The sequence below is a fragment of the Sciurus vulgaris genome (genome assembly GCF_902686455.1).
Source record: "Sciurus vulgaris genome assembly, chromosome: 3".
NCBI classification, from domain to species: Eukaryota; Metazoa; Chordata; class Mammalia; order Rodentia; family Sciuridae; genus Sciurus; species Sciurus vulgaris.
In genome coordinates this window covers 82,795,416-82,939,594 of record NC_136463.1, presented here as the reverse complement: position 1 = coordinate 82,939,594, position 144,179 = coordinate 82,795,416, and positions in this window count along the sequence as shown.

The following is a 144,179-nucleotide window of genomic DNA, read 5'->3' as shown; positions in this document are numbered from 1 at the left end:
GCAAAAGGTGGTTCTGCAAGCCAAGGCTGAGGCCAGAGCCTGGTCTGTCTCGAAAGTGATGACTGACACCCAGTCAGGACAGTGAGAACTGACAGAAAGGGCCAGCTCAGAAGAAGAGAAAGGCAGAAAGATGGGACCTTGGGATAGACAGTGGGGCCAGGAAGAGAGCTGGTGAGGAGGCTGCAGGTCCTCTCTTGGGTGAGCACCCCTCTGGTCCCCGGAACCACTCACAGAGGTAGGTTACCTAGGTAGTGGGAAGTGGAATGCCCTCCCCCCTCCCCAGGAATTAAGTTTGGCTGGGGCTTAAGTTAGTGTAAGGGAGTCAGAGGCTAATTGTTCCACAGCAAACATTCAAGGCAATTTCAATTTATCAAGAGGGATAGATATAGATTATCTATCAATTTGTCTGTCTAGCTCCCCATCCACCCCCAGGACTTTGAATATCATCTGTAATGAGATCATGCATATACAGAATTCTAGAATGTTAACATATCAAGAAATGTTTAACTGCAATTGAAGGAGTACACACCTAAGAATACCTTAAGTGATAAAGACTTAGGGCAAAATCTCTGGGAAAACAAGTACCGATGTCACTGAACAAGGGTGGATCAGGAACTCAATAATGTCATTAAGGACTCCACTGTAAGATGGATGCCATGGTGCACACCTGTAATCCTAGTGACTCCAGAGGCTGAGGGAGGAGGATCGTGAGTTCAAAGCCAGCCTCAGCAAAAGTGAGACCCTAAGTAAATTAGTGAGACCCTGTCTCTAAATAAAATACAAAATAGGGCTTGGGGATGTGACTCATCCCAGTACCAAAAAAAAAAAAAAAAAAAAAAAAAAAAAAAAAAAAAAAGACTCCACTGTAGTGATTTGGATCTTAAATGTTAAAGACTTAGTCCCCAGCCTACACTGCTATTGGCAGGTGCTGGAACCTTTAGGGGGTGGAGCCTAGTGGGGGAACTTAGGTCACTGAGGGGACCTTGAAGGAGATAGTAGGACTCCCCCCCTAGGATACTTCCTGCACCTCTCTTTACTTCCTGGACACTATGACGTGTGCAGTTTGCTCCACAGCATCCTTCCCACCACAATGCTCTGCCTTACCACAGTTCCAAAATAATAGAGCTAAGTGATCATGGATTGAAACCTCTAAAATGGTGAATCAAAAGAAATCTTTAATTCTTTTAGTGAGTTAACTCAGATATTTTGTCATAGTAACAGAAAACTGACTAACAAACCTGCTTGTCCCATCTCTCTGCTGTCCAACCTCAAGGGCTCATCTCCATTCACATAGACCACATTTCACCTTATGACCAGAATGACTGCTACAGCCCCAAGAATCACAGCCTCACACAGTCATGCCCTGTTATGGTTTAGATGTAAGGTGTCCCCCAAAAGCGCACATGTGAGGCAATGCAAGAAGTTTTGGAGGAGAAATTACTGGGTCATAGCCTTTACTTAATCAGTGACTGAGTCCCTTATGGGATTAACTGAATGGTAACTGGACGCAGGTGGGGTGTGACTGGAGGAAGTCGTTCATGGGGGTGTGGCTAATGGGTATATATTTTGTATCTGGAGAGGGAAGTCTCTCTCTCTCTGCTTTCTGATCACCATGTGAGCTGCTTCCCTCCACCACACTCTTCTGCTATGATGTTCATTCAGCCTCACCTCAAGCCCTGAGGAATGGAGCCTGCCGTCTATGGATTGAGACCTCTGAAACTGTGAGCCCCCACATAAACTTATCCTCCCCTAAAATTGTTCGGGTCAGAACTTTCAGTCACACCGGTGAAAGAGCTAACTAAAATGTGTTCCAAGGAGCAAGGAAGGGAGCCGGTAGAAAGGCAGCTTTACCTTGGAACTTCTATCCTTTAACCAAGAAGGAACAGCTTTTTCCAGGTGCTTTAGACTTCCGTCCTACCTCACTGACCAGAACCAGGTCAGATGACCACCCCCTCATTGCCGGGAAGGCTGAGAAAGGAAGGACCTGATTTGTAGCCTCTGTGCAGGAGGCTAGCAAATGAAGAAGTCTGAGATGGCTGTTAGGCAGGCAAACAGTAACACCTAGCATGCAGCAGAAGGCTGAAGTTCTTTACCACTGCTAAGGAAGCTACCACCCAGTCACGCTAAGCACCTTAGCAAAGTTCAGACAACAGTCCATGGCAGAATCAAGGCTAGAACTTGCAACTCCCCAACCCAGTGTCCTCCCCAAGGTCCCCCATCAGTGACAGTCTCAGCCAGCGTCTGAACTGACCAAGGCAACAGCTGTACTTATAGACTCAAAACAGCTCAGATACCCTGGACCATCTTCTAATGAAATGATTGTTATTGCAGCCATCCAATGATTTTATGGGTTTGAAAATGTTGAAGGTGTGATTTCAGGGGTCGTGAAGTCTCCCTGCCCTTCTCATCTTCTCACCAGGCCTTTGATCTATAGAGCATGTGAAGACCAGCAGTTGCAAAGACAGAGGCAGAGGAGTCACCATGATGGGCCCCAGCCTGTCCCTGCTGGTGCTCCGTGCCTGTCCTCTCACCCACAGAGCCCAAGCAGGAGCCCACGGGCATCAGTGCTCCTCCTGGTTCCACGCATGGGAAGCGGGTCCCCCGGGACCTCAGAGTTCTCGTGTAGAACGTGTGGGGTGGAATCAAATGTTTAAGGCTAGAAAATGCCCAGGTACATTTTTTCCCCAAAGTTCCAAACCTGCGGGACACATGGACTCCTCGAGTATATGTGGAAACGAGCAGCCCGTGTTCTTGGGGCTCCTCTCCAAGCACCCACTTGCACTCGCTGCCCTCCCGCCCCTCAGGACTCCAGCTGGTGCAGAAGGAACAGCCCCCACCTGTGAGGATTGAGACCTGGGGCTGGGAACAGGCTCAGAGCAGGCTCTTGCCCTTTGCTCTTCTCCACCAAGCAGAGAACTGGGCGGAAACCATAACCATACCCCAGGACGTGTGAGTCTGGGGGCTCTTCCCTCTTCAGACTGCAGGGAGAGGGGCAGGGCCGGAGAAGGAGCAGGGGCCAGGCGGCTCGCACCTCGCTTATTTGTAAGTAGCCCATGTGGTTTCACTTTGCACCCACTTCTCCAGTGGGAGTCTGCGTGTTAGCACCTGGGGACACCTGTCTCCAATTAGCCCAACCATTTCCCTAAGAAAGGATACCCGCAAAGCGATGGGCCTCCACTGGTCTCCCCCAACCCACGGAGAGAGCCATGGCGTGCTCCATTCCTGGGGCCAGTGGTGAAGCAGAAACAGGAGAGTGAGAGAGGTGGGGAGGCTTGGGGAGGGCTTCCAGGAGCCCCCTCCCCAGCGATGACTTCAGGGGGCCTGAGAACACCTGGTGGCCTTGTGACGGCCAGGCGCGGAGATGTTTGGCATTCCTCTGCGGCCACGCTGGACCCAAAATGGGAGCCAGCCTCCCCAGAGGGCTTCAGAGGGCGCTGGGGCGGCGGGTCACCTTTTGGGGGTCTGGCTAGATTTCATGGTCCCAGCAGTCAGGATGATTTGCTGAGGATTCCAGCCACTTGGCTGCCTGCTGGGAGGCCTCACCCGGCTGGGGAAAGGCGGCCAGTTGCTCTGTGGGGCCTTCAATAACATTAGAAAAGGAAAACAATCCCTCCTCCTCTTGGCTGCTTTGAGAGCCTCCTCAGCACGTTTGATTGACTGAGAGTAAATGACTTCTTCTCACATCTCCAGCAGACCAGACTGGCAATGTGGAGCTAATAGGCCTCAGTCCTAACACAGAGGTCCAGAAGGAATGGATTTCTGGAACCACAAGCACAGTCTGTAATTCTGTTTCAAAAGTGAGTGCATTGATTAATTCTTATGGTTGGCTCTCTGGTCCCTAAGCAAACAGGTAAGAGCCTCACGGCTTTTGCCATTTGGTTTGTTTGTTTGTTTTTGTTTGTTTGTTTAATTCCTATACCGTAAAACTGAGATATAATTCACAGAATATAATATCCACCCATAGAGTCCAAACTAAAACTCCACGTGTGCTAGTATATTCAGAGTTGTGCAAATTATACCACAGTCTAATTTTAGAACATTTCTTCATCCCAAAGAGAAAAGTCAGTAACTCTGCATCCTCCCCTCCCCTGGTCCCTAACACTTGTCTACTTTCTGTCTCTATGGAGTTGCCTGTTCTAGACATTTTATAGAAATCGAAGGAAATAATACTTGCCCTTTTAGGTCTGACTTCTTTGACTGCTAAAGCAGATACCAATACTTCTTTCCTTTTCAAGACTTTATTACATTCCATTGTAAGAATGTACCTCTTTTTGTTTGTTCACTCATCCTTTGATGGACATTTGGGTTGTTCCCAGTTTGGGGCAATTATAAATAATGCTGTTCTTCATGTGTGGGCTTCTTACTAGCATTTATTTGGGTTCTTTTCTATGACATCTTGAAAGGTAAGGCTTACAACATCCATCCATATTAATCATTATCTACTCTTTTTCATATTTTTTAATTTGTTCTTTTTAGATATACATGACAGTAGAGTGTATTCTGACACAGCATACATACATGAGTATAGCTTCCCATTTTTGCGGTGGTACATGATGTGATTTTCTTCCATCATGCTTAAAGATAATATGCACAAAGGAGTACATAGATGGCCCTGTGATTGGCACCAAGGTGGTTCTCAATTCACGGGAGTTGGTGTCGAGGTGATTCTAGACAGAGGCCAGTCATGACCCTGAGCCATGGTGAACGGGGCCAGCCAGCACAGACAACTTGAGGGAGTCAGCTCCCACTGGGAGAGTCGGAACACCAGGCTCTGAGTTCTGACCAAGAACCAAGCAGTCACAGACCCCATGGCAGATGCCCCATCTTTGAGTCGAGAATTTTTTCATCCATAAAACACACACCTAAAACATTCACGATGATCTATTCACATTGTTAGAGATGGTCCGTCTTTCAACTGAGAAAATATTCTAAAATTAGCTTGTAGTACAGTTTGCACAACTCTGAATACACTAGACCCACGGAGTTGTACACTCTCAACACGATGGGTGGGTTTTATGCCTTGTGAATTATTATATCTTCATTTTATGATATAGGAATTTTAAAAAAATACCCAAATGTAAAAGTCATTAGGATTTTTACCTGGCCTACTTGTTGAGGGACCTAGACTTGTAGTATAGAAGGCTACGTGTATTTTTTAGTGTGTGTTAGTGTGTGTGTGTGTAAGATGAATTGTTTGGGTGAACCGTCAGGCTCACACTGAAATGGATCCTCCCACAGAGTAAAGCCCTGTGAGTTGTCAGGACTGGTCACCTCTAGAGAACGCTCACAGAGGCCCAGGAAGCCTCTCAAGGACTCCCCAAAGTGCCCACCAAAGTGAGAGGCAGCTGCACCACCCAGCCAGACTCACATCAGCAGGCCTCAGGCTGCTAAGAAAAGCTGTAGCCTCTTCCACGACTTGCCGACTGCCACACCCAGGGACAGGCAAGTCAGCAACCAGTGGGTGAAGACAGAGTTACGGGGGTGAGGGGATGAGGGGGGCAGTACTTCCTGCCTCCCGAGCAGCAGGAGGAGGCTGGATACCTCCATCATGACCCCGCTTGTGACTCCAGTGAGGTAGAACTTGGCTCTCAACTCAAATTGAGGACAAAAGCCATTGGGCTGCCAGGTTGGCATCTAGGGCAAAGCTGAGGCCAACCCACTGAACGGGACTCAAGAAGTAGGGGAAACAAAACAGAGTGGCTTTGATATTCACAGCCCCGTTCAGCCATCCCCCGACATGTTCTACCTAAGCCGAGCAGAGCTGTCGGGCTGGACTCGAGCACAGAGGGTCAACAGAGGCCTGGATGCTGGCACTGGGTGGACCAAGTCTGCCTCCCTGGTCTGCCTGTGAGGGCAGCAATCTACTCTTTGAACGTTGCCCTTTGTGTGACAAATGGGCATGATCACAGCTGTCCCTAGGATTGTAGTATTCCATAGCTGCATAATATATAAATGCAGAAGTCATTTCTTGTGGTAACTTCTATAGATAAGAGCAGATGGGGTGGAGCAAGATAGAGAAGAGGGGATCCCTCTTGACTGTACACTTCTGCACACTTTGGGTGCGATTTGGACTGGTGAGAAGACAGGGGAGGGACTTTCTACATGTGTATGTACATTTCCCAGTTAAGATACAATTAAGGGGTACCAGGTCTTCTCCAGTTTGCTTTCCGTTGCTATAACCAAATACCTGAGACTGTATGATTTATAAAGGAAAAAAGATTCATTTCAACTCATAGTTCTGGAGGCTGGGACATCGAAGGGCATGGTGCCCATGGGGGTCTTGCCCTCCAGCTCATGGCGGAAGACAAGACAAGCAGGCACACATAAAAGAGGCACCACACAAGCGTGGCTTGGTTTTATGACAACCCATTCTCTCAGTAACTAATTCAGTCCCAAGACCAGGAACTCATTCCCACAAACATTAACCCTGTCCCGACCTCTACCACAAGAAAGGCATTAAACCCTCTTAAGGACCTACCCACTGCTTAAAGCCCACCACCTCACAATACGTAACTTTGGGAATCCAGTTTCAGCATGAGCTTGGGAAGGGACAAACCACATCCACACCCTAGCACAGTACTCAGCCGGGGCCCTTCACATACCTGGCTTCACCTTCAGCAGCACATGACGATAAAGGCACTCGAATCAGCCCTTATTTCATCCTCAGATCTGAGCATGAAAATCAAGAGGAAACTGGCAGTCTGCTCCCTACACCTGCAACCAGAGCAAAATGTCTGTGAGAAATCTCAAATTCACGCCTGGAGCAGTGCCAGGAACAGAGGAAGCACCCAATGAATGCATTGAGTGAATTAATATGTGAGTGGATAAATTCCAAATATGCTTATTATAGAAAGTCTGGAAAACTTGGAAAATGTGTGAAAGAAAACTTATATTACCCATCATTCCATGATCCAGAGATAACTGTTGTTTTTTTCTCCCAATATTTCTTCCGACAATAGAATTTAAGGGGGGCAGTATTTACATCATTGAATTTACAACATACATAGTTTTCTCTCCAGTTTCTTTCACATAAAATGATCTTATGAGTATTTTCTTGTGTCATTTAAAATTCTTCAAAGGCATTGCTTTAATAATTGCATGATATTTCACTGCAAATTATATCACAGTTTAACAATTCCACTACAGTGGGACATTTGACTTGCTTCCAAATAATTATGCAATAAACATCTTTGTATGTAAATCTTTGTCCCAGTTTTTATTTCCTTGGCAGGCATTCCTAGGAGAGAAATTGCAGATCAAGTATTAGGAAGATTTTTGAGTGTTTCAGATAAACACTGCAAAATTAGTTTCCAGAAAAATATTACCAGTTTGTACTCCCAAAAGAATGCACAACTATCTTAGTCCACTTTCACCAAAATTGACAATTATTTTTAAAGTTGGTGTTATCACTTTAATAGGTGAAAATTAAGATTTTATCACTTCTGTATGTATACTTATTAGCAAAGCTGAACATGTTTCTGTATTTATTGCTCATTTATAGTTCTTCTAAGAAGCATTTATGTCTTTATTTTTCTATTATATTTTATTGATTTGCAAGTGCTTTTTATATATGAAGGCTATAATCTCTTGTCAGATTTGTTTCACTGAAATTTCTTCTTGATTCACAGAATCTCATATCTTTATCTCTAAACCCTATTTCTCTGACTGTCCACAAATCAAGTATGACTACACTTTCAGTGACATCCTTAAAACATCATTTTACACAACCTGTCAGAGTATAAGCTGTCAACAAGGACACATGGTGTCAGGAGACAGCCTCATGCAACACTCAGAACTTAGAGAGTAGGTTGCCCACTTCGTTGCACTGGGCTGTTACCGCCACCATCACCTGTGGCAGCTGCCTGCCTGCTTAGCTGCCCCGGGGCCAGGCCAGGCAACAGACACTGAGTGCTCTGACATGCACTTAAAGTGGCACTTTACCGAAATGCAGCTTCAGATCACAGAACTCTGGGTTCAGCTGCAGATGTCAGCAGTCAGGATGGAAACTGTGAGAATGATTAGTGACACGGAGTGCCAACAGATGTTTCTGTCCCTCACAGTTGCTGATCTAACAAGTCATCTTACAGCTGGCACAGCTCTCTTGGGCCCCGTGGCTTCGGAGCTAGGAAGACAAACTTTTCACTCTTCTGAGGCCTGACGGAGGCGGGTCAGCACCAGGCAAGGGTAGCTTCAGAGGTAAGATGAGACTAAGCATGTGCATGGCAGGTGGCACAGCTGTCTAATGGTCCCAAGGTTCCAGAGGCTGTGTGTCACAGCCTGATTCATCCCCTTCGTTCACTCCAAACTGCGTAGAGGGCATGTGCGCGAAGGGTCCAAAGAAGTCATCCCGCAGAACATGTCACTGGAGCTAGGTCACAAAGGATAATTAGGAGCTCAAGAGGATGAGCCCAGCATGGACAAAGGCCCAGATGAGAAAGGGCTGCAAGTCTCGCTGTCTCAACAAAATAAATCTCCAGGCAGCAGCCAAGGGCTGCCTGTCAACAGGCACGGTCAACAGCAGCTCCCCAAACAGGGCGCTCCTGTCCCATCTCAATGAACACACGTGAAACCCAGAAAGAAACACCCACAGGCAAAGTCCTCCTTGAGATTCACCTCAGGCCCCCACCCCCACTCTCAGGGCAGGATTGCCTGTCCCCTACCCCTGGCCTGGCCCAGTGGCCCTCTCCTGGGACACCCACTCCCCAGACTTCCCCTTCCTGCCCATCTCCAGGAGTGCTCAGCTCTTCTATTTCACCGAGTTACCCTCAAGCCTAGCAAGTGAGAAAGTCTATGCTCCTCTTGTCCCCAGAGCTGACAGAGGCCTGAGCCTGAAAATGATTCTAGAATTCTGCTGTTCAGTCCCTTCCATTTGCTACTAATGGAAAGAGGCCCAGAGAAATTGTGAAATGCACTGCAAGAGGCCAGGCAGAGATTCAGGCCCATGTCAGTCCACCACGTGGGGCGCCCCTGCTCATCTTTGGAAGGGAGGGAAAAGGGATGCTGGACCAGCCCCAGAGGCAGTTGGTGAATTCCGGGGTCAACAGGACCCAGCAGGGATAATTGCCCACCTCCAGCAGTGTTCCCACCCGCCTCTCCACAGGGCCCGGGGGGCTCCTGGTTAAGGGCCGCATGGACCACAGAAGGTTCAGCGTCTGTGCTTGGTAAGGAGGACCCAGGTGGCTCTTGTGCAGGACTTCACTATCACTGGAAAGGGCCCCCCTCCAAGGGCAAAGCAATTTTTCACACTAAAACTGAACAGGGTCACCGCAAGTCACAGGCAGAGGAGCTGCTCTCATGCTGCTCCATGGACTGACTCTATGATCCTTCTTAAAGGAAAGAGAGTTTTGCCTCCAAACTCACTCACTGACCACTAGTCCCTAAGTTCGCAGGGTACTGCCAAGAGAGCAAACCCTGAGGACCCTCAAATCCAGGCTAAGGATTTGGCCTGTGAAGTGGCACATTGAAGACCTCAGAAGACCTTTTGGGACTCCTCACATTTCTACTGTAAGCAGCATCTTAAAGAGAGGCCCATAAAAAGTGTCTATACTTAGCCTGTTTTAAAACCTATAGTTCACATCCTTTCTCATCCCTGACTCCAGGCATCTCCAGGAGGCCACACCCTGGAGGATGATCACAGGATTTTTCTGCCTTGTGACTTGCTGTATATGTTCTGTTTTCCATTTTTCTCTCACTCTGGAAAAGTCTAGGATTCTGTCTTGCAGCTCAGTGTTCTGAAAATTCACATTTCTCCTTTTGAGCTCATTCATACTTGTGAATGTGTGTGTGGCACATCTTGTGTGCTGCATATATTGCATATGTGGGGTATGAGCAATGCAGCATAACGTGAGTGTGTAAGGCACGTGTGTCGTATTTGTGGTGTGCTCTGTGTGTGAGAACTGCACCCTGCACACTCCATAGACTCTCAGTCAGGAAGCTTGCACCCTTCAATTTTAGTAAGACATTCAGGGTGCTCTTTTGAAGATTCCCTACCTCTATATTTCCCCTTGAAACATTAGACATCCTGGCTGATACTATAATTTTCTTAACATATATTTCCTATTTTCTGCTACTTTGTGTTTTATATCTACTATCATAGGAATGTCATCAATGCCTCTTCCAAACTTTCTATTCAACTATTCTATATTAAACTTATTTTTAATTTTCAAGAGCTTGATTTTGCTTTCAGAGTGCTTTTTAAAAAAAAAAAAAAAAATCTCCTGTTCTTGTTTTGTAGCTATCGTCTCTTTTATTATACTGATTACATTAATTTGTTGTGATGTTTTTCTTCTTTTCTGCATTTTTTTGTCCAGTCTTCATATGAAAGTTTTCCTTAAAAGCTCATAATCCTTGGTTATCTGATTATATTTATTGATCAGTGTTAGAAGCCAGTTGGAATCCCTGCATGCAAGGATGGCACATACAGGAGATTCCACCATGGGCAAAAATGTGCTAAGTCAGTTTTTTAATTAGGACCCTCCCCACCCCCACTCAGCCCCACAGCACCATTCTCTGAAACTCTTTTCCTAACTGGTTGGTTTGCTTTGGTAGCAATCCCAAACTCCTGCCAAGAGGTATAAGTCCTAGAGTTCAGTTTTCAGGGGACCAAGTGGCAGAAGGGGGAGGAATGAGGATGGAATCTGTGCAGAAGGTAGACTGTCCCTCAGCTTTAACACATCAGCCCTCCACACAGCTGGTGTCCTGGAAGCTAGTGATGCTGTAACGGGTCTGTCTGGAATTGGCCACCCATGATGCAGGAGGGAAGACTGACTGCTACACAAAATGGGAGAAGAAATCATGGGGTCTGCCTGATTTCTAGAAAGATCTTTGAACTCTCCTATTGCTTAGAGCTCCTAAAGTTTTCTTCCAGGAATACCTCATGCCTGTAATTTCTGAGAGTTTCTAGGGTGCTGCTGTATGAATAAGTGTACTCCAGGGTGGCATCTGTCCCCTGGCCCTGTCCCCTGGTTCTGTCCCCATCCGGGCAGGCTGGCTTCAGCCTCCTCTCCTCTGATAAGTCAATTCCTGTTTACCTCTCCACCCTCTCTCTTCAGTGACATCTTTTACTGCCACCATCCCCCCTCTCACCGTCTCTGCCCTTAGGAGATTTGCTTTTTGATTCCTTTACCGTACTTTTTTAGAGTTTGGGTAGGGGAAATATTTAAATGAGTATGTGCTCAAATCTACTTTACTCACCTCCAAGTGCTTAATCTAGGTCTTCACATCTTTTTTTCTCTGAGTTATTAGTCAGACTAAGCAGGCCAAAGAAGCTATCTAGAATTTGGTTATTGTTTTTGTTTGTTCTTGACTGGGGGGTTGTTCGTTTGTTTGTTTTGTTTTGTGTGTGTGTGTGTTTTGTTTTGCACCACTGAATTCAAAGAGCCCAGAGACATGGAAATTTTGGTCTCTTGGTTTGAAACGTCAGGGCATCACACAGCGACTGAGCCCTGTCACAGGCCTGGTACAGAGCTGAGTGCTGGGCGGAGACACCCCTTCCTGCAAGTGAGCTGATAGTTTGGTTGGCGAGGCAGACCTGGGGCACTACATCACAACAGGGCAAGACGGGATGCAGAAGAGAGAGAGGAAAAGGGAACCAGAGCCCCCTCCTCATAACAAGTCCACCCCCAAGATAACTAACCCACTCCCGAGATAATGACATAAATCCATCCACGAGGGAAGAGCCCTCGTGGCCTGACACCTACCGCTGCACCTCTTAATACTGTTACCATGGCAATAAAATTTCAACCTGTTTCAGAGGGAACCAGCCTTCAAACCATAGAAGCGCTCAGTGAAAATACATTGAATAAGTGAAAGATCTAAGTCCATGACAGCTCTATAATACACCGGCTGCGTGAACACAGAGGCATGTATTCCAAAATAGAGAGCGATCAATTAGCTGTGTGTGCTGTGGGTTAGGACAGGGGAGTGACAGCCAGTCTCCTTTCTATAAAACTCCGAAATACCGCTTTTGCACGTATGCAGGACTCATGCATAAGTTCTATCTGTGTGTCTCGCAATTTTTGTGTATCTCCCATAGACAAAGCACATGTTGGCACACATACATCATGAAGGTTCTGCCCAGAGATTCTGAGTCAAGTGACTTTAGAGCAGAGAAGTCTGCAAATGACACTGTGAGAGACTCCACCGTCTATAGGGAGTTCACCAATCACGGAGAAGTCCGCGGAAGGATACAGAGTGGCGAGAAAGGACGAATTTGGACCGCACACAGCAGCCAAAGACCAGCCCCAGCAGCAGGAAATGAAAAACCCGAGCTGGGGGACCCCAGAAAGACATAAGCTTGGGAAACAAGGGGAGACCCCGGGCAGGGTAGGCAGCGGGATGGGGCGGGGGCAGGGAGTGGTTATACCGCCTGCTCGGAAAAGCCAACAGGTTGCTCCAACAAAGCCAAAGGTGCCAGTGGGGAAATGGATTTGAAGGGGCACACGTGCTTGAAAGGGATAACCCAAAGCCTTTAAGCAGGAATCGCAGCCACAAAGAGAGGCAAGCATGGAGACTGGCGATAGAGACAGAGGCAGCTGGGGAGTCCCAGGCCACCCAGTGCCAAGAATGGAGACTGCATTAAATTCTGCTCGACAAAGGGGTAGCTCAATATCAAGCTGCTATCAGTGGCAACAGAGAGGGGTCCCGGGCACCACCAGGGCAGGAGGAGGAAGGGAAGACCAAGGCTCGGGGCAGCCTAGGGAAAAGCGAGCATTATTCACTCTCCTTGACCTGTTTTCCCTGAACCTGCTCTGGAGAGAGACTCTGGTCAATCCACAAAGTGAGAGGAGAGAGGGGGGTGTCAGACACTCAGGGGTGTGACAGGTACAGAGCAGCTTTTCTTACATTCTTTTCCTCATCAGGAAGTGGCATGCACTGTTAAAGAGATGGGGTCCAGTCAGGTCGAGCAGCTGATACAAAGTTGCACAGCAAATAAGCAACCAAGTTAGAATCAGAACCCAGTTGTCCTGATTCTTCCTTCAGCATTTGTTCTCCCAGCCTATCTGTTACTCCTTTTCTCAACCAACAGATCCCTAGTTTGCGTAGATCTTTTAGTTCTGGTGACACCATGATGTCCTGGTCAAATCCCATTCCCAGGCACATGCATATAAGCCAACTGTCGGAGGAGAGAGCACCCAGAATTCAAGGGCAGCCTCAGCTTTCACCCACCTCTCCATCACTCCTCTCACTGTGCCCTCTTTTACCTGCTTCCCAAGGCTTCTCTAAGTCAACAAATCTGCAGGGCGTTGGTCCCAGGACCCCTTCCCCTGGGTACCCAAATCCACAGAAACCCAACTCCCTAATATGACATGGTGTAGTGTTTGCACAGAACCTACGAGCGCCCTCAGGTGTCCTTTACATCATTCTTAGATTACTTTTAATACTATGACGATGCCAATGGAATATAAGTGGTTGCTGCGCTGGATAGGGAACGGTGACATCTCTACATGCTCAGTACAGACAAAATTTCTTTTAACAACTTTGATCTGTGGTTGGTTGAATCCAGACTGAAAACCTGGGAATATGGAGGGCTGACTATAATCCATGGATTTGCAGAGATGTCTCCAAGTTATAGTCTCTTCCCTCATGCTTCCACTAGGATAGAAGGAGAAGGACTTTATCCACCTTATTTATGGTGCTATCCACAGTGCTAGACCAGTGCCTGGAACAGACACCTCCAGGACTCAGGTAACACTGGTTGAATGAATGAGGACAGCTCTGAATGTCAGCTCAACCACTGAATAGCTGGGTGGCCTTAGCTAAGATACTTAACCTCTCTGAGCCTCTATTTCCATTGAATGGTGTTCATAAGAGCTGTTTTGTAGGTTAAGTCATGAGAATTCTCCCTCTGCCTCCACGGAGTGCTTCCCTGTGTGGCCCTCATGGCATGGCCTGCCCCTTCCTCGGGGAACTCTGAGGAACAAGGGCTCTTTCCTAGTGGTCATCTTCTGATCTGCTGGCCTTGCTGGATCTGGAATTTTCTACGAGTACATCATGTTTTAGAAAAGTAGGAAACAAGGGTTTCGTCACATATCATAATGGCTCAGTCCCCTTGAGCCCAGGGCCACTTAACAGTGTGTGATATGGGGTGGATGCTATGGATGGCTCAACCAGAGCAAGACCATCAGAGTTGTGGCCATTTTTAACCTTTTCTCCAGGAATCTTTGACATCCTTCCATGGACCCTCCCTTCAAGTCTGGTGTTGTGCTTTAGAACAGTGCTCCTGTGCTGAAGACTTGGTCCCAGGGAGGGGGATGTGGGGTGAGTAGATCGTGTGGGCTTTGACCTCCCCCTTGGATTAGTCCATGGGTAGCTGCATAGGCCCTTGGGAGGTGGTGGAAGCCGTAGGTGGTGAGCCACACTTGGAGGAAGTAGGTTCCTGGGGCATGTCCGGAAGGGTACTCTTGTCCCTGTGCCCTCCTCTCCTTCTTCTCTGCTCCCCAGCTGCTGTGAGCTGTCCTCCACCATGCCCTCTGCCATGATGTTCTGTCTCACCTCAGGCCCAGAGCAGAGAGGCCAGCCCACCATGGACTGAGACTTTGAATTCATGAGCCAAAAAATCTCTTTCGGTCGACTTTTTTGCTGCTGTGACTAAAGTACCCAACCAGCACAATTGGGGAAAAGTTCATTTGAGGGCTCACGGTTTCAGCGGTCTTAGTCCATAGAAGGCTAGCTCCATTCCTCAGGCCTTGAGGTGAGGCTGAACATCATGGCGGGAGAGAGTGGCAGAGGGAAGCGATTCACATGGTGATCAGGAAGCAGAAAGAGAGGGCTCTCCACTCTCAAGGTACAAAATATATACCCCATAGCCACACCCCAATCCCCGCCCCCTCCAGCCACACCCTACCACTTCACTTACCACTCAGTTACACCCATTAAGTATTAATTCGCTGATTGGATTAAGACTCTCACAATCCGATCATTTCTCCTCTGAACCTTCCTGCATTCTCTCACACATGAACTTTTGGGAGACATCTCACACCCAAACTATAACAAAATCTTTTCTCCCTGAAGTTGCTATTCTCAGGTATTTGTCACAGCAATGAAAAGCTGGCAAACGCATCTGGGCTGGCTTGTTAAAGCTTTGACCAGTAGAGTTTGGCAGAAGTGAAGCCTCTGGCTTTCAAAGAAGCTAAGGATTAGCCCTGAGACTTCCATCCAGTCCTCCTTGGATGATGGCTCTCAGGAAGTCAGATGTCATGTGGCAAGACTGGCTAGCCCAAGAACACCATGCTGGAGGGCCACCAATATGGGGGATAATTCATCACTTAGCAATAGCAACTTAAAGAAGAGAGCTCATTTACTTTTTACTTACTCTGTGCAAGGCGTTGGCTTAAGCACTTTACATGCATTATCTCATCCCTCCTAACAAAACTATATGGTAGGGATTGTGCTTATTTTATACAAGAGGCTGAAGCTCAGAGAAGTCAAGTGTCTAAACCAAAGTCACGCAGCTAGTATGAAGCAGGACTAGAAAGGAAACCCAGGGCCACCTGTGCTCCAAAATATTTTGTAACTTTCAGGAAAATATATTTAATACTGAGTTTTCCTTAGGCAAGTCTCCTAAGAATGCTGCTACAGAAATTCTGCTTGCCTGCCAAGGATTACCCAGAAAGTTCCAAATATTATTTCTACATATTTCTTTTTCGCATAATCTTTTGCTCTTTGCAGCAGGCACATTGCCGGCACGGGTGTAGACCTTTGGTTTTAGGCATAATATTCAGTTCAGGTCCTGCAGATCTCAGTTTAAATAAACTGTGTGCTTCTGAATCTCTTGCAATGCCAAGAGTGGACAGGCCTCTGAATCGTGCTTTGCCTTTCCTCACTAGTGACAGAGCCACGTCCGGTGCCACCATAACCGTGCCTGACTCCAGTGAGCACTCCATGATCATTTGTGAATGAATGAACCCATGAATGGAAGTTGTTTTTTTATTTTAGGAATGAATGGCATTCCTTGAATACAAGGCTGTCCTTTCAGTCTCATCGGGGAGTGGAGGCCTCCTCCCTGGCCACTTGCGTTCCATTGTGGGGACTGCTCCATCTGCCCCCTGCTCTAGGGCAGCATGAGCCTTGAAGGGAGCTGTTCACCCAACCTCACACACGCCCCTCCTCCGGAGCGGGAATCCAGGCACAGGCTGCCCCTGGTCTGGGGTGTGGGTGGGGCCGGCACTGCTATCAGACTGCACTGGAGGCTGGAGCTGCAGAGGGACCTCTGTGCCCAGAGCAGGGGTGGCCAGGGGTGCTATCGCGCCAGTCAGGGGAGGGAAAGGGTGGTTTTAGAGTCCCTGAGTGAGCTCCTGGCAAGTGGAGATGAAATCTCACATCCCAGCTCACTGACTTCATTCTAAGAGCTAAGAACACCTGCATGTATTGTGTTTATGCATATGCTGTTACCATAGCAATCGGTTCCCATGACCTAAATGCAAAGCAGCTCTTACCATTCCCATCTAACTGCTAAGGAAACTGAGGCTCAGAGAGGTTAAGTCACTTAGCCAAGCTCATCCAGCTATTAAATGGTGGAGCTGACATCCAGAGCTAGGTGTTCTTTTATTTATTCATTCAGCCAGTGTTCACTGGGTCCCTAACACACATGCTCCAGGCACTTGAGCCTTCTTTGTAGTTCCTGGGGAACCACCAGGCAGGGTGAGGTGAGTAGGCTTAGTGTGGCTATTTAAATAATCAAGGCGTAGTGGGACTGTCCCTCTTTGGGATATGACTCAAGCAGGTGGACAGTAGTCTAGAGAATGATAACCCCACAGGGAAGTGGCTGGGAGCGTGGGCTCTGGGGGGCTGGGTTCTGTGTCCAGCATGCCCCTAGAGGGCGGTTCATCTAATCCTGGGAGAGGGATGCCTCCAAAGTCAGCCAGGCTCCAAGACGTCAAGGCATGAGAACACAGAAGGGAAGGAGGCCATGGTCAGCACACCCCTGAGGCTGCTCGGTGGCTACTGCAGGGCGAGCCTGTGAGTCTCCAGGGCCCATCTCAGGAAGGTCTTCCACCAGCTTCTCCAGCTCCTCCAGGGCAGCACTGGTCCCCCACCTTGGTCACCGTCCAGCCCTTCAGACCTGTGATCACCTCCAACAGATCTGGTGTTTCTGTGAGCACCGCCCGTGGGTCCCTGCCTCCCCCACTGCTGCACAGTCATAACAAAGATAAGGAGGGACGGGAAGCCTTTCTCTCCAGCAGCTCGATGCTGTTTGACAAGAAGCTTTCTAAACATCATCTCATGTGGCCAACACTTCAAAACCTCCCTCCCTCCCCCAGATCGCTCCGGCCCTTGATCCAGTTTTAAATGAGCCTTTTGGTGCCAGGAGCTTGTTAGACATCTGGTTCCACTTGACTTTGCAGGGGGGGTGTTGAGGGTGGGAATGCAGCTACCTCAACTCAAACCAAACCCTCCAACTCAGAAACACACATCAAGTCGGATCCCCGGGAACTGCATTTCACAACAGTGAGGGAAGCCAGACAGTGAAGATGGAGAGAGATAACCACCAAGAGAGACCCTCTTCTCCAGCCCAGCCTCATCCCAGCCTGGTGGGGGCATGGCAGCCCCACCCTCAGCCGAACCAGTCACCCCTGCACCGACTGGGAGGTGCCCAGGCCAGAATCCTCAGAACCCAGCTGGCCACCTCCCCACTCTCCCTGTCCCCCAGCTCCAGCCACAATGGGCAAGCATTTTAGGGTTTTCCACATACATATCCTTCGGACCCATCCATTCTCACCATCCCACCACTTCTAGTTGTTCTGGTCTCTTTCTGGTCCCTGAAGCCCTCCTGACCGTCCTCCCTGTACTAACACTTGGCCTTTCTAATATGTCCCTAACATAACACCTAGAGAGAGCTTTTCAAAATACATATCCAATCAAGAGCATTTGATGGTCTTAGGATAAATTCAAATCACTAGTGGATCCCACAAGACCCACTGGACTAGTCCCTGCCTAGTACTCCAGTTTCATTGTTCAGGATCCTCCTGCCTCTGGCCCCAGGTCCTTTGTACATACTATGTGGTCTCCTGTGCTCCTCACTTGTAACCTTCACCTGGCTCAGCATTGCTCATCTTCAGTCTGAGCTCCACTTCTGCAGAATCATCCTTGCATTCTCAGGTGATGCCTCACCCCCACAGGGAAGCCCCTGCCCAGCATACCCCGTCATCCTGCCCCCACTAACCCACAGAACAGGATCCTTTGTTCCAAGTTCTGATGAAGTCTGGTCCTTCCCTGCCAGCCTTTGCTGCCCTCACTTTTGGGGGGTTGTTACTTACTTAATGATTTTCTTCTTTACTAGATGCAAGCACTGTAGGAACAAGAGGTGTCGCTGTCTGTCACACTGCCTTACATGGTGCCTGCTCTACACTGGGCTGTGAACCTGGCATGAAAATGAAGAAACAGTGAATGAGATTTCTCTCCTGGTGACGCAAAGGATGAACTGTGGATACCCAAATAAACCCCTCTGGGTCCCCATTTTGACTCAGTGACAGATATGGGTGGCTGCAGAGTATTCTTTTTGTCTCACGTGCAGACTCTGGTGATTTGACTGTTTGGGGACCTTAATATGAGCCTTGTGCATTTGGCAGGATCAGGATGCTGCCGATTCTTCCTGAGAACTGGAGAGAGGAAAGAGAGCTCGAGGAGGGGAGAGGGGAGCTGTCGAGAGAAAAGGGAAGGAGGACAGGCGGAAAGGAGGAAGGAAGAAAGTATGTTTAAAATAGTGGAAAAGAAAAGACTCTGCACCAGGACAGCTGGATGCCATCCAGCTGATGGAGGCAGAGCTCGTGGATCACACCAGAAACAAAAAGAACCAGAGGTCCCTCGCAGTGGTTTGAGAAGCAGCAAGATGCCAGCCCAGGAGAGTGGGAGGGAAGGAGCACAGGCGAGGGAAGGGCAGGAGCGACCTTGCAGACGCTGCTGAGGACCGCGGTCAGGCCCAAGGATGACACACCAACAACAGCAGCAAGCAAAAAAGAGGGAATAAAAAACTTCATAGAGCAAGAAGTAGAGATTGGTGATGAAACTACATCTGCCCTGGGGATGACAAGCAGAAGGCCCAGGGAATGGGGACGCCCTCGGCTTCCAGGGCCCCTTCCTCCATCCTCCAGCGCAGGTCGGCTCCCCCGTGTCTGCCAGCCTCCCATCTCCTCAGTTCTCCTTAGGACCCCAAAGCCACTCGCCACAAGGAATAACTGACTGGTGACATTCTACAATGTTACCTGGGAGAAAAGGACATTTAAATGAGAGAAAGACTGGAGACCTATCTTTTTGGTTTATTCATTTATTTTTATTATGTTTTTGTTTTTTTACTGTTTTAATTAGTTGTCCATGATAGTAGAATGCACTTTGATTCATCATATATAATGGAGTGTGATTTCTCATCTTCCTAGCTATACACGACATAGAATCCCGCCGGTCAGTAGTTACATATGTACACAGGGTAATTACGTCGATTCATTCTACTCCTCTTCCCATCCCCGTGCCCCCTGCCCTCCCTTCACTCCCCTCCATCTTAAGGTAAAAAAATAAGCTTCCAGGGCAGACACATAGGAGTGCAGCAAGCGAGACAGAACCCGGCGAGTGCAGGATTGGCAGGCAGGGACCAGCGAGGGTTCAGCCCTGTGTCAAAGCCGTGGGCTCTCCCCATGGCTAAATAAAGGGGGCAGAAAGGCATTCATGGAAGCATTCTGTAAGGGGGAAAGGAGAAACTGACCTTTATTACACACTCATGTCAGGCATGGAGCGAGGTACTTTATGCAGATATTGAATTCAACCTGCAGACTAACCCCAGGAACAGGGTAGGGTTGTGACCATTTTGCACAAAAGGTAAATAGCCTCCTCGAGGTTGGGCAGCTGGTCCAGAGTCACACAGCTTGCAGTGGCAAAGCCAAATATGAGCCTGCGGGACAACCTTCATTCTTGCTGTAAGTATTCCCTGAAGATCCAGAGAGCCAGGGGACACTGGGAATTGGGACAAAGTCACTGGAGACAGAATGGAGAGAGAGAGTCCTGGAAAATAAATCAAAGCAGGAAAGATGGAAAGGGGACAGGAATGGATGCCAGTCCTAGGGTCTCTGAGTAGGAGTCCTCCCTCTATGCCAATCATTACTGTGACCCAAAGAAAATATCCAGCTTAGTGATTCTAAGACACATTCCCCACCACCACCAAACCCGCAACCTGTCTAAAACCAGGATGCACCTCCAAGTCTCCAGGAGTGAATGCCCCCCCAGGCAGCAGACTCCAAGCAGGTTTCATGGACTGAGCATGCCTACAAACTTCCCTGGCCACTCAAGGTGCGCCGTGTGCACCACAGATCTCTTACATGTTGACATTAATGGCTGTTTCTAAAGTTCTCCTAAACTTACACTGTGATTCAACCTTGAAACCGAACTTCATAGACACACAGAAAGGCAAGGAAAAGGGCTTGGGTAACATTCTGGTGTCAGTGAAACAAACATTAACACTCGAGTAAGGACTGCAAGACCATGTTCTGTGGCAAAACAAAGGTGTTCGGTGCCTGGTGAAACAATTCAGGAGACCACCTCGCCAGCCCTGGATGACCTGCTCAGGGTTGGTTTACTTGAGAAATTAATCTCCAACTGACTTGCATTTCCTGCACCCAATGCACACAGGCTGCAGAGAAGTGACTTGAGGGTCAGGTTCAGCCCAGTGTGCTGAGGGTCTCCTGAACGGTTAACCAGCTCAGTGGTTTTCTTTGCTGTTATTGTTGCGATGGTGGGATCCCACCCAGGCCTCCTGTGTGCTGGGAAAGTGCTCCGCCACTGAGCTGCACACACGGTGCCCTCTCTGTCGTCTTCGTCATTGTCGTCATTATTGAATCCATTGCCAACCTTTGAAAACTTCACCAACAACAAGATTTGAAGTAAGAATCTGACTCTCTAGCTTTGAAAAATCAAGCATGCTGATAGTGGGCCCTCACTTTGCAGACCAAGGAAGTGGCCTCCCCAGAAGAAGTGATGCTGGTAAAGTGCCCAAGCCCAGAGTGAGGCCCATACTCCTTTTAGCACCTCCCCACTGCCTGAGGGCACTCGAGTCTGTAGCTCTAGTCCTAGATAATCTTTGACATGCCTTGCCTTGTAACTCCAAAGTCTTGTTTTGTTGTTTTGTTTATGGTACTGGGGATTGAACCCAGGGGCACTCTACCACTGAGCCACATCACGTTTTATTTTTATTTTGAGACAGCGTCTTGCTAAGTTGCTCAGGCTGACCTTAACCTTGCAATTCTCCTGCCTCAACCTCCTGAGTCACTGGTATTACAGGTGTGCATCAGTGCAACCAGTATAACCCCAAAAGTCTATCAAGGAAGGTCTAAAATAAAAGTTCTGAGCAGGATAATTGAAATAGGTTTGTTTCCATTTTATCACAGAAGCAGCTTGTATTGTTTCTTACTGACAGTAACACTTCCTGGAGAACTGATTCTCTTTCCTGTCCCTGCGGCAAGTCCTGTTTGCAAACCCATATATTCTCCGGACTCCAGATTCCACACAATTTCTGATTTCTTCTCCTTTATCCTGGAGCCTCCTGCACCTATTCCATGTCTGATGGGATGAAGGACCTGCACTGAAGGCCATGCATGGAAATATCCATGTCTACTCACCCTAACTACTTCTAAGACACATGCTTCCATTTCCTGCTATCCCTTCCACCCCGTTCATTTGTACCATGGGCCTGGATCTCACCACTCAGCCCTAGTGTCCTTACGGGTCAGATACTCTGCTGCTGCGTGGGGAAGGGAAAGCAGTCCTGGGCCCCTCATAGGATGTTTAGCTGCCTCCTGGGCCTCTGCTCACCAAATGCCAGGAGCACCTACCCCACCTGTGATAACCAAAAATGTCTACAGACATTGCCAAATTCCCCTGGGACCCAAACCAACCTCACGAGAATCTCTACCCTAAGCCGGCTCTTCTCTTCGTCTAATAATGACGAATACACCCCACACACACACCAGCATCAGGAAGACAACACACTGTGTGACAGAGTCCTTTTCAATCCTGAGGAAGGATGCTGGGAAGGGAGACACAGTACACAGAGTCCTAGCACGGCCCCCAAGACTGGGGCAGTTGCCCTGGAAGGTTTATCCTCCCTCTCTTCCTGCTTCTGGCGACCATGAAAGGAACAGCTTTCCCCCACCTGCCCCTCCTCTGTGAGGTTCTGTACCACCTCAGGCTCAGAGCAATAGAGTCAGTGGGCCATGGACTTAGACCTCTGAGACTAGGAGCCAAGATAAAGTTTCCCCCTGCAAGTTGTTCTTCTCAGGTATCTTGGTCACAGTGAAGAAAAACTGACTAACCCAGTGAGGGAGGGAGGGAAGGAGAGAGGGAGGGAGGGAGGGAGGGAGGAAGGAAGGAAGGAAGGAAGGAAGGAAGGAAGGAAGGAAGGAAGGAAGGAAGGAAGGAAAGAAGGGAGGGAGGGAGGGAGGGAGGGAGGGAAGATGATTTGAATGAGTACACTGAAGGACAGAGATGCTATGTGGCTTCTTCAAAGTGACCCCCTTGGTAACAAGGCCAGACTCAGCATCTAGCTCCTTTATAGGTAATACAAGGCTTTTCGTTTTCTCCAAAACTGTGTCCCAATATCTGCTGAACTCCCCACATCACTTCAGCATATTTAGGCACCTAGTAAGTGCTCAAAAAAAAAATAAAAAAAAAAAAACTTTTGAAACCCCTGAATCCTTTTCATCTCCTAATGCTCTATTTACACCTCTACTCATCAGACATAATTTTGACTTAACCAAAATTCTTCTTAGCCTCTATGGTTACTTCAGTGAAAGTGATAAGATGCAGAAGAAAAACCCGAACCCCATGCTCTGGTTCTCGATGGTTATGTTACCTCCAGCTGAGGCTGAGCCTTAGGTCCTCCCACCCTCCCTTCCTTTCCTCTGCTTCTTTAGAAAAGCCTGATGGGTGACGTATTTCCACCAAGAACCCCTCCCTGGGTTGGAGAGGCCCAACCCAACCATTCCTAGGCCACCATAGGGCTTTCTGGCCCCAAGGGGGATCAGAAGGGTTGTCATGAGGAGGGACAGTGGCAGGTGATGAGGAACCCTGGGGTCTAGCATCCTCCAGAAGTACATGCTTCTGACAGTCCAGTTACAGGATAGCTAGAAAAGTGGCCTTCAACAAGCGAGCATTAACATCCAAGGGCTGAGCACACAGTGCAAGCACAAACAGACTTAGCAGCGTGGCATTATGGGATAAGAGGAGGGCCACCTCCGCCTGCTTGAGGTGGAGAGGAGGGTGAGAGAAGGCTTCCTGAGGACTCATACTGGCTTCTTGGTTCACCTGAGGTGCTCCCAGGTGTGTCTCCTCCCACCTCTTCACCTTTCTTCTCCTTTTTCTCCCTCCTCTTCCTCTTCCTCCTCTCCTCCTTCTCCTCCTCTGATCTCTAGCATATTTTTCAAATATGGTAGAATAACACTACCATCAATCCAAATACCAAACTAATGCCCCGAATCTTAGAAGACAGATTTTCTTCACACAGCCATGTAGATCCCCAAGAAAAGATTCCTTTTGGATAACCAGAGTTACTAGTAAGCAGGCGTAATAGAAAACCTTCCCAAAAGACCAGACAAATTGTATTATTGAGAGAACAGGCAGGAAAGCAAACCCACACTGCAGCTGTCCGACCCGTTCCAGACCCCTTGGGGCTCATTCTAAGATACTGCTTGTTTGGTTTTAGAAGAAGCACCTCACATTGGCCTATGATTCCTTCCCTTTTCTGTTGGCCCCTGCCCCATGTCCCCTCCACCCCCAGCAACTGTGGAATTCCGAGCCACCCTCTCTTGCCCATCTTTCCGTGCCTTTCTCTCTCTCTTCTCTCCTCTCCTCTCCAAAGGCTTTTCCTGGCACCAGGGAGTTTGCTCAGCCTCAAGCAAAACAACCAAGACCAGGAACGGCTCCCCAGGAGGAGACGGGATTCGGTGGAGAAATACCCAGCCTCTGGGTATCTGCCAGGTGGGTCCTGTGGCTGCTCCCACGGTGTTGCAAAGGTCACCCAAGGAATCAAGCCCCCTGCTCATGGATGCATGCTTTGCTGGGTTTTGTCCCTTCCCCACTTAATTGTCCCACTGCCTCACTTAAGCTTCCTAAATAATTCAATATGACCCAAGTTTTGTCTCTGGGTCTGCTTTTGGGAAAATCCAAACCAAGAACTCTGACAGATTAGGCAGATTTCTGTTACTATAACAAACACATGAGGTAAGCAACTTATAAGAGAAAAGGTTTATTTTGGCTTACAGTTTTGGGGGTGTCAGTTCATAATCAGTAGACCCCCTTGTTTTGGATGAGGCAGTACCTAGTGGGGGGAGTACCTGATAGAACAAAACCACTTACCTCAGGGCTGGGGGCAAAAGAGAGTGGAAAGAGGCCCAGGGCCCCACAGTTCCCTTCAAGGGCACACCCCCAGAGATCTAAAGATCTCTCAATAGGTCCCACTGTTAATGTTTCCACACTCCCAATAGCACCTCCCTGGGGACCAGGCCTTTAACATTGGGTCTTTGGGGGACATTAAGATCCAAACAATAGCAGTGTTGAGACTAAGAAGCTGGAAAAATATAAAAATGCAGTCAGAATGTACTGTGACTACTTGTCCCTTACAGCCCAGAAAGATAGATGTACAGCAAATATGTATTAAAAAGGAATCAAATTGCCCCATGTGGATCCAGGAGGTGTGCTATGCCCTCCGGCCAACAGAACCATGCTTTAGCCAAGAGTTAGTTGTTCCTTTGGGCAGAGGAACTATTAGAGTATTTTTAACCAGGGATCTAAAAACTGGGAGACTGAGTTAAGGATGCTTCTCACAGTCAAAAGAAAGATTTAAGGAAACATCGTCAATAAGTGACTAAGAGCAAGTGGTTGGTGGTCCCACCCTCTCCCCATGCCTTATGCAGACATATCAGCATGCTTAATTAAAGGCATCCTCCTGACCACCGTGGGTGCTGGGGATACCTTTAGTGCTAAATCTGGGAGCACACATTGTTAAATGACTGCCAGTCTGCAGATACCAACTTTAACAACCGACCATTGATGCGAGGTTCATGGGGAACCCATGGATCCATTTATTTAAGCTCACAATCGTGAGACCCTCCAGTCCTCCTGGTTGAAACATTTTGAAGGTAAAAGAATTATTCCGAGAAATCCCAGCCACCTATGGTTTGGGTACCATCTTTGCATGGAGGAAAAGTGGACCTTGTCTTCATTGATTGCTCCATTTCCCTCAAGTGTGGACTCCAGAGTGGCAGCCGGCAGGAGGGGAACAGCCCTTCTCAGCCCCGTCACCTTGCAGACTGATTGTCTGGGAGATTGGACTTTGGCGAATTCCAGATCCAGAACATTCATGAATCTTCCCTCCCAGTTGGAGGGGTTGTCTTCTCCCTTGAATTCAGAAGGAGAGAACTCCTGTAAGATAAATAGATGCACCCCCTCTGCACAATATTTTATACAGGTACATGATTTGGAAAATTAGGTCACAGGAGGGAGGGAAAGGGGTGATTCATTACCAGGGCTGCAGAGAGGCAGGATTACCTCATCAGAAATTCAAAGGTAATCAGTTTTTTCCCAATTGTCATGGTAATGAATCACCATTGTTAATAAATTGGGAAGTCAGTTACACCTTTGAGTAGCTGGATAAACTAGTGTTGCCTGGCATCTGTCTTCATTAGAAAAGAACCAATGAAACGGTGGATGAAGAAGAGGATCCGCGAGGATCCTGATTCCCTTCTTCATGAAAAGAAACTTGACTTTCCACTTATTGTCATCATCATGGTCAAGTCACCAAAAGCCAAAGCCACCCAAATAAGACTTTAAACCTGAAGTCGCCCATCTGAGAGCTGTCAAAGTCCCCGGATGAAAAAAATCAAAGACAGCAGCAATTTATTTATTTAATGGAAGAACAATGGCAGGGAATAGTTCCTGAACATCACTCAGCACAGGCAGAGGTCTTTATTAGAGTAGATTTTTCTTCTCCCCAATGCAAATGGAAACCAGGAATGGAAAAATGAGTCCATCCCCCTCCCTGCTCCCCCACATCGCTGAAAGGTTCAGCCTTAGGGCTGGTCACACCAGAAAATCCACACCCAAGTGCTGGAACGAAGTGGTCGGGGTCAGAGCTCATGGTGGTATTTTATGACTCAGTGAGACAGCCCTCAGCCTCCAGCTCCAGGGGATAAATCAGCTCAAACGCCACTCGCCTTCAGGACAGACAAATCTTTGGTCATGGAGTCGTCAATAATCCAAACATAACTTGGAATGCGGTTATAACTCTTTATTACTTTTAGGACCACCAAAAAAAAAACTGAGACGAATTCTGATCTATATGATATGATAATGGCATTTGACAAGTTCCTATTTATTCAAGGAGTGGGGGATAAGAATTTTTTTGTCTGATCATTGTGTCAAAATCCTGCAAGTCATTTTCATTTCTCTCTCTGGGGCAAGATTTTAAAGTAAACCCCCATGCCTTCTGTCATACGATCCTAGTGCTGAGAGTTCGAAACATTTCAGCAGTAATGTAATACAGGGGATTTGAGAAGTGTGTGTACGAGGAATGGAGGCAGGAGGGAGGGACAGTCCTGATAGAAGGGAAAGGGTTCCTGATAGAGGACAAGATGAACGGCCTACCTGTCACTGACAAGGGTCTCATTTCCCCACTGGGGAAGGGAGCGGTTTGCCATCTCCCACAGCCTCATGGAGAAACCCGAGCATACGAGGACACAACCAGTTGGATGGCCAGACCCAGACCGAAAGACCCACCTGCCCCTTTCCACCTGGCCCTTGCTCCCCACAGACACACTGCACAGATGGATTCCTCCCTAGATTTCCCAGCTATTAGAGGCTCAAGGCATTCTTCATCATTCATTCAGGTGCCCACCCTCTGATAGAGACCAGGGACGGGCAACTTCAGGTCTCCATGGCAACATGAATTCTAGCCCTCTCCCCTAATCTTCCCCCCAGCGCACAGGTGTGAGCGCACAGGCGCACACACACACACCCTCCTGCCTGCCCCTTTCCCATCCCACCACCCCCTCTACTTCTCCCTTCCTTCTCCTACCTCAGACCCAAACCTGAAGCTAGGTGGGAAGCCATGCAGGTGATGAGCTGTTCCAATTCCTCTCCTCCCCTCCACGGCAGCCCCCGCCAGAGCCGTAAGAGGTACGTGCAGGTATTCTGGTGGCCAGGTTGTTAAATAGCCAGAAGTCCACACCCAATAACAGTCACACTCCACACTCAGGCCCTGAAGAAAGAAAGGTGGACACTATCTTGTGTCTCTAAGTCAAAAGAAAGAAGACTTCCATCACTCATTCCTCCCTCAGTGATCTAAAGACCTCTCAATAGGCCCCACCTGTTCACGTTTCCACACTCCCAATAGCACCTCCCTGGGGACCAGGGTGATAGAACTGCTGAGCGCTGGAGGTTCAGTCAACTCTGTTGAGGGGTCTTTCCAGAAAAGCGGAAATGACCACCTCACCTGCCCTCAGTTTTCTCCTCACATTCGACAATTCAACTTAACCAATACTTATTTTAAATTTTAGGGCATTGTTTTTGGTCTCCCAGCACCTCTCTTTTCCCACACACTTAAGACTTTCTCCATTCTTCTCTGGAGAACATCTTCCCCAGGCTGGCAGTCTGGGAATGTGGGGACCCACCCCAGTTTCCAGGAAAGGACCACCTGATTCTGACCTATGATGACCAGTGCACTTCATTCCCTGAAGGCTGCAATGGAGGCAGAGATGAGCTTGAAGCTGAGGAGAGCTGAGGAGAGATTCAGCTCAGCTGGTGCTCTGGCAGTCATTTCGGTTGCTGAGAGGAAGCCCAGTCTATGTGAAGATGGAGTGAACATGGACAAAAGGTGAACTGAGGGATGGGCTTGAGGAAGTCAGGTCCTAGTGAATTTATCTGAGTTCCCATATGCTATTGTTTGGAAGTTCCCCCAAAGGCCCATATACTGAAGACTTGTTCCCCCACTGTGGGGTTATTAGGAGGTGGTAGAACCTTTAAGAGGCAGAGCCTAATAGGAGAAAGGTCACTGAGGAGCAACCCTTGAAGGGGACATTGGGACCCCAGTCCCTCCTCTCTCTCTCAATCTCTCCCTTTTTTTTCCTGTCCTCCATGAGGTAAGCAGCATCCCCCTCCACCAGCTTCCACCAAGGTGTACCATGACACAACACGGCTGAGTGACCATGAACTGAACCCATGAGCCAAAGTCAGTCATTCCTTCTTTTAAGTTGATTACCTCAGGTATTTTGTCCCAATCATGGAACTCTGACTGAATTCTCTACTCTTCAGGGACATGAGTCAATAAATTACTTTCATCTCAAGCTACTCTGAGTTAGATCTTCTGTCGCTAACACAGATGGCTCATCCCAGTCACAGCACATATGTAAGGACAAGAGAGTCATCATAGGATAAGGAGCATTTGGAAGAACCCTAGGCTTCTCTCAAAGTTCCCACTTTTTCTGTGAGGCCCCAAAGGACATTTCCAATGTACTGGTGTTCCTACTTTAGTGCAGGCCACTTCTTGGATGGACCTCCACCATCAGCCCCTCTAGGACACCAACTTGAATGCTCCACTGGGTCCCTGAGGCTCCCTGAGGGATCTGCTGAGGCACGTCTTCCTCCTGCACAGCCCCAGCTGACTGAACTTACACACTCATCTCCGACCTGCAGATAGACAAAGGCCTCCTCCTCCTGTCTTCCACTTTTCTGGAAAGACCCCTCAACGGAGTTGACTGAACCTCCAGGGCTCAGCAGTTCTATCAGTCCCCACTTCCTCCTCTGGCCTGGCACATACCCTGCTGTGGAGTCATATATCCCCATTGGTGTGAAATACAAAATCCTCAAATGATTGGTGGTTCTAGGATACTAAATGATTGGTGGCTTCGAGTGGTGTGACGTGCTGATTGACACGCTGATTGGATAGGTACTCAATAAAAGAAGAAGCTTCCGCAATAAATGAGTCAGCAGCTTTCCCTGCTTTTACCTGGCTCCCCGTGTCTGTGTGGTTATTGATACTGCGCCCTTCACCCCCCCCCCCCCCCCCGTTACACAAGCCCCATGGTAAACAATACCCTGCTACTAGATCAAATGTGTATAGATTAACAATACCCACAGTGCATCTCCAGCATAGGAAAGCAGCAGGGTCCCTCATAGTGTGGGTTCTCGGCAAGACCTTTTAAAATTTAGGCAGATTAAACAGAACATAACTAGGTATAATTTTTTGTAATTCAGAAATCATTCTGGGTTAGAGTTTAGTGCATCCAAACAGTAGTAGAGCTAATGATCAGATGAAAGGTCATGGCAGAAAGTCAAAATGGTGAAAATTGTACTTACTAATTTTATTTTCTGCAAACTGAATCACAAATGGCTATTACTAGATGCCAACAATTCAACACCTTGCTTCACCTTGAGAAAGCTCAATGTTCTGCAAACACCTGGTCAGAAACTTAGAATAACAGGCCACAGGTTCACCAAAATATAGACAACACACAGCATGGAAAAGTAAGTGATAAAAGCAAGTTGCAGAGTGATAGAGGGCATTATCGCAAGATTATAGGGGAAAAAATTCTCCATACATGTGCATGTGTGTGAGTTTAGAGAAAGACGTGAAAGGGCATACACCAAACATTGACAACACTTGCTTTCAGGTGGTATAATTCTGTTATTTATTATTTTTTAAATTTATTCCATTTTGTTATGTGGGACTTAATTCCATAACAGTATTTTACTTTTTCAAATATTTTGAAGAGCAATAACAGAAAGATATAAAAAGTATATATCAAGAAGGTTAAAACAACCCATCAGGCTTATGAGTGTATTTCAAACAAACAAACTTTTATAATAAAAATGGCCTAGGGGCCAAAGGACAACAAGAGGACCCCAAAGAGCCAGGGAGGTCACAGCACAGTGGAGGGGTGGAGAAGACATCTCCAGGTCAGAGGAGCAGAGGAGGACTGCTGGCACCCCTGAAGGCAGGTGGCTTTCAGGACAGGGACCCAGGAGGACCAGCACAGCCATCAGCTTACAGACAGGTTGGCCTAGAGCTGAGGGTGAAGACCTTGGGCCAAAGCAGAAAGAAGAATCATCCACAAAAAAGAAACCACTGAGCATCCCAGGTGGTCAAGCGAGTTCAGGATCAAAACAGGAAAGTCACCCAGGGCAGCATGCCTGAGATTTTCACCGCCAAACCATTCTGTGGGAAGAATTAGAATCAAGAATTTGCATTTGCTGAAGTCAATCATTTTGTGCTGCTGATTCCTTCGTTTCCTTTTTGTTTTACTATAGCATCTTAGTAAAGCTTCTTTTAGACAATCCCAGCCTTCCTCAGCACTGAGCTGAGATGCAGTGGATTTCTGTTCATGCCTAGCAAGAAGATTCAGTGTGGGGTTTGGGGCCGTCTCTTACGTGGGGAGGCCAGGTTTGGAGAGTATCAGAAGAAAGGAAGAGCCAAGTCTTCCTGATGGAGCCAGGGAAAACAAGCTCAGTGTTCAAGGTCAGTGGGTGGGAATTGGTACAGTTGGCATCACACAGAGGGAGACTCATAGAGAGGGAAAGGGAGGGGGTGGGTCCAATGTTCATCTGTCTCTAGTGGCCACCAGGCATGGGATTGCTCAGGAATCTGAGAATCTTAAAGGGATAAGGTGGGGAGGCTGGAATCACCAGGCTATGAGGAAGTGATACCCCTTAAAAACTGCAGGGATCCTCAAACATATCTGCCTGCCTGCTCATGTCCATGCTGAGGCCGGGGTCCTGCCCCAGGAGATAGATGTGTACACTGAGGTGGTGACCGCCAAGTACTCTGTTGAGATCTAAAGCCCTGAAAGCCCCTTCCACCTGCTACTGGGAAGAGGGGAGAGTCGGGAGGAGACAGAGGCAGCTACTGGGTCTCAGGTCCTTCCCACCAGCTCACAACCTTCATTTTTACACATTTCACATGTTGTGCTTCCATGGGGGCTTGCAGGGGGACAAAGGACACTGGGGACAAAACACGTTTGAAAACCTCAGCTCTTCAGAGCTGGGTTGTGCAACCAGTGAGGACTGGGCCACCATTGAGAAAGAGCAGCAGCTCTGGGCTTTGCCCTGGTGAGGAGCGGAGGGGAGTGAGGCAGCCACGCTGAGGGAAAGACTTTGCCTAGATGTCAGGAAGTCAGGGAGGCATGGGAGCTGGAAGTTGATCTGAAAGAGTGAGTGGAAACCTGCACAAATTCTGAGAGGTTCAGAAGGCAGTGAATAGATTCCAAATCATGGTGCCCATGTTTGAAAACCATACCATCAGCAACCCAGCTTGGGGACTCAGCCTGATTCCTTTTTGCATGGCCCCATGTGTGCAGTGGAGTGTGGGATGCCGTCTGGGAGAGGCTGAGAGTTGGGGACATAGCTTCAAATCCTGATTCTGTCACTTTTGGATGTGCTACTGTAGTTACACAAGGCACAACCTCTGTGAGCCTCAGTTACTGTCTATGAAAATGCACATAAGGATCAGGGACCATACAGAGCTGCTATGAGGACCCTGCAAGGCCACCTAGCAGAGTGCTCCGCCAGTAGGTGTTCCCATCCCCTGCCATCAATGTGTCATAAACAAGAGCTCAAGAGTCCCAGTCACACTGTGGCTCAAGCAGGTCATCATATTCTTCTCCTGATCAGAATCTCATTTTGGAAAACCCAGAGGCAGAGGATCCTAGCATTATATCAGAGTTGATCAGAACAGGTCCCAGAGACAGGACTGTGGGCCAGAAAACAAGGCACCACTGTCTCTAGCAAGGGGCCAGGATGACTGGGGAAACCACCCCATTCTCTCCTCCAAGTGACCATGTCCCAGGGATGAGGAAATCCAGAGCTCAGGTCTAGCAAGGGCCACCACGACCCAGGGTTACCCACACACAACCAGGCAGCCCAGTGCCACCTGAAATCCACTCAGCACCATGTTTCCATGTGTCCTCATAAAAGACTTCATGTGACTTTCAGCATCTGGGCCAAAACCAGGCGTTCCATGACCATCTAACCGAACTAATTGTCTTTGCAAGGTAACAAATGGTGTTTTCATGTTGAAACTTCCATCTGTGATCATCTCTAGGTATTGGGATTATGAGTGACTTTTTGTTTCCTTCTTTCAGTTAGTCTGCAACTTTTCAAGTTTTTGTTCGCTCATTTAATGAGACAATGCTTTTCTAATTGGTGGCTGCGTGAGGAGAGTTAAGAAAATCTTGGACTTAACCTTTGAGACTCTCCCAGTGGAGGTCTTTATTCTCTGGCTCACCTCCCTTCGCTTTCTCCAGACTCCAGGTCCTTCATGGCAGAAACTATGCCTTTTCTCAACAGACTTGTGTTGAGTGCCAAACACATACCCGAGTTCTGAGTTTAGTTCAAAATGTGCAGTGCACTCCAAGAGCCCCCATGGCTCCCCTGTGACCAAGCCCCAGGAGCTCCTGGTCAACAGGGCTGGCACTCAACACCTCTCTGAACCCTGGGTGCTCAGAGTGAAATGTCCATATCTGTTACTGAATGAAGGAGAGAGGGGGTGCATAAATAAAGGAATTGCAAATAACCAAGAATCCCTCACGATGTCAAGGGCACTTAGGCAGGGAGGATGAAACAAGAACTCACTCGAACATTTATAGGGTGCATTTTTATCTAGACAGTAAGTGGAAGGGATTTTATGCCTCACTCCTCTCCCTTCTTACCTTAGCTATTTCCCTCCTTTTTGGTGAAATTTGACAGAAAATCTTGTTCTAAGCATACAGATATCCTCAATTCTGAAAACATCCTGGAATCCTGGGCCAGTGGGTGGGGTCTGTATCCTCAGGGTACAAGGGCTGACAATATTGATTTCCTTGCTGTGGCCAGTGGGCAGGATCCACACTGATCCTGCAGAGGCCTTGAGGAAGCTGGTGTTTTGCTTAGTCGGGCTGATATGTGAGTCTGAATGGATTTTGCTGGTACTGTGTGCAGGCCATAGGACCTGGCCAACTTTCATCACAATATGCCAACCTCACTTCTGTCCCCATGGAGGGAAAAACAATTTTAAAAAATAGTTTGACAACTGAACTAAGGGTGGATATCACCTCCATCTCCTATAGGGCTGTGGGTAAAGTGAACAGGAAAAAGCAGAGTGTTGATAATTACAGGTGATCTTTTCTTCGTTTCCCCAGAGAACATGATGTTGCCAGTCTACGCAATACAATGGCAGAACCACAGGATAAGCCCAAGGCATCACTGTGCTTCACTCCAGATACATCTTCTGAAATGAAGAAAGTGTCTTTGAGCATGACAGAAAGAACCCAGTTCTCATGTGATCTGTGTTATCAGGTGGTGGGAATGTGATTAGGAAAGTGACAATTCAGGACACAATAAATGCAAAAAGAAGTCCATGTGTCTTAGGAGTGGTGCCATCTTGATTTGGATCTTGATTGGTCCTGGGTAGTTATTAACTACAAGGTCTCAGATAGTTATAAAATCTCTCTGAGTGTCAGCATTACCATTTGTAAGATACAGTTGAGTTGGCACACTCTTCCTCTTTCTCCTCCCTTTCATATCTTTGCATCTTTTCCTCAATAATTCACTCTAAAAGCTGTTATGTGGGACTGAAAAGGACCTTCAATAAACTGAATAACAGCCTGTCTCCAAAGACGTCCACACCCTAATCCCCAGAACCTGTGGATATGTGACCTTATTGCTTTTAAAAGGGACTTTACACTTGTGATTAAGCTAAAGGCCACGAAATTGGAAATTAGGGTGGATTATTTGGATGGGCTCAATGTAATCACAGGATCCTTGTAAAAAGGATACAGGAGAGTCATATTAAGAGAAAGATGTTGTGGGGACAGTAGAGATCAGAGAGGACAAAAAATGTTACACCATTGACTTTGAAAATAGAGAAAGTTCCCATGAAACAGGAAATGGGTGTAGCTGCTGAAAACTGAAAAAGCAAAAATACGAATTCTCCTCTAGAACCTCTACAAGGAATGTAACTCTGAGGACTCAGTTTAGATTTCTGACCTTCAGAAACATAAGATAATAGATTTGTGTTTCTTTAAGCTATACACTTGTGGTAATTTGCTACAAAACAATGTTAGTTGGCTTTTCATTATTGTAACAAATACCTGAGATAATCAGCTTATAAAGAAAAAAGGTTTATTTGGGCTCATAGCTTTGGAGGTTTCCGTCCAGTCAGTTGGTGCATTGCTTCTGTGCCTGTGGAAAACCAGTACATCAAGGCAAGGAGTGTGTGGCAGAGCAATGCCAATCATCTTGTGGCCAGGATGAGAAAGGAAGAGGAAGGGGCCAGAGTTCTCTTATCCCCTCCGAGGGCACACCGCCAGTGACAGGAAGACCTCCCATGAGGCCCCATCTCTTAAAGATTCCACCACCTCCCAAGAGTGCCACCAACTGGAAACCCAAGCATTCAACACAGAGAACTTTGGGGTCCCTTATCCACACAAAAGCAAAGCAATACAAAACTAACTCAGGGTCCACGAGGGCAGGAACTGAGCTGTGTGAAGAGGACATCCCCATGGCAAGAGGTGGCTCTGGTGGCCCCACATGCAGTGTTGCAGGCTGAGAGGGCTGAAGAGGACATCCATGCAGAGGTGTGCTCTGTGCAGGTCATCCCAGACCCCAGATGTGAACGCAAGTATCCACACCAGGGGACAGGAGCAGTGGTGACAGGAAATTGGTTACATAGAGAGGTATTTACAAAATGTTTTAAAGATAATGGGACTGTAATGTTGTTGGAAAGTTTATTAAGTTGAAATGTGTCTGTAATATACAAAGAAGGACACAAAACTCTCAAGTTCTGTCCACTGATCAGAAGAGCAGTGGCACCACAGTAACAATGGGCACACATAGAGATCCAATCTTGGTTTCTAAACACCATTCTCTACTGAAAAGAATCAATGCTCTTAAAGAAGTGACTGATCTCAGAACTATGCCAGGAAAAAAAAACAAAAGAACAGAATTAGCCTGAGACTTCCTTTTATGCATCTGGAAAAAATAATAATAATGATGATACTAACTATTTAATCAAATGGGAATCAGTGAGTTCCTATGATATTCAGTGATTATGTAAATTAAAATTCTGAGGAGAAATGGAATGCTTATGTATAATCGAGGAACCTCTCTGCAAGGTGGATATTAATCATAAAAGGAAAAGGCGTGAAGTGGAGAAACAGGCAGACACTATCTCAATCCAGTGACCAAAGTCAACACCACCAGCAACGGGGAAATTTCAACTGTGCCTTTCTGATAGGATGTCATAGAAATTACACAGCATGACTTCTGTGGAAGTTCCGCCAACGTGGAATCACTGAAGAAGCATCTCGAAAACCCAAATTACAGACCATTGTACAGAATCAATGAACTTCATAACTCGAAAGTATCAAGGCCAGTTTGAGGAGCTGCTCCAAACTAAAGCGAGTAGAGAGACACCATGACTACATGCAACTGCCGTTCTGGGTTGAGACCTTTGGACATGAGATGATTGTGAGATTGGATGGGCTCTGAGGACCAGATAGGTCATGTCCCAATGCAAATCTCTCACCCACTTGGTTGAGGTGGCACGCACAACCATTGGCCTCTATACAGACACAGTAGAGGTTTTAATAGGCAGCATTTGGGGCAACAAGAGGTCCAAGGGACACATTTTCTTGGCCTTCATACTACACCATAAAGGATCTTGCTCCTTCCTGCAAAAAGAAAAAAAAAAATATATATATATATATGTATATATATATTGCATATTTCATACATATCATGTATACATATGATGTCATATATTTAACATGTATATATATAGAGAGATAATCTTGCACAGATTTATCAGTCACAAAAGTTGTATGGATATCACCTGCTTGACTGGTGATAAATAATGGATAAAGCAAGCATTTCTACCCCCCACCAATTGGAGTTATAAATAAATCCAAGCATGCTACTATTTACTGGGAAAAAATAGAACCCAAATCCTAACTTTTAAAAATCAGCTCTATCCTTTCTTCATCTCTTTTGCCTTTCGTCCCACACATATGGGAAGCCTGATGTCATTTCCAGCTTTTACCGAATCCACCAGTGACTTCAGATGTCCTTCCAGGTTCGTCCTCTGCATCCGAAAAGGATTTACTCAGAAACCAAGACCACGTCCGCGGCTCTGGCTCCCTTCCAGGGAGGCCTCTGTACTACCTTGGGCTGCACTGTCTCTGATCTTGACTGCTGCATCGACTTTCCAACCCGCCCAGCCTGCTTCTGGTCCGACTTTCATCCCAATCTGTTCTCCACTTTACGGCAGGACACGGCTCTGAAACGTGAGCCTAATCATGCCTCTCTCCCTCTGAATGTTTGCCAGCAATTCCCCATTGCCCAAGTAGGGATCCTTTGTCTGAGCTTCAGAGGAGAGGTGAACCCCATCAGACTGCAGTCACAATTTTGTGTCCTTGAGGATACTTAGTTTTCATCAGAGAAGGTCCAGAGATTTCATCCAATTTGAAGAGTCAATTGAGAACAGGTTGAGAACCCCTGGCCCCCATGAATCCAAGTTCCGTAGCCTGGTGGAGCAGAGCTTTGCTCTCTGGCTGCTCCCCAGCACAATTCCCTTTTTGTACTTTTTGCTCTAATAATTCCAAACTATTATAGAATTCTCCATTCCACCATGCTGTTTCTAAACTCTGTGCCTTTACTCTTGCTGTCTTTTCCATCTGGAATGTTCTTTCCCCATCCTTCCCCCTGGTTAGCTCTTACTTGTCTTTTTTTGTTGTTCTTTTTCATTATGTATGACAGTAGAATGTATTCTGATATACATGGAGTATAACTTCCCATTCTTCTTGTTGTACATGAGGTGAAGTTACATTCATAAATGAACATAGGAAAGTTATGACCCATTCATTTTACTGTCTTTCTTATTCCCATCACCCCCTCCCTTCCTTTCATTCCTCTTTGTCTAATCCAATGAACTTCTACTCTCCACTTCCCCTTATTTTGTGTTAGCATCCACGTATCTGAGAGAATATTTGGCTTTGGAGATTGGCTTATTTCATTTAGCATCATAGTCTCCAGTTCCATCCATTTACCTGCAAATGCCACAATTTCATTCTTCTTTGTAGCTGAGTAATATTCCATTGTGTATATATACCACATTTCCTTTATTCATTCATCTGTTGAAGGGCAACTAGTCTCTTGCTTATCTTTGAAGGATCAGTGAAGATAGCCATAGATAGCAAAGAGCTCCTCCCCTAGAAAATCTTCCAGAACTCCCCAGATAGGGTTGAGTGCCTCTCCTGTGTTCCTCCTGAATACCCTGTGCATGTCTTGGTAAAGATATTCATCACATGGTGTTGTAGTTATTGTTTCCTGCCCTCATATCTGCACTGGGCAAAGTTAAAGTCCTGGAGGACCAAGACCACATGCTATTCATGTCTGCATTGCCTTCTCTGAAACTCAGAACATCAAGTAGGCCATCCCCTAGCATTCTATTTGCCTGAGCCAGCCATCCTCCACCCGGCACAGGTGAAGAACCCAGGGTTGGTTCTCTTTGGGTCTCTGAGGCAGACAACCTGGTTCCACTAGTGACCATGAGCAAATCACCTCATCTCCCCTGGCCCTCTTTTTCTCCAGTGTTAAAAGAAGCTGGAAGTTGCAGCCTGCCCTGCCTCACCCTGACAGTGCAGACAGAGGGAATGAGAGGTCAGAAAGCTTCCAACAAGGGGCCTATGCATAGTGGAGTATGAGCAGAGAGGAGTATGTCCAAGTGAGTCCAAGACTGGGCACATTAAAGATAATGCCTCCTGGTTCTGGGGTTCACAGTGAACAAAGTTAGCTAAAATCTGCAGCCAAAGGCTCAGCCCTTTGGACCCCACCCTAACTTGCCTGGGTTCTCTCTATGAAGACTGGGGAGCATGCAGGGACCTTGATTTTATCTTCTTGAACTGGCCTGGGGCAGAGAGGGCAAAAAAGAAGGGGCAGAGAGAAGGAATGCTAATCATCAACCACCGAATAACTGAGAGTATAGCTGAATATGAATTTGACTTTCCACTGGCAGATTCAATACCATCCTTTGGAATGTCCTTGGAGCCTCCAATTGCTGTCTTTTGGTTTAGATTAAACCTTGAGATAGTTTGCCAAGTTTGAAACCCACCCGACCCTCACGCAGTGTGTTTTGAGCTCAACTTGAACTTTATGAGGTGCAAGTTAATTTGCATTTGGCAAAATGCAATTTCCTGTTTCTAAGAAAAAGGGACTTTAAAGATTTATTTAAGAGACGCAAATGGCTTCCTGGACATCAAATAGCTCTTACAAAGCAATATTTTAATACGTTAAGTGTAAATGAATTGAAAACACATGAATCTGATTTCCCTTGAACTGCAGATGGGTTTAACAAATAGAGGGGGAAATGGCTTGGCACCGGGGCTTGGGGGTTTTCTCCTTCCAAAAAGTTTAGGAAAGTAGATCAAGATGTTAGACAAGCCCCTCCACACTCCAGGGTTCCCCAGCTCGGATTGTGTATCTCCAGGACTCTTGCTCCATAAACAAAGGGACGGTTCCAAGTCAGCTCTGCTGGGCAAGACCCTCTTACCCACTCTACTTTCTGCCTTTGCTTTGCCAAATCCTCCTGCCTTCTGCTTCTCTTTCTCCTCCCTTCCTCAAAAATGCTGAGGCTATAATTTCCTCCCACCCTTCCCAAAGCCTCCAGCCTGGGCTCCATTGCTGAGACAATAGGGGGCATTAGCGTTCCGCTAGGGGCCAGCAGTGGGTCCTCAGCCAACTCTCCCCCACAACACCCGTGCCTCTTCCCTCTGACTCCATCACTCCTGCCAGAGGACCCGAGGCTGACCACAAGGATACGACTCTCCATTTCTACTGGATTGGTGTGCTTATTGTGGGATTGACGGATGCTATGGGGACAGGGTTATGCTCTGCAGGCCGAAAAGGCAAGGGCAGACCAGTGTTTGGGAGGGTGGTACCTATCCTCCAGGTAGGTTGGGAGCTGGGGAGGAGGTAACATCTTGCTAATTTGACGTAAATGCATTACAAATGTTCATCTTTTGATCCCGAAATTCCCTACCTCAGAAGCTAAAAGAAGACATTTCATCTGAAATGCAAGGAGAAAAACCCTTATAAACAAAGATTTATAACTAGCTGGATATACACATAAATAGATTAGATAGGAAGAGAAGATGTGCATATAAATAGGATAAGATAGGATAGGATAGAATAGGATAGGATAGGATGCCAATAGGGGTTATCTCTGGGTAGAAAGACAAATGATTCTTATTGCCTTTAAATGCCCACCCAGGACCACTTGGCCACTGAGCTGCATCCCCTGTTCTTTTTATTTTTTTTATTTTGTAATAGGGTCTCACTAAGTTGCAGAGGCTGGCTTCCAATTTACTGATTTTCCTGCCTCAGCCTCCCAAGTAACTGAGATTATAGGTGTTCACCAGCACACCCAGATCACTGTTTTGGGGGGAGGGGGTTGTGGGGGGGGGAGCTGGGGATTGAACTCAGGGCCACTCAACCACTGAGCCACATCCCCAGCCCTACTTTGTATTTTATTTAGAGACAGGGTCTCACTGAGTTGCTTAGTACCTTGCTTTTGCTGAGGCTGGCTTTGAATTTGAGATCCTCCTGCCTCAGCCTCCCAAGCTGCTGGGATTACAGGTGTGCATCACCATGCCCTGCCACTATTTTTAATTGTGGTAAAACATAGCTAATATGTTTTATTATGATTAGCACCTGAACCACTTTTGAATGCACAGTTCATGGTAGTAAGGACATTTACATTGCTGTGTGACTATCACCACCATCCATCCCAGAACCTTTTTATCTTCCCAGACTGAAATGTCACCCATTAAACGCCACTTCCCCATTCCTCCCTCCTCCCAGCCTGGGAAACCACTGTTCTACTTTCTATCTCTGTGGATTTGACTTCTCTAGGTGCCCTCTGTAAGTGCAGTCACACGGTATTTGTCCTTTTTGTGACTGGCTTATTTCACCTAACCATAATATCCTCAAGCTTCTCTTGTATTGTAGTTTATGTTAGAATAAACCCTCTTTTTGAGAGTCACACAATATGCTGTCATGTGAATATATCACATTTTCTTAAGCCATTCATCTATCTACCAGTACTTCAGTTGCTTCCGCCTAGGACCAATTAGAAACAATACTGCTATGAACATGGGTGCAAAGTACCTCTGTGAGATCTGCTTTGAAATCTTTTTGGTACAGACCTAGAAGTAGAATTGCTGTATCATATAATAATCCTACTTTTAAATATTTTACAAACCTCCATACTGGCTCCATTCCACAGCAGTTGTACCATTTTACATCCCTACCAGCAGTCCCCAAGAGCTCCAGATTTCCACATCCTACCAATACCTGTATTATCATGTAGATATAATATATGTTTAATTTCATATACTATAATATGTTATACATATTATTATATTATAATTAATATATTATAACAATTACATTTTAGTATAATATATTCTAATTAACATATTATATTATGTTATATATAATATTTTTATTGGCCTAATGTTAACATAATCTGATATTACAATATGTTATATTATGTTAACATTATATTATATTAAATCACATTATATTACATATACATTAAAATATATGTTAATATAATATATTATGTTAATACAATATAAATATAATATTGTTAATATGAATGTTAATATAACATAACATGATATATGAGCATATTATATATACTATACTACAGTTTATATATATATATAATAGCCATCCTAATGAGTGTGAAGTGCTATTTAACTCTCATTTCCCTAATGGCTAGCACTTTTTCAGGTGCACACTGGCCATCTAACTGTGTATCTTCTTTGGAGAAACGTCTGTTCACGTCCTTTGCCCTTGTTGTTCATTGGGTTTTCTGTTTCTTGTTATTGTTGAGGTGCAGGGGTCCTGTAATGTCCTCAGATAGGCATCCCTTATCAGACAGATGAATTGCAAATCCTTTCTCATTCTGTATGTTGGCTTTCGTTCTGTCTGTGGTGTCCCTTGGTGCCACAATAAAGTTGCTTGTGTTGTCCAAGGTTTCCACAACAAACACCTAGTACAATTGCTTCTTGACTTGAGGACGGGGAGCATCCTAGCAAACTCACCCTGAATTACAAATCAGTATGTTGAAACCGCGTGTTGCAGGCCTTACCAGCCAAACATGGCAGCTGAGACTAGCCTTCCTCAAATGTGCTCGGACACTCATGGAGACCACAGTTGGGCAAAATCATCCAATTCAAACCCCTCTAGGGATAAAGTGTGGAATATCTTCTGTCATTTATTGAGTACCTGTATCCAAAAAGGATGGCCACATGGCAGGCTGTGGTCTATCAGTTGTCTCCCTCCTGATGGAGGGCCGACAGGGAGCTGCAGCTAGCTGCCCTGCCCAGCACTGAGAGAGGGTCCTAGGGAGCTGCAGCTAGCTGCCCTGCCCAGCACTGAGAGAGGGTCCTGCTGTGTGTGCTAGCCCAGGAAAGAGCAAAATTCACAGTACGGTTTCTACCTGAAGCAAATTGGTTTTGCACCATCATAAAGTTAAAAAGCCTAAGTTGAACTGTAGGAAATGGAGGATCAGTATTTTTTAATTAGATGAAAAAAATTTTTAATTCTCTATGATGCCTATAAAGAGTTAAAAATGGTGTGAAGTTACAAGATGTAACAGTATTGCTGATTAAGACACAAGACACTTAGATATCAGCAGTATAAAACACACACCCAGGCACTGAGCATGGGGGTACACACCGTAACCCAAGTGGCTCATGAGGCTGAGACAGGAGGATCATGAGTTCAAAACCAGCCTCAGCAACTTGAAACCCCAAGCAACTCACTGAGATCCTGTCTCCAAATAAAGTATAAAAAAGGGCTGAGGATGTAGGTCAGTGGTTCAGTGCCTCGGAGTTCAATCCCTGGTACCAAAACAAAACAAAACAAAACAAAACAAAACAACAACAACAAAAAAAAAAAAAAGGTGTCCCATACAATAAAATCAAGGGGAAAAGAATTTTTGTTCTCTAGGTGATGATTTTATGGGTGAAATTTTTACTCTACTTTTTTTGTGTTTTCTCACTCCCCATAATTATTATGTACAACTCTAAAAGTTAGAAGAAGAAAATAGAGTATTTCAGAGGGAGAAAAGCAAAGGAACATCATAAGCAAAAGAATGTCACATGCCTAGCCTGTGAGAAGCCCTGGGCTCCATCCCCAGCACCCAGAAAGGAACAAAGAAAGAGGGTAGAAAGGAGAGCAATGGTGTTCTTTGGTCCCTTTCCCTATCCCAAAGCATTCACTGCCTCAAATTTCTGGAAAGAGCACTGAGGTTCCTCACCCTGTCCTGGTGGGCTTTTCAGTCAATACCCTTGCTCTGCTCATGAATCTAGGAAGGCAGAACAAAGAGCAAATGCTCACCAGGGACAAAAGTCCACAATCTACTTCTGAAGATGAGTGTGACCCAGAGCTGCTACTGCCTTTTTATGAAAGAGAATTTGCAGATGATCAATGTTTCTTTTCCTAAGTTCTCCCTTGGCCCACCTCAAGGTGGGAAATTCAACACTTTCATAGGTTGATTTCCAGAATGAAGTGGAAGCAACCAACGACTCCTCTAAAGAAAAGAACTGCAAACAAACAGGTTTTGTTTGTTTTCTTGTTTCTATGTTAGGCTTCATGCTAGGCAATCTCTTCCACTCAGCTACATCCCCAGCCTTAATTATGTGTGTGTGTATGTATGTATTTATGGTGGTAGCGGGGACTGAATCCAGGGGTGCTCTACAACTGAACTACATCCCCCAGTCCTTTATTTTTTTATGTATACATGTGTTTATTTTGTTTGTTTATTTTCTGTGATCCTAGGTGCACACCTTTATGAGATACAGCCCCAGCCCTTTTATTTCGTAGTTTGAGATAGGGTCTCACTAAATTGTAGAGGCTGACCTTGAGTTTAGGATCCTCCTGACTCAGTCTCTGGAGTGACCAGGATTACAGGAGTGTGCCACCCAGCAACAGGGTGCTTTTTGTTTGTTTGTTTGTTTGTTTGTTTGTTGTTTTTGTTTGTATTTTTTGGTAGGACTGAACCCAGGGGTGCTTAACCACTGAGCCACATCTCCAGCCCTCTTTCTATTTTATTTAGAGAGAGCGTCTCGCCAAGTTGCTTAGGGCCTCCATAAGTTGCTGAGGCTGGCTTTGAATTCTTGATCCTCCTGCCTCAGCCTCCCAAGTCGTTGGGATTACAGGTATGCGCCACTGCTCCTGGCAGCAACAGGGTCTTAATCCATGATTGCATGACCTCTCTGCCTGCTCTGTGCACTGTGCTATAACCAACGCATATATATCTACAAGTCCAAGGCTGTGGGATTCTTTCTGAAGTCCTTAGCTGAGTCTAAGTTGTAGCTGATGACTGGGCTGCAGGCCTCCTTGAGCACTATTTATAAAACTGAATGAATGATAAAGTTTACAGTCTTAAGCACAGAGCAGTGCCCCAGCTCGGCAGCCACCTGGTAGGATCCTGGGAGAGTCATTTGATTTTTCTGAGGTTTCGTTTTCAAAGAGTCCAGAAACACGGTCCTCCACGGAAGAGCTTATCCGCTTCTCTCACTTCATTTATGGATCTCTGCTCCAGCTAGCAGAGGAGGATGCAAGACATCACCCGCTCTCCTGTCTCTACCTGTCATGCTGTTGTTCTTTACAGAGCCCATCCTGACATTATACCACGTTTCTGTTTGTTTGTTTTGCAGTATTGGAGGTTGAACCCAGGGGCACTCTACCACTGAGCCACATCCACAGTCTTTTATAAAGTTTTTATTCTGAGATAGAGTCTCATTAAATTGCCCAGGCTGGCCTCAAACTTGCACTACATCAGCCTCCTGAGTAACTTGGAAGGCAGGAATGTCCCACCATGCCCGATTATTTGCTTTTGTTTGCTTGCTTCCCATAAAATGTTAACTTCTACCCTGGCAGACCTTTGTCTTGTTTCTTCCCAGCTTCCCAGGGTGCCTGGCACCTGGCGGGTGTTTAGTAAGCATTTTGCATGGTTTAATGAATCCATCAGGCAGTCAACAAATCTATCAGTAAAATAAGATAATTTCTGCCTTCCTTGTGGAGTTGTCTTAAGGATAACAAGATATTTGCAAACTTTAAAATTCTAGAGGCTTTCAGAATTCTAGAGGCTTTAAAATTCTAGAGGCTTTCTAGAGACTGTCTCTGTAGCCCCCAGCATCTCAGTACTTTAAACATAGTAGGTGATTAATAAATCTGTGGGTGGATGGATGAAAAAATGCATACTGTATTTATAGTCGCCCAGCTTTCCAATCATCTGCATTAATAAATGGGAAGCAGGCAATAGATAATTTGAAGCAGAAGCTAATCTAAAAATAATCTCCACTGGCTGGAACGTGTACCATGCGTGGTTCAAAGCTCGCTCTCCGTGCAGCCACCACCCAGCGCAGGAGCCCATGCTGCTCAGATGCACTTCATACCTGATGACTCACCCTGCAGATATTTCAAGTCCCCTCGCCCATGTGTTCCAACAAATGTATTCATTTCCTGCTGCCTTTTGAATCGTGGGCTGGCCTGAGTTTCTCCATCCTTCCCTTCAGCTCTGATTTACAGGGCTGTTTTTGAGAGCCAGGAGCATCCACAGGCAGCCAGAGCCCAGCACAGGCGCAGAGCACCAAGTTCCCCTGATGGAAAAGCCTGGAGGACCAGATGCGGGGAGGCCGGGAGGCTGACTCCAGCACACTATGTTCCCCTCAGCAAGGCTGTGGCTGTTCCCTAGGAACTCCAATGCCTCCTGCAGAGCGGAAAACTTCCTGGAAAACTCTGCTCCCTTCTCTTAGGACTATACTGTAAGTTCTGCCAATAACAATCATTTACTTCTTGAGCCTGATTTTGCATTATTCCTGAATTATCTCAGTTAAGGCTCAATGAGACCCTTTGGGGTCTGCAGAATTAGAATGAAGATTTGAGGATCAGAGAGGTAATATTCCTGCCCAAGGTTGCACAGCCAGGATTAGCCCACTTCACCACTCTTGCCAGTCATATACCATCTCAAAAGGCAAATGTGATCTTAAAATAGGTGTTTTGCTCCAGTTCATCAAATGCATTAAGGATTTATTAGCATGTACAAGCACATCTCCAATGTGGTAATAAATATCAATGAGACGATGGTTATGAGTATACAGAAATTTGGTAGAAAATTCAACACAAATTTAGTCTGATTATGTTTTGCTTAGATCAATATTCATTCAAGAGAGTGCCTCCACTTGTCAGCAGAGAAGATCAAAATGAAGTAGCATTGATTTGGGGTTCTTAACATGGAGTCTGGAGACATAAAACTGGCCTCATACACCCACAGCCGAACCTTTGAGCCTGGCTATGTACAGGACACTCCCACCTCTGGCTATAAGCTGACCTTTGGACTGGACCAAACCTCAGTTTCTGAAACGTTTTCCCCAAAGGCCCAGACTGAGGCCCCACCCAATCCCTTTCTTACAGGACAGCTTCACTTTTGCCCACCCCAATGATAACCCGATCATAATTCCCAAGGAATGATGCTATTTTCAAACCCCTGTAGTTAAAACTTCAAATACAGCTGCCATTTTGTAAACCCTTGGCACACTTACACCGAACAACTAGCATACGCATTTCCTGGGTGGCCATGCTCACTGTGACTCAAATAAAACACTTGCTCTCATATTCAGTGTGCCTCAACTTACCCTTTAGCCCAAAATAATCAATAAATACCCACTGAGTGCCTGTCCTGGGTCCAGCACTGTTTCAGGTGCTGGAGACTCAGCAGAGGGCAAAACTGAAAGATCTCTACCCAAAGTATCTTGCACAGGGGGGCACAGAGAACAGAGGCAAGCATCAAGGGAATACAGGGCAGGGTAGTCAGCCATACAAAAGAATAAAGGAAAGGGAGACCAGCAGGGGCTAGTCAGAGAGGGCCTCACTGACAAGTGGCATTTAAGGAAAGATCTGAATGAAGTGAGGCAGTGAGTTATACAGATAATGGCGGGACAAAGAGTTCAAGTAGAAAGAACAACAGACTCAAAGGTCCTGGGGCAGAAATTTCTGGATATTGGAAAAACAACAACAGGTCAGTGAGGTTGGGGAAGAATAGGGAATGAGGTCTGAGAAGATTAGGGCACCAGGGATAGGATGCATGGAGAGCAATGGGGTGGGGCGCAGGTTCATGAACTGGACTGGGAATCACATCTGCATTTTCATACCCAACAGGACGTGCATGTGGTATTGCCAACAACTGTCCCATAGTTGGATGTTCTTATTGAAGCTAAGCAACTAAGCTAACCTTGACTTTAATAGGTCAAAAATAAATTTTAGCTTAAGGATATTTTTTAAAATAATTAAATGCTAGGTTAATAAAGAAGTGCTTATATCACTAAATCACAATTTGGTTTTCTTATATTTTGATAACCAAGTTTTAATATCAGTAGTGTTATGCATTCAATGTTTGTGTGGCTCCAAAATTCACAGGTTGCGGCCCTGACACCCGCTGTGGAGGTGGGGCCTTTGGGACGTAATTAGGCCATGAGGGTGAGGTCCTCTTGAGATTAGTGCTCTTGTGAAAAGAGGAGGAGGAACAGTGCTTTCTTCCCACATGTACGTATTGGCCAGAGTCCATGGGAGGACACAGAAGGTGACCATGAGCAAGTCAAGAGGAGAGTCCTCATCAGGACACAACCATGTGGCCACCCTGACTCAGACTTCCAGCTTTCAGAAATGTGGGAAATAAATTTCTGTTGTTGAAGGTATCCAACCTGCAGTATTCTATTGGCGTGGTCCAGGCAGATCAGCACAATTAGTTTCCTTTGAAATTTTGTGTATTCTATTTCATACATTTAAAAACATACTCAGAAGGGAATCCAGGGGCTTGATTATACTTCCAGGGGGTTCCAGAGAACACAAAATTTAAGAACACCTCCTCCTGGGGTCTTTTGAATCATGACAAGAACATGAATTTTTATTCCAACTAGAAATGGAAGCATTCACTGACGGGGTGAACAGAGGTGTTCCTCAGCTGATTTATTTAACAGGATCATGGTGACTCCTGAGTTGGGAGTAGATTTGAGAAAAGACAAGGAGGCCAGTTAGCAAGCGATTGTAATAATTCAAGCAAGAGAAGACAATTACTTAGGCTAGTTTGGAATTCTTTTCCCTAGATCAAACATTAAATACTGAATAAGAAGATAAGATCAAGGATGAGAATTCTCCATGGTACTAATGCCTACAGAGGTTCCTTGGAGGTGACCACAGGAAGCATAGCCAGGGAAAAAGGCAGTGATTTAAGAGAATAGCTGGGGACTCTTTTCTATAAACCGCAACCCTTTCATTGTTAAAACATTATAAAAAGCCATTTATGGAGCGACCCAACGCAGACAAATGAGACAGTGGAATTAGCAGCAACTAATCCCAATTAAATTCAGTCAAAGGACCTAGGCACACCTCTCTCCCACCTCCACGCACCCCTCTGCTTCCTCTCTGAATCTTTCCCATTGCATGAGGTCTGCACTTCCTGATGAGATCAATCTGTCAGAACCAATTCAGCAGGTGCAGAATAGCCACACACCTGGCCAGGCACAGCTGGGAAGTCAAAGACAGCTCTGGAGGCATGCCCCCCAACCCCTGGCTATTTACCTCAAACAAAGACCTACTAGGAAGGTAAACATCTCCAGCACTGTTATCAGCATAGAGAATTGGACCGCTTCACTAACAAGGTAGGCTTTTGCCCTTGGAGCATCCTTCCAGGAAGGGGGGTGTCTAACTGACCTTCCTACCTCCCTTGCCTGGTTTGCACCTGCTGCCCAATGAATGGAGCTACCATGTGTGATATGCAAATGAATGGGTGTGGCAATGAGCCTCCTGGACCAAATCCAGCCTGCTGGAGTACAGCCAATGAATTCGGAATGGCCCTCCCATTTTTCAACAGTTAAAAACTAATCAATGAAACCACCATTTGGCCTGGTTACACTACTTCTCAGTATTTATCCAAAGGAGTCAAAATCAAGTACAGTGACACAATCACATAAATGTTTAGAGTGCTCAACTCACAATGGCTAAATGATAGAACCAACCTAGTGCACTTCAACAGATGAATGGATAAAGAAAATGTAGTATATATACATAATGAAATGTTGCTAAGTCATAAAGAATGACCTTATGACTTTTGCCAATAAATAGATGGATCTGAAGACTATTGCTAACTGAAATAAGTCAATCCTAAAAAACCAAAGGTCAAATGTTACCTCTGATATGTGGATGCTGACACACAATAAGGGGGGTTGAGAATAGAAGTTTATTGGATTAGACAAAGGGAATGAAGGGAAGGAAGGGGGGATGGGACCAGGAAAGACAGTGGCATGAATCTGACATCACTTTTCTAGGTATTTTTATAAATACCTCACAGTGAGTCTTCACATCCTGTACAACCACAAGACTGGGATCCTAATTAGAATGAGATATACTCATATTTGAATAAATATGTCAAAATTGACTCCACTGTCATATATGACTAAAAAGAACCAATTAAAAAAATTAAAAAGGGCTGAGGATGTAGATCTGTAAGAGTCCAAAGCAAGATCTCAAAGGAAGGTTTCCAAATCTATGTTTTTTATAGTATTATTATCCTCAACAGCCAAGAGGCAGAGCAATGTAGATATCCACCACCAAATTAATGGATAAAGGAAATGTGTATATATATGGAATATTATGTGACCTTTAACAAAGACAGAAGTCCTGTCACATGCCGTACCATTGGTGGACCTCAAATATTAGGCTAAGTAAACAAAAGAACAAATGCTCTATCATTCCACTAATCAGAAGTATCCCAAATAGTCAAATTATAGCAATCAAGTAGAAAGATGGTTAGCCATGGCTGCAGAGAGCCAAGAAAGGAAATCAGTGTCTATCTGGTGTAGAGGTTCACTGTGGCAAGATGGAAAAGTGTAAGAGACTGTTTGCATACAAAGGTATGAATAAACCTACTACTAAACTGTACACTTTAGCTTTTAAGATGATAAATTTAATATTATGTATGTTTTCACCATAATAAAAATATGGAGTCTAAAGTATTTATTCTAAATACTAAATAATAAATTTAGTCTAAAGTCTAAAATATTTACACAAAAGTCCTTTTCAGAAAGTCTTCTGACCCCCTGTCGGCGTGGGTGACTCTCCCTAGATCATACAGTACTCAACTTATACCACCAAACATGGCGGCCTAGGCCCCAGACATTCTTGGCTCCTGGTTGGTTTCCATGTTGCACATTCTGTCTGGGACTACAGCATGTGCTTCTTCTCCCTGGTGGCTTTGCATACACTGCTCAGCCTGCCAAGAACCCTCCTACCCAGTCACACGGCGGGGTCTCCTCTTTCTCCATGTCTCAGATGTTCTCTCCTCAAAGAAGCTTGCCCTCACCTGTCACTCAGTGTCCTGAGTGATTTTCTTTCCATCACTGGTTGAAATCATCTTTTCTGTGCATTTCTAAACTTAATAGAATACAAGAATGCAAACTCTAGCTGATGAAGCACTGGGTCTTAACAATGCCAACTGTCAGCACCTCAAAGGCTACCTGTCATAAGCAAGACTCAACAAATATTTATCAAATTAACTTTAAAAAAATTTTTTTGTACTGGGGAATGAACCCAGGGTCACTTAACTTCTGAGCCACATCTCCAGTCCATTTTTTATATTTTTATTTAGAAATAGGGTCTCACTGAGTTGCTCAGGGCCTCGCTGAATTGCTGAGGCTGGCTTTGAACACAAAATCCTCCTGCTTCAGCCTCTCAAGTCACTGCGAGCACCACCTCACCTGGCTGAGCTTTAAAATTGTATACTGATAGAGAACTTTAAAATACTTAGGGACAAGGGAGTGCTATTATTCTATTTTTACATATGTTTGAAATTTGCCTTAAGAACAAGTTAAAATAAGGTTCTCTATACAGCCAGGTATAAATGACCTTTCAGGGGTAGAAGCAAAATGAAAACACTTAAAACAAAAAGCAAGCAAGTAAACAAACAAAAGCCACAAATAGATATATCAAGACAAAATATAGACTCCTACCTGCACCTGCTCTCTTGTGCCATCTGCCCACACTTACGGCTGGGTGTGAGCAATGAGGAGTGTCTCAGAGGAAGCAGTGTCACCGGCGGGACTCTTGCCCCCACAGTTGCAGAGGTCAACCACTATGCTCAGACTCACTGAAGCACGCTGTTTTGAATAAGCATCCCCTAAAGACCTGTGTGTTGAAAGCTAGGTTGTCAGCCTCTGGCACTGTTGGGAGGTGGTAGAACCTTCTGAAGGTGGCACCTAGCAGAAAGAAGTAGGGTCATTTGGGGTGAGTCCTTGAAAGGCATATCAGAATCATCTCTCCCCTGTCTCTACTTCCTAGCCCCTCCACTGTGCTCTCCCACCATGATACACTGCCATACCACAGGTTCAAAAGCAATGGGCCTATTAAATATAGACTGAAACCTCCACCACATTGAGCCAAAATAAACCTTTCTTCTTCTTAAGTTGGTTATCTCAGGCATTTTGCCACAGTGACAGCTAACTTAATACAAAGCAAAACAAGGCAAACTGTATAGGTCACAAAACTTAAAAGGAACACACTGCTACAGTGGGATCTAGGGGTTGATGGAATGCTGTCTCCAGATTGTGGCCTCTCTCAGAGGTGCAGGGATGACCTGGCTTTACTCTCAGAAAGACTGTCCATGCTGCATGGATTTTTATGGTCCTAGAGAGCAGCATATCACTCCTTCAGACTGTCAAAAGGCATTAGGAGGACTCTGATTGGTGGAGCTGGAGTGACACGCCCTTCCTGAGGCCATCACCAGAACTCCTGATGGGCACTGAGAGGGGGTGGGAGGACAGGATGGTGGCCAAAGTCTACCCAACCCAAAACCCAATATCTCAGCAGAAATATTCTAGAAAAGTAGAAGAAATGTTTCCCCAGAGAAATGGATACTGGACTCTGCACAGGACCCATGCAATGGGTCTTGGTATCAGGACCTGGTTTCTGAACCTAAACCAGATCAGGACAGAGGTAAGGAAAGTGGTAGAGCCACCCAGGGTATGCAGCTCAGAAGCTGTCCTGGGGTCCATTCTAGATAGTATTATGTGGCTCAGAACAAGGACCAAGGCCATTGTACTGATCAGGACCAGGTGGAGGGAGTCAAGAAAAAAGATCCAGACCTGGGGATGCAGCCAGCACTAAGGGCACTTCTGGGAGAGGGGACAACTGTGACTCAGGGTCAGTCCCAGTGCCCAGGGACTGTCTCTGTGTCTCAAGATGCAAGTTTGCATGTCTCACTTGCCTGTGTTTAGGGTCCAGAAGTCAGCCACACCACATCCTGAAAGAACAGGGGGGCAGAACTAGAAGCTTGAGGCAGATGTGCACAATCAAAAAGGACTTGCCAGGGACCTTGGAGCACAAAGGAGAAAGAGAAATGGTAAAATGGAAGTAAATTGAGGCTCAGAATTAATCCCTTTTCCTGTCTCCCCTCTCCTAATTAGCTTCTCAAGGGAGGAAGAGATGTCTTCCATACAAATGAGCTCCCGGTTTTCTCATCTGTAGAAAAGGGAAGGTACTAGTATGTGCCTCGTCGGGTCATGGAGTAAAGAAGATAATTCACGGAAAGCAATTAGCACGATGCCCAGCACGCAGTAAGCATTCGATAAATGTTTTTGGTTCCACAGTTCCAGTAGTAGTGATACTAAATATGAACTGGGGTTAAATGAATGAATGCATTCACAGGTAACTCACAAGTCACCCTTCAAAGTGACACATTCCTCTTGCTCACACAAAGCAGAGTTCTTCTTATTATTTTTCTAGTTAACAAAAAAAAAAAATCCAATTTGAACAAACTCTCCATCAGCCTCTTGTTGCATCCTGTGCAAATGGCTTCCTTAATTAAAAGATCTTAATCACAGCACAGTTTCTCCCACAGAGCCTTCCACAAGGAGGCAGGAACTGCCAGGGTGAGGCCTGCAGAGCATTCACAGGAGAGAGCCACCTACCTTACAAGTGCCCTGCACGGATCCCGGGTCTCATTCCCCACTTCCTGGCCAGCCGCACTGCTCTCCCCTTACAATCGTCATTTTCTTTGAGACTCTTTCTCTTCACCCCTCTCTTGGTATCTGTCCTTCTAACATTAAGTGATCCCCACCTCTGTTTCCCCCCATTTCTTCCTCTGCCAGCAGATTGCAAGGGACAAGGCTGATGGCAGGTACTCCTTCTGCAACCTTTGGTGTTGAGTACTTTGGGGTTTTCTTTGCAAACTAACAAGTTATTTGATTGATGCTTGCATCCTTGGGTAACTCTTGAACTTGCATGTGGAGGGCCTTTCTTTTAATTCCTCCTTATACCTTCTTCATACCCAAGCTTTTCTGTTGACTCTTTTAAGATACAGACAAACATTTCCAGATCTCCCTTCTTCAAGAAACTGGATCATGATGATGCTTAGGTGATGATGATGAGGATGAGTGACAAGTCGTCCTCCCACCTCACAGGGAGCAACTCCTCATACCAGTCTCAGGTTGCCTATAATAGTGCAGCAATTTTCAGAGAGGCCTGCACCATGAATCGTCTGGATCTTTCCCCTCCTCCCCAGAGCAGTTGGGTAACAACCATGTGACCCAATGGGGCCAGTGTTCCATGGAGCCATATTTGAACAGAATATGTATTCCAGTTTCATTTGACATACCTTAGGCTCAGAAATTGGCGTGACCACAATTTATAAAAAGGGAGGGTTTGGTCCAGATGTCCAAGAGACTATAGATGAGCAACTAATTTGGGGAGTCTGAGTCAAGGGCCAAGGTTGAAGTCAGGGGGCTCATTGTTGAGTTCTGGGAATTGTGCAGGTGGGGAGGACCCTCAGTCATTTCTGGAAGGCCAATTAGGTCTTGAGGATTCTCCTCTGCACTGATATGAGCAGTGCAGGTCCACCAGGGAGTATGAGCCTAATGGAGTGGGAGAACAGGGGACAAACTAAATTTGAAAGGGGCCTTAAATATGTCATATTCCTGTGTTTTTCATATATTTTTTTCAGTTTCAAAAGCTTTGTCCAACAAAATATTGTGCAAAAGTCCCAAACAGATGTTCTCTAACTTACTTCATCTTCTAGTTCAGAGAGACCTTGTCTAGATTATATAAATCATTATTTCGTAAGTCCAGAATGGTAGGATGTTAGCAATTACATATAGCTGGACCTAATAGAAATGCCTCAGGCCACATTTTTATCCATTCTATCTCTGCACTGGTAGCCTCTTCACCACTTTTACTTTAAACCTAAAGACAAAATGTGTGCACTGGATTCACTATCCCATTTCTTCCATGAACGTCAAACAAACTTCAAGACTTGACTTGGGGCAGGGGAGGTTCTATGGTTACTACAGGAGCATGCTAGAAGGGTCAAGCTTAGATGGTACCAAGGAAACAGGAGCAGATGCTCTGAGAACCCCCACTGTCCCAGTGTTAAACAGAGGGGTGCGCATTCATGAAGATGTTTTTTCTTTCCATATGGAACGTTTTCGTAAGGTGCAATTTGTGCAAGTGAATGCTCTGTAAACCAAGGAGTGTCTCTGTCTATAAAAAGATGAAAAGTGACATGATGAATTCAAGGAGTGGCATGGGGAAGGCTGTGGAGGAAATTTATTAGGTCGCATAACCTAGAAGTCCTGAATAAATTAGCCTCAGGTAGTGGTGGATCCAGGAGCTCTAAGAATATGACCAGGACTTGGCCTTTCTCTCCGTCACCCTGCTGCCCTTGTCTTGCAGCCCTTCTCAGGAAGGGTTTGTGCCTATAGGGTCTAATTGGCCCCTGGAAGCCTTAAACCCACGTCATCCGTATGGTTTGCAATTGTGGGAACGTGGTGATTCATCCAATAAGAATTCCAAGGGGGACCTGGGCAGGACTAGGATTGGTTCAGCTTGGCTCACATGCTCAGCCCTGAACTAACCACCTCTGTGGTCAGGTTGGCCCTGTGCACACCTCTGGTGAAGAGCAGGGATGAGTACCCAGGAGAAAGCTAAGGTGATTGCCTGAAGACAGGGATGCCAAAGCCAAGACATCTGTCCACTATAGGGTTTTGCAAAAACTTGAATAGAATTTGCTAATTAGTACCCTTTGGGCAAACTCTGGCCCATAGACACATTCTGTGTGGCTCACACGGTGTGGTCAAAAATAAATATTAACTGACCATGTCAAATATTGCCATGGGAAGTATAAATTATCACATCTTCAATGAAGAACACCATGGAAATATCACAATTAAAAATTCATATTATTTTCACCCAGAAATTCCACTTCTAGGAATTTATCTTACAAATACACTCACCCACACATAGTTCTGGGAACGCGCTAGAGGTGGTTATTTATTGCAGCACAGTTTGCAAGAACAAAAGACTGGAAGCCACCTAAATGTCCAGCAATAGAGACTGAGTTAAAGAAAGTATGAAACATTGATTCAAAGGAGTCCTAGAAGCCATCAGAAAAATGAAAATAAATACTTCTATAGAGACCCATGTGGAGGAATCTGCAAAATATTTTGTGGAATGACAAGAGTGAAATGCAGTGTAGGATGGCCCAATTTGTCTAAGAACTGGGGAAATGTATGTGGTGTAACATGGGCTTTCCTGTGCCCAGAAGAAACTGGTGGCATTCCTTGTCTGTAGGGGAGAGAGAAAACAGGGAGGGTAGCTCTGGGATTTACAGTTGGAGGTGGACTTTACACTGAATACTACATTTGATTAATTTATACTCTCATGGTATTTTCAAATCATAAGTATAAAGTGCCTATTTTAAAATAAAATTAAGACCACATTAATGAAAAATATGTTTAATAACAATTAGTAGAATTGAGGTTTTTAATTTGGGGATTATACATACAGCTTGGAAACTCAAAAGAAAACTGTTTCAGAACATTTATTTCTTCATCTCTTCCTTCTCGTGGCTTATTAACTCGTTGAATGAAACCACCATTTGACCCAGCTATCCCACTCCTTGGTCTATACCCAAAGGACTTAAAATCATACTATAGTAATGCAGCCACATCAGTGTTTATAGTAGTTCAATTCACAATAGCCAAACTATGAAATCAGCTTAGGTACAGATGAATGGATAAAGAAAATGTTTTATATATACGTATACATGTATATATGTGATAAATATTATATATATGTGTGTGTATATATATATATGATGGAATATTACTCAATCTTAAAGAACAATGAAATTGAAATTATGGCATTTGCTAGAATATCATGCTAAGCGAAATAAACCAATCCTAAAGAACCAAAGGCTGAATGTTTTCTCTGGTATGCAGATGCTAATTCATGATAAGAGGTGGGGGACTAGGGAAGGATAGAGGTACTTTAGATTAGGTAGAGGGTAGTGAAGGGAGGGAAGGGGATATGGGGGTAGGAAAAATAGAAGAATGAATCAGACTTTATTACCCTATGTACACATATGACTGCATGACTGATGTGATCCTACATCATGTACAACCAGAAGAATGAGAAATTATACTCTTATCTAAGTATGATGTATCAAAGTACATTCTACTATCAAGTAAAACTAATTAGAACAAATTTTTTAAAAAAAGAAAAAAAAAAAACACAGGGATGATTTCCCTTGGGTGAAGGGAATCAGAGATGCCTTCCTGATAGGAAATTCCAGCTGGTTCTTGAAAGATGAGTGAGAACTCAGCATGTAGAGAAGGAAGGACTTCCAGGCAAAGGGCATGTGCCTAAAGTCTCAACATGATCAGAAAGCACTTCATAGTCCAGGGAGGGCTGAGGAGGGAGGGCAAGGCCAGGGAAGCCAGCTGGGGTCAGGTTACCAGGCAAGGCATCCCAGGCTGCAGAGATTGGGCTCCATCCCTAAGGATGAGGAGGCACAGGTGGTGTGGAGCAGGGCAGGTCCTTGCTGTGTTCAGCAGGGTTCAGGAAGCCTAGCCAAACCACAGCCCAGGAAGCTACAGACAAGGCCCAACACCTAGGGACCCTGAACACCCTTTTTTAGGAGGTTTCATCTTCCTGGACCAGGTTTGTGGCCTTCCAGTTATAGCATTCTGCCTTAAAAAGGAAAGACTCCTGAGGAAGAAGCCAATTACCCTTGCCTCCCCCAGAGGTAATTTATCCTTCCAAGCACTGGTCGGCAGTGGGCGGTCATGGTGCCATCTAGGGCAGGAGCCAGGTCTGTGTGGGCCTGGCCCCTCCCCTTTGTGACCATGGCATCTTTAGTTTCTGGCAGGCATGAAATTGGGTGGCAGTGCTGGAAAGATATCTAGGTGTCCTAGAGACCACCCCTCAGGCTCCCAGGCTCTCCTCACGCTCCTGCTCCTCCTCCTAGACCACTCTCTTTATCTGTCCACTCTTCCCATCACTCCCTGTCCCAGACAGGAATTACCCAAAACTGTTGTGGGGGCAGGGCTTGCAGACAGCCAGATGACACACAAGCCCTGTGTCCCACCAAGGGTCGTGACCGAAGACCTCAGTGAAGGGTGTTTCTCCCCACTCAGGGCACCTGCCTGCAGGCTGTGAGCTGCAGGGGCTTCTGGGAGCAGAAAGCTCTAGCGCTGTGGGCAAAGGGTCAGACAGTCTCTTACAAGAAGATTAAGGGGCTGAAAGTGCAGCCCAAGGGTTAAGTGTATGCTCATGGCCCTATGTTCAGTTCCCTGTGCTGGAAACACACACACAAACACACACACACACACACACACACACTCGGGGAGAGAGAGAGGGAAGGGGCCTGGACCCCTGAAATCCCACCCCCATGCCAGCTCCTGCTCTGCTGGAGGCAAGCCCCTGCTGGTGGGGGCCTTTTGTGTTCCAAAATTTCAAATTAAAAGAACACATCATTGCTTTTGAAGGATTACATAGGTCATCTATACTGATTATTTTAAAATATTAGTATATAGGAAAAAGCAAGAGAGTAAAAAATATGAGTATAAAACCTAGAAAGCAACTGTGCTAAAATAATCGATATGTATTACTTGGTATATAATCCTAATACTCCTCCCCCTACCCCCTCCAAAATTAGAATAATATGGTATAATTGGTTCTGTGGCCTGATTTTTCACTTACCCTATCATACCCATCTTTCTAGGACATTAGATAATCTTCTATGGAATCATCTTTCATTTACAGGACAGTATCCCATAGTTGAAATACACCACTATCTAACACTATTATTATCTCATTGCTAATTTTTTTCTCTTGTAAACAGCATTTCCTCATATGCCTTTCATGCTTGCCTAATTACCTCTTTTATGATAAACTTCTATAAGGAAAACTTGTGGTTAAAGGGTATTGCTATTTTAGGCATCCAGTCATTCTACAAAATGATAAAAAATAGATTTTTTTTTTCCTACAGAATTAAATTGCCTCCTAGAAACTTGTTAAAGGTGTGGCTCCTCTGCACTGGCCTCATCTACATTGGGTCTGGGATGACCATGACCCATAAAGCAGCCTCAGTGAGGAGCATAGGACCCAAGAAGCCTAGGAGCCTATGGCAGGGAGCTCTGGCTTGAACCAGCCTTTCCTGGGTGAGATGTCAATAAATGGTAGCTTCCTTCATTATGGTTACAGCTGTGTGTTAAAGCTCAGTCCTCGTGGTAAGTCTCTCAGGTGCTTCCATCTGGGGAAACAGGCTCAGGTGGAATAGGAAGCCCGCTGGGATCAGGCACTGACAGGAAGAGCCAGGCCATGGTTCCACACAGAACCATCCAGGTTCTGAGGACCAGGAGCCAGCCAGACCTGGGAAAAGAGAAGCACTCTGACTGCTGTGGCAGGGCAACTAGGACAGCGTCCTCCTTGCCCCTGTCTAATGCTTCTCTAGGCCACTGCCCTAGACACAGGTCACTCACAGCCAAAGGACAAGATCTCAGGCAACTTCCCCGAGAAGAGCTCTCCAGGAAAAGTTGGCTTGAAGGATTGGAATTCAAATCCAAACCATCTCCATGTGCAGCTGGAGTGGGAGAGTGTTGACATTGGGGACATGTGAGTCACAGATATCTGTTGTGTATCCAGAATGTGTCTAGGCTGCCACTCAAGACTCTGCAGACAGGAGAGGACCGCCCAAGCTAAGGCTTCCAGCAGATGCTGCAAGACCTGGAGCTTTGGGCTGCTCATCTCATCTCTTGCCCACAAATCCATGTCACACTAGGTATGACTGGAAGTAACTAAACGAAAACTGTTGTCTGCAAAGTCCACATCAGCTTTTTCCTGGCATCTCATGTTTTGGAGTACCTTAAGAATCTGACCTCCATATGGAAATGTATTTTCAATTGTTGAACAGTCATTCCACAGGAGCTGTAGCTTCCAAGTTGGCCCAGCCAGAAATCCATGTGCCTTCTTTGCCGAAGAGAAATATTCTTGTCACATAAGAACCCCCTATTAATCAAAAATCACATTATGGCTCTTGGAATGAAGTTTCCTTTACTACTCTTGAATAATAAGCTCAGATAAGATAAAATTGGTAATTGCACGTTCTCTTCTGATGGGAGATAATACAAAAGTGGTATAGAAATTTGACTTAAAAGAGTATATTCACTTGGCTAATAGGCTTCCATTATGTGGTCTTTACTTATTCATTCATTACAATTTTTGCCACATATGGAAAACTTTAATTGGAAGTTACTTATTACATTGTTCAGGAGTGTTAGCTGCAGAGGAAAGTTTTCAATAATCAAAGAGAGACAAATGCAATAGAAGCCCAGGATTTTATAGAGAGTGAAACCTCGTTACATACACTACCTATGGCAACCTCCGGAGAGGGCTTTCTCCAGGATAGGTGACCTTCAGATCAGAGATTAAGGGCTAATTTCATATTGACACAGCTCAGTTTTCACAGAGGATGAAAGGGCAATAAATGGATTCTAAGTAATATGTTAATATGTGTAATTTATTTTATTTATAACTCGTATTGCAAAAGGCTGCTGACTCCACAATGAATCTACTGCCCACAGGCAAGGACAACAAGTCCCAGAAGCATGACCATCCTTCCATTTATAGGCCGAACAACAACACGTTGGTTTTGCGAGGTTTTTTTTTTTCTTCCCAGATCAAAGGTTAGGACTTAATAACTAGTCATTAATGCCTATTAATCAATTAAATCATATTTATATTGCCAACATCAGCAAGCCAAACCCAAGCCATACTTTCACAAGGGAATATTCCTGATCAAAATACAAAGCCCAACAAACACCTATCGCAACTTATGTCACTGGAGTAGAAACTTGTAGAACCCATCAAGCGGTGCTCCAGGGCTTCAGTGATTCACACCAGCTCTGGACGGGGCTTGGTCTGTCCCCTGGACACACTTGAAGGTATGGACTCCACACTAGGAAGTGCCTTTGATCCAGAAAAGCCAATGAGCAGCATTGTGGATTGTGTTTCCATAAGGCCCTGCTTATATTGCAAAACAGAAGCATTGGAAGCAGAATTATTTATCCAGGTTGGTTCTTGGGCTTTGACTTTAAACACTAAAATGAAAATGCATCCATTTATATTTGAAAGGTATACGTGAGCTGCGTTCTATCCATGCAGCCACTCTACAAGGAAGGCTGGCAGGGACTTGTCATCTTCAGAGGCCGGTGAGGGAGGATTCCGCTCCTGTCAGCTCTGCTCAGCTGGTAAGTGGTGGAACACGTCGGGAGCCAGCATTCAGTCTCCTCCTGCCTGCACCCAGAGTGCCAGCTCTTCCCGCTGGAACAGGAGCCCCTCCCTAAAACAGCAAATGACCCATTTTGGGCTAAACGGAAATTATTCGTGAACCCATGATTCCTTCTAGATTTGGCTCATCCTTTGGCACAACACAAATTTATAGAGCTTGGATCTTGTTCAGAGAAGAATCTTGTGAAAATGACTCTGTCTAGCTAAGCTTGATTCTAAGCTCTCCCTGCCCTTTTGTTAATGAAACCTTGGGAGACTGGTAAAACTAGATGACAACCGTGTCCCGGTGAACTACAGGACTGCAGTCGCTTTCCCTTCTTCCAAATTAGCACCATGATTGCAGAGCAAGTCCAGGGCAGCACCTAATATTCCTGACTACTGAAATGGCACCCAAAGAAAGCAAGCATCTTACTGAGGGGCCAAGGGTGCAATTCACAGGGATGTGCAGGGGCATCCAACCCAAAGCGAACTGAAGATGCTGAGGAGGGCCTAGCAGACAGGATCAGAGGTGATGGAGCTCGAGATGCTAAAGACAGAGCTCACGGGACACTCTGGCCTCTGTTGCACTTATTTTCAACCGAACGTTGAGTGTCCTCTTCGTGCCAATCAAAGAAATCAGTCACTGCCCTGAAGGTGCTCACAGGCTAGAACTAGTGATGGAACGGGGAGGACAAGTGAATTCCCAGTGTTGGGGTCACATCCATGTGGGACAGGAGGAGACCCTAGAAGGGGGGATACCACCCAGATTGGGAGTGCAGATGGGATAACCATTTCTACGGAGGCACTGAAGGATCTGAGTCTTGAAAGACGTGTAGAGGCTGATGAATGGGCCTTGCAGGAAGGGCATTTCAGCCGTAGGCATGACAGATAAATGCAGGGAAATTGTGGCTACAAACATAAGGCAGTTGCACCGGAGGGGTGGGGAAAATAAAATACATGCCTGAATTCTTCAAAAGCAACCTCACAAACCCACCCACTAGTGGTGGGTGATGACCCCATGAATGTTTGCCAAATGCAACCAGCCACCATCAGAGCAATGGACACCCAAATGCCTGGGCAGCTGGAGTCTGGTCCAGGCTGAGGCACCAAGCTAAGGTCATTGTGAAAGCCAGACCTGACAGTTTGACCCTAGAGGTACCTAGAGAGCTCCCTTGTCTTCTCTCTTCCTCACTTTTCACATCTTGAGAATGGGATTGATAATACCTGCTCCGAACAGATGTTATAAGCCTATAAAGTAATGTCTCTGAAACACGTGGCGCAGGGACAGCAGGAGCTCCCTAAATGGAAGTTTCTTGCTGTGGCTATTATTGGGGATGTGCTGGCCTGGGATACTGTGGAGCTGCCCAGATAATGATGTCCATCATGCTCTTGCCTCCCGAGCTAATGGCACAGTCTGTTGGGTGGCAGTGGAGTCAGTGAAATTGGGTGCCATTTGTCATTGCTGTCGGAAACAAAGTTAATTTTCAGACCTCAAAGACCACTGAGGCTGGGCTTGCCCCATCAAGAGGCATATCTCTGTTTCTCTGCCCGGGGAATCTGGACATCATCTTTTTTCTTCTCTGGTCCCTTGTACTCACAGTTCCCTGTGGTGGAAGAAAGCACCCTTCATTCATTATTAGTTGGAGCCAAAAAAGAATTGCAGAGGTAAGTCTGTCAGAGGGAAAAAACGATGTCACATTCCAACGACAAATAGAAATGTTGCTGGCTTGTTTGCAGTCTGGATTGACTGCGCCACCTCCCTGCTGTGTGCAGTGTGATTGAAAGCTGGTACTTCTCGTTCTGTCTCCCTCATGTATGTCCTCTCAACCCATCTATTTTAGTGGGTTTTCTGAGGCAAGAAAATGATCTTTTGGGGAACTGGGGATGTAGCTCAGTGGTAGAGTATATGCTTAGCCTTTACAGGGCCCTGAGTCCCATCTCTAGCATAAAAGAGAAAAGGAAGAAAGAAGAAATGAACTTTATTATAGGGCTGTTAATGCCCACTTTCATTAACTCTACACTCTCACCCCATAGACCATGCCATAAACTCAGAATCATTTCTGAACATCCAAGGAAACCCCTAAGTTCCCAGGCAAACTGGGACAGTTGAGCAGCCTCGCTTTGGTCCAGAGCAGAACTGATGAATCCCAGTTCCATCAAGCAATGTGACCTTGGGTAAGTTGCTTACCCTCTCTCAGTCTCCCATTTCTCATCTGTAAAATAGTGATAATACCTATCATGCTGTTGGAGATGCTTGTCACATGGTACACACTCAATAAATAAATGACAGCTGTTTGCCATTTTTAGTTTCATTATTCTCTCCCTTCCTGATGGCAGCACTGTCTTGTCGGCAAAGATTTTCAGCATCCACCCTGAGAAGCCCATGCGGATTCTAACTCCCAAGGCTTTGTCGATGCCCATTCCCCAGAAAGAAGCACCAGCCTTCTATTTCATGTCTCCATCAGACGACCGCAGCCTTCCTCCAAACACCTGGGGAGGAGACGTCGTCCCTCAGGAAGTCTTCTTAGATTGACTCGTTCTGCTTCCAGACACACTGTTGTTCAGGTTTCCAGCAGGAAAGAGAAGGCATGCTCAGAAGGGATTCCAAAGAGTATTTAATACAGGGATCATGTGAGCGAGGCTCAAAAGACCACCCTGGGAGACAGATGCACCAGCGATTAGCAATAGCAAGAAAGCCACATGCACCCCTTGACCTGAAGAGAATGATGTTCTCAGACCCTGGTGAGACCTGGAGTCGGGTGGGAATTGACCAAGCCCACGCAGAAGCTAGAGGGCAAGAGAGCCGGTGACAGGCCCTCCCTTCTCCCTGGGCAAAGGCATGGCCTGCTAGCCCAGATTCACCATCAGGCTCTGTAATAGGATACTGGGGAATCACCTAGCTGTTTGAGAAACGTACATTTGCCATATTTGCCATTTGAAGATCTGCTGTGGTTGTTGCGGTACAGCACCCTGATATGGTCACATGCCCCCAACAAATCTTAACCTGTCTTTTCCCTCCTCTGGATTTCCCTCTAGATAACAAGGGGAAATGTGCTATTTCTTGAGCACCTGCTAAGTGCCAGGCACTGTGCCAGCACCCTGTCTCTCCAGCCTCATTGGATCCTCACCATGATCCTATGAAGTCCCATAGTCCCCATTTTGAAGATGAAGAAACTGAGGTTCTGAGAAGAGATGAGTCTTGCTCAAGATTACTCAGCTGGGATCTATCTGATTCTAGCTCTGACTGTGAAGGCAGCAATTTGATGTCACAAGATTCAGCATCGCTGGCTCTGCTCAGGCCTTTATTACCTGATCTGTCAGCACAGAGGTCATTGATAAGTCATTGATGGGATAATTGCCCAGCATCCACCCAACCCTCAGCCCTGAGCCCAATAGCAATGCACTAAACACACAGACACTCTGTATGGCTATTCGTCCTGTTTATTATCACCTCCTCAAATCCCGTGGGATGGACCAAACTGCACAATTCGTGTCCTCCACCTGGACCTTGCCTTCCACGGACCGATGCTAGATGAAGACGAGACAACGTTTTGATGCAGGACAAGGGCTCAGCGGTCTAGGCTGCACAGAGAGGAGGGAAGGGGACAGCGAGAGCCTGAATTTTCAGGCTCAGAACTGAGGAAGTTTCTGCCCCCACACCTTGATTTACAAGGTCAGGAACTCCCATACAAAGAGATTAAGAGGTAGGTGGAAAAGTCAAAAAATAATAAGACAAACACCCACTACCAGGTAATCACCTACCCTTAAAAATAAGAAGATTCTCATCTGTGGAAGCTTCTGGATGTGGTTCTGTGTGAAAATGGGAAGGAAGAGGAGGTGGGCTCCAAGGGTTCTCCCCAGCTTTAAATCTGTGTGTTCTGTCAGGGAACATGCTCACCTATAAACCTAGGGGCAGGGTAGAGAGACAAGGACTATTTTCAAAAGAAAGGGGTCTGGGTCTTAAAGACATATTGTACTGCCCATCTTCCTGCCTCTGAAGGCAACCACTCCAGCTTTGAAAGCCACTCACTTTCTGGCTCCCTCTTGAAGCCCTCACCTGTCTCACCATGCCTCCTTCTGTCTACCTTACATCTCTCATGCTGCAGTCCAGGACACCCCTTTCCTCTCTTCTCAGCCTCATGGAGATGGAGAACAGCTGGTCCCTGATACTCTAGAGAATAACTTTTCAGGGATTTGTTTTAGTGGAAACACCAGGATCCTGAAGAATTTCCCCTTTTGTTTGAAAACAAATGACTTCCTCTTCTTAGGGCTGCTGGGAAAGGCTTCCACCTGAGTTTGTGGTAACTTCAAAGACTCTACACATTTCTGCTCCAGAGGCCCAGGGACGGTTGGGGCCTCCTCCCGCTGCTTCTGCCCAGGACTCTGCAGCCTCCGCCTTCGACCCAGCCCTCAGCGCCTGGGGAAGGGCCCAGTGCACATGTGCTGGGCCTAGGTGTCTGGGTCTGAAATGTGCATATGTTGGCCTGCATTTGGGAGTGGGCGTGTGTATCCAAAATACACTGCACTCTTCACGTTGTAAAGAATCCTCCTTGGAAAGCATAAAGGTAGGAGGGGGGAAAGAGCATTTGGCCAAGGCCATGCATCCCCAGTTTCAGTTTGTAATAAATATTTATGACCAAGTTACAACAAGTCCAGAAAAAGCAGCTTTTAATAGAAACACAGATACTTACCCTTGTGTTAATTACAGGCCTCTGCTGGCCTTTCCAAGATGGGCCCTCTGTTCATTTTCAAGCACTTTGCAGTGATTCTTTTCTACTTTTTCAAAAGAGGATGCCTAGCAAACAGCTGTTTCATATATGCAGCTGGGTTCTGCAAGAAGACTGTTTCCCTTTTAGCCACTTTGCAAGGCTTAATTTGAGATTGATCTGACTGCAGGTGTAAGATAAGAATAGGACATTCAGAAGTACCGAGAACACAGTGGGCAAGGAGAAATGGGGAGGCAGGAGCCAAGGAGGGTGTTGGTCAGAAGGTGGGAAGGTGGGGACGGCAGGCTGGGCTGTGTCTTGTGGGATCCATCCTCACCTGACTGCAGGTGGGCCTCAGGGCTTCCATCCTGGACTCCGTGGCTGGGTCCACGGAAAAAGAAGCCTGCGGGCAAAATGGCAGAGTGTTTTAATTGCCATGTTCCCAGAAACATAAAATCTCACAAACAACCTCCATAAATCACACCATGACAGCTACCGGGCTTGTCCAACACTAAACATAAGTGGGCTCTTCTTTTAAGTCCAGTCTTCAGTCGTAAGCAACACCATCACCCCTCAGCAAACATCTGTAGTTCATCTTATCGTTTGAAGAAATATATGAGTTTCACTGTCATTTTTTTTTAAGCCTTTTGCAGCTTCTGCTCCTTGATTTGTTTGAAGGCCATCTGCTATGTATAAAGTTGGGGGGTGGGGGCAGGCTGTGGAAAGAGAACATTTGGGAGATGTACAGGCCAGGAGAAAACGCAAACACTGTGACGCTTTTGTCGGCCTCGGGGGCAGACCATTTACTTTCCTTCCTCCTCCCACAACCCCTTGGTAAGTGCTGAACTTGGAATGTCACCTAAGTCCATTCTGGGTTTGTCCTGCACCAGTGATTTCACCCATAGGATCATCCTGCCCTCACGGTGACAAGGAGATTCCCTCCATGGGTGAATCAGAGATCTTTCGCACCTGGAAATCTACGTTGGAAGTGACCTCCAAAGTTCCCCCAAAGATGCCCCCAGGGACTGAGGGATAGAAGGTGGCACCCAGGAGCCTGGGGGGGATGTTCATCACAAGAATAAAAAGAAGACCCCAGTGGAGGGAGTGTATGTCATGGCATCAAGTCACCACAGGGTGGTACAAATTGTGCAGCCGCACATTCTCACTCAGGCAAGCTTCCCTGAGAAGCAGAGGGGGAGAGAACCAAGCAACGCTAATGCAAACAAGGACAGGGGCTCCCTGCTCCTCGTGCCCAAGCAGAGGTGTCTGCGCTGAGGCTGGCTGCGTGTAGGCGCCAGATGTTTAAGTAGTTGACCCCTGAAATAATCACCACCCCCTTCCACCCCAGCCCTAACCTGGGCCAGGCAACCCACATTTCTCAGGAGCACCGCTCTGCTAGTCGAGAAGTTAATTTAAGGATTGTGTTTGATGACCAGAGCAGCATTAAAGCAAAGCCCCACCAGTGACGATAACAGAGATTTTATTTTGACACCAGCTTTCCCTCTACCCTGGAAGATTCTGCCCTCCTTATTGTTTGACCAAAGAGCTGCTTCTAAATCCCAAAGTTTCCAACAGCCAGTTTTATTTTCCCACTGACCCTACAAAATCCAAAATGCTTTAGCAAAACTGATTCCAAGCCCTAATGGTTATCATCATTATCATCTGCGGTATTCATTTTATTGCTATAATGGATAGAAAAGCTAAGCCAGCTGCAATGGTTCACATCTGTAATCCCTGTGGCTCAGGAGGCTGAGACAAGAGGATCATGAGTTCAGAGCCAGCCTCAGCAACTTAGTGAGGCACTGAGCAACTGTCTCTAAATAAATATTTTAAAAGGGCTAGGGGTATGCCTCAGTGGTTAAGCACCCCTGGGTTCAATCCCCATACCTAATAATAATAGATAGAAATGCTGTGTCATGTTCTGACTTGATCCTTGGTGGGAACCCTCCTTTTTTAATTTTTTCCTTCTGTGCTCCTGCATGTAGTCACATAAAAATTTCAAGCGATGTATCAAAGCCACCAGTTTTTTTAAAGTACCTTGAGCCTTTGCTCCTGAATTGACAAATGAAATACCTTCAGTTTTTGTGGGTTTCTTGTTTTGTGGGGCTGGGGATTGAACCCAGGGCCTCGTGAGAGCTAAACACATACACTACCACTGAGCCACACCCAGGCCTGTTTTACTTTTCAGTGGAAGGCTGATCAACTGTGCAGGCCACCCCAGCAGCGTCTGACATGGCCACATGGCTTTGCCTGCCACAGGAACACCATGTAGGGCACACTATTTGTGTAGCAAATAGCTGTCACTGCCTCCCCCACCTGTCCCCATTTCCCTCCCAACAAAGCTGGTAGAAAACCCAAAACAAGCATGGAGAGTCCTTTGGGCAACATCACAAATTTACCCAACTATGTCAAAGCAACTGATTCGTGGGGCAATGAAATTTTTACCCCAAAGGGAAGTAAACAGACAAAAAAAAAAAAAATCCTCCTGTCAATCACATCCTAAAAGCTGAGAAAATAAATAAATAAATTTGCTGGAGTTTGTTAGCCAGTTGGTGGAGAAATGCAGGAAAGCTGCTTGAAGGAGTTGATTCAGCAGTAATGGTGCAGGGCGAGGGCAATGCAGTAAGTTTTCCTCCCAGAGCATCATTTGCTCCTGAAGTTGCCTGTGAAAAGCTTGTGTTGCTCTGCAGTCATGGTCATGATTTGTTGGGGCACTTTTCCGTACAAGTGGCTGCATCTGTTGGGGTCAGCGCTACCTCTCCGACAATTCCAGATGTGGTGAATATGAAGTACCTCCTGCTGGAGAAACTGCGCTACTGAGAGCCTGAAAGGTATTCTGAACACAGGTTTTTTGTTTGGGTTTTGGTTTTGGCACCAAGGATTGAACTCAGTGTCACTTAACCACTGAGCCACATCCCCAGTCCTTTTTTATTTTTTTATTTTGAAACAGGGTCTCACTAAGTTGCTTAGGGCCTTACTAAGTGGCTGAGGCTGGCTTTGAACTTGTGATCCTCCTGCCTCAGCCCCCCAAACTGCTGGGATGACAGGCGTGCATCAATGTGCCTAGCTCTGAATATAGTTTTTAAAAAGTCTCTGCCTTAAAGTATTTTCAGTATCTCACCATCCACTTACAAGACTTGTCAGGTGACCTTTGGAACCCTCAAACTATTTCAAGTGCATTTTGCTATCAAAATATTGTATCCATTGGCATCTCAAACTTCCACCCCATTTTTTTTTCTCCCACTCATTCAACCTGCTTTCCAACAGGGTGCTATCTTTCTACATGTATCATGAAACAGAAGGTCCTAGAGATCTGCCCTGGAGCAGGGAGGAGGGTGAACTTACTGGATCTCCCTGGCCTGGGTTGGTTCAAAATTCATGGGTGAAGAGGCAACAGAGAGAGCCTCGAGCCACATTTTGCTTCCACCTCAGACCTTGTAATTCACCACAAGGTCAACCTCTTGAAATAGGAATGCAACTTGACCCTTACCAGGACTTTGGAGGGGTATCTGAGCTTGAGTTTCCACGGTTGAAAACCCATGCATGAGACCACCCTTTAGAAGGCCATTCTCGCCCATCCTGGTGCAGACTAATATTATTCTTGGGTCATTTAACTTCACTCTCAGGGAAGAATCGAGAACTGTGCGAAGTTGTAAATCACTTCCCTCTGGAATGGATTTGAGCCAGAACCGATCGGCCTGAGCATTCCTGCCTTGCTTGACCATGGTAAAGAGATTATGGTATGTAAAATTCAGCTAAACATAGCTTGTTTCGATTTCCTACTTTCCTGGTTGTCTGTCTCGCTATGAAAGGTTAAGACCTAGGAGGGGGAATGGCAGCCACGCTGTGGAATCGCCCTCAGCCCAGGGCAACTCTTGGTGCTCAGAGGTCGTCTGTATAAGGCACTGTGCAAGGCTCACAACCAGGGAACTCGGCCCCACCAGAGAGATAATCATAAACTGGGTCGCTGGGTGTTTTCAATTGTGCCTTCTCACAAAGCAACAAGAAAAGAAAGCGCCGAACAACCGAAGCCTGCTATGGTTTGATCTGTGCTTACAAATTCCTGTTCACATGTTTGCCGTTTCACGCAGTGGAAATGACCTTCCCTTTTCCCTGATGTTGTTAGCTGAGTCCCAAAACTGTAGTGACATCATCTTAGCAGATCTAGTTGCCTTATTGTGGACTCTTCCTGAAATCCTTCAGGAAGTGTGGTTCCTCAAACTTCAAACTCTTGAGGTTTCTTCTTGTCTCAATATCCAAGTTAAAAAAGAAAGAAAGAAAGAAAGAAAGAAAGAAAGAAAGAAAGAAAGAAAGAAAGAAAGAAAGAAAGAAAGAAAGAAAGAAAGAAAGAAAGTAAAGAAATTTCCTCATGTCTTCCTGACCATTTGAACATACATGTCCCCCAGGCTAGCCCACTGGGAGAGGAAACTCTGGAGAAGAAAACAGCAGCACGCTCTGACAGCGCCCCTGTCATCAAATCATTGGGAGCACTTTTGCTTTCTGAAATATAAATTTGCAGACTGCAAATTAGAGTTACTTCCTAGAATGGATGCAAGTTGAATGGTGCATGGGAAACAGGTCTGCAGGTGAGAAGGCCAGGGTGCAATGACGGAGGGGCCCAGGTCCCACCCATGTGAGCCCAGAGAGGAGGGGGCTGACAACATGGTCAGACAGATGTGAGCAAAGACATCTGCAAATTAACAAATCCCAGCCTCTGGGGCCGTGTCATGCATTCGTCTTGCTGAATAAGGTAGAACCAGAAAGTCGTTTTGATTAGCGTTCATCCAAGCTATTTATCATAGGAAATTACACAACTGCATTTGAGGCTGGAATTTTGACCCAGCTATTCCTGGTCACATCGTTGTGATTTCACAGAGGGAAGCAGACGTGACAAGAGGTGGAGTCATTTTTGCTTGACTTCTACATGGTAGTCAAGGTGAAAGGGACACTGTGAGAAGACATTTTTAAATTATAAACTCGAGAAAATAAACCAGAGAGAAGAGAATCCCTCTTCTATTTTTTTAGGAACATGCAGCAAATATCTGCCTCTCACAGACAAACGAATACACTGGCAAATACAAGTGCCAGGCACAGTGGCACACACCTATAATCTGAGTGGTTTGGGAGGCTGAATCAGGAGGATTGAAGGCTCAAAGCCAGCCTCAGCAACTTAGTGAGGCCCTGAGCAACTTAGCAAGACCTGGTCTCAAACTAAAATATAAAAAAGGGCTGGGGAAGTGGCTCAGTGGTAAAGTGCCCCTGGGTTCAATCCCAGGTAAAAAAAAAAAAAAAAAAAAAAAAAAAAAAACAATTCCTCTCAGCAATATATAGGGAAGAAATACTTAAATTGAAAAGTTGACTAGGAGTAATAGAGCCTTTGTTAAAACCTTATTTTTTATAAAAGGAAAAATCTCTGGATTTAGATGATGTTTCTCAATGTGGCATTTATAAGAACTTAAGAAATCTGTGCATAAACATTTTCACATGTGTTTAATGCATTTTGGAGTTTTTTGTTTTGTTTTGTTTTTGGTTTTTTGCAATTTGTTTTCTTCCCTGTTTGTGCTGCCACAGGTATACCTTTTCCCCAGTTATCTGGGATGATAATATTTACAGCTTTGTGAATTTTCTGGAATCTGTGGAGAGAATAAGAAATACTGGAAAGTGCTATTGGAGAAGGGAATGCAATTTTCAAAGAGGAGACTTTCTGGCCTCCGTGCCTTTCACCTAGCCAACTTTGTTAGAAAAGGAGTGCTCAGCCTAGCACTTTTACTTGAAATTTTTAGAGACCATCTTTTCCCCTTTTTGGAGGCTTCTCTTTACCAACATCCTCCATGCAGTGGGCGGGTCTGAAACAGATGGGGGACAGTCAGTGCAAGGCAAAAAACAGACCTGGAGGCAAAGAGTTGTCCCAAGACACATGGTGGACAGACAATTTGTGCAACTATTACGGCCCAAAATACCTACAAGCCAGAAAATATATTTTTTAGATTATTTGGACAAGTCCTATCAATTGCCTCAAGAGCTATTATTCTGGGTCTCCAATAAAAAAAGGTCTCCAAATCCAGTCTTCTGGCTACAGTTGGAAAATTCAGTCTGCCACTACATTTCTTAATGCTTCCCAATAATTCTTTCTCTATTTGAAAATAGTTGTTTCCTACCATTTGCATGCTGATATTTGATGTCATGCAGACAAAAATTCTGGTCTTACAGCACATTGTTATGGACTGGATATGTTATAAACTTCTGAAGGGCAACATAACCTCCTTTATCCACGGGAACCCTGAATATCTTTATAGCCACAGCAACTTGGAAGTCTTTGGAAGCTTCTGGAAGCTTACAGAATCTGCCCTATTGCTCCCCAAGATACATGGTGCTGTAGAAAGAGACTTAGAACTCCTTCCATCCTCTGCCAATGTGAGAGTCTCCTGTAGTGCCTAGCCCAGTCTTGGACCCTAATGGGCATCCAATAAACCCATGCTGGTGGAAAATCAGTGTTTGCACATAGATAGCAACTTCTAAGAACCATGCTTAGTGCCTGACATCCTGACATGCTCTGTATGGTGGGAGCTGGGAGCAGCTGCCTCTTTAAACCAGGGGATTTCTTATTCAGAGGAGGAAATCCTCTAAGTATTTACAACCATTTAACAACTGCATATATCCTGACACTTTTACCTCCCAATATCTCTGCAAGCCACCCACGCTCCTGACCCTTCTATGGCAATGATCTTCAGCCCTGGCCTGGGGAAGTTTCCTCTGCCATATGCAGAACCATCACTTAACTATGCAAAACTGCTTAAAAACCTGCAGTGGCTTCCCACTGCATCCAGAATCAGGACAAAAACCCTCACTGGAAACTTCTGGGCCCTTTTCCATGGAGTTCTTGCCTCATCCTAGCTACCTTCTTTGGGTCCAACTGCTCCAGCTCTTCTGCATCTGCTCAGGGCCTTTCCTCATCCTGCTCCCTTTTCTAGAGTAGTCTCCCTTCCCACAAACCCAGCCTTCATCCAGTGAACTCTCGCTGGCCCTTCTGCTCCTGGCTCCAGTACCGTGTCCTCAGGGAGGCCTTCCTTGACACTCCCCGACCAGGTCTCCATTCTCCCTCCCACATACATCTCTCTAGCAGCCCCACGGGGCCCTTCAAAACTTGCTGAATTGGCAAGGTCATTTGATTACTAAGTGTTATTACCTTAGTAGACTGTAAGCTCCAAGAAGGAGAAACCATGCCAGTTTTGTTCCATCTTTTTGTTACCAGTACCTAACACAGTGCTAAAGAAGTTGGCACACAGTAAATAAAGGCTCAGTAAAAATGGGTGAATGAGAGAATGACTGATAGACTCATAGGAGGAAGAAGGATTAGAAAAAGGTGGGACGGAGGCAGAGAGGAGAGAGGGAAGGAAAGTGGGAAGGAAGGAGGAAAGGAGTCAGAGAGGGAAAGAAAGAGGAAAGGATAACAGGAGAAAGATGTAGGGAAGGAGCATAGGAGGGAGAAAGAAAAGAAAGGGAATGAGGAGGGGAAGAGACTACCCAGAGAAACAAATGACAGCTTCAATGCTGTGAGCTTTTACTCACTCAAAATTCCTGAATCCCACATACGTCACTTCCCTATCCTCGTGTTTTTAAATGAAGCAAGGATGCAATGTTATGAAGACAGAGAGGAAACAAGAGGAAGGGCTGGTTCTTCCATGATTACTGGTTCATTCATTCATTCCACAGACACATTTCATAAACTTGTACCAGGTCTGCTGCTCACGGCTGGGGAGAAGCATGGGCACAGTAGACAGGCAGCAGGCACATCTCAGCCAACTCCGCCTCCCCACCTTGCTCATGGGACCCTGGGAAACTCACCCATTCATTCCTCAGTTTTCTCTCTATAAAATGAGAAGTCTGGGTGTTCCCTAATGATCATGTCAGCACTAATATTCTATTGCCCCAAACTGGAAAATAATAATAATAGCAATAATAATTGTTATTAAATGAGCACTTAGTTTGTGCAAGACACTGGTGTTTCTGTATATTTCCTCACTGGATTCTCAACCACCCTGGGTGATAGGTGCAATTTTCTATGACTATTTTATAAATAAAAGAAAAGCAAGGAAGGTTAGTTGACTTGTCAATGCTCAAAAAGCAAGACAATGACAAAGTCAAAATTTAAGGACACACCCCAACTTTGATGCACAGCCTCAAATTACATGATGCCTTCTAAAAACAATGCCAGAGGTAGCCAGGACCTGGTGACAAGCTCAGGGATGATGGACGTGATGGAGGCACTTTCTAGGGTTTAAAGCAGGTGGTTGTATCCAAGTCTCTCTGGACTTCACGTGAACACCTGCTCTAGGTCCTCAGGATGACTCTTCCCATATGAGTGACAGCTTAGGAAGATAGCAAGATGCTGGGTGGAACAAGATGGCACCTGGGGACACATTCTCTCCAGATCCAGGTTCTCTGCAGCTAGGGACACTGTCACTGCTCCAGAAGACGACTGCCTGACCCAAACCTTCACTAGCAGACTTATGCCTCAATGCGAGGTCATGAACTGGGAACTCTCAAGCCAGATATGACTGCAAATAAGTTTTGTATGACCTGCCAACTTCTAAAAATTGAAAGATTTTGCACAAAATTCTAGATATGTGACTGTGCCTGAAAAATCAAATATCTGCCTGCAGTAAGCCAACAGAACAGCAATTGGTGGGGCACAGTAGGTACTGCCAGTTTAGATAGATGTGCTCCCTCTGGTTGACCACAGACCCCACCACTCCTTACTACCTCACATTGACCCTTGTAATTATTTCAGTTTGGCAACCTTGGTCTTCAGAAATAAATCCAAAGCCTGACATGTGAAGCCCTTTGCTACCTGGATTCTAACTTCTCTTCCCAGCCAATCAAAAGCCTCATTTCTCCGTCCTTCTGAGAGGACCGACCTTGCAGGCTCACTTTCATTACCATCTAAAAGGTCTTCTGTCTCTTCCCACACCCACAACCCTCGCCCCTAGTCACCTCTGATTTTGCATCATTGGTTTCTTTTCATGTACATGTGGCCTGTTTAGCTGGAATCTGCACAAAAGGGTAAGAACCCTGGTCTTTTCAAGTCCACACATGGAAGGACTATGAAGAAGGACTATAGGGCCAGATTCCTTACTGCTACTCAAAGCACCATCCAAGGACCAGCTAGCTATTCGGCATCGTCCGGGAGCTTATTAGAAGGGCAGCGTCTCAGGCCCCGCCCCAGACTGCTAAATCCAAATCTGAATTTTAACAAGATCTCCTAGGTGATCTGGTGTAATGGAAGAATTGTAAGTCAAAGCTAAGCTCAGCTGCAAAGCCAGGTATCCACCCTAGCTCTTCTCTAGGTCACTCAGTTTTCCCCAACACACAGAGAGATCACAAAGGACTGAATGACAACCAGCAAATGCTATTCTCTGATGAGGTCAGAATCAAGGGGCTGAGGTCCCAGAAGTACAGACACACATCAGCGCTTTGCCTGATGAATACCAGCCCCTGTGTGTCACATCAGGGCCTTCTGCCCCAGAGCCATCCAAATGTCCCCCACTCTACTGCAGTGACGGGGAGTTGAGCTACATATGATAGGAATTGTTCTGACATTGAATGTGGTCGTATGTTCTGAAAGACATGGGGACATTTGAAGACAGTCCAATGAAAATAAAGAATGGCATGTTACAGAGAGGTACAAAGGCAGATGTGAGTAAAGGAGCATCTTTGCACTAGGGAGTTCCTGTGATTCCAATACTGCTTCTCCCAGTGGAGGTACAGGTAACTCCATCAAGCAAGTCAATCACTATTTATAAGAGAAAATGCATTTAAGTGCTATGTGCCAGGTACAGCTTTTAGGTGTAAGACTACAGACAAAAATCCACATCACCATGAACTTGAGAAACTAGTACAGAGAAACAAGACTTAACAAGAGAATGAAGAACAGAAAGATAGGAATTGTCTACATGCCAGGCACTTGTGGGCTTTTTTGTTTTTGTTTTTGTTTTTGGTGTTTTGTTTTTGTTTTTTGGTAACTAGTATTTAACCCAGAGGTGCTTAACCAGTGAGTCACTTCTCCAGCCCTTTTTTATATTTTATTTAGAGATAGGGTCTCACTGAGCTGTCTTAAGACCTCTCTAAATTGCTCAGGCTGCCTCTGAACTCTCTATCCTCCTGCCTTAGCCTCCTGAGCCACTGGGATTGCAGGCATGTGCCAAGCCACTTTTGTGTTTTGAAGTGCAGGAGACTCTAAGGAGAGGAGCAGCAGAGGCAGCAATGAGAACTTCACAGGGGAAGGGAGAATTTGGTTCTCCACTAAGCTTTCTGCACATTTTAACTCTTCCACCCCTCACAGAAATCCTACAAGGTAGAGCGGTAGGTGGCCTCAACAATGGATGGTGTCACCTGCCTGCCTGTGCTCAGGCTCCTGTGTAATCCCCTCCCCTTCAGGCAGGTTGCATCTGGTGACTGGCTTCTAGTAAGTAATCACTCATGTGATGGACTATCACTGCTGAAATTAGGTGACAAAAGAATGATTCCCACCTGTGTCTCTGTCTCTCTGTGACTCTCTACCTGGCCTCACTCTAGAAGGGAGCAAGTTGCTGGTTATATGTGGCCCTATAGATCCATATGACAAGGACTTGCTGTCTTTGGACAACTGCCATAGAGGACCCAAATCCGCCAACAACCTCAGGAGTGAGCTTATGTCCTTCCCCAGTCCAGCCCTGAGACGACTGTAGCACTGAGTGGCACCCCAGTTGCCTCCTTCTGAGACACCTGTCAGAGGCACCCACAAACCAAGCCCGTATTCTTAACCCAGAGAAAGTGAGATTAGGAATATTTTGGGTTTTTCTTTGGACGTGAAACAATACTTTATACAGATTCATACTACCATTATCCCCACCTTAAAATGATGAGATGGAAACACAGAGAGGCAAATTAAGCTGTCTCAGGATACAGAGCAAGTAAGTGGCAGAGCTTACTTGAGATTTGAACCTCAGCGGTCTGGTTCCCAGAGCTTTTTTGAGAAGCACTAAGGATCTGACATAAATTATTGCATTAAAACAACCATTTGTACATCTGCTTCCCTTATCAGACTGGAGGCCCCTTTTCAGGCCTGTGTGCCTGGCACCTGTGCAGCACCCACACCAGAACATGCTCAGTGAATGTGGCTGAGTGAAGCCATGAGGGCGGAAGTAAGCCTAGCAGATGGCCCCTCTACTGCAGCCTACCTTGCACCAGAGAAGGGAAGACAGCAGGGGCAAGGAGAAATGTCCCCCAAGTCCCTGTCATCCCTAAGTCCCCTGCATCAGGCCAGAACTCGACTTTTCTAAGATACATACAACACCAAGACAAGCATGTTAGACTTGGCCCTTTTTAATTTCCTTGATTTGATCTCCTAATCTTTTTCAGGTGCATCTCACATTCAGAATCTTTATTTGGCTTCCAAACAGCAAGTTGTCTCTTGTTCTGAAAAATATGTGACTTGTATCTGTTTATCTTAAGTAATCTCTGAAAGATATGTTTATAACTTTATGGGAATGTCCTACAAGCCCGTTAAAAAAACATCTGTTATTGTCGTGTGTGCACTTTCGAAGATGTGTCTTTCGGATTTTTTTTTTTTTTCCTTTTTCTTTTCTGGTCCTTAATATTTGGGAACTCAGCGAGGCCACTGCGGCTTGGAGGAGGAGGAGGGCAGGGTCAGAGAAGGGCGAGGCCACAGGCAGGGGCTGGGCCAGACCGGGGGTGGAGCTGACAGCTGTGCCTGGGCGGAGTTTCTGGGGTCGAGATGGGAGGGAACAGGTTCTGAACCCCACTGAGCACATCAGCTTATGAGAGCTTGTCATTAGCTCTAGACTGAATCCTTGCTCTGCCACCTCCTGAAATGAGACTTGGTCTCTGAGTCTCAGTTTACTGGTCTGCAACATGAAAACCCTAGTAAACCCCTACGTAGCGCAAGGAGAGGTTTGCCTTGAATGCGTTCTCTTTTCAGGTTGAACTGGCAATGACTAAGCCCAAGATGAAAAACTGTTACAGGGACCTGAATCAGCTCCAACCTGTGTGCAGTGCTGAGCTGGCTTCCCCCAACCGCGGTAGGTTCTCCCTTTCTGGAGCATGACTTTTTCTGGAGCTCCATCAGGAAGCCTCTGGAGATCCGCAGGGTCCTTGCTTTGGAGTGCAAGATGAGGAAACTGACCCAACATGGAGTTGCTGAATCTCTGCTCTACAGTCTTGTAATCCCAAAAGCACCTGCACATCATTTGTGTGTGGGGGAGGGGGGGCGTTGTTTGTTTTTTAATAAATGAAATGATTTTAAGTAGTTTTATTTTTACAAGAAAAAAACTGAAAAATGCAGTGTTCTCCTGCACCTCTTCACTGTACACCCCAGTTTCTCCTATCTTTAACATCTTACACGTGTGTGGTACATTTGTTACAATGGATGAGCCAACGATGATGTTATTATTTACTAAAGTCCACAATTTATATTAAGGTTCTTCTTTTGTGTCATACATTCTATGGATTTTGACAAATGCATAATATCATATATCCACCATCACAATAGCATGTAGAATAGTTTCATTGTCCTAAAAAAAATCTCCTGTGCTCCACCGATTCATCTCTTCCTCCCTCCAATCCCTGGCAACCTGATCTTTGTACTGTCTCCATAATTTTGCCTTTTCCAGAATGTCAAGTAGTTAGAACCATATAGTAGGTAACCTTTTCAGATTGGCTTCTTTCACTTAGCAATGTGTATTTTAAGTTCCTCCATGTCTTTATTCTGTGAACATGAGGTTTCAACTCATTTGGGTAAAAACCAAGAAGCAAGATGGCATTATCATCTAATAAGAGTATGTGTAGTTTTGTAAGAAATGCTAGACTATCTTCCAAACTAGCTACCCCTTCAGCAGAGATAATTCCCATTGCTTCACCTTCTCACCAACATTTAGTGATACCAGAAGTTTGGTTTTTAGTTGTTTGAATAGGTGCATAATGGTATCTCGTTGTTTTAATTTGTAGTCCTCTAATGGCCTGTGATATTGAGCAGCATATGTATCATTTTAAATAATGAAATAAAAATAAATAAGTAAGAATGGAATTTGCCTACACTAAAAAGTATGGTATACAATCACTGCCATGTTTAGTACACAAATTTCACTGAAAATTAAAGCAAATGTAAGGCTCAGGTCTCCTGGTCAGGAAAGCTGGACTTCTCTTAAGGAACAACTTTATTATTTTCATAATCAAACACTTGTTTTGCTTACCTTTTGCTTTGGGTACCAGGAAGTTCAGAGTGATCTCTAAAAATGACATTGGTTTTATTTATTTCTACATACCAACTTTTTATAATCCTGCATTTATTTTCCCTCCATTCTTATTTCCTCATTTATTGGGATCTGAGGAGAAGGGAAAAGACTGGATTAATAAATACACACACACTGCTGTTGGATTGGATCATATGATGAACTGGCTTAGAGCTGCAAACTCCCAACCAAGAGAAAGAAGCTAATACTTCCAGGATTGTCCCAGAAATTGTGGGAACCCAATGGGGAAGAAAATAGTTGGATCCCAATCCAAGGAAAGAAATATTACTTTTGGTGGCACAAATCCCTGAGGCAACCAAAAGTGAGATGACCATAAATGAAATGAAATAAATAACTAAAATTAGAGAAAAATCTATATGGAAAACATTATGTTTGCCATGGCTTGCCATAATTTCTCAGCCCAATTTTATGTACCTGAGCACCAGTCACCAAAAAGTAAGACTTACTCTAAAAAGGTGAAATTGTGCTACACTATAAAGCCCTTTATGAACATAAATTGTTACTATTAACAATAATTGCAACAATTATGTTAGTAACTGTTATTTTACTATGATGTAACTTGGTCCTTATTTGAAGCTTTGTAAGATAAACAGAATAAATATCATTAATCCCACTTTACTGATAAGAAAATTGAGACCCAAAATGTTTAATCTTAAATGTAAATAGAACTGCCCAACCCAGGATCCAGGACAAGGATGAACAGGCTCTTTCCAGGAAAGGGCAAGACAGAAACCTCTGCAAGTCACCTCATAGTGGAGGTCAGCATCTAGGGACCAAATGTTAGTTGCCATAAGAATCAGAGATTTTCATGACATGGCTTTGAGGCTTTCTGTGCAGTAATTTCTTATATTAATTGGTGTTATGGGTTGACCTGTGTTCCCCAAAACAGAGCATGTTGGAGTTTTAACTCACAGTACCCCAGAATGTGGACCTCTAAATATAAACTTATTTCAGAATAAGGTCATTGCACATGTAATTAGTTAAATTCAGATGAGGTCATCTGGAGTAAGACTGGTCTATAATCCAATGTGACCAGTGTCCTTATAAGAAGGAGAAATTTGGACACATGGACATGCACAGAGAGAACACCATGTGATCATGAAGACAGAAATGCAGGCGATAAATCTTCAAGCCAAGGAGCACCCAAGATTGCCAGAAACACTAGAATCTCAGACAGAGGCATGGAACACATTGTGCCTCACAGCCCTGAGAAGGAACCAACTCTATCGACATCTCAATTTCAGACTTGAAACTTCAGAACTGTGAAAGAATCATTGCCATTGTTTTATATCACCCAGTCTGTTGCACTTTGTTACAGCAGTCCAAGAAAGATAACACCTGTAATCAGTATCCAACCCAAGATGTGCAATGGCTCAAGCACTCAATCACTCAAGGAACCAAGCTTTGCTGCCTCTGGTAAGCAGTCTGCAAAGACTGCTCTGGCCCTCCCATACCAGAACATGAGGGCAAATGGGTCATGAAGAAATGGCCAGGTCACTTCTGGGCGACATTCCACTGGAGAAACCTTCATCATATGGCTTAATCGGCATCAACAGGGAGATAAGAAGTAGTATGTCACTGGAGGGCAGATAATGGCTTATCCACAGTGGTAGAAGCTCCTGTTTGAAAAGGAGGAAATACGCTTATTTCCAGGAAACCCAACTCTTCAGCCAGACTTGAGGGTAATGAAATGCAATCGATGATCAAGCCATTGCTTAAAGAAAGAGAAAAGGAAACTAGGGCAAATCACAGGTCTTAAAAAGATGGCACACCTGTCATAGGGCTTAGCCATCAGGAAACCCATATAGAATGTCCAGTGATCTCATTCAAATAGTCTAAGTAAATTGGAACCCAGCTCTTTCCCTTGGCTCTGCTGCAGGTGAAAGGGATTATTTCCCATCTCTTCTAACAATAACCTCCCACTTTATTTCCCCTCTGAACCCCTATGATTCATATGATGAAGTCCTAACCCCTATTGCGATGATATCAGGAGCTAAACCTTTGAGAGTAGAGGCCTCGTGAATAGGAGTCATGCCTTTACAAAGAAACACAAGAAAGTTTATTTCTCCCTAGCCCACATAAGGACACAATGAAAAGTCATCTACAAACAAGGAAAAGCCCTCACTAGCTACCAGTTCTGTCAATGCTTTGATCTCACACTTCCCAGCCTCCACAATCCATGAAAAAAAGAAAAAAAAAAAAATTGTCATTTAAGCTTCCCAGTGTAGGGTGTTCTGTTATAGCAGTTAGAACTAAGAAAACCTTCCTGAGCAAGTTTCCTCCTGTGCCAATCAGAGGTGACCAGCTTGTCATCATGCAGAGTAAATGAGACAAAGTCTGGCTCAATGATTGTTCATAATCTTCCCTTCTCACCAGTCCTCAACTTTGGGATCAGAACAGTAGATCCCACTAACACCTTTTTATAAGAGGATGCGCCTAAGAGTAGACATTAGAATCTGCAGTGAGAACAAGTCTGAGCATGTTTCATACTTCCATGTAATAGAAACATACATCATTTATCCAGGATTTTGCTCACACCCTGCCCCTCTCTTTTCCACCCCCCAAATGCCTCCCATTCAGCAAGGCCAAAGTCACAGCCAGCTCTACTGTCAAGCCTGCTTAAATCTTCAAATACAATTTGATGTTCTGGATCTGAATGTAACTCCCTGAGGGCAGAGGTCTTGTCTTTCTCATTCATTGCTGTATCTCCAGCATTTGAGAGAACGCACAGCACATCAGAATAATAGATGCTCAATATCTGTTAAGTGAATTGATTAAACTTTCCCCTCTCTGATACCTACCCCTACTACTACCATTCATTCATTCTTTCATTACATCAACAAACACCATGATCCTATTGTGCAGGGCATTGTGGGAAATATGCAAATGACCACAGAGACAGACCTACCCTCCAGAAGTTTACAGTCAGTGAAGGACATCAGACATGCAAGTAATAGACACATATACTCATAAAAGTGCCAGGTAGAAATACTAATGTTGCCCACAGAGGAGAGAAAGGTTGCTTTGGGCTAGCTAGGTCCAGGAGGTGGATGAAGCATATCAAATCTGGGACCCGGATTTTAACACATCTCCTGTTTCACATTTTGTTATTTACTTTTCATGCCAACTCCATTGGCCTGCAGCTCAACAGAGAGTAGCGTCATCCTTTTTCCTTTGGGGTCCTCACACCCTCACCCCACTTCCTGTACCTACCATGGAAGAGCAACTGGAATCTAGGATGTGTTAGAATAATGTTATTACTTGGGAGCCATGCTCCAGCAGAGGCTGTCTGCTTTGCAGGAGGAGGTGCTCGTGAACCTCTGTCCCCTGCAGATGAGTGATTGGAGAACAATGCCAGCTCCACACAGGCCCTCATTTTCCTGTTGTGTTAGTTTGAGGGCTTTTGCTCCTGTTCTGCTCCCAGAGCCAGAGGCTGAATCTGGAGGCCTGACACTTGATTCCTTGAAGTATCATTTTTTAATTTGCAATAAAAATATAGACTCTCTCACTTTTAACTTGGCTGAAAGTACAGGCACGGATGTAACCGAGTATGTGGAGTGTTGCAAGAACAGGCATTATCCATGGCCACTTGACTGGTACCTTCTTGTCCAAGGCAAATGGTTCTGCAAATTCTAGCCCTGTACACTTTTCACTCCTTCCCCAAAACTCACCTATGCTCACAGCTGCTCTGAAGGCACCGGTCATCAGTTTAAAAATGTAGCTTTATGTTGGGACAAGACATCTCAACCTAAGAATATCTATCAATTTTCTTGTCTCTAATAATATTAGCCTCCAAAAACTGAGCAAGTGCTATGTACAGAAAAGACAATGGAGCAGGAGCCAGAGAACCTGGGCCAGGTCTAGGCTGACCTCAACCCTTTCCTCTTCCAGAACTATGTACTGAATTTTCCATGCCTCACCAATCTATCTTTCCTTGGAATTTTTATTTTGCTGTTGACCTCCTTTAAAGGATTTCCATAATGGATTTAGCACATGCTTGGTGTATGGTTGGTCTCAGCAAACGAATGCTCTTAATCATTATTATTATTACCATTAATCCATTTATGATTATGTTACATTTTAAATTATCCTCTTGAAATAATGTGCATAAAGAACTTACAAATATCAAAAAGTCTTCATCATTAAAAGCAGAAACTTAGATATAAACCCGCTGGCTATAGACCGAATGCTTTATACCACTGTTTTCTATCTTTGCATTTCAATGTTGAAAAAGTAAGATACACATGCAAGTATGTGTAAATATGTAACAAAAACCTGGGAGAATGTTTTGTAGCATCTTATACCAGTATGACATATATTGCACACGTGGCTGTAATCTTCAAAATTAGATTCAACAAGGAAATGTGTTAAGTAGGATTCCTTTAAAAATTCAAATACTTAATTAATTTAAAAGACCCAGGCCTAACCACTGCACTGAGGTCGGGCACCATCACTGGTCAGTCACAGTCACAGAGCTAGCCAGCAGGCACCCAACTTGCCTGCATTGTGGAGCTAGACAGAGACCTCTTTATAGGCTGGTGCAGGCATTTTGAATTATTCCTGAGGGCGTGGCCATCATCATTGGAAGGGTGGCTCCCTTCCTGAGACACCTACAGGAGACTGGAAGCCCTTTGACAAGACCCAGGAGTCTAGAAGAGGAGGTATTAAGAGACTCAGGACCAACTCAGAGTCACTGGGTGAACCTCTCCCACGGGTTGGGCTCCCCAGATGGGGCAGTAGTTCTGAAACACAGGGAACTTCATGGAGTAGAGTGGCCCAGTGAGACTCCCCTCCTGGAGCCAAGAACCCAGTCAACCAGGAGCATTGCAGAGGAGGGCTGCACAGCAAGAGGCTTCGATGCAGAGTGAGGGTCGGAGGCCCAGGCGGTAGCTCCGGTCCCCAGGGAATGTAGCAGAGGTGGGCGACTCAGTGAGGGAGTCCCTCGCAGGGCCAGGTTCCCCAGCCCAGGTGGTAGGTCGGGACTCCTGGGAAAGTCGCAAAGGAGGGCTGCCCAGTCCAGGTGATAGTTCTGGACCAAAGGGAACGTCTCGGAGGAGAGCTGCTCAGCGAAACTTCCCCACCAGGTGAGTCTTCTCTGCTGGGCGAGGCTTTCCTACCAGGGCAGTAGAACCAGAGACACAGGCCCACATCAGAGGTGCCCAGTCTGCAGTCTAGTCCCCCTTTGGCTGACCATCAGTCAACAAGTGGAGGTGCCTCTGCCCACTGACAGGGAATATACCCCACCACCCAGAGAGGGGCAGCTTCCTTGTGGAGCACTGCATTATCAAGTTCTCCAAGACTTCAGGCTACTGAAGGCGAAGAGGTGAGTTATTGGAAATCTACAGAAACAATATTAGTCAATAGAGGAAACCTGCAATATCTCAGAGTTTCACTACTAGAGGAGTAGATATCTGAGCAACTTGAGAAAACAAGGGAAGAAAATGTCCCAAACAAACCTAGATGCTACAGCAATAAAATCCTATGACAGCATGGCAGAAGAAATGTCAGAAAGGGAGTTCAGAGTGTACATCATTAAAATGATCAGAGAAGCAAACGATGAGATGAAAGAGCAAATGCAGGCTTTGAATGATCCCACCACTCAACGGTTAAAAGAGCAAATGCAGGAAGCAAAAGATCATTTCAATAAAGAGAGATAATGAAAAAAAAAAAAAAAAAAACAGACAGAAATCCTTGAAGTGAAGGAAACAATAAACCGAATTAAGAACTCCATAGAAAGCATAACCAATAGGATAGAACACCTGGAAGACAGAACCTCAGACATTGAAGATAAAATATTTAACCTTGAAAACAAACTTGAAAAAACAGAGAAGATGGTAAGAAATCATCAACAGAATCTACAAGAATTATGGGATATCATGAAAAGGCCAAATTTAAGAATTATTGGGATAGAGGAAGGCTTAGAGAAACAAACCAAAGGAATGGACAATCTATTCAATGAAATAATATCAGAAAATTTCCCAAATCTGAAGAACAAAATGGAAAATCAAATACAAGAGACTTATAGGACTCCAAATATACAAAATTACAAATTACACCAAGGCACATTATAATGAAAATACCTAACACAAAATAAAGACAGAATTTTAAAGGCTGCAAGAGAAAAGAATCAAATTACATTCAGGGGGAAACCAATAAAGATATCAGCAGATTTTTCAACCCAGAAAAGACCCTAAAAGCTAGAAGGGCCTGGAACAACCTTTTTCCAACTCTGAAAGAGAACAAATGCCAACGAAGAATCTTATACCCAGCAAAACTTGCCTGCAGATTTGATGATGAAATAAAATCCTTCCATGATAAACAAAAGCTAAAAGAATTTACAAAATGAAAGCTGGAGCTACAAAACATTCTCAGCAAAATATTCCATGAGGAAGAGATGAAAAACAACAATGTAAATCAGCAAAGGGAGGAACTACCCTAAAGGAAGAGCCAAATAAAGGAGAAACCAAGTCATGTCAAAAAAAAAAATTGAGCCAAAGGATTGGGAATACAAATCATATCTCAATAATAACCCTGAATGTAAATGGCCTGAACTCATCAATCAAAAGACATAGATTGGCACATTGGATTAAAAAGAAAGATCCAACAATTTGCTGCCTGCAAGAAACTCATCTCATAGAAAGAGATACCCACAGACTAAAGGTGAAAGGATGGGGAAAAAAATACCATGCATATGGACACAGGAAAAAAGCTGGAATATCCAACCTCATATCAGATAATGTGGACTTCAAGCCAAAGTTAGTCAGAATGGATAAAAAAGGACATTTCATACTGCTTAAGGGAAGCATAAATCAGCAAGACATAACAATCATAAATATCTATGCCCCAAACAGTGGCTCATCCATATATGTCAAACAAATCCTTCTCATTTCCAGAAATCAAATAGACCACAACACAATAATACTAGGTAATTTTAACACACTCTGTCACCACTGGACAGATCCTCCAAACAAAAATTGAACAAATAAACCATAGATTGCAATAACACAATCAATAATTTAGACTTAACGAACATATATAGAATATACCATCCAACAAAGAGCAAATACACTTTCTTCTCAGCAGCACATGGATCCTTCTCTAAAATAGACCATATTTTATGCCACAAAGCTAATGTTAGCAAGTACAAGAAGATAGAGATACTACCTTGTATTCTATCAGATCATAATGGATTGAAATTAGAAATAAATGACAGAGTAAAAAACATAAACTACTCCAACACCTGAAGATTAAATAATATGCTATTGTATGATGAATGGATAACAGAAGACATCAGAAGGGAAATTTAAAAATTCTTAGAAGTAAATGGGAACAAAGATACATCATATCAAAATCTCTGGGACACTGTCAAAGTAGTACTTAGAGGAAAATTTATTTCATGGAGTACATTCAATAAAAGAAGAAAAAAATCAACAAATAAACGACCTAGCACTACAGCTGAAAGTCCTAGAAAAAGAAGAACAGAGCAACACCAAAAGCAGTAGAAGACAGGAAATAGTTAAAATCAGAGCTGAAATCAACAAAACTGAGACAAAAGAAACAATCGAAAAAATTGACAAAATAAATAGTTGGTTCTTTAAAAAATAAACAAAATTGATAAACTCTTAGCCACACTAACAAAGAGAAGGAAAGAGAAAACTCAAATTACTAAAACTCAGAATGAACAAGGAAATACCGCAACAGACACAAATGAAATATAAAACATAATTACAAGTTATTTTGAAAATCTATACTCCAACAAAATAGAAAATCTCAAAGCCATCAATGGGTTTCTAGAGACCTAAACTGAACCAGGAGGACATACACAATTTAAATAGATCAATTTCAAGTAATGAAATACAAGAAGTCATCAAAAGCCTACCAACAAAGAAAATTCTGGGACCAGATGGGTTCTCAGCTGAGTTCTACAAAACCTTTAAAGAAGAGCTCATTCCAATACTTCTCAAAGTATTTAATGAAATAGAAGAGGAGAGAACCCTCCCAAACTCATTCTATGAAGCCAGTATGATCCTGATACCTAAACCAGACACAGACACATTGAGGAAAGAAAATTTCAGACCAATATCCTTAATGAACATAGATGCAAAAATTTTCAACAAAATCTTAGCAAATCACATAAACAAAAATATATTAAAAAGATAGTGCACTACAATCAAGTGGGTTTTATCCCAGGGATGCAAGGTTGGTTCAATATCCAGAAATCAATAAATGTCATTCACCATATCAACAGACTTAAAGTCAAGAATCACATAATTATTGCAATAGATGCAGAAAAAGCATCTATTTTTTGATAAAAAATTTGATAAAATTTGATCTATTTGATAAAATTTATTTATCCATTTGATAAAATACAGCATCCCTTCATGCTCAAAACACTAGAAAAAATAGGGATAGTGGGAACATTCCTTAGCATTGTAAAGGTCATCTATGCTAAGCCCATGGCCAATATCATTCTAAATGGTGAAAAACTGAAAAGATTCTCCCTTAAAAACTAGGACAAGGCAGAGATGCCCTCTTTCACCACTTCTATTCAACATTGTCCTCGAAACTCTAGCCAGAGCAATTAGACAGACCAAGGGAATTAAAGGGGTATGAATAGGAAAAAAAGAACTCAAACTATCGCTATTTGCTGATGACATGATTATATATTTAGAGAAACAAAAAAATTCCACCAGAAAACTTTTAGAACTCATAAGTGAATTCAGTAAAGTAGCAGGTTACAAGATCAATGCTCATAAATCTAATGCATTTTTATACATAGGTGATGAATCTTCAGAAAGAGAAGTTAGGAAAACCACCCCATTCACAATAGCTTCAAAAAAAATAAAATACTTGGGAGTCAATCTAACAAAAGAGGTGAAAGACCTCTACAATGAGAACTACAGAACACTAAAAAAAGAAATTAAAGAAAACTTTAGAAGATGGAAAGATCTCCCATGTTCTTGGATAGGCAGAACTAATATCGTCAAAATGGGCATACTACCAAAAGTGCTATACAGATTCAGTGCAATTCAATTAAAATCCCAATGACGTACCTTACAGAAATAGAGCAAGCAATCATGAAATTCATCTGGAAGAATAAGAAACCCAGAATAGCTAAAGCAATCCTTAGCAGAAAGAGTGAAGCAGGGGGTATCGCAATACCAGAACTTCAACTCTACTACAAAGCAATAGTAACAAAATGGCATGGTATTGGCACTAAAATAGACAGGTAGACCAATGGTACAGAATAGAGGACACAGCCACAAACCCAAATAAACACAATTTTCTCATACTAGACAAAGGTGCCAAAAATATGCAATGGAGAAAAAATAGCCTCTTCAACAAATGGTGCTGGGAAAACTGGAAATCTATATGCAACAGTATGAAACTAAACCCCTATCTCTCACCCTGCACAAAAATCAACTCAAAATGGATCAAGGACCTTGGAATCAGACCAGACACACTGCATCTTATAGAAGAAAAAGTAGGTCCAAATCTTCAACATGTCAGCGTAGGATCAGACTTCCTTAACAGGACTCCCATAGCACAAGAAATAAAAGCAAGAATCAATAACTGGGATAGATTCAAACTAAAAAGCTTTCTCTCAGCAAAGGAAACTATCAGCAATGTGAAGAGAGAACCTACAAAGTGGGAGAAAATCTTTTCCACTCGTACTTCAGATAGAGCACTAATTTCCAGAATCTATAAAGAACTCAAAAAACTCTACTCCAAGAATACAAATAATCCAATCAACAAATGGGCTAAGGAAATGAACAGACGCTTCACAGAAGAAGATCTACAAGCAATCAACAGATATATGAAAAAATGTTCAACATCTCTAGTAATAAGAGAAATGCAAATCAAAACTACCCTAAGATTCCATCTCACCCCAATTAGAATGGCGATTATCAAGAATACAAGCAACAATAGGTGTTGGCAAGGATGTGGGGAACAAGGTACACTCATGCATTGCTGGTGGGGCTGCAAATTAGTGCAGCCACTCTGGAAAGCAGTATGGAAATTCCTTAGAAAACTTGGAATGGACCTACCATTTGACCCAGCTATCCCACTCCTTGGCCTATACCCAAAGGACTTAAAATCAGCATACTACAGAGATACAGCCACATCAATGTTCATAGCAGCTCAATTCACAATTGCCAGATTGTGGAACCAACCTAGATGCCCTTCAATTGATGAATGGATAAAAAAACTGTGGTATATATATATACAATGGAATATTACTCAGCCATAAAGAATGATAAAATTATGGCATTTGCAGGCAAATGGATGAAATTGAAGAATATCATGCTATATGAGATAAGCCAATCTTAAAAAACCAAAGGACGAATGATCTCGCTGATAAGCGGATGATGACACATAATGTGGGGTGGAGGGTGGCAAGAATATAGGAAGCAGGGACTGTATAAAGGGAAAAGAGGGGTGAGGGGGGTTGGGGGAAGGAAAAAAATAACAGAATGAATCAAACACCATTACCCTATGTAAATGTATGATTACACAAATGGTATGCCTCTACTTCATGTACAGAGAAACAAGATGTATCCCATTTGTTTACAATAAAAATAAATTTAAAAAATAAGATAAAAAAATAAAAGACCCAGACTTAGGATAAAGGAATAATAGGTAGAGAAAATATGCACTGAGGAGGGAAGAAAGCAGAAGACCATAGTTAGTCACAAGTATATACAAGTCATTTATGTAGGACTGTGTTTCTTGAGTTTTGTGACTTTTTAATGGAGGAGTTTGAATGGAAATGGAGAGAAAAGTTCATGTTATTATGGTCAGAGATGAAACAGACCCACTTAGCCAGAACTGCTTTGAACTATCACAATTTAAGAATGATGTGGGAATATGGAAAGGATTTATAAGTAAATTTACAAGCAGAATCTATGAGGAATGGTCAAATCCTCAAGTAAAATGTTCATCCAGAGCCTGAAGTAAAGAATAAAGGGTGATGTGGCAAATTTCATCTATGGGCAGGTGGAGCAGAGAGAGAGAATGGTGAACAGCTGTTCTCTCACTCCACTGGGTGCTAAAAGAAAGGAAATAGACAACAAAAAGAATTTAGGTCGAATGTCAGGATTAATTTCCTGACCATGGAGGTTGTTAAACGCTTAAGTGGTTGACCCACAGATGTTAGGGGCTCTCCTTTGTTGATACTCTTTGAAAGGGAAAATGAATGAAAAAGACACTTCTGTCTGGAACGACTTAGGTGAAGACTGTCTTGAAGCGAGGGATGCAGCAGATGACCTTTGAACCCTTGTGCCCTCATACATGTGTCATTAGATACACATCTGTGGGCGGGAACAGTTCAAGAAATAACTACCACGCCCTGGAAACTACACCAAGTCGCAGTGCATGCTGCTCGCTGGGGTTGTGAGTGACGGTGGAAGTGGGTCTGGCCTTACCAACTACTGTCACCACCAGATAAGCATCTTTAGGAGCAAACTCCATGCTAACCACACTGGTCATACACTGCAAAGATGTCCTAAAATCTTTTAGGACAAAGAAGTGCTGAGAGATGTCCTATTATTTAATAATATTCAGCAATGAATGCAGGAGTAAGCAGGAGCTCTCCAGCTTACACCAGGTGACACAGTCAGCCTCAGTGGTGAGAACACATAGTGCCCACAAGGCAGGAGACTCAGAACCTAGCCTTGTCTGACCCCCATCTGCTGTGTGGCATCAGACAGACCTCACAACCCTAGATAAGATGTCCAGTAACTGGACTGAGCTGGCAGTCACTGGAAGCAGCATTCAAATCTGGCTAAAAATAAATAAATAAATTAGGAGGCAGGGGGTTGAGTGAATCCTTGGTTTTACAAATTCAATCACTCCCTGTGGATGAGTCGACTGCAAAGGACCCAGGATGAGCCAGGAGTCCATCCACTGCCCTCTCTCAGCCTCCCACGCACACACATTTCAGGCTACAGGGTTGAAAGATCTGGCCCTGTTCAGCAATCAACTGGTCACTGTTTTCATTTCTTTTTCAGTTGTAGATGAACACAATACCTTTATTTATTTACTCATTTATTTTTATGTGGTGCTGAAGATCAAGCTCAGTGCCTCACACATGCTCGGCAAGCGCTCTACCACGGAGCTACCACCGCAACCCAGCTGATCACTTTTCAAAGAAAACGAGGTCTGGATGAAATGTGAACAGAAGTCATAACAAGGAGAAGTCTCAGTGATTTGACTTTCCAGTGAGCCAACAAAAAATAAAAAATAAAAAATGTCTTCATGAGGATGTGCAGCTACAAGGAGGTCATGGGATGCTGCGTTATTCTCATTCCTACGATGATTGCACCTGGAAGCGTCCTGCTCTAGGCCTTTTCGAGTTTAGGATACGCAATCTTTGGAAGAAGTACTAAAACTCACCCATCGCCTTCTCTCACCGCCTTCCCTAAGAACACCCTGAGGCTCTCTTGTTCCCCCAGACTTGGTAACAAAGTTAGTAGAGCGGAGGTGCATTTGCCAAGTTGTGAAGTGTTTGAGAGGCCAGCAGAGGCGCAAACTATCCATTAATATGGAGCAAGACCCATTGGCATGGGCCGAAGTCCAAGGCTACTGAGTACCACCAAGTGACAGCTGACAGATAAGAAGCAGTTACTGAATCCTTTTGCGCTGTTTTTCCCAGAGTGATGTAAATGAAGTAGATGCTTTGGTACATAGAGCAAAAGGTTGAGAGATGGAAAAATGGGGTTCCAATCCAGAATCTTCCAGGAACCCACTAAAAGGCCTCAGCCAGTTTTCTCTGGGTTTTAGTTTCTCCAAATATGAGTAAGAAAAATTAGGCTAGGTCAGGAGGAGCAGACCGAGCTTCTGTGTCTGTCCTCTTCAGTTCACGAATGCTTGCTTGGGCACCACTTTAGAAGGGATTCTGAAGCTGTATCTCTGTGCTAGGAAGAAGTTCTGTGATCCACTAGTGATGTCTTCCCTAGGTACAAATAGCAACCACAGAACATGTGCCATGCATGAATTTGCTATCCCTGAGCTGAACAAGTTCACAGACTCGCAGAGTTGGATTCCAGTTGTGTGATTCTCTGAAGCCAAAAAAAAAGGAGTCATATCTTCCCTCTTATCTAGACCTGTCTGAAGGTTTTTCCTACCTTGAACTCTCCAAATTACTTGCACTGAAATGCCTTTGTGTGACCTATCCTGATTGCCCCCCATGTCCCCACACACATCTCAGTCCCATGACCTCAACCTGACATTTAATATGGTGTAATATGATGCCCACTAGAAAGATGAATAGGAGTTAAAATACTTTTTTCACAGACTTCTGAGAGACAAGGCAGTATCACAGGACTAAGGTGCTGCAAACAGACACGAGCTCTTGAATCCAGAGCCCAGGATTTAGCTGCAGACTTGCTGTGACCCTAAAATCTCCATCTAGTCTCAGGCTTGTTTCTAGCTTCTGGGTGGCCTCAGACAACTCCCTCTGTTTCTGAACAGGGGTTTCTTCCTCTGAATGATGAAATGACTAAGATCAATATTCCTCAGTGCTGGGGATGTAGATCAGTGATAGAGAGCTTGCCTAGTCTGTTTCAGGTCCTGGGTTCAATCCCCAGTACCAGAAAGAAAAAAGAAAAACAAACTCAACTGGTCTCGGGAGCCTCTGGAAGGTTCTGTTTGGGATGTGTCCCTAACCCCTGAGGGTGGCTTTGGAATAGGCCATACCCAACCCCCACTCCCAGCTCCATTAAAACTCAGGGTCCTTATGAAATCATGATCTAGGACAAAAGATAATGGACTTGATCATGGGCCTGCTCAGTTTACAATGCTCTCAGGACTCACCCCATCTTAAGCACCCCAAATACTCACTTTTCTACCCTGTGGTGATCCCCTGGCCTATTCCTTATTCGTATTTACTGAGGTGAGATCACTTCTCCTCCTCCAACTTTTTTCCAAGAATTAATCACCCCATGGATGGAGAACTCCAGAGCCAGAACAGAGCTCAACACCTTCAATTATCAGATGAGGAAACCAAGACTTGGAGCAGATAAAACTTCTCCCAGGACCCTGAGACTGCAGCCATGTTGCCAGGCACCCTGGGGGCCTGTCACATCCTATCCCTTTTCACTTACAACCCACCCTGCCTCGCTGGCTCCTCTATGGATAGGAGCTGATGTCCTGGCTTAGCCTGATCTCCCACCAACAGTGGGCAGTAAGCATTATGCAAATGATGGCAAGATGTCATGGAAAGTGTCCAGACACTGAAGTGGGGCAGGCCTGGGTTCCCTGCCAGCCTGGCCACCACCCAGCTGGACCCAACACACTCCCCTTTGTGGAGCCTTCTCCAAACCCTCATCCACAGGACAGAATCACCACGCACTCCCTCGCTCCCTGCCCTCTCTTCCCGGGTCCTTACTCCTCAGTGTAGATTCACTATGACTTGGCTTCCTCCCAACTAAGCTGCACCTCCTGGAAACTTTCTCGTTCATGCTCACTGAGCCCTCGGTCCCAGATATAACTGGAGTTAGGACACTTTTTCCAACCTCTGGTTCTTCATCCCAATTCAAAATGAACACCAAAACGAAACTAAATTACACGAAAACAAAAACCACCATTTTTCCAGAGCACTAACCACTCTCTGTGTCATTTGTTTGCTGCATCACTATCTCCATTTGACCAATGAGCATGAGGACTTAGAAGCACTAAGCAACTGGCTTAAAGTCTTCCCACAGAAAGAGAGTTGAGGCTGGAAGCTGAGCCCTAGCAGCTGGAGGCCAGTCTTAGGCACGGGCTGCTCTGCCTCTACTGAAATGCCTCGCTGTGCCACTTGGACAGATGGTTGTGGGGGCACACTCGACTCGCCTTCTTCCTTTGCAGCTCCGGCCTAGCCTTCCCCATCCAGCATGCCCTGAACAGACTGAGCCTGGGCTTCTCTGGATTGTCCTTGGCCCGTTGCTGCCTTCCGAGGCTCCAGAGAGACACGAGAGGCCGGGGCTGGGCCTTCAGCACTTCAGGGTTCCTTTCAGTGCTGCTGCCTCTTCACAGAGGAGGGAGCTTCCAGAGGACCCAAGCAAGCTTATTTGAGGGCAACAAGGAACACGTTCCAGGGAGCACATGTTCCCTCAGAGAAGCACGGGCTGCGACCAGCAGTTACTTGGGAAAGCTCATGGACCAACTCAGGGCTGTCTGGGACAGGGCAAGGCTAGCAGTGTCACACAGAGTCTGCAGCTCCCCAGGCACCATGGTCCCCTTCCCAGAGCATCTCCCAGAAGAGCAATTCCATCACCCTTACGAAGAAGAGAAATGACGTGTGCAGATGCCGCCTGTGTCAGGTGCTGAAGTTCAAGCACACCATCGAAGCTGACACCCCTTGAGGTGGGTGCTGTCAGCCCCGTTCCACAGAAAAGTCTGGAGCTCAGAGGTGGAGTGACTTTTCCAAAGGCTGCCCTCCTGGGGCAGGGCAGACTGCGAGGAAGAGGTTTTAGAGTCATATACCCTGTTCACCCATTTCCAAGGGGGAGAGGTACAGGATGAGGGCAGGGGTAAGGGTCCAGCAATCTGGTATGACAGGAATATGCCCATCCCAACTTGGCAAAATAATCTATTCCTGCTGGGCTTCTTCCCTCCCTGGCTGATGGTGAACTGGCAGTGAATAGGAGGAAATGGATCTTAGCAAAGCATGCTCTGGACAGAGCTTCTGACTCCTGGGCCTTGTGGCAAAAGGAGCAATGGACTGTAGCCACCAACCCCTTTCAAAGAGGGGTGGCTGAGTGGCCAGCCAGGACTGAGGAGGAAGTGACTTTGAGCCTGTGTTCCCGCCAGGAGCTGCAGCGAGCAGTTCTGGGCCAGCCACCGTGTGGCTGAGCCGAGTTAATAAAGTTGCATCCTAATAGCCTGTGAGGTCTCCCGGGCCTCCATTTCCACAGGGGCCAGGCATCAGGAACGTACTTTGTTCATTTATTTTGGCAAGTTTAGCTCTGCATGCTTCTCGTTGCACTTCCTCGTCTGTTTTGCAAGCTTAATAAAGTCTTTGTAATGATGCGCCCCTTCAGTGAGGCTGTGCAGAAGTCACTGAGAAATGGGGCAAAAGTGACAGGTATTTTTCTTTTTCTCTTTTTTTTTATTTAAAGGATTATTGTGTTTGCAAGAGAGAGAAGTACTAATGAGCCTCTATTTCATTTAGACTCTCTATTTCCCATTTCTATAATGCATGTCTCCCAGGGGCACCTTATATTTATTTGGTTATTTCCAGGTTGAGTTTTTCACCTGGGCCATCTCAGGAAATGGGTTTCAGAGGGGTACAGATGTACTTCCAAAGGCTGGGCAGAGGCCCCCGCCTATCCACTCAGGCAAAACGCCTCTATGTGGCCCCTTCTGTGTGGCTAGTTCTAAGCCAGATGCTGAGGAGAAGTCGCAAAGGAGGAGTGGGCGGAGAGTGATGGCAGGTGGTGGCTTTTCGGGACCAGGAGGATCACACACATGAGACCATCGGCAGGGCCACGGCCGCATGAACTCCAGGGCTGGGCTGAGTGGCAGGTTCCCCACAAACTGCTGCAACTCACTGCAGACAGAGGACTTTGGGACAAATGTTCCTCAGAGAAAACTTCCCAGAGGAAGGGCTTGACCACCATCTTGCAGGAAAGGAGAAAGAAATGAGAATGCTGTTTGCAGAATATCCTGCTAGATGCACGGCACAATTTGGATCTAGAATGTCCCCCAAAGGCCCCTGGTTAAAGGCTTGGTCTCCAACTTGGTGCTATTGGAAGGTGGTGGGACCTTTAAGAGATTTGCCTAGTAGGAGATTTTTGGTCACTGGGGGCATGTCCTTGAAGGGGAAATAGGATTCCAGTCTTTTTTTTTACCCTCTTTTCCTCACCCAACCATGAAATGAACAGACTTCTTCTATCACATACTTCCTCCATGAAGTATTGAGTCACTACAGCCCCCAAAACAGGGTCAATTAGTCATAGACTGAAATCCCTGAAACTGTGAGCCAAAATAAACCTTCCCAATTTATAAGAAGATTGTCATGGATATTTTGTTCTAGCAATGGAAAGCCAACTAACAGCACATTACCTCATCTCTGTACAGGATGAAATGTGCATTATTGTCCCTATTTTTATGCACAAGTAAATGAAAGGCCAGCAAAGTTAAGCAACCTGTCCATAGTCACACAGCAGAGTCTGAATTTAAACCCATAACTGACTTCAAAACCCATACTTTTCCACCCTTTCTCAAGATTTTTTGAAAAAGTAGGAGGGATTTAGGGAGAAGTTCTCAAACAGAGAAAAACTTAGTATGAAAACAAAATGAAAGCTCAGTGTCTACAGAGGAAATTCAGGGTCCTACAAACCAAGTGTAAATTCTGGAAGGAGGACCCAAGGAAGCTTGAAGATTTTGTCCATCTAGGAAAGCTTTGCTTTGCCTACTGTGTTAGTTTTGTAGAGTTGCCATAAAAATATATCACAACAGGAATTGATTATCTCATCTTTCTGGAAACCAGAGTCTGAAATCAGTAGTTGGCAGGTGGTGCTCCCTCTGAAGGGTCGGAGAAGGAAACGTCTTCACCTCTTCTAGCTCCTAGTGGCCTCTGACGTTCCTTAGCCCTTGGCACCCTCCCTTCCATCTCCTGCCTCTATCTTCACAAGACCTTCTTTCCCTGTGTCTCACCGTGTCTTCCTTCCTGTCTTCCTTCCTGTCTTTTAGGGACATTGGCCCCTGGATTTAGGGCCCACCCCAAGGCAGGACCACCTCCCCTTGAGTTCTTAACTTAAAAACATCTGCAAAGGCCCTATTTCCAAAGGAGGTCACGTTCTCTGGTCCTGGCAGCTAAGACTTGGACATCCCCTCTGAGGGACACAAGTCAAACCACTGCACCTGCCATGCTGAACAGTGAACTGAATTCACTTCACTCAATGACTGGGCAGCAACCAGGCCTGCAAAGAAGTATCAGAGAGGATTGGGGACTCCCCAGAGGAGGGCAGGACACAGAGGGCTCCTCTTATGCCCCCCACCCCTGGGGGTGACAGATGCATATTTTTGAGGCAGTATAATAGAATAAATAGAAAAGATGAGCTTTAGAGTTAGATGAACTAAGTTTAAATCCCGCCTCCCAGCTCTGTGGCCTTGGGTAAGTCATCTACCTATTCTAGCCTCAGTTTCTCCTCCTACGACATGGAGAGATCACAGCACATCCATCATCAGGATATCATAAAAGTTGTCAAGATTACCCAGATGTTCAGCATAGTGACTGGTGTATAGAGGTCGCATAATTCACATAGGACTTTACACATCCCTGTGACTCCAGCACCTAGTACTGAGCACCAGAGGATGACTGAAGAATGGTTGTCACATACATGGGGGCAGCTGGAGCCCTAGAATCATGAAAGTGGTGGTTGCATGGTTGGTTTGCTCAATGGCCTTTGTTCTCTACCTCTCAGATAACTTCCTGTACTGTGCAGGATGGAAGGCTGAGACATAAACCTAACCCAGTGCAGTGGCACAAACCTTTCATCCCAGCTACTTCAGAGGCTGAGGCAGGAGGATCACAAGTTTGAGGCCAGTCTCAACAACTTAGAAAACCCTGTCTCAAAACTAGAACTTTAAAAATGGATTGGGGATGTAACAGTGGAGCAGTCCCGGGTTCAATGTTCAGTACTACACAAAGAAAAGTTTAGAAAGAAAGAAAAAAAAGAAAGAGAAAAGAGAGAAAGGGAGGGAGGGCGGGAGGGAAGGAGGGAGGGAGGGAGGGAGGAAGGAAGGAAGGAAGGAAGGAAGGAAGGAAGGAAGGAAGGAAGGAAGGAAGGAAGGAAGGAAGGAAGGAAGGAAGGAAGGGAGGGGAAAGAATTGGATATAATTTAGATTCTGGCAATAAGACTAGGAAGGCAGAAATGAAATGAAGGTCCCTTTGGGTGGGGGTATTTTCTTCCCTTTCCTCTTCCCTTTTCCTTCTGACAAGGAAAATCATGCAAAGCAAAGAATTTCTACAGCAACCTTCCAGGGTCCCTTTTCAGCTTCTTGATTATCAGGAGACATATCAGGGGTAGCAGAGGCATCTTCTGGACTCCAGTTTCCTGACGTCTGGAACATGGCGGCTCCATGGCGACCTTGGAGGCAGTCACCTCCCTGAAGGGTAGGTTTTATGCTGCCATGTTCCAGGACTCATTCCTGAAGGCCTAACCTCAAACCTCCTCCTCCAGCCCTCCCAAAGCACTTGTAAACTGCACTTGTGGACTGCAAGGTATATCCCCCAAATTCGTAAATTGGAATCCTCATTCCCAAGGCAATGGCATCTGGAGAAGAAGACTTTGGGAAGTGGTTAGGTTGTGAGGGTGGAGCCCTCAACAATGGGATTAGTGCCCTTTTAAAAGGACCCCTGAGTTCTGTCATATGTCTTTCACCATGTGAGGACAGAACAAGAAGATGGCATCTATGACCATCTCTAGACACTAAATCTGCCTGATTTTGGAATTCCAAACTCCTCAACTATTAAATAACTGTTAAATAACTCAGTTATTTGTTGTCTAGAAGCCACTGAGTCTAAGGCACTTGTTATCACAGCCCTATTGGATTAAGATAGAATATAATTCCCTCTATTAGATTTTCTCCTGCTTAAATCAAAGACTTGTGTATCACACTGTCTCTATGACTGGGGCGTTACAGTGATCCTGAAATCAAGTCCTGTGAGTCCTCTACTTGGCTCTTCTTTTTCAAAATCACGTTGGCTATTGTAGGTCTTTTGCTATTCCACGTAAATTTTAGAATCAGTTTGTCAAGTTCTGCAAAAAAAAAAAAAAAAAAACTCTGCTGAGTTTTTGATCAAGATTTCATTGCATTTTACCTAAAATTTCTCAGGTTGTTTTCACTTCTTGCTCTCCATTCAGAGTGACAAAGGATCTTCCCTGTCCCTCACTTCTGGGATGCCTTCACAATCCAGATGTTAGCCTGGGTCCCCAGTCGAACTAAAAACAAAGACAAGCACTGGCTTAGCCTCTTCCCATGTCCTCGGCCATTGAATCCAATGGACAGCTGCTGAAATACACCCCCATTTATTCTTGTGGTGCATACCTCATTCCCCATTCCCTCTCCTATGGCCTGACACTCCATTTTTCTTCCCTCACCTGGCATCTCCTCTTCCCCTGAGCCCCCTTCTGCCACCTCAGCTTAAAGCCAAAGGACCTTTAAATTTACATGCATATTTATTTTTGCACAAGAAAGTCAGCTCTATTCATTTATCTCATTTCCCTCTCCCTGCACCCCACCCCTGCACCTCCAGCCCACCTCCCCGTCCCAATACACAAAGCCGCAAACACTCTCCCTCAGTCCTAGGAAAAGAGATGGCCGAATCCTTCCTATTCCTGGCCTCAAATTTGCCAGCTTCTGCAGATGGGGAAATATAAGGTGTGAGGCCCCAGAAAGTTCATAAACTTTTATGCAGATTGGTTTTAGTCTGGTTCAAATTAGGCAACAAAATAGAATTTCCAGATGTTCTATTTGGAATTAACTTGGCTACAGAGAAAAGGCTACTAGGAGGAGGAGTTGGTAATAGGGTTATTTTTACATTCCAGAAAGGGAGTCACAAAAAGCATATGGACTTGATTAGAAGAGAAGAACCTGCTGGTTGGCACATTAAGAATACTGTTCTCATTTATTCTGGTTGAGGACACGCAAAGGTGCAATGAAACATTCTCAAGCCCCTGGAAAGATAAATATTCAGTGCGTCATGTTTTGTCACAACACTCAGCTAAAAACGGCAAAGATTTTGGTCCGATCTAAGGAAGTCTTTGAATATCAGACCAGAACTGCCCAAAAGTGAATGTACGTGCAAATCCCCAGGGGTCCTTGCTGAAGGGCAGTTTCTGCTCAGTGCTAAGCTGATGCTGCTGATCACAAGATGAAGATGCAAAGAAGGTATCCATGTGCCCGCAAGGAGCCAGGTCAGAGGGTCTGTGCATGCATACCTAGTATTTATGAAGGACATACCCCCGGGGAGTCCCAAATGCATCTCCAAGGGCTGGCAAGATGGGGAGAGGCAGAGGGAAATATTAAAGGCAAGCACCATAACATTGTCTGGTGATGGAGAGAATGATGAACAACTGTAGCAAAATTCAGTGTCCAAGGTCTCCAAGATGGGATTCAGTTCTACAAGAGCCCTAAGTAGGAAGTGGCTACCTTGGGACAACTGGAGGAGAAATGAAGGAAGCCAATTTTGGGAGATGAAAGTCTGTCAGGGAGGAGGAGAAGGGCATGTCTGTGAAAGGAACAGCATGTGTGAAGTTGCAAGAGATGTGAAAGAAGCACATATGCTTAGCACACAGTCCACTGTGGGTGGAGTACATGGTGGACAAGAGAGGGGGTTAGAAATGTAGACGGAGGATGGGAAAAGTCCTGGGAGCTTTGCTAAGGATTTGGAGTGAGAGCCAAAGAATCATTGAGCATGCTAAGGAAGAGCAAGTGTGGCTCAGATTTAGGTCAAGGGCAATTTTTGCAGTGGAAGGAATGAAATGCCTTTGTCCTTATCTAAAATAAGATTAGCAGACCACTGGCCTGGGTGGCTGGGACATTAGCCAATAAGAAATAAGAGTCAGACATGATGTGTTGCCTCTGCCCCTCTCTTGGCTGCTGAGTTCAAGACCAATTGGTCTGCTCAGTTCATGGGTAGAATCAGGGCTCTAGAAATATACCAGAAAGGCAGGAGTCTGGTATTCAAAAACAGAGAAGGAAGAAAGAATCTCAGAGTCAGATTCATTCAACAAACATGTGCTGTTCACCTGGACAAGGTCCTGGTTTCCTCTGGGAAACTGCTCATGTAAGAATGAGCACAATGGAGCAAAATTAGTGCCCCTAAAGAGGAAGCCCATGTGCTGGGAATCTTCAAGGGTGGGTGTCTGGGCCAGCTGGGTGGGCAGGAAGAGAATGGAGTCAAGAGAGAGGTCCTGTCGGGGAGAAGCCTTGGCTAAAGGTTGGCGGGCAGACAGGATGAAGAACAACATGAGCAGATGCAGCAGGTGGGAGTGCAGAGCAGAGTGACTGGAAGCGCCCCCCCATACACACAGCATGGCAGGGGCAACAGGGCTGGGATAGTTGGGGCTTAGCATGTGAGGAGTGTTGGAGATCGTGTCAGGAGACAAGAACAGATCCTCGAGGGTCTGCGTCAGGGGTTAACCTGGGGAAGACTGGGTTTCTGTACTGGGCCCAGCAGGCAGGATAATGGAAATAAGGAGGTAACTCCAATAAGAGGGCTAGAAGCTTCTTCTGCCTGGGCCACGTGGGCCAATCTGCACAACCCAAACCAGGCTTACTGTGGCCTCACGGGAGAGGACCAGGATCCCTGCAACAGCACACTTGGGTGAATGCTCAGGCCTGGTCATAGGTTCATGATGTCATGCTTCAAGAACAACTCCTGTCCCCACTGTCATTCCTGGGCCAGTCAAGGAGCATGAGCAGAAGTGATAGGCTTTGGCGAGGAATCTTAGGGCTGATACCCCTTTCAATCAAACAGACCAAAATGGTCATCAGCTAATAAAGAGGTTTTTGATTTCTGAAGTTTCAACTTGGTTTGAGCACCCAAAACTGGGTGTGCCATCCCAGGATGAGGGACACTAACTGGGACTAACCCCCTGAAAATGGAGGTTGAAGGGAGCTGGTGTGACCGGACCGGAGGGAGGCCGAGCAGGGTGGTTGTGACAGGAGACGTGGCAGTGCAGGGGAGCCTGTGCACTGCATTCTGAGGGGATGCGCCCACCGAGGCCTCAGTCAGGGGACAGTGAGAACCACGGGAACAGAGTGGGTGTTAGCCCCTGACGGCAGAGGCAAGGAGCAGCCAGCTGCCCAGAATCCCAGCTGAAAGTAACCTGGGGTGGATGCCGTAGGAGCAAACCTAAAGGTTGCCTCTTGTGCCCGCACAGTGCAGAAGCTTCTGGAAGTAAGAGGGTTCCTTAGAACATGTGTCTGATCCAGGGGTCCATGGAGTCAGGGTCCTTGAGAGGGAGGCACAGGCAGTCTGGATCACGAGGTTTCCTTACTCAACAAGGGAACATGACAGGTAGGGCCAGTGTCTCCAGGGTCCAGGTCATTCAGTCACGTGAGTCAGGTAATTGCCTACACTGCTCTATTCCAAGCCCCGTGCTCCATTCTCATTGGAATGCCCATATCACCAGCAGTTCCCTTCAGCCTCAGACAAACCAGTCCAGACAGCAAGCCCTCTTCTCAAACCTCCTAGGCACCTCAGAGGAGCTGAGCTCCCAAGGAAAGCAAGACTAGACCACTGAAGCCCCACACCTCTCTTTATTCTTCTGCCACTGCACACGACACATCTGATGCACAGGAGCAGGTGTTGAACACTAGCCAAGTACACTGGCGTTCTGATGTGGAAATGCATCCGCAGCGTCCTTGGAAATCATGGAGTCCAACCCTGTCATTTAAAATTGAGGCCTCTGAGGACCAGAAAGAGTGGTGGCTTGTACAGCCAGTGAAAGGCAAAAGGGTGCGCCAGTGGTCTCAGACTTAAGGAAATTTCCCATTTACTGAGAGCATCCTTGCCCTGCCAGGCCACCCCACTAAGCACTTTAATAAAAACAACACAATAGCAGCCTCCACTCTGTGCCTGGAACTTGACAGACCCCATCACATTGTATTCTCCCAATGACCTGAAGAGGCAATGGTTACCATCACTCTTTGAAGACACAGGGCCTTAAGGACACCAAGCCACGTGGTCAGGACACCCAGCTGGGATTCACACCCAAGTTGTCCAACTCTAAACTCTCAGCCATTTTTATAAATGTCATGACCCTTAACCCTCATCACAATGCTACAAGTTAGAACAGGTGGTCCCCATCTTAAGAGGGTTCAACTTAATGCTTGCTCAAGTTTGTGATGATGTGAGAGTGCTACACATTCAGTAGAAACTATATTTTAAATTTTGAACTTGGATATTTTCCTGAGATAGTTCTATGTGGTGCCATACTCTCTTGTGAGTCTGAGCAGTGGCAGTGAGCCACCGCTCCCAGGCAGCCCATAATCACCAGGGGAAACAACGGGGACCCTGCAGTGAGCTGCATTGTTAAACTGGGACGTGCAGTAGGTAAGAGTATTAAATGCATTTGCAACAGACAGTACTTTCAATTTAAGATGGGGCTCCGTGGGTGTAACTCCATTGAAAGTTGAGGCACACCTGTGTTATGTTACCGTTTAATGACGAAACAGGCTCAGTGAGGCAAAAAACAAGCCCAAGTTCACAAAGCTAACAGGCAACAGAATGCGAGCTTGCTGTTCCTTCTGCATCAGTGTGGTCAGTGCCCTGAGTCCCCTGCCTCCCTGAGAACAGCGAGGAGGGGCATTCAGATAGGGACTTTAGGGAGCCCTTCTGGAGTTCTGTCATGGCATGCAGTCCTGGTGGTCCCAGGTGTCTGCAGGCCGGCACAGCGCCACCTTCTGGGAGACCCAAGGATGTGACCCAATAAGGATCCTCACTAAAGACCAAAGATGCACCTTTTGAGTTTGCTACCTTCCTGGTGTTGGCTTAAGCCACCAAGGTGTGCCTAGGTCTGCTATGTGTACCAGGGTCATGAAAGGAAACCAGAATGCATTGAGACCAACAGAACAGAATGTCCCCTAGCACATTGTTTGTGGGATGCTGGAGCACAGATGGGATGCAGAAGCCAAGTGATACTACAGAAGGGTCTCCCTGATGGGGGTCCATTCTCTGACCACCCTACTGCCCCCCCTGAAACACTGCTCATAACATTCTCTGCTTCCCAATGACCTGAAAACAACACAAAATGCCTGGTCATGTCATTGGCACGTGTACCCATACACATGCAGGCACACAGTTAACACTTCAGCGACCACTTGGTTATCTGTCCCTAAATCTGTCTTAAGACTTCCCACTTCTGGGCTTGTGGGCATGCTGTTTTTCAACCAGGAATTCCCTTTCCTCTCCCTCTTCTCTCTGACAACCTATGCATTCTTCAAGACCCACCCTGAATAACTCACTCCCAGGGAGCGTTACTAGAGCCCCCCATTTGAAATGAATCCTCCTTCTCTTGATCTTCCAGAAATCACCAGTCACATTTCATTCTCAAATTACCTTGAGTTCCTTGGGAATAGGTTCATCTCTCCTGGTTTATGGAGGAAAGATGGAACAAAAATTCATCTCTGCAGCCCTCAGTGCCAAGCACTGTCCCCAGCAGACAGTAGCAGCTTATTAATGTTTGTTGAACTTGAATCACAGTGTATTCACAATGTGTACTCACTGCCTGCACAGATGTATCCAGGCTGATGGGATGTAGCCGGAGGACTGAGCCATTGCCAGTGCAGGCTGAGAGGCTGTCTGGACAGCAGTTCCCTGGGCACAGCACACACACCCTGGGACCTGGAAGCAAGCGCTTCCTTAGACACTTAGACATCTGCTAACAAAAGCAGGTTATACCTCAGCAGTGGTGGGCTAGTAAACGTCTAACATCTGGCCCTCCAAGAAAAAGCAAGCCACAGTTTGTAGCATTTTCTCATTTCTAGGGTATAAATATAACCATCCTGGCTGATTTTAAGGTACCAAATGACATCACTGGAGACTGAATTGAGAAGTGCTGACAGGTTCATGTGGGCAGGTAAGAGCCAGCTCTCACACACGGCTATACCCACGAGACATCAGGGCCTCTACTCCTGTCTCAGCATGGTCATTTATGATAATGATATTGGCTTCCTGGGATGTATTGTCCCATCTCTCCCTGCATCATCTTATTCAAAGTTATTCTCATCCACGTTGTGAACTCTTTCAATCATCCCATCTGCTCTTCACGTTCTTCTCTTCTTTTGTTCCATCCACCCACCAACCACGGTGACCTTTTTCACACAGATTGATCATGTCACTCCTTAGGCTTAAAACTTTTAGTGGCTTTTCATCTCTAGTAGTATAAAGTCCAAACTCATGACTGCCTTCCAAAGGTCATTTGTGACCCAGTACTGCCCTGCAACTGTGTCAGCATCCACTCCTGGCTCTGTCACACTGACAGCTTTTGGGGTTTTTGACTGAATCGAGTTTCTCTTCAACTTCAAGACCTTTGCATATGTTTTGCCTCCACCCATAACACCCCGCCTCCTCCACTGTCTTCTTTGGTAATGAATCAATCTTCAGGCTTCACATCAAAGGTTTCTCTTCAGAGATGCCTTTGGGATCCATCCCATCATCATTACAATTGTCCACTATGGAACCTGAAGTTTTAATTTGTAGCACCTATTCTTTTTGTGAGTATACATTAATTTAATTGTGGTTTAACATAAGCTTCTCTGACTGGGCCATATGCTCATGGAGAACAGAGACCATATCAGTCTAGTTCACCATTGCACAGACAGTATTTAGCATGGAACATGGAAATAAATATTCATTAACTGAATGAACTAGTTAAATGATCTAAAAGCCCAAGGAGATAAGCAAGATCTTCATGGATGGACATTTCCAGCATTGATCTTTCAGGATGAGGAGGAAACCCAGGTAGAAAACTAGAAATAAGAAGTCAGGCATGAGATCAGCAAGAGAAGCTGAGATGTCTTTCTCTGCATTCATGGCTTTCCTGTCTTGAACTTGGACATTGATGGTCAAGAAGTCTAGACATATGTCCTAAGGAGGTGTCTTTCCATGAAGATGGTTTTATCTATACCCAGATTCTCTAAAAGTCCTGGTTTATTCCCCAGACTTGGAAATAGGAAGGACAGGAGCTGGTTAACTGGCAGTTAGAGAACCTTGAACTTGAACATTCTAGCCTTGCTGGAACCAAAAAGTGGAGGTATTTTCTCTTGATGTTTGGGCCAAAGAGTTAAAAAAAAAAAAAAAAAAAGAAGAACATCACCTCCCAGGACCAGAGTGGTGGTGATGGTGGTGGTAACAGCAGCAGAGCTCAGGGAGATGCCCAATCTCTTTCCCAGGACAAAAGATGGAACTCCGGGCCACGACAGCCACCCACCTGGAGAAGTGCCCTTGTGGCCAACATTAGAGAAGTTGATCTTGGTTTTTATTTGGCATGGCAGCAAAGGTCTTTGTGGTCTTTGGACCTACCATTTCTGAGCGTCTCTTTTAAGGGTTTTAGACCTTGGGTGGGGAGCATCTTGAAGGTGCCAACTGTAGGCCACAGAGCTGAGGGCAGTAGTCCCTGAAGGAACCATACTCTGGCCTGGTCAGGATAGTTGGATTATTCCTGGCAACCAGGGGCTGAGTGAGAGTGAAAACATGATGAAGGAAGCAGGATGCAGGGATAGCAAGGCAGAGGTGGGTGCAGAGAGGGTGTGGAATGATGGGCAGAGAGGACCACCATGAAGCTCTGCCACAAAGGGAGACAGCACCAACCCAGTCCCAGCCAATGGCACAGCTCCAGCTTGCCCTTGTCCAGAGGAAGTGGGCACCCTGACTGCCTGTCAGCCTGTCAATCTCCACCAGGAAAGAGAAGATGCCCAGGGGACCAGAGGCTGCACAGGGGTCCTCCCACTTCCACTCTACCAGTCCAAATCACTTCACTCCCACAATGCCCAGTCTATGCTTCTTCCCCCACGAAGCCCTCCTGACATTTCAGCCCATGCTCCTTAAAGTCTGCACCAATAATTCTGCAATGCATGTGATTGGATCCAATTCAGTCACCCCCAGAGCAGGATGGACAAAGAAAGAACAGAGAGTTCTGATTTATGATGGTCCAACTTAGGATTTTTTTTTTTTTTTTTTTTTTTTTTGCTTTATGCTATGTGAAATTCACATGCATTAAATAGAAACCATACTTTGAATTTTGAATTTGGCTTTCTTCTTGTGCTAGTGATATGTGGCACAATATTTTCTTGATATGCTCTGTGACCACTAGCTGCAGTTCCCACTCAGTCATGATGAAAACAACCAAAATTCTATGGCAGACCTTGTTGCTGGGCCAGGATGTTGGGTAGGTTAGGTGTATTTGGTGCAGTTTCAACTTACAATATATTACCAAGTATGGTGGGTTTAGCAGGACCTGGTCCCATCCTAAGTGAAGCAGCACCTGTATAAGCAATTCTATGTGTGTTTACTATCCATCCAAAAAGTACCACAGACTTTACACATGTCTAATTAAGGAGTTGACATCATCATTCTCCCTGGGTCATAGAGTCAGATCATCACATATCATGTGGTTTGTAGAGCATCCAGAGGCAGACAGTAGCTGGGCCACAATTCAACCACTGGTGTGAATGACAGAGACTCTCACCCTCCTCCGATTAGTGCAGAGTATTATGACATGTATAGTGTATGTCACATTTACAAATTACATTGCCATCAATAGTAGAAATTTACAATACAATAGTAGAAATATACAATACAATATGACAAGATGTGTAGTGACCATGAAAAACTTTTGTGCCTTAAATGAAGTATAGGTTATTATATGGCCAAATATTTTGAAGGAAATCGATTTTAAGGTGATTATATATATTTTTATATATCTTTTCATTTCACCAAAAAAATGTAATCTAAATTGCATATTCTTTTTGCCAAATTGGTTATGATAATTTAACAACTGGAACATGCCTAATTTTTTTAAAAGTCTATTCCTGCCAGGTAAAAGTGATATTTTAACAATGCGTGATAAATAACTATTTTGCCAAAGAAACGTGTGTTATAGCCAAAATTCTTTGAGCACAGATGTTTAGAAAGTTTCCATCACTGTATGACTTTCTTCTCTGAAATAATATTATATAATTCCTTTTTTTAAAAGCTCTAATATTTGCACACTTTAAAAACTTGGGAACAATTTCTAACCTATTTAAACATTTTCCAAAAGAAGAGCTTCAGTGGATCTTGAACCCATTTGTTAAAAATATAACTTTTGATTAGTTTACAAAAATTGACATTAAGGAAGATGGAAACTGACTAGCTGACTACATGAATTTCAATAAAAACCTTCGCATAATTGCTGGATGGGATTTTTTTAAAATAAGCATCTTGATTTAGTAAGCACAGCCAGGATGCCATGTCTTCCATTTGGATCTATGGGTCTTTGTAAAGATTCTTTTTTCAGCTCTGACAATCATTAAAACTAGGTTTTTTTTTTTTTTTTTAAATTAACTTAGAATCAGAACTTTGAATCTAATGCTCCAATACAAAAGGTGAAGCCAACATTAAAACAAATACATTTCTCTAAAACTAATAATAATCTTAAGTAATGAAATTTTTGCTGCTACCAAATAAAATTAATTTTTAATTAAAAGTGGTATTTAATTCACTTTTATCACATGATCACATCTCTTTAATTTCTACAATATTTAGTCTCCTCTGTATTTCATTGCTTTTCATACTTAATTTCTTTTGTCTCATGGACACATTTGAAAGAACTACTTTCTCTACCTTTAGTTCACCCTCATTAGTTTCTATTTTTGTACACAGGCATACCCTGCAGGTATTGTGGGTTTAGTTCCAGACCACTGCAATAAAGTGTATATCATAATAAAGTGAGTCATACAACTATTTCAGTTTCCCAGTGCATATGAAAGTTATGTTTACACCATACTATAGTCTATTAAGTATGCAATAACAGTGTGTCTTTTTAAAAAATCAATGTATATGCTTAATTTAAAAATACTTTATCGCTAATTAATGCTAAAGATTATCTGAGCTATTGGGGAAAATGGCATCAATAGGTTTACTTGATTCAAGTTTACCACAAACTTTGAATTTGTAATAAAAAGAGAGAGAGAGAGAGAAAATGTAACATTGACAATAAATGCAATAAGTGCAATAAGGTAAGGATACACTTGTATGTTTTAATCATATCTCATTAGTACAGAAATAGATGCATATGACTTATAAATAAGTACTCAGAGATGGCAGACTAATGGTTCAAAGTGAATGGCAACTGCTGATTTATGTGAGTGCCTTGCTCCACCAAGAGACTGAAGCAAAGTCTCAACTCCCCCAACAGCTAGCCATTGCTGCCCAGGGAACAATCATTGAATGCAGGGGTAACAGCATGGGCAGATGGGAAAGGATGAATATATTTGTTGGGAAGGCTGGAAAGACCACACCATCCTCTCCTTAGTTGGAATGTCACCAGCCTGGGACTCAGAAGACCTGCACTTAGATCATGGCTTTCTCATCAAATTATTTAGTGGCCTTGGTAAGGATCTCACTGGGTCTTTTTCCTTAGCTACAAAACTAAACTTCCCGAACTTCAGACTGTGTGCCAACAGGATTTTTGCCATTTCTCATAACCCCTATTCTCTAAATTAACCTAATACTTCTCTTATAAATAACTCACTTTTTTTAAAAAAGCCTTATCCTAGGCAATAATAGCCAGAAATTGTGGATTGATGAGATAGTTATTTTATCCACTACACATTAAAATGAATGTGTAATCATTTTAAGATAAAATGTTCTCATTCTTGTTGCCAGGAATGCATGCACCATTCTTTGGGGAACCAGGTGATAGATACTTTTCTAAGACCCATTTCAGTTCTGAGTCTGTCCGTTTGTAATTCTACCAGTGGAATGATCCCTCTGACCCCCTGGAGCTCGCCGTCTGGATGCCGGGTAGGTTCATTCCTCATTTCCCCAAATTGGAGAACAATGCTGGTATCCAACTTGGAGTGTGACCTCAAAGTCATGGGGATAACAATGGAATCATTTTTACTTCAATGTGACATTCTGTATTTTGTCATCAACTGCTCCAAACAAAAGCAGTATGATACTCTTTCCATGAATCTCTAATGATTTTTTTTCTTAAAAGAAAGACACATTTTTAGCTGAAAGCCTCATTTCTACCCATGAGCAATGAAATTGCAGTCAGAGCTGTCTTGCCAAGAATGTTTAAGAACATTGAATTATGTATATAAAGTGATAAGGGAACGGAGCCTCATAGCTACAACCAACAATAGATTGGTTTCTAAATCTATTCTATCAGTAATTTTGTAGCAAAATCACTGTGGACAAGTTACCTGGTTGATCTCTTCCATCTCATGAGTGAAGGAAGAAAACAAACATGACTATCCTTGCCAGCAGAACACTACTGCTATTGGTCATTCAACAAACCCCATGGATCTTGCTTTCTACTAGGAAGAGATACACAATGAAAATAACCCATCATCCAACAGGGTGGGATACTTAAAAAAGATAGGAAAAAAATAAAGCAGGGACAGAGAGATGGGAAGTCTCTAAGGTCCAGAGACGGTTCTTCTCAGGACAGCAATCTCCGGGGCATGCTTCCTATCAACTCCCCTACCTTCCCCCTCCACTCTCATTCCCCATGTATGTGTGTATGTATTCTGTGCTGGGGATCGAATCCAGGACCTCCTGCATACTAGGAAAAGTGTCCTACTACTGAGCTATATTCCAACTCCCTGTCCCCAATTTCTATTCTCCCCCATGTGTCAGGCCCAACCACTCAAGTTGCATCCCAGTGGCATAAAACCACCCGCCAGTGTGGGACACCGACAGCATGAGCTTTCCCATCTGGTCCTTGTCAAATGAGCTCTTACCTTGTACCTAGACTAAGGAAGGACAAAGCTCGGATCTCAAATTCTCCCCCAGCAGCCTAATTGTAGAACCCTGAATAAGCCATTCAGCTTCTCTGAAATGTCAGATCCTCTTTCTTAGGTAAGACGGAGGAGGGACCAGCACTTCTGGTACTAAAATTCCTTAGGTGAAATTATATCAACCACAAATAACAGTGTGAAAGTATGGAGAAAGTGAATTGCACTCAAAACTGTAATGATGCTGCTAAGAGCACATAAATGACATTCACCCTGAAATGGGGACTGAAAATGGCATTGACGTCATTCCAAAGCAATCACTCATGAAATGTCCAATCTAGGACATATAATACTGATGACATCACTGACTTCCTGTCATCAGCCTGGCACAGGGCTGTACGCACCTCATTGTTTACACTATACCTTGAGAGGCACAGACCTTGGTGGCACTTTGTACAGGATGCACTGCCTAGCAACTTCTGCTAGGAACTCATTTTCCCCAGCTTCCCCTGCTTCATGCCTGTCCATGAGAAGGCAGTTTCTGGGCTGGACATCCACAGTGATGGTCTGTACTTAGCCCACAGACATGAACACGTCAACCCATCCAGACACGAGTCTACATCATGTTCTTAAAAGATTTTAACTAGTTACCAACTGATATCACATTTTTTTAAAGTCTGACTTCTTTTTAAAAATTGGAGACTTTGGCCCACATTTATACCTGGCATTGGTTGGGGCTGAGCCACAATTACTCCATGAGACAAAGCCTGAGCACACTAGTTTGTCACAGACTCTACCACTCTCTATTGCCTCCTGATCCAGCCCCCCTCACTCACTAAAAATATTTGCCTGATCTGATTCCTCTGCCTCATGTTTCAGAATTTTGTCATGATTCTGGAGGCCATCAGGATCCAATGAGCAATGGGACGTGGAAAGGTTCTTGACCAAGTTCTTGGCTGTAATGAATGTACATTAGATTTACATGGGGTCAAGAAATTAAAAGAACAATAGGTACCCGTTATGGAGTCCCCTACTCCATCCCAAGCTGCACATGTGTTTATTTCTTGTTGTTCATTCATTCCAGTGCATTTCATTTTGTTCTCATGGCAACCTCTATTAATTTTCATGTCTCACAAGAAAACAGAAATTCAAGAGAATTGACTTCAAATCATATCTGTGAGACTCTAAGCCCAGTCCAGTCCTCACTCCTTCCTAAGCCACACTTCCCTGTGCCCCCGCCTTGTATGCTATTTTTGACTTTTCCAAGATGGGAACACCTTCTCTGTTATTAAAATCATGATTTTGTCCTAAATTAAATGATTCTTAAAGGAGTCAACTTTTATTTACTCTCCTATGTTGGTTGGTGGGAGGGGACAGGGACTGGGCAGTGAGGCAGAGTTGGTGCTGGAGACAGACAGAGTCGTGCAACTGTTGAGCCATGTCAAATTTGAGAGTGTATGCAAGACCCACCAACAAATGTCTCTGTGTCTTTGTAAGACTTCAGACATTCCAGGCCACCAGGCTGATCAAACCAATTTAACGGGGCTAGAGGTGAGGGTGAGCTCAGATTTGCTCAACGTTAGCTGTGTCTGGGCGGGCAAAGTAGTGCATTTTTCAGTGACACCACACCAGCAAAGAGAGAATTGAGGGAAAATGCAAACTGAAAATGGCACATGCTGCTTGTGCTAAGTTACCCTGGCATTTACTGGTTATTCTGGCAGTGAATGACCCTCTCCTATTTGCTGTCCCAAACCCAATCACAATGGGAGGGTTTTCCTTCAACTTACCACATGTCCTTACTGAAGGTCATTTTGTGCCGGGCATGTAGAGTAGACAAATCATACTTAATTCCCACCCCAAGAGAAATGCTCAGACCGTTGAGGGTAGACAGATAGGGGAACAAATCCAAGAAGGTTCAAGGTGCCCCTTGAAAGTCTGAACAAGGGAGACAAGTCACATGGGCTCTGTCTGTGCCATCACTCAGAAAGAGAGCCTGGGCACACTAGTTTGCAAAGACCCTGCCACTCTATCACTTCCTGGTCAGGCCCTTTCGCACACTGAAAATTCCCGCATGAAATATACCTGAATATGCTGTGCAGAACCTTGTCATGATGCTAGAGGACCCTGAGGATTGAGACACTGAAATGTTCTTGGCTGTCATGAATATACATTTGATTTATGAGGGGGACCGGGAGTAAAGACAAAAATCAGTACACTTTTAACCACTCTGAGACCCACTTTTTCTCCTTCCAAAATGGTGGTATAGAATACCCATTTCACAGGTCCTTTGGAAGATTGGCCTCATGGGGTCAAATTTTGGTTCTTATGTCTTCTATCAGAAGGAAAGCCGTTGAGGCAGATACTTCCCTAGTCCCCACAACCCACTCTAGAGAAACTGAACACCTTGTAGTCCTCTAGGGTACCCAGAAGGTCTACAGATTGTCATGGGTCACGGTACCAAAGTGTAAAGAAAGATGTCTGAGACTCAAGATGTGAGCATTTGAGGCCTGCAGAACAAAAGAGGAAGACTCTGAAAGCAGGAAAGGGTGAAGGTATTTGATGGCCTTTTGTGAAGAACACCAAAGGGCAGATACAGATTTAACTCATCTGCAAATGGTTTTCCAGTGAGCTCCTCCAGGTAAGCAGGGTGGGAGTTACAATGATGAATGGCAGCCTGGCCCCTCCTTCGGAGTGCTAATATTCTATACTGGGAGAAGATCTCTGCCTAGCTCCACTCCTCAAGCCTCGTCCCTTGCTTATCACATAGACACCCAGTAAGGATTTAATAAAGGTATGGCTCAGCTTGAAGAAAATCCTCTATGTGTTTCCAACCTGCCCACTACTCCACCCCTGCCTTGCTGCCTCACAATTCTATCACTCCTGAAGCCACTCCTGTGCCCTCCCAAACTCTCAGGCCTCCTAGGATCATTGTTTATACCAATCACTTTGAGACTAGGTACTGTGCTACCCACATTGTACTCTAGCTCTTGCATTGCTTGGCACAGAGTAGAAGCACCAGGCAAATCCATGAGTTAAAACTCTTTGAGGGCAGGGCCCATGTCCTTCTTCACATGCCAGGCTCATTGCATATGTTTACAATAGATTGTTTTAGTTGGTTGTGTGGTTGTCCCTAAGAACACATGGGTAACCTGGGAGAAAGATAAGTGGGTATTCTGAAACCAGAAATGGCTTTTCCCACCTGTCCCAGGACAGACCAGGTTTCCACACACAATTACTAAACAGTACCTGCTAAAAAGGCAAATGTATTTCAGGCTTTCTCACAACTTCCACAGCCCAGTCCCTGCCCCCCACCAAGCAGAGCAAGCATCCTGTTGGGTAATGATGCTGAAACTTGAACCAACTATGTGCAAAAAGCCCCAAAGAAGGAGAAATGATTGTTTGCCAAGAGATCAAGTTGAGAAGACATGGGTTGGCTACCATAGCCTCTCCCTTCTTTGGATTGAGGCAAGAAGCAATTAAAGAAAGAACAGCACCAGTTCTTCTCCCAAAGTAAGTGGCATTAATCTGTTTAATTAATTAGACAGGCTAAACTGACATCTTTCTGGTTTGCATATTTATAAGAAAAAAATGTGGAAGTCTAAACTTCCATGAGCTTGTCACCAAGAAATATGAACAAAAAGAGTCGTATCTCCAAAACCAAATTCAAGCAATTTAATAAGTGGCAAGCCAAGTCCCTCAGGGCTGGGTTTGGTCTCAGATGATTTTTCTGCTCGAGTCCAGGTCTAGACGGGGAAATGGCACAGGAAGAACGAGAGGCCCCTGGCTCGTTAAAACCGGGCGTTCTACCACCCGGAAACTCTCTTCCAAACTGTAAGTAGCCGAAAACCAACCTACATTCTTAAATTCCAGTGAAAAAAGATCTCACCCTAGTTGTGATGAATTTGATACTTCTGCTCTCTGTGCAATATGTGTGATATATAATCCATATCAGGATTTCTAATCCTAAATGTAATATGCTTCCTGGAAAGAGTAATTCTTTGCTAATCTTTTTGAGTTTATTGCATCTGCTGTCTGGGAGTACTCAGTTCTAACAAATCCAGTTCAGGCCTCAAAATCACTCATGTACATTGTTTGTCGATCACATAATATTATCAGTGGAGTCCAGTTATTTATTTAATGAAGAATAAGGATTGTCCTGTGAGACATCTTCCCTCTGAATCTTTCACAATTGCAATAACTGAGTCATTATTCTGGAAACTAAATTCCCTTTCAAAATGAATTTTAGATTTTGTTCCTATGCTTTCTGCACATGGAATTGAAAGTTCATGAGTTTTATGATCCAATTGTGAGGGTGCGTGTTGAGTTCTGGGGAGGGCAGTAGCCGGGTGGTGAAATCTGTTAGATTGTCATACAGAGAAATAACTGTATGAAATTTTAATTATCTATCTTGAAGTAATAATAAATGTTTGATGAGATAATAATGAGACATGCAGGGAAATGTTAATGAATGTGTGGAACATGAAGAGTTTAAATAAAGGAGGAAGAGGAAAGGCTGGGTAGCGGGCTGTCACCATCCCCGTATTTGCTACGGTGTTTTGGAAGTCAACCGAACAGAGGAAGTTCCACGGGTCACAGTGTAGTCAGGATAATATTGGGTTTGTTTATGGTGGAGAAAAGGATCTTTGCATCCTTTTCCCCTGGCAAAGCTGTTACTAAAATAACTCCTGGATTTCTGTTGGGATCTGAAGTGAAGTTTTACGTTTCTCTTGATTCCCTGGGCTGGTTCCTATTTCCTTGTTGCTACAGTTAAGAGAGGTCACACACAGGAATAAGGACAGCATCAGAAGCCCCAGGTCACTGCAGTGGTGCCGGAATCATTCCCAACTTAATTCAACAAAAATTAAATGTCGTTTTCTCTTTCAGTCGGATTGTTTACTTGGAAAAACACCATATAATTAAAACCATTTTATGAGTTGTAAGAACAGAAACGATGACTCAGACCTGCAGATTCGTTGTTTGCGGGGGTGGCAGGGGGATCTACCCAAGCGAGAAATAGAAAGTATTGGCCAGATGAGACATTTGCAAATAGTTATTATTTCCCCCTTTAGACTCAATGAGTCCTCACCCCAGGACTTGAGGAAGATGTTCTACAGGAAAGACAGAACCAGATAAGGAGAATGCGAGAGAACCTTAGATCTGCCTCAGGACCGAGGATCCCGGCATCCGTTGCTGCCGAATCTGAGCTAACTTAGGAAAAAAATTACAGGGAAGAGAGACTGCTGGATCCATCTTTAGACAGTTATCGGAATTTCTCTCTTGCTGAAATAAACAAATATTAAAACTACAAAGGGATTTTTCATGATCACACAGGAATAGTGTTGGTCTGTCCAAGTTAATTCTAGCCATAAAAAAGAGATAACTCTGAGTAGGTACTTACCAGACACTGAGCCCACATCAAGCACTTCACAGCCATTATTCACCTGATCCTCACAAGAGATAGATACTCTTAACCCCATTCTACAGATTAAATAATTCAAGTGTGTAAAAGTTAAGAATTTGCCCCAAAACACAATGCCAGTAATGCTAGTCTGTCTTACATTGATACTTATGGGTTTTTTTTCCTCTCCAAAGGCCCCTTCTTCTGCACTATTCCACACTTCCATACCCAGCATCTGCCTGGTCACTGGTCCTTCCAGATCCATGTGTACTCTTGCTGGACAGACAGCCACCTGGGCTCTCAGATGCCTCAGAGGTGGAGTTTAGGGACCATGCATAACCACTTTTATTTCACACTGAGGTTAGGCTAGGTTGCAAAGATGCAGGTAGAAAAGATTTCTTTGATACTTGCCAGATTTTCAGCACCTAATTGTTCATGGAATTTCCTGTTGACTTAATGAGATCAGCACCCCAAAATACATCAGGTCGGGAGATTTCTATTTATGGCATTCAAATAGAGGCTTGATGGATGCAGGGGGAAAAAAGGGGGAAAAGAAAAGAGGAGTCAAGAAGGAAATAGAGAAGGAAAAGAGAGAGAGCAAGGTGTGTGTGAATTCAAACAAAACATATTCTGTTGGCATCAAATTCCTTTCTGTTTGCCTGTGTCACCAGCTCAATTTTGGAGGGTGTGAGCCTGCGTTCTCACGAAACCAGGCCGACTCAAAACACACCATTACAACTTCATAGATCCAGTATGTAATCTGTACCTAAGGAAGAGATATTTGGGACAACTCGCCCCTCCCCCACTCTACCCTTCAGACTTGGGGCCTCCCGCTGGGAGGTAGGCCTTCCAGAGACCTTTGTTTGTAAATCTCTGACACCAGCAGCAGTTGGCTGCAATAGTCACATCGGTCTCTGCCATTCTTGGGGACCCTACATTGATCCAGAATAAAGACTCCCAGAACTGATTCTCTTACATTCTGGAACCCTCCACAGCACCCCCTTCCCGAGGCCCCCAGGAAGAGAGAGCTGTGGGGAGGGAGGCAGAGGACCTCAAGTCCTTCCTTCCTCAAGAGGTAGGGAATCAACACAGGTGGGGCAGCCCTCCTCTCTCCCAAAGTAGACAGGGGCTTAGCTAGCAGAAGCTGTGGCCCTGAAGGTGGCAGAGGGCTGGTTTCCCTTCCAGCGCCTGCTCAGTTCTGCCCAAAATTATCCATCAGCCCCTGTAGCTTCTCACCCGATGACTTTGCATGGGATGTGCAGAGCAAGCTGGGTGGTGGTGAGGATCTAATTTAAAACTGTTGCCTAGTGTCCTTCTAAGTCAGGCCCTACTCTGAAAAAAAAAAAAAAAAAAAAAAAAAAGCCTCATCATTCAGGCAACAGCTGGAAGGCTTGGCTGAATGGTGTGCGCATCAATGTGGAAGGTCACAGGATACTGATCTAAGGGCTGAGAAGTCTTGCTCACCCAACTGTTGACACTCAGTAAACCGGGCAGGCGGGGCTGGTGTGGGCATCTGAGGAAGAAGGCCCCCTCTCCACCCCCAGCCACAGAAAGAATAGGAAGCCACTTCTATTCAGCATTCACAGGGGTCCCAGGCCCCTTCCACCCCCTGCCAAAGCCACCAGGCCCTTTCCCTGCCTCTAAGTTACCTTGTATTATAACAGGATTAAAGTATATTTAGCTCCCCATTAGCATACTTTAGCCCCCATTTTGGCCTACTTAAGGCTTCCGCTGGCTTTGATCAGTTTTGCGTTCTACTGGTCAACAGAAGAGCCCAGCAGGCAGGGGGTAGAGGGGAAAGGGGGAAAGGGGAGGAGGAAGAAAGGGAGTCAGACTGTGAAATTATCCTGATGCTTCTTCTCTGATTCCCAATATTCTATTGTTTTTCTTAAACGGCCCAGTTTACACCCAGAGTGGGCAGGGGGAGAAGGGGGAGGTGGCAGGAACCAATAATAATTAGGTCTTAGTCGCAAGGAGAAAAAGGATTTGAGCTCTCCTAAGAAAAGGAGGGGGGACCCTATAATTTCTACAGTGTCTGCCTTTTTATTGCTTGCATTTGCATATAAATTAAATCCATATTGTAGCTTTAAGGCAAGCCCGGGCTTAGAATTCCACACAGCTCGGGGTCCTATTGTCTTACAGCCAGTTCTAGGCGGCAGCAAAATGAAAAGGGAGGGCCAAGCAGAGGAAGGAGAAAGTCAGTTTTGTAACGTTTTTAATTGCCTGTTTGTTTTCTCCGCCAATTACAGGCAAATTAATATTTAAACTTTGGGAGACTGTGAGGAAACACTGCACAGGCGGCAGATTCCAGGTTGGGAGGCCTTGGGCTTTCGGCTGTCCTAGGGTTGAGATTTCATGATGGGGAAATAAAAAATAATCATGGTCACCAAGTCCCAGTTTGGACCTAGATCTTGGTTTTGATTTCTTCTCTCATCATGGCAGGGGCTCCGAGATTCCCTTGTGCTTCTAGAATGATTCCAGATTGCGGGGGTGTGGGGGGATCCTCTTGGCTGGATCTGGCTGAGGCTGACCTCAGCTCTCCCATTAACCACACCCCTCCACAGGTCTGCCTCAGCATCCCTCTCTCTGGGAAGAGTGGCCTCAAACTCAATGCTTTTGCAGTAGAGAGTAGCTGGGAGACTACAGATTGGGGTGAAGCCAATTACTCAAACAGATGTAGCGTCCCAGCAAACACATCAAGAAGGAAATGGTCATGAAAAAGAGGCCCATTGAGGCCAGGAGCATGCAGGGAAGAGTCCTTCCTGCTTCTGTACTCAAACATTCAAGGGTGTGGAGGTGTAGTTCAGGGGTAGACCACATGTGCAAGACCCTGGATTTGGTCTATTCCCCAGAACCTCAAAAGGAAAAAAAAAAATTCAAAGGAAGAGACCGGCTTGAGAAGGCTGTCCATCCATAGAATGGAAATATGTGACAGGGAATCTCCAGGTCAAAAAGTAATCAGTTATACCAAATTCTAATCAAATGTCAGAGCAGAATGAGCTCCAGCTCAGACTCTGGGTCCTTTGCAAGGAATGTGTTGTTTGGCTTCTTTTTTAAAATTGACATAGGTACCTTACATGGATGTCTTCCATCCCACCCACCTCACCGCCCAGAACCTTCCCCCTCCTCATTATTGGTGCTGTGGAGGTGTATTGTCTCATCTGGGAAGAGGGGCTGGCTGAGTTATTGTTGTTATTAAATTCCTCTAGTAAATCTTCGTCCTGACATTATTTCAATAATCGGTTCCACAGTGTCCTTGGCACCCGTTTGGAATTCTTTTGCCTCTGCTGAGCCCCTTCGGACCTGGTTTCTGTAATCGCCTACACTCCTCAAGTCGCTCTGTCTAAGGTTTTCTGTTCCTACCTTCTTTTTTCTATTTCCATCATGTTTCCTTCCGGGAAAGGCTGCCAAAATGCTTCAGCTTCCAAACACAGCCTTTGCTTTCCTTTGTGCTCAGAATCTGGGGAAAATCCATAGTTTCCCCTGTGATGCAGATGATGTCTCTACCCTCCACTGATGTCCTCTGCGTTTCATTTTCCTTCCCAAAATGCTCCATTTTCCTCACTGAGCTGCATGGAATTTTTTTTTTAATATCTTTGAAATAAGTCCTTTGTGACTCTTCTCCTACCTGGTCCCTCATGGGCACTGTTGGATGGGACACAGTTTCCTGGAGACAGTGGTGAATCTAATTGGGCATGTTTTGCCCATTTCTGTGAGCCATATCTCTGGAAAACCTTAAACGGCCTACAATGCCAATTCCAGCACCCCATAGTAAACTTGTTTAAGATCAGTAATTGACTGACTCAATATAATAAGCCGTTTCAAAATAATTATGCTCCAAGTCAGGCTCAAGGCTAAGTGCTTCGCAGCATTTTATATATATATATATATATATATATATATATCTCATTTTTAACTTCACAACAACCCTGGCTGACCTCGGAACAATTATTAATGTAATCTTACAGATGATACAACACAGAGAAGTTAAGTAGATTATTCAAAGTTTCACAGCCTATAATCTGCCCCAGGACTCATACCCAGACTGCCTGCCTCGAGTGCATTAATTTATTTAACAATTGGTCACAGTCCTACCACTTCACCTTAGTGCACCAGGCATCATGGGTACTAAGGAGTGGATGAGGACTCAGTACACTTCATCTTCATCAGACCTAAGGACAGCCCTGCAGGGTAGACCTGATCTCCATTGGGTAGGGGATCCGACACTTAACAGGGTAAAGGATCTCACCCATCCTATCTACAGCCCCACTCACACCGGACCAGCATGACTGCACAAGCTGTCCCACCTGCTCCCAACGAAGCACTCACCTCCAAACAGTCACCTGATTCTGTCACCACCGTCCTGTCTGCAAATGTTCACCAAGCACTATTGGAATGGGTCAGCACAGATTTTACAAAAGGCTACATGGCCATCCCGAACTTCACAGACCTTATTTTGGGGACTGGGGCAAGCAGGAGGGTGAGGAGTCAAACAGATACTTGGACGTGGATTTGTGATTTGACCCAGTTAGCAGTGTTTTCCAAATCATTGGCACTTCAAAAGCTAAGTTTTAGCTCCTGGAGTATTTGACATCCTCAAACCTTTTCAATGACTGCCTCCTCCCTGCCCCCAGGCCTCCTAGGGCCCACCACAGCCTGCACCCCACACAGTCTCATTCTGGAGTCTCTGTCTCAAAAGGCCTGGGTCACTGCCAATCAAGGCCACGGTTACTCACCAAGGATGAGATTGGCCAGAGACCTTCCTCCAGGAATCGCAGGTCTTTGTATTAAATGTGTATCATTTTTTAAACTATATACACATGATACAAAAATCAAAAGGAACAAAAGAGCATAGAGTGAAAGTCTCCTTCCGCCTGCATCCCACACCCACCTCATTCTCCTTCCCGGAGGCAAGCACTACTGCTAATATCCATAGGATCATACTGCTAATGTCCAAAGATCCTATGTGCCCATACCAGCAACTTCCTATGTAAGTACATATGTATGCCCACAGTACAGTTGGCACTCCATATCTTCAGGCTCCACATCCACAGATTCAGACAACCTCCAGTGGAAAATATTTTGGGAAAAAAATGGAGCTGTTGAACATTACCTTTTTTTCCCTTGTCATTATTCCCTAAACAATATAGTATAACAGCTATTTACACAGCATTTACATTGTGTTTGATACTATAAGTAATCCAGAGATGATCAAGTATATGGTAGGTGTGCATAGGTTCTATGCAAATTCTAGGGCATTTTATATAAAGGACTGGAACATCCTCAGATTTGGGTATCTTCAGGGTGTCCTGGAACAAGTTTCCCATAGACACAGAAGGACGCTGCTGTTTATATAAATGACAGCATTTGTTCTGCAATTTTTTTCACTGAACAACACACATTGGGGATTATATGCATTATACATATAACTATATACTATAACTATATACATAAAAGTATCTCATTTCTCTAAATGGTTATGCAATATTTTAATATATGGATGTACCATCATTTAGCGAACAAATCTCCTAAGTAGTTTCTTAGCTACTTATCTCTTAAGTCCTTTGCCGTTCCCAATCCTTTACTAAATATTCTTGTACATGGTCATTTTGAGGATGTGCTAACATATTTATAGGAAAAATTCCTAGGGGTAAGAGAGTTGGTCAAAGGGAATGTACATTTTTTATTTTGATAGTTTGCCAAACTATTCTCCAGCAATTTATGCTTCCGCCCACATTGTGTAAAATGCCTATTTTCCCACACCCTGGGCAACACTAAGTGATGTGGAACTTTTTGATCTTTGCCAATCAGATAAGTGAAAAACATTATCTCATATTTTAAATTTGTATTTCTATTAAGAGTGAAGTTGTACAAGTTTGCAAATGTTTGAGAGTCATCCGAATTTCCTGTGCTGTGAATGACATATATCCTTTGCCAATCTTTTCATTTAGTTTTTGGTGCTTTTCTTATTAATTCATAATGACTCTTTATATATTAAAGGATATAACTCTTTATATATTAAAGGATGTGATGCATTGCAAACATTTTTCCAAGCTTGCCATTTCAAATGGTTGATGGTTTTTGGTTTTTTGCCTGGGTGGTCTTTTTCACAGTCTGAATTCTAGTTTCTGCACTGTCCACTACCATCAATTACTTAAAAAGCACGATAGTGTCTGCAGGTGCGGATACTGGTCTAAAACATTGGAGATGTTTAATTTGACTGCTAACATTCAAAATGCCAGTAATTCAGCAGCTCTGGATTTGGTTTCCCAACTTGTGGGATTAGATTAAATGCTGTGGGAGCTTCTGGTAGGTTCTGCCATCCTCTCCTCTGAATCCTTCCTAGAGCTCTAAGATTCTCCTAGCCAAGGATCTTGCTCTGCACTCTGTCAACTGGATACAGCCACTGAATGCAGCTATGAGATGCCTCCCCTCTGCACAAGACTAGGCCTTGCCTCAGCCAGACTCTCGTCTGCCATCTCTGGAACAGGAAGCATCAAGCAGGAAGGAAACAGGAATTTTGGTCATCCCATACAGCATTTAACTCCAGCCTTCTCTTCCCCAAACTCCCAAATACCCACCTACACGTGGATCACCCTGAAGCCCCCAGCTCTACCTTTGAAGTCACCGTTTAGAACTACATCACATAATTTGAAAGGTAAATCAAACAAAATACCTATAATCATGTAGAAATTCACCTATTTTGTTTTTAATTACATGGATAACATAACCAACATTGATTTAGGGACCTAGGGCAATGTAGTGAACTTCAGAGGGCCTGGACAAGGGCAGGTAACTGCCGACTTTGGTATGGCCATCACGGTCTCCTGGACAAATGTTGATTTCCTTCAGCTGGTCTGTATCCTCCCCTGGGAAATTTATATTTCTTCCTGGCATCCATCCCACATCTTCTCTGGCTACCACGAAGACAAAGAACTCCTTCCCTGGCTTTGAGAACCGCTTGTTTTAGTCAAAGAATCCCTCTCCAACCTTTCAATGGAGTCCCTGATCTAGGTGTAAAAAGCCCCTTTTCCTTCCTGCTCCAGCCCACAGCCTCACATGACATTTTCTGATGTCACAAACCCCACAAAACAGTAAAACCCCTTCTCTGGCCTCACAGCTAAGGCCTGTCACCTAAACAATTACATAATTTAAAAGGTGTCGGGGTCTTTGCTAAACACAACCTTCTGCAGTCCCTGTGAGCTGCTGAGACATTTTAACCTTCAGAATCACTCCTTGGGGTTAGAAATAGGTGAGTCTACAATATCCAAACGCTGCATTAAAATTGCGCCTCAGATTGTAACTCAGCGGTAGAACACATCCTTACCATGTGCCTGGGTTCAATTTCCAACTCCAAAACAATACACAAAAATAAATAATAAATTCGTGACTATTTTAAGTGTTCTGGGCCAGGGCTGGGCACTGGCCATAGACAGGTCAAAGTGCTGGCCGGAAGCTGCCCTGCCAGGAAGGCATAGCCACGTACTTAATAGCGGACAGCACTTGCTGGCCCTGCCTGGGGGAAGAGCTCAGTGTAACACACTGATTTTCACCTTGGGAGGCCAAAGCATAACTGACCTTGAAAAGACAAGCCATGGGGCAGAAGAATTTTATGGCAATAACAGATCTGTTGCCCACGAGGGTGCCAGGTTAGATGAAAGGAGCATCAAAAGGGAGCAGGGGACAGCTGAAAGGACAAAGGGGCCCAAAACACCTTGGCTTACCTCCCAAAGCCTGGGCCAGCTTTGATGCAACACTGCATGCCAGAGCCCGCTGCCCCCAAACACCACTCAGAGCTGTGCTGGAAATAAGTGTAGTTGCTGTGTGTACGCAGTGTGCCAGAAACCCAGCCCAGGGCTCTGCCTGCGCTATTTTACTTAAACCCAGCAGCCCTAGGAGGGAGAGAAAGCAGTCCCGCAGCCTAGGATGAAGGTTAAAGGGACCCAGAAGGCTTCCCCCTTCCACTTTGCCTCCAGCCTCTCATCACCCAAAACAGAGCTAAGCCACTGTGGGTCTGGACCCCAAGACCTGGCCCTGCTGGATACTCAAATTTCTCTCACATAGAAGTACCCTCTGATAGGTATCCAATTGCTAGGGCTAGACAGGATCTCAAAAACATCTTATTTCACAAAGTGTTCAAACATGCTCCAAGAAACCCAAGGGACCCTGAGTTACAACCAGAACAGTGTCCTGATGAGGCCAGTCACCAAGATAAAAAGGACTCTCCATCCTCAGTCTGAGCAGGGTCCCTATTGTCTAACTCAATTTTTGAATTTCATGTTGCTTAAACAAAGGCCCAAAACATTTCAGAGCCACTGGCGATACTTGAGCTCCCAACAGGACCCAGCAAGAGATAGGTGAAAGGTGAAGATGCTTCTGTCCTGTGCGGTCTACAGACCCCAGGCCCTGGGGGCCAGGGCACTAGGAGGTCCAATGGCCCCTAGGCACTAAGGACCAGCAGGAAACACCTGTGCTTCAGGTCAAAAGGCCCAGCTTCAGACCACAAATCACACGAAGCACAAATGGGATCTGGGTCTAAATTTGATATACCCAGGCCTGAATGTGGCCCACAGACTGACTGGCCAGCAAAGCATCAATTTTGCATATATTTGAGTGACATCAGCTAGCTTGACTGGAGTTTCATTTTCCTTGACTGTAAAATGGGGCTTATAACACCTTTCCCACAGGATTTGCACTAACTGTGGGACCTCACGCACATGGTTGGATCCCCGAGTGCCTCGGTTTCCTTGCTGGTAAAATGGATTTAAGAATTCCACTTGCCTCATATTCTCCCACAAGTTAAATGACTTAGACAGGGGTCCTGCAGGTACTAAAGGTTCACAAATGCTGGCTGCTCTTATTGTCATTGTGGATCAAGTTAAACTGTACACTGTGGCTGTACATCTTGTTTTCTTGTGGGTGAGTCTTGTCCATGTTGCTTGGTGTCCCTCATGGCCCCTGGAATGTTCCTCAGCCTATGGTGCTCAGTGATACTGAGGACACACAGGTCTCCAGAGGCACCAGCAGAAAACCATTCCTATTTTGAATTAGCCAAGTGCAAATCATCATTGAGGCCACATAGACCAGGATTCAAGACACATTTAGAAGTTCTTTGCCTTTCCCAGGGGGTTCAAATGACCTTTTTTTTTTTTTTTTTTTTTTTTTTGATAACTACCTTGACTATCCACCGGGGTTGATTGACAAGAGAGACACCAGTTTTCTTTTGCTTCTCTCATGGCATGGGGGAAGTCTTGCAGAAGGACCCTCTCAATCCGGCCAGGCATCCATCCAGCTCCTCCCACCTCTCACCTCCCACAGTGGGGGAGGTTCAGGATATCACAGTCTAAGGCCCCCTGTGTGCCCGCATTCTATCCCTTTGTCTCCTGGCGCTGTTCCCCAGACTGGGGAATCGCCATTCTGTGGCACTCCTGCCCGCATGGCAATGCAGGCCCCACCTGCCTTGATCGTTACCATTGTGACTCCCGGCTGCTTTTGCGGGCAGACCTCAGACCAGCTAGCACCAGCTCGCCAGATCCCTGGGCTCCTCCAATAGTCCTCTGCACCCTGCAAATGCCTGTCCCTACACAAAGTCCCATCAGAGGAGTTTTACAGCCGAATACACTTAGAGAGTTTTATCTTGCTGTCCTGTCTGCCACTAAAGGGAGGTGACTGCTGGCCAGCACCCTCCTACAACAGCCCAGCTTCATTTCACATACACAGCCACCCCAAAGCCTTAAAGGCAAACTAGTCCTCCCCGACTGGAGCTCCCAGGTGAGACAGGGAAGATAAAAGCCCTGCTTCTGCCTCCATCCTGGGACTAGAAAAATGGGTGTTCAGGAAGGTCAAGGGGATAATCCCCCTAGCTCCAGGAGGGTTCTCCCAGGACATCCGCTTTGTCTCCAGAAATAGACTCAAAATTCATCGCAGAATTTTAGAACTAGGTGGTCGGTCTTGGCAATGTCAAATCAGAGACCCTCATAGCTGCTACCTTCATGTAGTTCCAGGTTGGGGAGTGACCATGACCTCCCTTCAAAACGGTGACCTGCTCACTGCCTCTAACCCAGCATTCACCATGCCCAGGCATTAGTCTCACAGAATAGGACTAACAGAAAGCTCAAAAGAATTTGACCACTGAATACATGCAGAGAATTGACTATTTCCAGGACACTATGCATGGAAAACTCAAAGGATCTATCAGTCTTGCCTCTTTAAAAATAAAAATAAATAAATTAATAATAATAATAATAATAATAATAATAAAACCTGAGGCAGACAGACTAAAGAACTTGCTAAAGTTCTTTAGATCAGGGGCTTAGCTTCTGCACTCAGTCACTACTGTGCCTAGGGAAACTAAAACCCAAGTCCCAGCTCTACCCCTTCCTTGCTGTGTGACCTTGGGCAAGTCACTCCATCTCTCTGGCTACTTAATAAAATGGAGGAAATCATACTAACTTTGCAATAACAGCAGCAATGCAGGTGATAAGCCTGCCCATAATAAGGATTTGATAAATGATTGCTGTCATTTTTAATCCATTCATTCTTGTCTGATCCTCATGAAATCTGAGAAAAGCTCACTCCCAGCCTGACACCGTTTAATGTGGTTGCCTCCCATGTTTGCATAAATCTGTTATGAACTGAAAATTGTTTCCCACCTAAGACATCCAGCCTCATGATGGAAGCTGGTCCAAGTTCTCTTTGGACAAAGGCTTTCTCAAGATCATAGGGGATTTGCATGTGAGGTGTACTTCCAGTCTGACTGAAGGTTAAGTTCAGACTCCTCTTTTTTTTTTTTTTTTAAGATAACAAGCAACTATTCATTTAAGGCTTTGCACATGCTGTTCTCTCCTCCTGCATTCTTCAAACTCAGTGAGACCAGCATCCCCTCCAGGAAGTCTTCCCTGACTACACCTATGCCTACCCTCTCCTGGGGCCTTAGGTGCTCCTGCTCTGTGTTTCTTTTCCTCTGTCCCAACACCTTCCATCCCTTCATCTTAGAGGGCTGCTGCTTTTCCCATTCATTGTCCTCACTTTTCAAGTGAAGCAAATGCCCTATGGAGCTCTTTAAACAGACTCAATCTAGGGTCTGCCTCTTTGGACATTTGAGCTTGACAGGTCTAACACATGACCCATGGAATCTGGATTCTTAAAACTCCATGGGTGATTCTGCTGTGCACCAGCAATGGAAGCCCTCAGAGCAGTCTGCGTTCTGGTCTCCATGGTAACCCCAGCATCACATCAGAAGACCTGCATCCAGTTGGTACACAGCAATTAGTCAGCTAATACATTCTGCCTCTCTGTTCCTCCTACACCCCAATTCTTACCAACTCCTAGACAGAATTTTGAGAAGAGGGTGGAGAAGGTGTGGGCAGTAGAAGAACAGAAAAAGTCCTTCAGAAAGGGAACGAGGAATTTGGCTATTAATGTGGCTATTATTGAATCTAATTATTAACAACTATAATCTTAATGTTCTTGTTTCAGGTGACTCTTAATGGTTTTCAGAGGGGTTTTTCCTCTGAGGGAAGTGGAACAGGATTATTAACCCCACTTCACAGGTGGCCTCAAAGAATTAGAAGTTCGAGAGAGTATTGCTCATGATGCTCTGGGCTCTTGCTGGTCTCTGAGGCTCCCGGAGCCAGGAGTGTGAGGTTCATCCCCTAGCTGTTCTCTAATGGTTCTAGTTTGTTCTTCTCCCCAGTTTGTATTTCAACTCAACATCCCTTAGGACCCTGCAGGTTATGCCGGCTGCCCTTGAACCTGCATCCTGCCCTGGCTTCCAGGATGGCCGCTCTAGCTAAAGGTACACACACTCCCCATCTTCCCACCATAGCTTCTCTATCTCCTGTCCTCCTTCCAGGGCTCTCCTGAGTCCTCTTCTCCTTCATGGCTCCCAGTCCACTCTCACTCCTCCTTCATGCAAAAATCTCTTCCTCTGGTCACACTCCCTCCGAACTCTGTCCAGGCCAATCAAGACCATCTCCAACAAGAAGCTGCACCTGCCTTCATACACAATATATTTGCAACAAATCGCACTACTGACCTTCACAATGACAGGTCTGGCCTTTCTCTTGTGGTCCTGGCCTAGTTACCTGAACTAGGAGCACAGCCTGAGCCACCCCTGCCGTCTCCACCTCCCCATTTGTTCTGGCCGATGAGCATTTTCTGGTTTCTTCCTCTACCCACTCTCCTTCAAGTGACCTGTGACGGGGCAGGGCTTCAGGGTTCAGACTTAGCCTTCCCTCCTCCTGGGTCGGGGCACCACCACTGCACTCCTCTGGATAGACACAGGCTCCCCACCCGCTGTGCATCCTGAGGACAGAGAACAGAAAGGGCCTTCTGTTTCCACCCCAGTGCTAGACTCATTCATCAGGGGATTTTTTGTTTGTTTTATTTGGAGTTTTTTGTTGTTTTTCTTTTGTTTCATTTTTGCTATAAGTACTAACTTTTTTTTTTAAATCACAAATTCACACTGTAGCCCAGTACACATGCAACATATATATTTGGGGGAAAAAAGTCTCACAAAAATGACACTTAACCTTTACTGCCTGGGACAAATACACTCAGATATTTTCTACTTCATTCTATTCAAGTTTATCTCTTCCTTTTTTTTTTAATAAAAGTTGGTTGCAACCCAATGAGTTGACGCCATTACCCATTACAGAGTCATAGCTGCAGTTCCATAATCACTGGTCTATTGGGGTGGGATTTAATGATGGAATTTACATTTTGAGCCTGGTGGACACTTGCTAAGTCTAGGCTGAAACTCAGAGGCCCCAGCCAGGAGATGAATGTTCTTCTGTGCCTGCTGACTTTTGCATCCAGAATTTGGGGAGGAAGTTAACCAAGGATTGTGTGCCCAGGTTCATGTAGTAGTCCACAAACATGTTCAGATCTGTGGACTTCAAGGTCTGGTGAACCAGACCACCCACAAGCTGTGTGCACTGGTGTGGTGGAACGCCTGTGCACATGAGCTCCCGTGAGCTCACGGACGTGCACTCACTCTGAGGAAGCCAGCGGGGGCCAGGGACCAGGGGCCAGGCCATCCAGCTGCACTTCTCCTCACTCCCTGTAGATGCTCTGCTCCCCCATCCCGCCTTTCCTGGGCAGCTGCCCCCTCTTGACATTAGTGAGGGGTAAGGAGCCTTGAGAGAAATGACAGCAGCCAATCTCCAGGAACCCAACCTAACTCACAGAAGCCATGAGACACAGATACACAGGCCATAGACATTGGAAAGCCACTGCAGGGAGGAAAGGAGAGGGGACCTGCACCACTGGAGCCCTCTGACCCACCCCCAGCACCTCTGTTCCTCATCCCCCAATCAGTGCCCTCCATCCAGGCTTCTCCCAAACTCTGTCACCTTTCGCCCCTTCCCACATGGACACATGGTGTCTCTTCTTCATCGCCACATCTCCAGGCCTCTCACTGGCTGTCACACGGGGACCACACTTCATCCACAGTTCATCTTCCATCGGTTCAGCCCTCCTATTCCACCAGGGCCACACAGCATCCACAGCATTCTCAGATGTGCCTGACCACAACAGATTTGGCTGTTCAGACTTACCATTTCATCTAGAATGTTCTCCCCATCAGTACATAATAAGTTTCTTCCTATCCGTTCCAGCTGTGATATGTCAGTATTTCAACCACGTGGTATCAGTTCACCCCAGCCCTGCTCCAGGCCCTCCAGCGACGCTCCTGTGCTGAAAAGTAGACACTGCAGCCTGTGCCCTGGCCATCCAGCGGCCTCCCCAGAGCCCTCCCAGGTGTGACACTGCGACCTTTTCCCAGAGTTTCATGTGCCTGACTCCTTGTCATTATGCAGATCTTGGCTCAAACGTGATCCACTCAATAATGTTGGTGCCAGAGGACGGGCTTTGGGGCATGTATACATTAGCTCTGCCCTCCGTAAAATCCTAGAGAGCTCGATCCCAAAGTCACCTCCAGGTAAACTCTCAACTGAAGCAAAACTGCTTTGAAACAAATCCTCTGGCTCCACCTTCCAGTCAAATGCCCCTCCATTTCCATATGAAATTCGGCTGTCACCCTGACCTCCCAGTTTAAGTATCTGTCCTCTTCAGAGCACTTATCACTGTGAGGAATTCTCATCCCTGCATTCACCCGTCCACGCTGGTCCCCCGTCCACGCTGTAGGTGCTGAGACATAAGCCTGCATTCTGGAACACAGCAGTACTGGTGAAAGGGATGGCTTGGCCATCACAGAGCTCAGTCACCGCCAAGGCCTCCTTACAGAGAGATGCTCATCATCAATTGCTCCGAGCATGGGCATCGTGGGGCATACCAGGACACCCAGCACTTGAAGGCTGAGGCAGGAGGGCTGTCTGAGCCTAGAAGTACAAGATCAGCCAGGGCACCAGCCAGGGAGACCCTGGTTCAGAACAAATAAAGAAACAAAAGAAAAACAACAACAACAAAAAAACACTTTTCCAAGCACTCAGAACCATCTGAAAGGAGAAAGAGAAACAGACAGGAACCCATAGTTTATTGAATGCCAAATACTTTTCAAATATTTAGTGTTCATAATAGCTTCCAAAAATGAGTATCAATATCCCAATTTTGCAGATGAGGAATTCAAGGCTCAGAGAGGTTAAGAGACTTTTCCTATGTCAGTAGAAAGGTTTCCACCTAAACCCTACAAACCCAACAGGCCCACCTCACCCCCAGGAGATGACTCAGAGAGATATGCCTCCATATCCCCTATCCTCTGACTCCACGCAGCCTGAACCCCTTATATTCTGCTCTCAGAGTCCTCTGGCCTTGCCTGCCTCTCAGGCTCCTTAGTGACATCATCAGCCATAAGCAAGGAACTATGAAAGAAACGCAGCCATGCTGGGAGGCCCCTGTCCCTTGAGGCACCCCCAACCCAGCAGGTGACCATTGATGAGTTTGTGACCACAAGGAAATACAGGAAAAGAAGTGTCTGATTCAAGGTCTAGAGAAGCAAAAAGACCTAAGGTTATATCTTCCCACCACGTGTGTAAACAGACAGGAGCTGGACGGGCTTGTGCCACAGAGGACAACGGAGGTTCCATGGTACAGTGGCAGATCTATACTGTGGGTAATTTTTAATTAAATTTTAATGATTGCTTAAGTGCTAATTTTTTAATAGCAAATATTAGGAAAGAAGGTCAGAGGAAAGGAGGGAGAAGGGGAAAAGGAGGGAAAGAGGGGAGAACAGAACAAAGGACAGAGGAAAGGAAAGGTGGGAAGCAGGGGAGAGAAATGGATCCTTGGCAGTTTTTCTAGGGAACTGGCTGCTGTCTACGGCAGGAGTAATGGAGCAGCCCCTGACACTGCTGGCAGAGGTCTCTGATAGCCAGGGGGCAAAGCCAAAGGTTTGGAAAAGAAACATGTTCAGCATCTGCCGCCTGCTCCCCAGCAACAACCAGGGTCCCCTCATTCCCAATTCCCAACCTGACCCCCACAGGAGCTCAGCCTCCGCCATCACCCCAGAGCCACCACCTCAACTCCCTGAATCCTCCTTTACACCCAGCTCAGGTCACACCTCTCCTCCCACCCTCTGTTCCTGTCCCTTTTCTCCTCTAAGAGCCAACTCAAAATTCTCTTCTTCCTGGAAGACTTTCTGGATTACTGTTCATTCTGTGAGTCTTCAACAACTTGGTAACGTGTGACTCCTTCTTCCTGCAGGAGAGTCATCATATAGAAGCAGATTTTTAATATTTGGAAAGTGCATAGGCGTTAAGTTCCAGCTCTGCCACTTTCCAGCTGTGTCATCTTGAGCAAGTTACTTAACCTCTCTGAGTATCTGTGTCCAAAATCATAAAATGGAAATACTGACTCATTCTAAAGGGTTGATAGTGGGAACTCATGAGGTAATATATGTGTAAATAGCCCAGGAGAGTGATGAGCAAATGGGAACAATGAATGAATGGCAGTTTTTACTATGGAGTGGCACAAAATGCTAGGAAAATAATCATGGAATTGTGTTCTACACCAGTTGTTTTCTAAACCAATCGCCTCTAAGTGAACTGAATGTAACACTCAGAAGAGTGAAGAAAACCGTCCCTTCTTAAGTCTTGAGGGTCTCCCTGCCCCCAATCAAGGCATGCAACCCCCTACCAATGAGCCAGCAGGCAGCTCCACCTTAGGCTTCTCAGGCACAGTCCCAGGGCTTAGATCCCTGGAGTTGCACGGAGCAATCTTGGCCAGCTCTGGGCTAACAAAGAACCAGGAGAGGGAACAGCTCTGTGAAAGGAGGCCTTGAGATTCTGTTTCCTCATATCCGAGGCCCAGGAGTCACCACGAACACTCACCCCACCTTACCTGTCTCTCCAGGGAGCCTGCAGTCCCACGAATCTAAAACTATACTATTTTCTGGAAGGGCCTGGACACCAGCCCCAGTGGGACTCCGACCCATTTCCCCAAGAATGGAATGTTTCTGCCTTGGCTCACACTTGGAAAACTTTGGCCAGCCAGATGAGTTAAAATACTATTGAAAACAAAACACTGGCTATCATTTACTAAGGACCACAATGACACCAGGTATCTGATAAATGCTAATTACTGTTAAAATATTTATTAGGTAATAATAAATTCTTTTTCCCATTTGTATTTGCATCAAAGCACCTGGGATCAGCAAGCAGAGCTTCTGGTCAGTACCAAGGCCTCTGTGAACAGAGTCTGCTCTATCTCCAGTCCAGGACATGTGGTGTGGTCAGCAAGGGCATCCTTTGCCAGCCAAGGGCAGATGCTGTTCCAGCAATCACCCTAAAGCCCTGAGACTTGTTATAGGGCCTTCCTCTCTCAGAATCCCTATCAATAACCCCTAAGTAGGGAATAACCTAGCTAACCCAATCAGCTTATCTTGCAAACAATAGGCTTACACCAGAGAAGGCAAGAGTCCTACCCAAGGCCACACAGCTGATGGTAGGAACAGGCTTCCCAACTCCAGTACTGAAAAGAGCAGCCTATTCTTTTTAGGGGTGGTGGTCAGGTCTACCTGGAGAAGTTGCCAAACACACATACCCTCCCAAGGTGAGTTCCTTCCTGAGGCCTGGCCTCATATGGTCCCAAGTGCACATACACACTCCTTTTCACGCACCCTGGCCAACTCCCTTCTACCTGAGCACCTCCCCGCACCCGCACTCAGCATCCACTTCAGGCCCTTCCATGGGGGATTGCATCCTCCCTCCATAAAGAGCATCCACTTAAACCAGATGTGGCGGCACACACCTCAGCGACTCAGGAGATTGAGGCAGGAAGATTCCAAGTTCGAGGACAGCCTCTGCAATTTAGTAAGAGCCTCACCAATTTTGCAAGACCCTGTCTCAAAATAAAAAATAGGACTGGGGGATGTACCTCAGTGTTAAAGCATCCTTGGGTTCAATTCCCAGTAGCAAAAACAAATAAACCCCCCCCCCCAAAAAAAAAGCATTCACATAGGTCTCAGTGATAAAGCACTTATTTAATATTCATGAAATCCTAGATTTGACCCTTGGTACCACGAAAGAAAAAGAGAAAAAAATTATCTACAGTTGGGCCCAATTAAGCATTGAAAAACTTAGCCCACAAACACAAAACTGTGCTACCATCTATTTATGTCTAAGGTAATCCTAGTGAGCTCTGATTTTTTTCCCCTGATGACTCTATAGATGCTATCTTTCAAACGTCAAATATCATATTCTCCCCACCCCACTCCCCTGAATTTATGCTGGGAACCCCTGATTCACCAATGCCACACACTGAGGCTGATCTGGAAGCATTCTACACTCCTTCCTGACCAGCCCTCCTCCAATGTCCTTGTTTATAGAAGAAAGGGTGCGGTATTCAGGGCTCTTTAATATCTATATAAAATGAATGGAAACAAAGAGACATGTTTCATGCAGATTAGGTCTTTCTGTCACTAGAAATGTATTCTCAGAACATGGTTCGTGGGTAATGAATTTTTATACTGTGCGTCATTGCTGTCTACACGTCTATATTATGGGGGAAAGTCCTAAGGATGCAAATGGAAAGAGTTGGGTAAAAAACACAGCCTTTCTCCATCCTCCCACCCCAGGCACCTCAACTCGTCCTTTGAAACCAGCCAGTCTGATGTGTGTCCGAGGAGCCTGCCCTACCTGCCTTGAAATTCCAGTAAATATTCCTTTGAAAATGTTCGGTAGCTCACTAGCGCCCACTGGAGCTGGTTTATGGGGTGCGGTGGGGTGCAGTAGGGTGGGGTGCAGCAGGTCTGGTGGCAATGATGTTTCCCGACTGGAATTTTCACCAACCCAGAACTTTGATGTTCAAATGTATTTCGTCCCCTTCCAAGAAGACTCCCTGGGAACTCACTTTTATTTCAATGAGCCTGCCATGTAAAACTCCTTATGATCCCCTTTTCTGGAAAGTATCCTCAGAGCCAGGACATGGTCTTCTGAAAACCCTCAGTGGTAAAGTTCCCTCCTTTAGGAAGGACCTGAATTTGGGAAAAAGTGAAAGCTTTGGAGCCAAGTCTGATGAATAAGGTGAGTGATCGGACTGGGAAAAACTATTTTAAGCAAGAGTGGGGTTTCAGCATAAAATAACAAGACTTCTTTTATGTGTCTAAGGCAGAGTTTGTGTGTGAAAATGTGATTTGTAAACTAGCTCTTAAAGGTAATTCCAAAAAAAGAAACCTTAAAAGTTTCTGAGAAGTTGCAGTAGCATTGGATTTAGTGCATCTACTTCTAAGAGGCCAGTTGGGTCTGGAAATACAAACCCAGGCATGACATGGTTGCTTTGGAGCCTCATTTGGGAAGGGAAGCAGCCAGGTTCCACCGCAGTCTGGAGTCCACTGGGCGGCCAGGCCCTGGGCTGCACACGTGTGTAAGGAGTCCCCTCTGGTGGAAAGGCTGGGAGGGGGCGGGCGGATGCTGGGCCGCCCCTCCTCCAGGCCTGCCGGCTTGTCTGCTCCGTTCAGAATGACACAGCTAATTAAGGCAAGTCTTACCGCAGCTCGGAGCTGGAGCTGCCGAAACCGGGTTAGCCTTCCCTCTGTCACAGCTTCCAGATGAATCCATATTTCAGAGGGTAACAGCTCATCTGTAAATAAAATAAAATATCCTCTGGGCTGCAGCCAGGTAACCCATTCGTGCCTTTGGCCTGAATGTGATTAGCACGTGGGGACAGGCAGGTAGGGGTGAGAGGGGCAGCTGGAGGAGGGAGCTGATCCATCTTTTAAGACCTGAGCCAAGTGATTTTTGTGATTGATATCCAAAAGAGTTCTTCCCTCCTTCTCTACCTCCTTAGCCCCCAATTCCTTAAAAATCCCATTTTGAAATAAAACCTAACAGGAAATTAGCTACTTATTGCTCAAGGCCACCATCACAGTGACTTTGTGCGACACCAGTATGGCCTTGTAGCTGAGCAAACCTTCCTGGAACTTGGAAGGGGAGAGCATCACTGGGGGGAGGAACTCACACATCAGGTGCACCCAGAAAGACAGCAAGGTGACACTGAGCAGGTCTCTAGAAGCAAACAGGCTAGAAGGAAGAAGAAATGAAACCACAAGTTTACTTATATATAAAAACAGCTCATGGTCCTTGCACTGAAAGCTAACTTTTTTTTTTTAACATAACTTGCTACTTGAAAACATTTAAGTATTATTTTATTTTCTAAACTGATTTTGTGTGAGGTCTTTGCCTCTCCTACAGGAGACAGGAGTCCAAATAAGGCCTGTAAACTGTGTCCCAGCCTCCTGAGAAGGATGCCCTAGGCTTCTTAAAAATGTGTTCAGAAAGGGATCAACTTGTAAATTATATTGACAATGGTAATAACAAAGTAAGATAATGATCTTCATAACTTTTCTGTAAATCTAAAGTCCCTTGAAAATAAAAAGTTTCTTTAAAAAATACTAAGTGGACATCACTTAGATATAACATCCACCTATATAGCAAAGAACAATCAGTCATATTGGATTTTGTTTGTTTAATTTTCTAAAATACCCAAGGAATGTAACCAGGTGGTATTTTTGTGTCCATTTTATATGTTTTTCTATTTAGCCTCTTTAATAAACTTGGAGTGAAGATGCACATGGGTTACGTTTGGGACCTAAAAAGTTTTCTCCCATCCAGGAGCACAAGAAATGCCTCACAGTATATCTAAACCTGTCTGCTCCATTGTTAATGTCCCAGCAACCTTTCTTTCTTCACCCCAATTGCAGCATGTGGCAAAGGCATTAGCAAAGGCCACGACACATTATTTCCCGGTTCCAATTAGGTGAAGGGGAACAGACGACCCTACTTTTTTAAAAGCGCAATTGGCTTTAGAAAGTGTGGTCTTTTTTTTACAAACAGTCCAGCTGTAAGAAACCTGTCATTTCTTAGCATAATAATCCTAAAAAGCAAACTTGTGAACAGTTTTCTTACAAGTCCGTGAAACAGACAGACAAAATCGCCACACGCAACTCAGTTTTGACATTTCTGATATTCTCCTCCAAAATATTCTCAACAAATCACCCTTACACTGAAAATTCCACAGGAATCTTTACGTAGATAAGGGGGCTTTTCTAAAATCTAAATCTGCACAGGCATTTTCTGTTTCGATGAAAAGGCTTCTAAGATGTGCACAGAAAATGAACTCCCAATAATTGTCTCCACAGTATTAATGTGTATCTTCTGTTAGAGGAAATCTGTAACCTCATCAAGGAATAGCATTCAAATAAATTTTCATTGTCCCACTGCACAAAGCTAAGCTTAAGCGAATCCTAATTTGTTATTCATTCTTCTTGTTTAATTCATAATTTGATGCTAAACGTGGTGACACAGCAGTGCCCCACAAATTTGACTGCGTCTGTCCTCAGAAACATTTCTTACAGTTACCCAGGCTAATGTTTTATCCTAAAAATGTCTATAAGCTTACAGATGGGTGACATAAACGGACAGTGAGGAAGTGAGCTTTTTTGGGTTTTGTTTTTTGGTTTTTGGTTTTTGTTTTTTTCCTAAGCATAGCAACATTAATCTCTCTCTAAATTCAGGGTCTCTTTTTCACTAAGTCCATTCTGGTTAACTATGCTTCTCTGGATTTTCCAAACCCCTATTTGAAGCAAAAAGGAAAAAAATTCTCCTGACAAATGCTTTTGGTTTAAAACTAATGTTTGCCCCAACTGGTTAAGGGCCATAGAAGTAAAAAAGGCTTTTGCAAAATATTCCACAACCTGATTTTTAATTTACTGCATCATCAGCTACTTTTATGATAATATTTAATCTACTGAAACAAAACCAGCCCTAGGGGAAAAAATAACAACAACAAAGGGAAAGCAAGTTTATTTTTAGCAGTTCCATTCTCAGGCAAGGTAGCTGGTAAAAACCGAAACAACTTCCCTTAAGGACGCTAGTTTTCTCTTTTTCTTTTCTCGCTCTTTCTTTTTTCCTTCTTTCCCTTGGTTTTATTTTTTTCCTCCCCTTTTCCTTTTCTCATCTTTTTTTTCTTTGTTCTTTTTTTTTTTTTTTTTTTTTTTTTTTTTTTTTGCCAGTGGTTGAGATAATCAAGTTAAAGGTTATATTTCATCAAGTGCAGTTAACAAGTCCCAAGAAACAGGAGGCATCAAGAAAGAAACTATTCCCTCCCCCCAAAATTTATAGAGTGATGATAAGAGTAAATATTCAACCGTGGTCCAGATGAGCAAAACTCTGAAATGAAAAGAAGCTTAGTGAATACATTACTCCTCGAGGTCAAGTTTGGAAAATTTGGCTCAGATGCCCCAAGTGCCAGCCCATGCTGGAAACAATGTCATTATTTTAAGGCAGGAAAATAGAGAAGAGAGATGATAAAATGCCTCAAAATCCAGTGAGCTCCTTCAACTCCCGGACTTCAGAACTTTCAACTCCAGCGCTCCATGTGTCAGAGACAGCTCAGATGTGAGCAATGGCAAAGCAAACGAAATATTCTGGGAGCATTTTTGTTTTCATTTTTCATTTGTGCATCTGTGTGTGTGTATTTCCTATGTCTGTTGGAACAGATTTCCTGGGAATTAAGCACTCTGGTGAGACAGAAAGCCTGTCGCTGTGCACATGAAAACACTCCTGGGAAATCTGAGTTTGCATCTCAGATGCAAACCGTAATGGAAACTGAGCCAGGCCACGGGACCCCTCCCTGAGAGGATCTGCCTTCTGTCAAAAGGTGTGTTCCACCAAACACCTCCACGTTTTTAAGCACTGGCCAAGATTGAGCAGCTCAAAGCTTCTAGGATGGGCCCTTTCTGAGTGGCAAGCCATTATAGGAAGTTTTGCCAAGGTTTTTGGGTGGAAAATGGTCCTTCCCCAGGAGCACTGTGCTGGTGGCTCCGTGCTCAGCAAAGTAGAAAATGTCACTGGAGCATGAGCTGTGACAGCAGCATGTACATACTTGCACATACCCTTTCCTCTGCTGAGCAGCTGTGAAGTCTGCAAATTGCAAGGCAAGCTCCAGAGGATGAAAGAGGACAACAAACCCAACTCTACAGCAGCTACCGCCATGAGACGCTGCGAGAGCAAGTTCAGGTTTAACTTCTGCCTGACATTAAGAGGTCTCTCCTGGAAATGAAAGGGAAGTTTCCTTGAAACTCTGTAATTAGCTTATTTGGAAGCTCCATGATTCACCTCCCCACCCTAATTCTAACTATCATGAATTTTGCATTATTCTATGCACAATAATGCACATAAAATTAAATAAACAATTTAATTAATTTAATTAAAATTAAATATTAAACATATTGTGTATAAGGAACCTGCGCCTTTGATTTAATTGGGCAGGAGTACCCAAAGCAGTTTGGGTAACTGCAGAAAATAATTAAAAACAACAAGTACGTTAGCCTCTGGGTACAAGGAATAGTTGGGAGCCTCCTCTTGAGAAAGGTTTATTTAATTAAAATTAAACTAATCTTTGGAAAACATTTGATAAGCATTTCATAATACAAATCATAATCCAAAAAATGAAGCTCAGCCTGCCTCTCCACAATACAGGAAAAATCATGTTAAATAATTTATCTCTAGAAGCAGCCACTTTCTCCCCTACACACACTTACAAACAGTCGCGCACAGAGATTCAATTGACAACATGTTTGCTACATTCAAATTCTAGGTAATATTTGATTCATGCATGCAGAATCTGGACAAATATTGGCGAAATGTGGTAAGCGGCATGTGTCAGCAGCAAGAAATTAGGAGACCTTGTATTTGATTTTGAGTAGGGTGGGAGTTTTCAGAGTGAACACACCCCTATCAAAACACTCTGTGAATTTATTTACAGGAAAACTAGAATGTTTTAGCAATCAATATCCTGGTCAACACTAATAGAGTCCAAAAATACAGAATAAGCTATGTCCCCAAGTCATCTTCAGATACATTTAATTCACAAGGTGTTATGGCTAGGGCTTCATACCAAGACAGAAAGATCATTTATATGTTATTTATATTTCCATTTGTTTCCTCCTGTTTGTGTGTTGGGATCTGATATTCAGTTGAGAGTTTTAGATAAGATTAGACAGACCATGAAAGAAAGACAGCAACCAGGCCCAAGCACATACTTCCCCAATAACTGTTCCCAGGGCCTGGTCTGCCAGAACCCAGATATTCATGGTCTTTATTAAACTAGTGCCTATTTTGACATCAATAGCCTGGGCAGGTATACCACCAAAGCCACCTACCCCATGGTCCAATTCTAAAGTTCCTGAATGTTTGATTCTCTGACAATAAGAGTTCAGAGCCTCAATCCAGTTTTCCGTCTCTTAAACATCCCTCAATCCCAAATGAAGATCAACATTTGATCATCCACTGGCTCAAATAACACTCTTCATTCCTATTTCAACATATATAGTATGTTAGTCTATCAGTGAGATTAAAATATTTTTCTTATGTTCCAATGATTCATAATGGATTGAAAAAAACTGTATTCACTCCAATGATTTGCTGGGTGCACATAATAACACATTTTGTTTTGGTCTTTACAACATAAGATTGTACAACATATATCTCCTGACATTGAAATCATATTTTTTTAGTGCTCATATGTGTCCTAAAAATCATTGTGAAATATACATACCCACAGGTGTCATGCATATAGAAAAATCTGAGTCGAAGCTTAGTCTTGCCTATACCAAGGTTATTTTGTGTGCTTTGCTCTGGAAAGAAAGTCACAACAATATACAACATGCTATTTTATAAGCAGTAATTCATAATGGCAGCTAATAATTATTCTTGCAATATCAAGCATTCTAAAAGAATTCACCTAAGCTTTTAACTCTTCCTCTGGTTGGTTCAACTGTTCTTTGATCACAAGAACAAAGTACCTTTGGAGACTTCCAGTTGGGCCGAGAGACACAGCGATCCAAAGGGTGGCCTGCCTATTGCCAGACTTAAATTAAAAAAAAAAAAAGTGGAGATTTGACAGAGCTCGAGCAAAAGATCCTGAAGCCATCTCCAGTCCAATTAACTCTTTCACATAGTTATTGGGAAAGGGTGCTTAACCCCCTAGAAAACATCCAGCAAAGAGCTTGGTGCAGCCCTGGCTTCTCCAGTCAGGACCACAGCTGCAGGCAGGGCTCCCCTCTGCCATCCAGGGCTTGTCAATGGTGCCCTTCATTTGCATGTCAATCCTTTCACATGATTAATATGTATTTATTGACCAGGAGGCCTTCCCAACCTAGGACAAAGGGAGGCAGGCAGTCCTCTTTTAGAGCCAGCCATAACTTTCCTGGCAGGACTGACAATTGTGCAGAGAAATAATTCTCTTCCCACCATTCAGACACACAGGGTAATAGGAGGAAAATAGTTTCCATAGAGCACCAAGAAGTCAAGTGTACCTTTCCTCTCCTTTTCCCATTAAGTCACTTGTGTCCATTTCCTACCACTTCAACTGGGGGCTGTGGTAGACCAGAAAAGAAAGACCCCTGGCCCAAGGGCTTGGATTTCTTCCTTGTGAAGTTCTCCAGGACTGAGGCCTATCCACAAGGCCAAGCCTGGCTGGAACCCTGAGACACCTGAGGAAAGAGGCCTGCCTCTTTGCAAAGGTGAATCTAGACAGAATGGAGCTGAGCCCGGCACATCCCGTGACATGACTCTTCATGAATCTTTTATCCCTTCAAATAAACGTCACGTTTCCCAGATTGACATGTGGGCATTTTATTTATTAAACAGCAAACTCCAGTTTTAAAAAAAGAGCAGCCTTATGTCTACCAATAAAGGTTTCCAGAAATTCTCTTCTCTTACCTCCCATCACTCCTTCCACATGGGAAAATAAATAAATAACAGCCTGGATGGTTCAACTGTGGCATAAAGGTCCATTTTCACTGGGTATCTTCTTCTCAGAATGTCAGAGATGAGACTCTAGATAAGTTTAGAAAAACTTATAAGGGATTAGGATGACTCTTATCTGTTCTGGTGCCAAGGATATTGAGTCAGAAAATCCAAGAGGGTTTTTTTTTTTTTTTTGTCTTGATTCTGGGTGGTTCTTGGACTTGTTTAGTTTGATGGCTGGCTCCCTACCTCTGTGTGTATTAAATTCTTGGCACCACAGAGTCAGACAGAGTCTGTTCCCAAGGAAAAGTACAAGGAATCATCTCTTTTAAAATGTCTTTAACTGTCTACGTACCCTAACCTCTTCAAGGACTGCCTCCCCCACCTTCCCCTCACCAAAGGCCTAGGATTTGAAATCCTAACCTGAGCGATGACAAGAAATCAGTCATCTTCCACCTCAGAGGCACCTGAGTTCCTCCTCAGAGATCCAGTATCTTCCGATTTTATGAAAGTTATTCATTAGGGGTAAATTCACTGTGCTTTAAAAGGGAATTCTGGTGGTGTCAGTCCTCCAGTCTATCTCTTTCTTATACCCCATCAAACTCCAGGAGTGTACATGGTACACTCTGTAGGAAGACTGGCCACAGGGCTGCTCTTCCCTACAGTCTGGTCTGGAAGAGGCAAGGGAAAGCACTTTAAACAATCACAGAGCTGTTTTCTTGACTTCAACCAACTCTTATTTCACTATGTCATTTTTACTAAAACTGGTCTACATGTATAGACTGTGTCTAAAAGAATCCCAGAAAGAGGCCTAGAATTCCAAGAATGTAAACTTCAAGGACTAGGCCTGCAATGGTGAATTTACCGCAAGCAATTAAACGTAAAATGGCCCTGGTAAGATGTTTCAAATTTCTGCCCAAGTTTTGCCCATACAGAAATGTGATGCTTATGATGGAAAAGGTATTTTCCTTAATAGTAACTCTGAAGAACGTGACCCAAAAATAGACCCAGGAGTCATTTCAATGGTACCCCTCTAGCTTCATCTACTTTATATGACACCCAGAATGCAATGAGTCACACTGTAATCCATCCCCAAATGCCCCAGCCAAGACCCAAAACTACACTTCTCCAAGCTACCAGGGAAATACTCCAAACAACCACATTTCCCAGGAAATACACCCATCAAAAAAGGCAGGCACATATGCCAGGTGCAGTGGTGCACACCTATAATCCTAGCTACACATGAGGCTGAGGCAGGAGGATTACAAGTTCAAAGTCTTCCTGCAGAACTTAGTTTTTTTTTTTTGAAAAAGGGGTTTCAAAAAAACCTGTAACTTCATTGTATTATGTAAACAGATTGTTTGCAGTAGAAGTAGGGAAGAATCTTTTTTTTTTTTTTTCTGAAGATTTGACATGATAAACTAAGGCAAATGCACCAAAATTTGACTTTTGTTTTCTCCTTCACAGATAATAAGTCCAAATATGCTTAACCAACAACAACAACAAAAAAAAAGTTTCACAAGAATGGCCTCTGACATTACAGAAGTTGAGAGATGGGTTTTGACTATGGTTGCGATACTCCAAACACCCAGGGTAGCCTTCAGAAATGCATTTGGCTCGTTTGAGTATCTGAGCCACACCAGTGCAGGTAACTGTAGCATCAGGTATCCATCCCACTGCTGCCCCATCTGTACCAAAAGGGATTTGGTTTAGGCCAGGTAGAGTGACTGAATAATTGATGAGGACATAGGAAGGGTTTTCCACTGGATGTTGTGGTCAGTAGAATGCAACCTCTGTCCACTAAGGAATCAGGGGTTTTTTTGTTTTGTTTTGCTTTCAACTCACTGACCACCACCTCTGGCATTTTGGAAAGAAAAATACCTTATAGGTTTGAAAGAAAGGAATTGAGTATCCCTGAACACCCCTACTCTTTCTTGAGACTGGTCCTCATTTAATGTTGCAGGTCATTCATCCAGAATTGGCACCAGAGCATTTTGGTATTTACTTTCACATTAAAATGACTGAGTAATTAAAGAAAGTTGCCAACTCTTCAGGCAAGCAGCAAGCCTGCTTTCCTCCTGTTACCCACTTAATTCACATATACTTAACCTTGCACCCCTCTCCCCTGTCAGCCTCACCTTCCCTTACAGGCTCTATGGGGCCATCTTGTTCCCAAAGACATCTCAGATGACCTGTCTTGGTCTCTGAGGCCCTTTGTGGTAAAACCATCATCATCCATTAAAGATGCCAAGGGCAACCTAATGGACCCAACTTCCTCAAAAGCTGTAGACAAGTTGCCACCTACATAATAAGGGAAACGGCATCATTTTCACCCTGGTCCATGCTGACACCCTAGGGCAACTCCCACACTCACTTGGGCAAAACATCTTCTTAGGACAAGCAAACCTCTCTTCTTAGGACAAACAAAAGCATGCTTCAGCTTCCCCTGCTACCTGTAAGCAGGAAAGGAGACAGGAAGGAGGGTTGGGGGCCCCTCCTATCTACCTGCCCCCAAGAATATCTTTTGTGTCACAGGGGCTTCCCGGGTGGGATGGCTGGAATGTGGAGACGCCACTGTATTGGAGTTAATAACACAGTGTCACAAAGGAATTTAAGGCTGAACTAGGGAAATTCTCCTATGGAGCTTCTATTTTCTCTTCTTCAAACTTCTCTACTGTGTCTCAAAAGAATAAAAACGTTTTGTCGGCTTTCTTTTTCTTTTTCTCTTCTTTTCTTTTTTTCTTTTCTCCCCCAGAGGCCATATGGCTTCTAATGCCCCTTGTGAAATGGTCAAAGCATCCCTGATTGTCCAGGAAACAACCACCAGGTCACAAGGTGAGTTTTGTGTGCCAAAGATTCAAAGGCTCTGCATCCACTTTCAAAATGACCCACCCTTTGTAGAGGAGGCTACTCGTGCTTGGGGCTAGTGAATGTGTATCTTAGCTTTATTCTGGGAAGTGGTGCAAAGCAGTCAAATGGAAGCCCTCGATCTGGACACATCCCTTCACCAGTATGGAGGAGGTGGCAGGAGGTCATCAAGAGATGGCCCATAGGTCTCCTGGCTCACTCAGTGCTATGTATCTCAAGTCCCACCGAATTCCACTATAAATAGGGAGGGATGGGGTGAGCTTGGGGTGACAGTAACTTGTATCTTCACACTTACATGAACGTTAACACCTCAAGGATCCTCAGGGCTAACGCTCTGGACCCCTCCCCCTCACTTTCCCTAACCCCCAAATCACTCAGTTCTCAGGTCTGGGGTCTGCTGCTACCCTCCCACCCGCAGGTGCTCCGCGGCTCGGCCTAAGCAAATGCCATCCCCCTCCCTCGGGGATGCCCACTGCTGGGGCTTTCCCCGACAGCATCTCACAGCCAAATGAGCTTGTGAACACGGAGACGGCTGAGGATCCGAGACAAGGAGCTCGCTCGCTCGGTTTTTCCCGGGCCGTGTTTGCCATTTGCGGGAATAAATGAAGCATCGGTAATCTCCATAAAAGAGCTTTCACGCTTCATTCTCTGAAACTAAGTTGAGGCTTAGACGGAAAGGGGAAAAGAGGACTTTTAATTTAAAATAATGATCATCAACACTTTGGCGCTAGAGGGTCTTTAGAAGAGAAGGGGTCCCTACCCCACCCCTGGAAGCAGTGGCAGGGCTACCGGTTGCGCCTCTCCAGGAGAGTCTTGACTTGCTGGGATTGGTGGGCCAGATTCAAACGCTGGGGCGGGGGCTGGGCAGTGATACAAATAACTCCCTGGAGGAGTTAAAGAGTTGGGCAAGTTTAGAGCAGAAGAGTCAGAAGCCGGTGGTCCAGGAGAAAGAAAAGTGAGCAGTCTCAATGGAGGCCCAGGGCCTCGACCACGCCACTGGGGACGCCAGCAGCTCCTTCCCCCAAGAGGCACTCTTTGAACATGGGAACCTCAGCTGCCCAGGGGTCTCCCCCAGGAATCGGTTCATCTCTGACTACTTTCACCAGGTGGTTCCTTCTGTTTGTGTCCAAACTTTGCACGCAGGGGTTGAGGAGACACGGTGGACTCAATACCTCCCTTCCCCACCCTCTGTCCTGATCTGTCGGAAGGTCCAAGAACAGTTCATCCCTGAAAGGGGCCTTTGCCCACTCTGGTCTGAACCTGGTCCAGGAGAGTCAATATTCTTCCATTCTTCCTTAGCCCAACATTCTTTAAACACCCGGGGTTCCTCACTTCTACGCCAGTCACTTCGCACCACACATGGGGGCAGCTCTGCCAGGACACGGAGAATAGATAAGAAACGAGAGCGGAAGAGCGTGGAACTGGGTTGGGCCATCGTCGCTGTATCCCTATTCCCCATTGGGCTCTTGGCCTGTGTCTGCTGAAGAGGTACTTGGACGAACCAGAAGTGAAGAGGCCAAGAATGAAGGCCAGAGCGCAATCTGCAGTGGGTTCGGGAGCAGGGAAT